The sequence below is a fragment of the Nerophis lumbriciformis genome, linkage group LG11, assembly GCF_033978685.3.
Source record: "Nerophis lumbriciformis linkage group LG11, RoL_Nlum_v2.1, whole genome shotgun sequence".
Lineage (NCBI taxonomy): Eukaryota > Metazoa > Chordata > Actinopteri > Syngnathiformes > Syngnathidae > Nerophis > Nerophis lumbriciformis.
Window position 1 is genome coordinate 32,890,898 of NC_084558.2, and position 121,896 is coordinate 33,012,793.

A 121,896-nucleotide genomic window follows, 5' to 3' on the forward strand; every position below is an offset into this window, starting at 1 on the left:
GATCGTGACTCGGATGGTAGAAGGTGGGGATTGAACCAGTAACCTTCAGATTGCTGGCACGGCCACTCTCCCAACTTCCCCACGCCATCCCCGTCTGCAATGATACCAAGTACAAGAGCCTTACACAGTTAATACTACAATGAATACGTCTATTTTTTACTATCACTAAATATTTTGTCCTGTCCAGCCACTCAATCATATTGTTTATACAGATGCCTATATCTGCTATACATATTTACTTTACAAAAGAGAAGTGTGGGACACTTCTCTTGTTTTCTTATTTAAATGTGACTTTATTAAATTGATTTATATTCATGTTTGGCGCAGCCAGAGGTGATAGAAAGAAGAAAAAAAAGGAAGACAGAGGGGGAATTTGCGGGGACAAGATGAGGGATAAAATAAAGAAACAACAACAAAAACAAAACAGCAGCAAATACGTTATGTAGAAATATGATGCGAAAAGTGATAGCAGAGAAGCAGTGAAGTAAATATTAATAACACAGAAACAACAATGAACATTATTGCACTTCAGGCAGCACGGTGAAACAGGGGTTTAGTGCATGTGCCTCACAATACGAAGGTCCTGAGTAGTCCTGGGTTCAATCCCGGGCTCGGGATCTTTCTGTGTGGAATTTGCATGTTCTCCCCGTGACTGCGTAGATTCCCTCCGGGTACTCCTGCTTCCTCCCACCACCAAAAACATGCACCTGGGGATAGGTTGATTGGCAACACTAAATTGGCCCGAGTGTGTGAATGTGAGTGTGAATGTTGTCTGTCTATCTGTGTTGGCCCTGTGATGAGATGGCGACTTGTCCAGGGTGTACCCCGCCTTCCGCCCGAATGCAGCTGAGATAGTCTCCAGCACCCCCCGCTACCCCAAAAGGGACAAGCGGTAGAAAATGGATGGATGGATGGATTATTGCACTACAAATGGAGCAATACAAATACAAATAGAAATAGCACTATTGATGATGAATAATAATAATTACCTCTATTCTCAACAATACAATTGTTTTAAATGCAACAATACATATATGTAATGATAACTTGAATTACAAAAGAAGGCAGATAAATGGAGGGGAGGAAAGAGAAGCATTAACCTTGTAGATTGTTATAGTAACAATAGGTTAAGCTTTGTCAGTGTGTCGTGTTTTACCCAGTTTCCCCTTGAGGAACAACGTCAATATATGTTTGATGAAACGTGATTATATGCGTGAGTGTATGTACGCATATGTGCTTCTATATGTACAGTATTTGTGTACGTATGTTTGTACAGTGAATGTGTGTGTGGGATTCTGTACCGTGAATGTGTATGTATCTACTTTATTTGTGTATGTATGTGGGAGCACATGTACCTATGTATGTAGCCAAGTACCAAAGTGTATGTATGTATGTATGTATGTATGAATGAATGTACATATTTATGTATACAAATATGAATAATTGTGTGTATGTATGTGTATTTGTATGTACAATATATTTGTCTCCCAGTGTGTGCAGGAGCCAAAGTATGGCCCCAGCCACCCAGAGAGCCCAACCCAAAGCAGCAGGTGTGGTGCCCAAGGAAGAAGGGACCACCGGCTCCATGCAGTCAGGCCAGCCAACGACAGACCCCCTACCGTGCTGCCGGACAGAGCCAGTGGCAGGACATAGAGAGATGCGTCTTGAAGAGGAAAAGGCAAGGGAGAAGCAGGGGACAGACGTCCCCCTAGCCAGCGAGAGACCACAACTCACACGGGCAGAAAAGGCAGGACGCCCCGCTCCGAGGGGAACAGACTCCCCGCAGACGGGAAGGCCGCCCCAAACCGCCCCACCAGCAACCGGGCCCCCACAAGCAGGAGAGTATGTCCAGCGCGGGGCCACGGGAACCACCCACCCGACCTGCAAGGACCCCAACGATGGAGATGGAACATCCAGCAACTGCCCTGGTGGATCCTCCCCCCAAGGGAAGAGGAAGTAGAAGAAAAAAGATTAAAGAAAAACGAGATCACAGACACACTGCTAACACACAAGGTCACTAGCCCAGCAGCTGGCCGCCTTGCAACACAGCAGAATACCTTGCAGTGCACCGAGCTGCCACGTTAGATGCGGGGACTAGACCCAGCAGGACCCAACCAAGACGTGCATCCTGAAGGGGCCCCAGACATGCAGCCTGGCCGCAGTAGCCTGAAATGCTGACCCCTGCCGGACAAGCAGGCCCCGAGAGCGCCCGGAAAAATATATGTACTGTGTATGTACACAATTATACACACACATATATATTTGCACATATATATACATTATTATTAATAAACCCATGAAATGACATCCCTGGACCCAGATGAACTTAAATTATGACAAATGTATGACCGTGTCACTGCTTGGTATTGGATTAATACTGAAATGTGTAATATCACCCAAAACGTATGTAGAGTATCAAACAACAGTATAAGTGATTATCATATTTTACAGAAGTGTAGATAGAAGATGTTAAGACAGAGAGTATTCAGATATTAACAATAAATAACAGTAAAAAACAAGTAGATAACTAATTCATTTTCTACCACTTGTCCCTCATAATTTTGACAAAATAATACAACCAGAAATGACACAATAGGGTACTGCATGCGTCAGCAGCCAATTAGGTGCCTTTGTTTGCTTACTTACTATTAAAAGAGAAGTTGTCTCCTATATTTCTTGTCAAATTCCAAAATTATTCTTTGATTGCAATAAGAAATGTTTAATGTATCATAAGCCTTTCTTTTTAAATAAAGCCAATTATGAAAAGTATAGAGAAGTATCAAAATACATTTTGGTACCGGTACAAAAATATTGGTATCGGGACAACCCTGTGAAAACGAAGGTCTGCGCCTACTGAAAGCCCTTTTTTATGCTAATATTAACAGTCAGGGCCGTCGTATAGACTGGAAAGGTGATGACAATTATACAGGCCCACGGCCAGCTAGGGCTCACAAATCGCACTGAGTTCTCTTATGCTAAATCCTCATATATACATATACATATATATTCAGGGTGTAACGGTACGTGTATTTGTATTGAACCGTTTTGGTACGGGGGGGTTTGGTTCGGTTCGGAGGTGTACCGAACAAGTTTCCACACGAACATATTAAGTAGCCGCCTCCGCTTCCTTCTGCCTCTGTCTGTCAGTCCTCTACACCAGTGATTTTCAACCTTTTTTGAGCCGCGGCACACTTTTTACATTTACAAAATCCTGCGGAACACCACCAACCAAAATGACACTCTAACACAGTATATAATACATATAGTTAATAATATAGTTTCTAAATGTATTTTGTAACGTTAGCTCATTTTGCGGTGTGTGTGTGTGTGTGTGTGTGTGTGTGTGTGTGTGTGTGTGTGTGTGTGTGTGTGTGTGTGTGTGTGTTACGGACAGTAAAGCCCTGTCTGTCTGTTATTTCACTTTACCTTTTCTGTGTTGATTGAGCTGTGTTGAAGCAGCAAAAAAGGACACTATGTTAAAATGAAGAGTTTCTGTCTCTGATAGTTGATATAATAATGTAACTGCATCATTAAGCCTACATGAACTCCATGGTGTTCCGGGATGAATAGTCTCTCCTATTGCTATTGTACCATTTTGTCAGCTATAGTTACATTAATCATTAGTAATGCAGCAGCCTCGGTTTGAATGGCAGGGTCCCTGCTATCACATGTTGATAAAAATATAACATTTACATAATAAAAATCAACTACAGGCTTCCCAAATGCTGTAATAAATTAAGCATGATAAGTTGACTTGAAACTGTTTAATGTTGCACTTTTTATATGTAGAAGAAAAGTTGTATCATTTTATTTAATCTGAGCAACAACTTGAGGCAGTTTAATGTTGATTAACGTGGGCAGAATTATTATAGTGTTCCCAATGTTAAAAGGATAAAGCCATTGTTTACAAATTTGGTAAATAAATAACCAAAAAATGTATATTTTGTTGTTTTCTTACTGTACCGAAAATGAACCAAATCGTGACCTCCAAACCGAGGTACGTACCGAACCGAAATTTTTGTGTACCGTTACACCCCTTATAATATATATATATATATATATATATATATATATATATATATATATATATATATATATATATATATATATATATATATATATATATATATAATTCAAATTTTAATAATTTCAATAACCCCCTCGGCCCTTTCTTGAAAAATGGTTTTGTCCACACCAATGTTCCCTCTTAAGTGCGAGCCTGCCGGCTTTAACCTCGCCAAAACAATATAAGCAAAACTACTATCCAGCAAAACTGTTCACTTCCTGTCATAGTCACACCAAAACAAACAAACTATATGTTGTATTGACAGCAACAGCTCGCCAAAAGACGCACACAGTGATGCGTTCACGGCCACAAAAAATGACAACTCCAACACCACACATTCACTCTGTTAGGTCATTAAAATGTGATATGGTTAACACACAGCCAATCAATGTCCAGGGTTTCCCGCAGCGCTTTATTGTTAAGGCGGCCGCCTTAACAACAAAGACCCACCGCCTAAACTAAAGTCTTAACAAGCTGCTCCGCTTAGTTCTGCCTCTGCCTCTGTCAGTACGTCTCTGCAGCACTCAGCTTTGTCCCACCCACAGAACCATCTGATTGGTTACACGCAGAGTGGTAACAGCCAATCAGCAGTGCGTATTCAGAGCGCATGTAACAACCAATCAGCAGTGAGTATTCAGAGCGGATGTAGTCAGTGCTCCTTCGGTGGAGTGAGCAGATAGGCGTTTAGCAGGTAAGGCAGCGGACTCTCCCCAAATTATAATAAACACCTCCCAGTCAATTACTAGTAACATCACTATGGGCCCGTTGACGTTCTAGAAACATACGCGGCAGCTCAGCTTGCTCGCAGTCCTTGAGGTGAAGGCTAATTAGCTTTTAGCGTATTGTTAGCTCACTGTGCGGTGTGTGTGTGTTACGGACAGCAAAGCCCTGTCTGTCAGAGAAAGACAAGCGTTATTGACCAACAGTTAACAACTAAGTTATTTCACTTTACCTTTTTCTGTGTTGATTGAGCTGTGTTGAAGCAGCAAAAAAAGACATTATGTTAAATGAAGAGTTTCTGTCTCTGATAGTTGATATAATAATGTAACTGCATCATAAAGCCTACATGAACTCCATGGTGTTCAGGGATGAATAGTCTCTCCTATTGCATTGCATTATTTTCAGCTATAGTTACATTGATAATTAGTGATGTAGCAGCCTAGTTTTGAATGGCAGGGTCCCTGCTATCACATGTTGATAAAAATATAACATTTACATAATAAAAATCAACTACAGGCTTCCCAAATGCTGTAATAAATTAAGCATGCTGAGTTGAACATATGTCAGCATGTGGCCCCACTCTTAACTCTTTTTTTCAAACGCTTATTGCAAACGCTTACTTATAGTAAGTCATTAATTTGACTTAGTAAGTCATTATTTTGTTATTATTTTAAATTACTAAGTCATAATAATGATATACTTATTATCTCAGGTAACTAGGACTGTTCTGTTTTTACTTTACGGAAAAAATATCGAGATACACATCGTATATCGCCATTCAGCAAATGGAGCGGAAAACTCAACCAAAAATTGTAGGTTTCTTCACGCGACGAAGCCGGCCTACTTCACCACAGTCTGTAGTCTATTGTCCCCCAGGCTGTGGTGGCAGCGACGAGGTGGAGACGTGATGGCGACAGGCCGAGTTACACCGATCCTTACACCCACCCACCTGTCTGTCCGCCGGAGAGACACCACCTTAACTAACAGATTTTCTGGGGGAGACACTGAATGTCATTAACAATGTGTTATGCATGTGTGTTGCAGGTTAGCTTACAGCAGCAAAAGCCATTAAAAGAGTTAAATGATGCATGCTAACTCTTATTTTAGCAAAATGAACAAGCACTGTGCACCAACACTCTCCAATTACAATTGAGCGTATTAACAAAGGTAATTTCTGGATATAAATCACGAAATGCTGTTACTAGATTTCATAAATGATATTAAAAAAACCTCTGCAATGATGTATTTTACTGACAGAAACGTGTACACTTTATCCCATGGTTGTGCTGCTGTTGTGAACATTTTAAGGTGAACTATATGTGATCTCTGAAAAGGGGTACATGTCTCAAAGTCTTCCACAACAGGACCGCCACCCAGACTTTCAAGATACAGCTAATGAAAAACAAGATTTTTTATTTTCATTTAATCATTTATATTTGAAAATATTATAATAGAAATGACTGCTGTTATTTGAATGTTATAATAAAACATTTCACTTGTTATCAAGTCAGGTTTGGGACAGGTGTGCTGCTGGTGTGGCGACAGCATGCATGTCTGATGTGATCCAAGGAATGCTCAGGGAGTTTGTGCATTTGATCAGACACATGAAAAATTAGGAGGAACATTTTTGCACACCCCGATTTGTCCTTCCCTTGGTTCTTCCTCATCAGAATTAAGTGAGTGCATGTGAACTCCAGCAGGGTTAGCATGCCTTTCAAAAAGCAGAATTCCGCACAACAGAAAAGAGTTGAGAATAAGGCCAGGAGCAGGAGCAGCAGAGCAGGGGCCCAGCATGTTAAAAACAGTTTTTCCAAGAATGGTTACCGAGGCTGGCGAAAACCATTTGCCTACTTGTTCATTCATTTAAAGTCTGTAACATTACCTTTGACGGGGCACAGGTGTCATCTGGCCACGCTACACTCTGGACATGTCAAAAGTTCATTAAAGAAAAGTCGCCAGTTCATTATAAAATAACTGTGTGAGTGTATTTACATATACAGTATCACAGTGCTCCAGTATGCATGCGCCCATCAGAGGCTGTATTAATTATGATGCATTCAAGTTCTACTCAGTAATAAAAAATGCTTGAATAATTACCTTCATCATGAGCTCATAAATACTAATTATGAGCATCTGACGGGGTCAGTTACATTATATGTGTGTTATGGTCTTATGAAATGCGTTTAGTGGGAAATTTGAATAGCCTAAATCAGGGGTGCCAAACTCATTTTAGTTTGGGGCCACATGGAGAATAATCTACTCCCAAGTGGGCCAAACAGGTAAAATCATGGCAAAATAAAGACAACTTCAGATTGTTTTCTTTGTTTAAAAATATTCTGAAAATATATAAATCATACTGTTATTGTTTTTTACACTTACATGTTGTGGTTAATAGTATTCTATCTTCATTTGTTGTTATTTATACGTTCTGAATAAATGATGTGATCATGTTCATCGGTCAAATAGGTGGAATTGATTCTGGCAGAGTTCTAAAATGCTCTAATTGGTGTTCATTTTTAATCCATCAAGATAAAGAAAATAACATCAAAATCAAATTAAATGGTAAATGGGTTATACTTGTATAGCGCTTTTCTACCTTCAAGGTACTCAAAGCGCTTTGACACTATTTCCACATTCACACACTGATGGCGGGAACTGCCATGCAAGGCCCTAACCACCACCAATCAGGAGCAAGGGTGAAGTGTCTTGCTCAAGGACACAACGGACGTGACGAGGTTGGTAGAAGGTGGGGATCGAACCAGGAACCCTCAGGTTGCTAGCACGGCCACTCTCCCAACCTCGCCACGCCGTTACAGGATGTTATTTATGTAGTTTACTCATTTCCCTCAACTGTTGTACTAACATCATGTGGTTTATTCTGTACATGTGTAGCATCATCTACAACAGGGGTGTCAAACTCAAATACAGAGTGGGCCAAAATTTAAAACTGAACAAAGTCGCGGGCCAAGGTTGAACAAATTAACCTTTTAATAGGGACCCAAACAAGTTTTGCATTGAATATTAAACAAGCAATTATATACCTTTATAGTGACATGCAAAATCGAGTTTCAAATAATAATAATAATAATTAAAAAATATCAATGGCATCCATCCATCCATCCATTTTCTACCGCTTATTCCCTTTGGGGTCGCGGGGGGCGCTGGAGCCTATCTCAGCTATCAAATACAATTTAAATAAAAATGTAATGCCTTTTGTATTTGCAGCCTTCTGAGGTAAATATCAACATTAACTTTTTCCACAGGCTAATAAAATTGAAAATAAAATAACAATGAATAAACAACCATTCAGGACTTTAAACTGCTCAGTTTGCAACACACTGATCTAATCCGATGTGCCCAAGCCAGATACATGGCATCTTTTCTTGGATGCTAGTTCATTAATGTCGGGGTTCAGGCTTTAAGCTGAGGTAACCTTCATTATCGAACGAAGGTGATCAGTCATTATATCTTGTAGTCCGCCCGGACCACAGTCTTGGGGGCGTGCCTTAAGGGCACCGCCTTTAATGTCCTCTATGAGCAGTCGTCACGTCCGCTTTTCATCCATTTTAACAACGTGCCGGCCCAGTCACAAGATGTGTGCGGCTCCTGATGAACACACAAGTGAATGCCATGCATACTTGTTCAACAGCGATACAGGTTACATTGAGAGTGGCCGTATAAACAACTTTAAGTTTTGTTACAAATATGCGCCACACTTTAAACCCACACCAAACAAGAATGACAAACACATTTCGGGAGAACATCCGCACCGTAACACAACATAAACACAACAGAACAAATACCCAGAACCCTTTGCAGCACTAACTCTGCCGGGACGCTACAATATACACCCCCGCTACCACCAAACCCCGCCCCCCACCTTGTAGCGTCCTCAGTGTAACTCCTATCGCTGTTGAACAAGTATGCATGGCATTCACTCGTGTGAACTGCAGAAGCCGCACATATTATGTGACTGGGCCAGCACACGTTGGACTGGATGAAAAGCGGATGTGACAATTTTCGGGAGGGGCACTTAAATCTGGGGTTGGCAAGTATGAGAATTAGCGGTGAATGCGGTATTACCGCGGCACCGCCGCTGAAAATAATCGGCGGGCCAGCTCTAGTGTTAATTTGATATCGCCTCAAGGGCCAAGTGAAATTACACGGCGGGCCAAATTTGGGCCAGAGTTTCACACCCATGATCTACAAAGATACAAAGAATTGCTATGGTGACATCCAGTGGACACATTTAGAACAGCAGTTTCTTTCATTCAAGAGTTTCAGGTCATTTTTATACTTAGCAAACTCATCCCACGGGCCGGGTAAACCATGTGTTTGACACCCCTGGCCTAAATACAAAAAAAGAGTTAGACAGCTAATAATACATAATTTACATAACAATACTTCTCTGACTTGAGTGGTTAATCATGATAATGGAAACAAATCGGATGTATTACACCGGGCACTGTCAAGAACACTAAAAAACAACAACATTGAAGGTGGCAATTAATGAGGTAGAGGGGCCCCACACTGATACTCTTTCAGGGGGCCCAGAATTCCTAACAACGGCCCTGTTTACAGTATAGCAAATATGGATTTTCTTCTGTATTTCCTAGAGTGTGACAGCTGCCTTCAAATGTCCCACTTGGGGTGGACTGCAGTCTTTTGGGATCCACGTTGTAATCTGTTCATTAGCATCATAAGTCAATAATAACTGTTTCACGCCTGTTGACGTCAGCCGTCAGTCATGTATGCTGGTGGTGGAGGGGCGATACGTGCGTGGAAGAGGAAGACGAGGGAGATGCATACATTAAAAACGCGTCACTGTGTATATAAGAGAGCAACACCCACGCGTCTACGGCATAGTGGTTTTGTGGGCACGCACGTGCAAATGATTACAATCAAACAGCGCGAGGGAGACGTTACCGCCGCCTGCTAGCGAATGTGTAAAAAGATGCTAATTGCCGCGCTCGCCTGGATTGGGGTTGATTCGTGATTTGACAAGTTCACAACAGACCGCCCATGGCGTGACAACTGGCTTTTGGCGCTTTAGTGCCAACGATGCTCGCAATTCAATCAAAAGTTAAACCACCCAAAAAGGCAAATGGAACAGAGTACTCACGTATAGACGAGAGCGGCGGGTTGTCAGTGGCTGGGTGAGGTGTCCGTGTCTGCGGCAGCGAGTGGAAAAGTCTCCCGTTGACAATTTAGTCCGGGAAGCGTCTTTTAGTCGCAATCATGACGCGCGCGCTGCGTGTCCCAAATTTCCAAAACTAGAGCTGTGTTTATTTCACACCTTTCCACACACCAACAATCACGTACTTGGCGGACACGCGCGCACAAGGTGTTTCACGGTGGAGCCCCTCTTACCTACTTTGCTCCCTGGTGACGTCACTGCAAGACGCAGCCGCAGGTTCTGTATTCGTACTTTTAGCAAAGCCACATCACCGCAAATTTGCACACTGCAAATTATTTGCCACTTGCCAAGATTTCACATTTTTCTTCTAAAAATGTCCCTAGTTTTAAGCGCTATTTACATATTTTTTTGTCATTGCACATCTTAATTTTAGCATGTTGTCTTTTCTAGTTAAAAAAAAAAATATTCAAATAGGATATTTTGGTTCAACCCAGAAAATCTTGTTTAAAGATTGTGCAACTTTCCATCCATCCATCCATTTTCTACCGCTTAATCCCTTCGGGGTGGCGGGGGGCGCTGGAGCCTATCTCAGCTACAATCGGGCGGAAGGCGGGGTACACCCTTGACAAGTCACCACCTCATCGCAGGGCCAACACAGATAGACAGACAACATTCACACTCACATCCACACACTAGGGCCAATTTAGTGTTGCCAATCAACCCATCCCCAGGTGCATGTCTTTGGAGGAAGCCGGAGTACCCGGAGGGAACCCACGCAGTCACGGGGAGAACATGCAAACTCCACACAGAAAGATCCCGAGGCCGGAATTGAACCCAGGACTACTCAGGACCTTCGTATTGTGAGGCAGACGCACTAACCCCTCTACCACCGTGCTGCCCTTATGCAACTTTCCAAGGATGCTTAATTTAAAGGGGCCATATGTAAGAATTTAATGTCAAGTCCTCATTAAATGGCCCTGATATGTCAAAAGGCATTAATAAATCATGTTCTTTTCGAATGCCTTTATATCTGATAACGGTAGTTCAACCGGGATATGCTCATTTCAAAATTAGATTTACAGTATTGTTATTGTTTTCATTTCGATGCCCCGCCCTCCACCGTTTGACCAATTAAAAAGTCTGTGAGTGTGTCACATCCAGGTTGCCAGTTACGCACCGCCATCTTTGTCTAGCTCAGGGGTCGGCAACCTTTACCACTCAAAGAGCCATTTTGACCAGTTTCACAAACTAAAGAAAACAATGGGAGCCACAAAACTCTTTTGAAATTTTAAATGAAATAACACGGCATACAAAGGTTTTTTTTGCTTTGTGCTATGTATAAACCAGACACGCAGCACAAACCTTAATATAAAAATGTAATGTTCGTGCGTCCCGCGAGTTTTATATGAATGCCGCTTGACAGCGTCATACTTGCCAACCCTCCCGATTTTTCATGGAGACTACAAATTTCAGGGCAACTATTCTCTCGAACGTCTGCTGATTTTCACCCTAGCAACAATATTAAGGGCGTGCTGTGATGGCACAGCATTTAACACCCTCTACAACCTGTACAAACAGCGTGCCGGCCCAGCCACACGTTGTATGAGGCTTCTGCCTGCACATGTACGTAACAGCAAGGCATACTTGGTCAACAGCCATACAGGTTACACTGAGGGTGGCCGTATAAAACAACTTTAACACTCTTACTACTATGCGCCACACTGTGAACCCACACCAAACAAGAATGACAAACACATTTCGGGAAAACATCTGCACCGTAACACAACATAAACACAACAGAACAAATACCCAGGATCCCATGCAGCCCTAACTCTTCCGGGCTGCAATATACACCCCCGCTACCACCAAACCCCGCCCACCTCAACCGATGCACGGAGGGGGGGTGGGGGGGTTGATGTGTGGATGAGCAGGGTTGGGAGGGGGCAGGGTTTGGTGGTAGCGGGGAGTGTATAATGTAGCCCGGAAGAGTTAGGGCTGCATGGGATTCTGGGTATTTGTTCTGCTGTGTTTATGTTGTGTTACGGTGCAGATGTTCTCCCGAAATGTGTTTGTCATTCTTGTTTGGTGTGGGTTCACAGTGTGGCGCATATTAGTAAGAGTGTTAAAGTTGTTTTATACGGCCACCGTCAGTGTGACCTGTATGGCTCTTGACCAAGTATGCCTTGCTGTTACTTACGTGTGCAAGCAGAAGCCTCATACAACGTGTGGCTGGGCTGGCACTATGTTTGTACAGGTTGTAGAGGGCGCTAAATGCTGTACCATCACGACACACCCTTAATATTATTGTTAAGGTGAAATTCGGAGAATATTTGCCCCAGGGAGAGGCACTGAAATCCGGAAATCTCCCAGGAAAATCGGGAGGTCGGCAAGTATGCAGCTGAGCAGCATCAGAGTGATCAAAGAGCCGCATGCGGCTCCGGAGCCGCGGGTTGCTGACCCCTGGTCTAGCTACTGCCACTTGTAAAGTTACTAAACATGTCAGACCTTACTAACTCTAAAAGGCATCATTACGATTCTCAACTTATTGATGACAAAGCTAGGAACAAAACGAGGATTTGTATCAAGGATGCCTCTGAAAGATGGAAACGATTAAAGGCGGAGAATATTTTTTTATCTGACGCCAAAATTGCTCATTTCCACCTTGATAGGTAGGTCAGGCATTTGCGTTTTCTTATTACAAAACCCAAAACCAGTGAAGTTAGCAAGTTGTGTAATTAGTAAATAAAAACAGAATACAATGATTTGCAAATCCTTTTCAACTTATATTCAATTGAATAGACTGCAAAGACAAGATATTTAATGTTTGAACTGAGAAACTTAGTTTTTTTTGCAAATAATCATTAACTTAGAATTTAATGGCAGCAACACATTGCAAAAAAGTTGGCACAGGGGCATTTTTACAACAGTCAGTAAACATTTTGGAACTGAGGAGACCAATTTTTTAAGGTTTTTCAGGCAGAATTATTTCACATTCTTGCTTGATGTACAGCTTGTGGATATGGGTAGTGTCTCAATATGCTGATACGCTGAGGAAATGGTTCAACAGTCCTGGGTCTTCATTGTCGTATTTTAGGCTTCATATTGTGTCACACATTTTCAATGGGAGACAGGTCTGGACTACAGGCAGGCCAGTCTAGTACCCACACTCTTTTACTATGAAGTCACGCTGTTGTAACAAGTGCCTTGGCATTGTCTTGCTGTAATAAGCGGGGGCGTCCATGATAACGTTGCTTGGTTGGCAACATATGTTGCTGCAAAACCTGGATGTACCTTCACAGACGTGTAAGTTACCCATGCCTTGGGCACTAATACACCCCCATACCATCACAGATGCTGGCTTTTCAACTTTGCGCCTATAACAATCCGGATTATTCTTTTCCTCTTTGGTCCAGAGAACACGACGTCCACAGTTTCCAAAAACTATGTGAAATGTGGACTCGTCAGACCACAGAACACTTTTCCATCTTAGATGAGCTCGGCCCAGCGAAGCCGGCGGCATTTCTGGGTGTTGTTGATAAATGGCTTTCGATTTGCATAGCAGAGTTTTAACTTGCACTTACAGATGTAGTGACAAACTGTAGTTACTGACAGTGGTTTTCTGAAGTATTCCTGAGCCCATGTGGTAATATCCTTTACACACTGATGTCGCTTTTTGATGCAGTACCACCTGAGGGATCGAAGGTCCGTAATATCATCGCTTACGTGCAGTGATTTCTCCAGATTCTCTGAATCTTTTGATGATATTACGGACCCTAGATGGTGAAATCCCTAAATTCCTTGCTTGTTGAGAAATGTTGTTCTTAAACTGTTCGACAATTTGCTCACGCATTTGTTCACAAAGTGGTGACCCTCACCCCATCCTTGTTTATGAATGACTGAGCATTTCATGGAAGCTGCTTTTATACCCAATCATGGCACCCACCTGTTCCCAATTAGCCTGTTCACCTGTGGGATGTTCCAAATAAGTGCTTAATGAGCATTCTTAAACTTTCTCCATCTTTTTTGCCACGTGTGCCAGCTTTTTTTAAACATGTTGCAAGCATCAAATTCCAGATGAGCTAATATTTGCAAAAAATAACAAAGTTTTCCAGTTCAAACATTAAGTATCTTGTCTTTGCAGTCTATTCAATTAGGTTGAAAAGGATTTGCAAATCATTGTGTTTTGTTTTTATTTACGATTTACACAACATGCCAATTTCACTGGTTTTGGGGTTTGTACTTGTAATAAATGGAAATGGACATTTTGTATGTAAAGTACATTGTCCAATACAGTCTATGATCGTGTCTAACAAAGCTACTGTGTTGGTGCAATGAATGCTTAGGAGCAAAACACCATCACACTAGTGTAATGCTTAGCATGCTAGCCCGGTCAATGACACATCGACATACAGGCTAACGGGGGAAATATATGCTCGTTAGCCTGTATGTCGATGTGCCATCCAACTGACAGGGCAAATTATATTTTCAACAAATAAAACCTATGTGGATATGGGTAGTGTCTCAATATGCTGATACGCTGAGGAAATGGATTCCAACATTAGCACAGCTAATTACGTTTCTGGTAATGTATGTGCATCAGGCACATATGGGGTGGTATTTACTTGGCACAATATAATGCATCACATGTAATGATTTTCTACTTTGCGTATTGACATGGTAGTAGGCTATACGATTTATGCGTAACGTGGTTTTTGCGTAACGTGGGTTGGCTAATAGAATTGCACTCTGCACTGAAAGATGCGCGTACATGGAGGAGAATGCAGTGCGTCAGGTTGGATGCAACATGGAGTTATGCTTAACAAAATGTGGCGGTAATTTTACTGTTGGCCTTGGCTTGCCATCAAAGTAGGCCTTTGCGACATATAATATATTATATATTATTTTCATATAGTTATTTCGATTGTGGTCCGTGCGGTCAAACTAGACAAATGTGGCATAATTACTTAGTAAACCATCTTGCAAGAAGCATAAACAAGAGAAACCTACAGCGTAGGACTCGTCGATTGCCATTTGAAGTTCCTTGGAGTAGGATTCGGATTCGGCTGCGTATCTGGCAACTTCAGTCAGGGAGAGGAGAAGGTGACTACAGAATGTTGACCGTGATTGCTGTACCATTTCTGGCCACATTACTACATATGGCACCTTAAAGACTTGCAAGTTGAATAATGATTTCTTTCAAAATAAAACATTTATTTGTAGCTCAAAAGTGTAGATATATACATTTTAATTTCGGATGCCTTATCAAGTAAAATAAACTCGCTGACGAGCTGCATGGACAGATAATTCCACTATATTTTAGTATTTTTTTCCCTAAAATCTAGTCTTTTTATCTTATATTTCGTTACCTGTTATTTTTCAGTACATTCCTTATTCCAATAATGCAACAGATCAGTGATTCTCAAACTTTTTTCACCAAATACCACCTCGAAAAATACTTTGCTCTCCATGTACCACCATATTGAGCAACACTATAAAAAAATGTAGTCGTGTGGTAGGTATAAGTATTCATTATAAACAAGGCAGATGTTTAATTAAACAAGTATCTTTCATATTGTTTACCACTGTAACAGTAACACTGCAGTGTTACTGTTACAGTGGTGTTTTATTTTCCTATATTCAAACACATGTGTTTGAATATAGAAAAATAAAACACTGTAATTTAATCAAGTGATTCTTTGGCGTACCATTAGATGGCGCCCAGGTACCAATAGTGGTACATATACCACAGTTTAAGAATCACTGCACTTGATGTCAGCGTTTTTACAGTACACATTTTCTTGGAATTGATATGATGGGATGAATTAATATTATTAACATTTTGACTGCATCTTTGCGTAACTAACCTGGACGTGCAAAAGTACGTAGTGTAAACCTCACTTTTTAACTCATTAAGAACTGTGCCGGTCAATGAGATAAGAGCCCGTGGCTATTGGCTACCTCTGTTTGACTTAAAGGGGAACTGCACTTTAAAAAATGGTTTGCCTATTATTCACAATAATTATGAGAGACAAGAACACATATGTCCTTTTTTTAATGTATTCTAACTTCTATCCATCCATCCATTTTCTACTGCTTGTCCCTTTTGGAGTCACGGGGGCCGCTGGAACCTATCTCAGCTACAATCGGGCAGAAGGTGGGGTACAACCTGGACAAGTCGCCACCTCATCGCAGGGCCAACACAGATAGACAGACAACATTCACACTCACATTCACACACTAGGGCCAATTTAGTGTTGCCAATCAACTTAGATTAATTCTTCAAACAGGAATATATCAACATCCCAACAGTTGGTATCACAGTGAGGGCAGATATTGTACAGTAAGTGATGTTTTATTTTGTTTGTGGTCTCTCATTACGTCTGCAGTGAGTATCAGTGATCATTGAAGTAGTTCAAGAAAAAAGTGACCATTGTGATGCATTTGTGAAATTAATGCGACACCGTACGCTTAAAATGGTAAAAATATGCAATTATTACATGTTTTCATGAATGTGTTTGTTACAACATTACATATATATTTACAGTGTGTATATACAACCTTGATGGAAATGTTTGGTTGTTTTTCTATGCTCTTTATAAACAGAATAGTACAGCGACTCCCATAGGCTCTATTGTAAGCGGACTTTTGCTTGCATTTATTTACTATTTAGAATGCATAGAAAAAGAAAAAGAAATTTGTGCTAGTCCTAAATAAGGATTGTGAATGACAAGCAAAATAAAAAATAAAAAATACAGTTCCCTTTTAATGCTTAACCATTTTACGAAGAGTAGAATAATAATTCACACTCCTAAAATTGTTATTGTTATACTTGATTGTATCGTTGCGCTGTTTATTTTAATTTGGTATCTTATCTTAAACTCTTTGTTTTGTCTTAAGGGCTCCTGTTTGTCAGCTCACAGAGCTGTCGTGGCAAGTTCTAATCTGTTTTGGAGATGCAGCTGTGCTTCTTGCTGATGCTATTGTCGTATTGTAAGGGCTGGTCTCCTGAAGCTTCAGTAAAACTTGGTACTGAACATACAGTATATGTCAGCCAAAAGAACTTGGGATTGACCATTGCGTTTTATTCCTTGAGAGGAAGACTGGTCGCATGCGACAATTTGTGGACTGTCCGGGATTTGAACCCGGGACCTCTCGCATCCGAAGCGAGAATCATACCCCTAGATGAACGAGCCACACATCACAATTACCAGGACGTATAATCATATACCAGGAGGCCATTGACGCCTATATATGTTGGAATTCAGGGTGTGGCTGCTCATGTTGACTTATCCTTGCAACAACTAGCATGGTACAGTGAACACAATTACTGTCCCACATTGTTCCCTTGCTCTCCGTCCCGCCTACTAAGCCAAAGACTTAGGTCTAATGATAAAAAAAAGGCGTAGCTGGCGTTGATTGGACCGACACACAAATACCACATTTTCAACACTCCCCGTTGTCTCTTAAAAACATAGCTATGGGCTGCACTTTGGACACCCCTGCTGTAAGCTATGAGGAGCTAGCAGCTACACAACAGCTAAGCTAAAACAGCACATTTAAGCCAATCAAATAATTTTAATTGTTTATTACATACACAAAGTCTCCAAAACAGAAGTCTGATGGAAAGTATCCAGTAACAAACGTGTCCGCATCGTTCCATTTTCTGTGTGATGAGCTTGACTTAATGAATTATTGGGGGGGGGGGAGGAAATCAAATTACCACTGCAAAAGCATCCGTCATAAGGTTAGTGTTTTTCTTATATTTGTGTCAATATATAAAAGCATATTTTGTGGCTTTCACCATATCAAATAATTTGCATAAAAAGTAGGGTCGCTATCGCTATAAGGGTCAGTCAATATCGCTATGGGGTCCACAACTCTAATGCTGCCCTCCAGTGGTCCACAGACGCTGAAAAGGCTTTCATTGACCTCAAGCATGACCTGTCCTCTGCCTCTACCCTTGCTGTGCCTGACTATCAGCTGCCGTTTTTCTTGGATGTTTCTGAAAATGATAGCACTACTAACGCAGTCCTTTTTTCAGAAACAGAAAGGGGAGGAGGAGTGGAGGGATGGCGTCAAGTTTTAGATTTCACCGATATGATCAATCCAGTACAAAGGAAAAGGTACTGGCTGTTAGGATTTGGTGGAGTGGATCCCAAGGATGCAGAGACGTGTTGTGTACAATTGTTCTTCCTTTTATTTAGGAGGAAGCACAAAGTAACAAAACAAAGGTGATGGTAGATAACACACAAAACTAAAAGCGCTAGACAAGGCTAGGAAAAATACTTCATGAAAGAAGTTAATATAAGGACAAAAGTACAAACTAAAAACGCTAGACAAGGCTAGGAAAACATACTTCATGAAAGAAGTTAATATAAGGACAAAGTACAAACTAAAGACGCTAGACAAGGCTAGGAAAAATACAGGCAAACCTTAGATGAATGGTACACGATGAACTAGTGAGTTCTCTGGCAATATCAACAGGTTTGCAAGCAGTGACAAAGTTCCGGCGCTCACAGGCCGTCAGCAGCCAGGTTAAATAGGCTGCTTCTAATCTACGTCAGGTGTGTGCTGCTGCCTTGCGCCAGCTGCACTCCATACTGTGGACGAGAGAGAGAGTGAACATGGTGTGCAGACAACAACAGAACTGAGCAAGGAATTTTCAGATTACCACAGTACCCCCCCCCTTCAACGGACGCCTCCTGGCGGCCTACCTGGCTTGTCTGGGAATCGAATGTAAAAATCCTTGATCAAGTCTTTGTCAATAATAAGCGATCTTGAAATCCATGACCGCTCCTCCGGGCCGTACCCCTCCCAGTCTACCAGGTATTGGAATCCCCTGCCCCTTCTTCTCACATCCAAGATGGTGTTTACTGTAAACGCTGGGTGACCCTCAACCAGCCTGGGTGGAGGAGGCGGTACCTCAGGAGGACTGAGCGGGCTGGATGCGACAGGCTTGATGCGAGACACGTGAAAGACAGGATGGCATTTGAGAGATCTTGGGAGACGGAGCTTGACTGCAACACGGTTGATGATCTTGATAATGGGGAATGGTCCAATGAACCTGGGAGCCAGTTTCCTAGAGTCGGTGGCCAATGGTAGGTCCCGGGACGACAACCAGACCTTCTGTCCCAACTGGTAGTGTGGGGCTGGTGTGCGATGGCGGTTGGCTAAGAGTTGGTTCCTGGCCGATGTTCTTTTTAACGCCGCCCTGGTGTTGCGCCAAGCCTGGTGAGCCCGACGCAGGTGTGCCGTTACGGATGGTACGTCGGCATTGGGTTGGGTAGAAGGAAAAACAGGGGGTTGGAAACCATAGGCGACGTGAAATGGAGACAGGTTGGTGGCGGAGCTAATGAGGGAATTGTGAGCGTATGCTATCCATGGGAGATTCTCAGACCAGGTTGAGGGTTGCCGATGACAAGTGCACCGGATGGCCGCCTCCAGGTCTTGGTTGGTCCGCTCGGTCTGTCCATTGCTCTGTGGGTGGTAGCCGGAGGATAGGCTAGGGGAGGCCCCCAGGGACTTGCAGAATGCCCTCCAGACAGCCGAGGAAAACTGTGGCCCTCTGTCGGATACCACATCAGCGGGGATGCCGTGCAGCCGGAAAGCGTGGAGCACTAATAGTTGGGCTGTTTCAAGAGCCGAAGGCAGTTTGGGGAGGGCCACGAAGTGGGCCATTTTCGAGAACCGGTCCACAATGGTCAAGACAGTGTCATTACCTTCAGAGGGGGGAAGTCCTGTGACAAAGTCTACCGCTATGTGTGACCACGGGCGGGAGGGGATGGGTAATGGGTGTAACAGTCCTGCTGGGGCCTGGTGGGATGCCTTGTTCCGGGAGCAGGACCGACATGCTGCCACAAACGCCTTCGTATCTGCCAGAATGGATGGCCACCAAAAACGCTGGGAGAGGACAAAACTGGTGCGACGAGTACCTGGATGGCAAGCGATCTTTGACCCATGTGCCCAATCCAGAACGCTGGAACGGAGCCGAGGAACCACAAACAACCGACCTGGTGGGCAGCCCCGAGGAGATGTGTCCGACTTTAGGGCCTCCAAGACTTGCCGCTCGATGTCCCACTGGAGTCCCCCAATGATGTGGGTATGGGGAACAATTGGTTCAGGTGAGGAATCCTCAAGAGACGAAGAGTAGAGACGGGAAAGGGCATCGGGCTTCCCATTCTGAGAACCAGGTCGGAAAGTGATGATAAAGTTAAAACGGGTCAGAAAAAGTGCCCACCTGGCTTGGCGGGGGTTCAGTCTCTGTGCGGTCCTTAAGTAGGACAGGTTCTTGTGGTCCGTGAAGATGATGAATGGTAGCTCCGCCCCTTCCAGCCAATGTCTCCACTCCTGAAGGGCCAAGATGACCGCCAGAAGCTCCCTGTTGCCAATGTCATAATTTTTTTCAGCAGGGGATAGGCGACGAGAGAAGAAAGCACAGGGGTGCAACTTCTGGTCGGTGGTAGATTGCTGGGAGAGTACGGCCCCTACACCTGAATCAGAAGCGTCCACCTCAACAAAAAATTGGAGAGAACGGTCAGGGTAACAAAGCACAGGAGCCGAAGTAAACAATCTTTTCAGCCTCAAGAACGCGGAATTGGCTTCGGGTGTCCATTCAAACGGAACTTTAGTAGAGGTTAGCCTTGTAAGTGGCTCAGCGACGCGACTAAAATTGCGAATAAATCGCCGATAAAAATTAGAGAAGCCCAAGAATCTCTGAAGGTGCTTCTTGGACACCGGAGTGGGCCAGTCTACTACTGCTTTAACTTTAGCGAGGTCTGGTCTGAGTCTACCCTCCTCAATGATAAATCCTAAGAAGGGAATGGAGGATGAGTGAAACTCGCATTTCTCCGCCTTCACGAACAGTTTATTTTCGAGCAATCGTTGAAGGACCAACCGAACCTGCTGTACATGTTCGTCAAATGTCGATGAATAAATTAATATATCGTCCAGGTAAACGAAGAGAAACCGACCTGTCATGTCCCGAAAAATATCGTTAATGAAGCCCTGAAAAACGCCAGGTGCATTAGTAAGTCCAAAAGGCATGACAAGATACTCAAAATGTCCGAGAGGAGTGTTGAATGCGGTCTTCCATTCATCCCCCTCTCGGATGCGAACTAGATGGTACGCGTTACGTAGATCGAGTTTAGTAAAAAACTTTGCGGACTGTAAGGGAGTAAAAGCAGAATCAAGGAGTGGAAGAGGATACTTATTCTTGACAGTAATCTGATTAAGAGCACGGTAGTCTATACAAGGCCGTAGGGACTTGTCCTTCTTTTCGACGAAAAAAAATCCGGCGGCTACCGGTGCGGTCGAAGGGCGAATGAGGCCCGCAGCTATTGATGTGTTTATGTATTCTTCTAGTGCTTTGAGTTCGGTGTTAGACACCTTGTACAAACGGGTCGATGGTAAAGCCGCTCCGGCTAGCAAATCGATACCACAATCGTAGGGTCGGTGGGGGGGAAGTGAGAGTGCTCTATCCTTGCTAAACACCGCTCTTAAGTCATGGTAGTTTGTGGGCACGTTTGTCAAGTCTATGTTCTCTATAACGGCGGTAGGTGGCGGTGTGTGAGATCCTGCTGCGGAACGAAGACAATGTGTGTGGCAGGTCACACTCCAATTAATAATGGCCGAACGAGGCCAGTCTATGTGCGGGTTATGCTTATGTAACCAGGTGATCCCCAGAATGACGGGCGCGGACCGTGATGGCACAATAAAAAAAATTATTTTCTCACAATGATTACCAGACAAGCGCAGGTTGATTGGCAGGGTCTGGTGGGTTATGCTGGCTAATAGGCGCCCATCAAGAGAATACACCCTCTTGGGCACAAACAGTTTTACAACAGGAATCTTATGAAGTCTCATGAACTCAAAATCCAAAAAGTTATCATCTGCTCCTGAGTCAATGAGAGCGCAAATGTCTATTTGTTGGTTAGGCCAAGAAAGAGTACCTTTTAGTTGCATTCTGCCTGCGGCTAACGAAGGAGAACGGCGACCTCTGGTGGACGTGTCCTCTGGCGAGTGAGGGCGCACTCGTGGCCGTGCGGCGGGGCGCGGTAGTTCCTTACAGTGGGAGATGAGATGATCAGCGGCCCCACAGTATAGGCAGAGTTTGAGGCGAAAGCGGCGTTCCCTCTCGGCGGTGGTGAGTCGGCGACCTCCCAGTTGCATCGGCTCATCTATCTGCCACGAAGGAGAGGTGTCTTCGGGAACGAGATGCTCCGTCATGCAGATGGCAGGTCTAGCAGGCGCTGATTGGCTGCTAGGTGGGGCTTGTCTCCCTCGTCGATCCCTCCTCTCCTCCAATAGGCGGAAATCGATCTGCACCGCCAGCTCGATGAGATCATCCAGATTCGTCGGAAGTGACAGCGGGATCATCATGTGACGAATCTCGTCCGCGAGACCCAGGTAGAAGGCGTCCAACAGCGCCGAGGGACCCCAGTCACAGTCGGCGGCCATGGTGCGGAACTCGATCGCGTAATCTGCGACCCGTCGTGAACCCTGTTGCAGCCGGAAAAGGGATCTAGCTGCCTCTCTACCTGGGAGTCGTCGTTGGAAGATCTGCCTCAAGGATTTGGAAAAGTTTGCATACGTGGAGCTGGAGGCGGTCTGACGGTTCCATTCTGCAGTCGCCCAGGTGCCAGCACGGCCTGACAGGTGGGAGATGACAAACGCTACCTTAGCCCGCTCAGAGGTGAAAGCGGAAGCGTTTAGTTCAAAATGTAGTTCGCACTGCGTCAGGAATTGTCTTACATCTTCCTTTTCTCCGGAAAAACGTTCGGGTCGGGATAGCCGCATGTTGCTGGTACTGGCGGGTTGTGTAGGTTGGGTGGATGCCTGGTCGGGCACGGTGGTCGAGGTGGGTACGACGGTGGCTAGCAGCATATTGACTCGCTCCAACATGGTGTCTTGACGCTCCGACAGTCCCTGTAGACCTCGGCTCAGGTGGTCTAGCTGGTCCCCCTGCTGGTTGATTCGTTGAGCCTGGCCTTGCAATGCTCTTTTCCAGGCATCTGTCTCTGCGGGTTCCATAGTATGGCCGGAACTTTTCTGTTAGGATTTGGTGGAGTGGATCCCAAGGATGCAGAGACGTGTTGTGTACAATTGTTCTTCCTTTTATTTAGGAGGAAGCACAAAGTAACAAAACAAAGGTGATGGTAGATAACACACAAAACTAAAAGCGCTAGACAAGGCTAGGAAAAATACTTCATGAAAGAAGTTAATATAAGGACAAAAGTACAAACTAAAAACGCTAGACAAGGCTAGGAAAACATACTTCATGAAAGAAGTTAATATAAGGACAAAGTACAAACTAAAGACGCTAGACAAGGCTAGGAAAAATACAGGCAAACCTTAGATGAATGGTACACGATGAACTAGTGAGTTCTCTGGCAATATCAACAGGTTTGCAAGCAGTGACAAAGTTCCGGCGCTCACAGGCCGTCAGCAGCCAGGTTAAATAGGCTGCTTCTAATCTACGTCAGGTGTGTGCTGCTGCCTTGCGCCAGCTGCACTCCATACTGTGGACGAGAGAGAGAGTGAACATGGTGTGCAGACAACAACAGAACTGAGCAAGGAATTTTCAGATTACCACACTGGCAACATCAAAACAGAATTGGCAAAAATCTTTGCACAGACCAAAACGAATTGGATTGACACATTGCCATTGGCTTTAATGGTCATCCGAAAGTCCGTGAATAAAACAGTTTTTTCACCCTATGAATTGCATACAGGTACAGGTAGGGCTGGGCGATATGGTCTTTTATTAATATCTCAATATTTTTAAGCTATGTCACGATACACGATATATATCTCGATATTTTGCCTTAGCCTTGAATTAACACTTGATGCATGTAATCACAGCAGTATGATGATAACGTGTCTACATTAAAACATTATTGTTCATACTGCATTAATATATGCTAATTTTAAACTTTCATGCAGAGATGGAAACCACAATTAAGTCAATTTACCAAAACTGTATTTATTAAACAGTTATTAAGCAGTGGCACAAACATTCATGTCATTTCAAAACAGAAAGTGCAAGATTGTCAGAGACATTTTAAAACAAGCTATTAGTGCACTTTTGTGCATGATGTCACTAAGATGACATATCAAAACAACACTAAATTAAAGTGCACTTTTTGTACAGAACGCAACCACAATAGTTAAAAACAAATAACGTGCACTTTTGTGCATGATGTCACACAAGATATTTCAATAACTGTCAAATAAAAATGAGCTGCATAATAGGAAATCAAATAGTGTATGTCCTTTGTGGTAGGTTACTGCGGACGTTATCTCATTCTGTTGTTGACTCATTTTTTCATATGGTGTTGATCTGGAAATGGTTGCTTTGGCATTTTGTGGGTATGGCACCGGCCGGAGTTGTTGACATGCAGAGTTTCAAGCACTCTTCATTCTCGAGCGGGTGACTTTTCAAATTATGCTACGAATTAGTAGTAGGTGCTACTTTTTGTAACAACGCTTTTTCCGCATACTAGTTCGACATCTTCCGGCTTGAAGCCAAACCACCGTCAGACGATGGACCCCGTGCTGTTTTTCTTAGGAATTCATTCTTCCTTCATTTGTTACCAGATTCGCACCTTATTTCTCTCGTATTACCACTCGCACCACTCTGCTAGCATCACAGCCAACATTACCCATGCTGCTACCTCTCTGCTCAGCGAGGGCGTATGACGCAACAGTATGTGACGTATGTAAGAAGGTGCGCTTGTTTTATGTCTCTGTGAGACGGAGAGACAAGAAAGAGTGAAAAAAGCCTGACGTGTAATGCCCGCAGCTAAAAGCAACTGTGTGAGAACATATACTCGAATATCACGATATAGTCATTTTCTATATCGCACAGAGACAAACCCGTGATATATCGAATATATTCGATATATCGCCCAGCTCTACATACAGGTCAGCCCTTCCCAGGACCAGCAGCTTCCTTGAAAGGAGGAATCAGCGTGAAACCAAAATGGTATTTTGACCAAATTCAGAATTTGTGTGATAATTTCTCTGTACAGAATCGAGGACGGCAGCCCGCCACTCCAGATTCCGTACTGCCCGCTAAGTGCGTCAAGGTCAAGGTCATCAAGAGCAGCCCATATTCTCCGTGAAGCCCAAATTGTATTGTTTATGTTCTGCGTAGCTACTTGTATCTGTGAAGTAAGTGAGGAATTTGATTTTGATCCCCGTCTCGTTGCTCAAATCACCCTGATTTTGATTGACGAAGGACAGGATGATACACCCAGTAGCATTCCCTGAGGGACTGGTGTTTGGGCTTGTTCTGCTGTCCTTGTACCTCGGTCCCTCCTTGCCGACAACAGTGACTGACAAATGTCTTAGAACATATGGCGGACTTGAAATAGATTGGGTCAAGGGGGAAAGCAAGACTTACTTTTTTGACCTGAGCAGTGTGATTGACTGCGGGAGATATAATAGCAGTTACCGTGGTTATGATCTCTATCTTTGTTACGAGTCGGCCTTGGGCCGCTGGTGTAGGTAGCAGACAACGTATGTGGGGACCCTTGTCCCACTACACAGGGCAGAGGGTTCCCCCGGCCCCTATTATCAAAACCGCAACAGCAACACCCCTCCATATTTAGCAATTTCCAAGCAATTCAAAGGAATTTTGATCATTCCCATAACCCCCTCGCCCTTACAATTACCAACATGGATTTCCTACCCTTTTATGTTATCGTGGGGGTGATCAGTCTGGGACGAACCCTAAAGGGATTATTAAAATCAACGTCCTTGAGAGGGCATCAACTACTTCTCTACCCTCTGTAGCACCAAAAGTGCCACTTTCCCTTGGTGACGTTTCAAAGGCTCTCACACGTGTGTATACTAACGACATCACCACTTGGTTACTTTGACCATAGGAGTGGGCGCAATCAACCTTTGGCTCACGTGGATGAATAGCTTGGCCAAGAGCCAAAACCTAGGTGACTGTATTGCTTGTTCCGCTGGACATCCCTGTCTCCACACTTATCCCGCCCCTTTCAAATTTGCTGATACTAATGGCTCTGTCTCATTTCCTTGTTCACAGAACCCACGCCAACAGGTTACGAATTGTTGGCAAGTGTGTACCCTCCTGTTGACAATTCTACCCGACTTCTTCCCTTGGTGACCCAAAAGTTGAATTACACGTGTTTCTATTTCACAGGCCCATCTACGTCCCCCAACTAATTGGGTGACATTAACCCTTCTGGGTGCACCAATCCGTTAAATGGCTCAAAAATAGGCCCTTGGGCATGGGTTGACTTATTTTGGTATTGTGGAGAACACAGATACACACTAGAGTCTCGACGTCAGCCGTTGGGCTTTGTGCTATGGTTAGACTAGTGACCCAACTGGGCACCAAATTGACACTCTTTGAAAAACCTGTATCCACGGCCTCGCTGACATCCCGCTGACGCCACCATATTGTATCCCAGAGGTGTGTAACGGGCTCCTTAGATTTGATGAAAAACCCAGATGGTGTTTACTTTGATGTAATTGGACAACCAAGGGGAGTCCCCTCCCAGCACAAATTGTGGTACGAATCCTGTGCAGGTGCCGAGAACCTTCCTATCATTAGTGCTTTTTTTCCTGTGACTGCTACTAAGAATGTAGAACACATTAACTATCCATCCATCCATCCATTTTCTACTGCTTGTCCCGTTCGGGGTCGCGGGGGTGCTGGAGCCTATCTCAGCTGCATTCGGGCAGAAGGTGGGGTACACCCTGGACAGGTCGCCACCTCATCGCAGGGCCAACACAGATAGACAGACAAACTAGGCCCAATTTAGTGTTGCCAATCAACCTATCCCCAGGTGCATGTCTTTGGAGGTGGGAGGAAGCCGGAGTACCCGGAGGGAACCCACGCAGTCACGGGGAGAACATGCAAACTCCACACAGAAAGATCCCAAGCCCGGGATTGAACTCAGGACTACTCAGGACCTTCGTATTGTGAGGCACATGCACTAACCCCTGTGCCACCGTTGACAAACATTAACTATGTTTTTTATAAACTGTTGAGACTGACCAACCTGACTCGTGACACTGTTAAGGGACTTGAACAACTTGCCCCGACCTCCCTCATGGCCGTCCAGAACCGCATAGCCCTTGACCGCATCTTAGCCAAGGAAAAAGGTGTGTGTGCAATGTTTGGCGACCAATTCGGCATCTTCATTCCTTACAATACCGCCCCCGATGGCTCGGTCCGTAGGGCCTCCAAGACCTGTCCAAAGAACTTACTGAAGTATCCGGTGTCTCTGACCCCTTTAAAGATTGGTTCCATAACACCTTCGGCAGGTGGTCTATCCTAATTAAGTCTGCCCTGGTCTCCATTGGAGTTTTCTTGGCTATTATAGCCTCATGCGGATGCTTTATCGCCCCTTGTGTTAAGTCCCTATGCACCCGCATCATTGTTAGGGTTGTCGAAGGCCAACCCCACCCTATTTCTGGGCTTGATATGTCACTGAAGGGGGTCAAGCACAGTAGTGACATTCGAGGACTGTTAGTTTCCATCCCTAAAAATTACGACATTGACGTTGACATTATCCTTCCCTCTGCCCCTTGCATGTAACTATGGTTTCATTGTTTATTGCTAGCTTGATCGAAAACCGAAAGAGCACCTACATTAATGTAGGGCGTGCTTTAGAAGTGTTGCCCTTTTAGGAGAGGTCTTCTGGGGAAGATCTGAAGGGAGATGGTGAGAATGAGATATTTTTAAGTGTTCTTTCTTAATCCATAGTCATGTTTAAATCAGTTAGTATTTTACCATGTAGTGCGTATTCTCGTGATCTCCTTGCTTTTATCTCTCCTGAAGCTTCAGTAAAACTTGGTACTGTGCCATTCTGTCTCTGGGGTCCTTTTTACTCAACATATACAGGTAAAAGCCAGTAAATTAGAATATTTTGAAAAACTTGATTTATTTCAGTAATTGCATTCAAAAGGTGTAAGTTGTACATTATATTTATTCATTGCACACAGACTGATGCATTCAAATGTTTATTTCATTTAATTTTGATGATTTGAAGTGGCAACAAATGAAAATCCAAAATTCCGTGTGTCACAAAATTAGAATATTACTTAAGGCTAATACAAAATAGGGATTTTTAGAAATGTTGGCCAACTGAAAAGTATGAAAATGAAAAATATGAGCATGTACAATACTCAATACTTGGTTGGAGCTCCTTTTGCCTCAATTACTGCGTTAATGCGGCGTGGCATGGAGTCGATGAGTTTCTGGCACTGCTCAGGTGTTATGAGAGCCCAGGTTGCTCTGATAGTGGCCTTCAACTCTTCTGCGTTTTTGGGTCTGGCATTCTGCATCTTCCTTTTCACAATACCCCACAGATTTTCTATGGGGCTAAGGTCAGGGGAGTTGGCGGGCCAATTTAGAACAGAAATACCATGGTCCGTAAACCAGGCACGGGTAGATTTTGCGCTGTGTGCAGGCGCCAAGTCCTGTTGGAACTTGAAATCTCCATCTCCATAGAGCAGGTCAGCAGCAGGAAGCATGAAGTGCTCTAAAACTTGCTGGTAGACGGCTGCGTTGACCCTGGATCTCAGGAAACAGAGTGGACCGACAACAGCTGGACTGCTGCTGAGTGGTCCAAAGTCATGTTTTCTGACGAAAGCAAATTTTGCATTTCCTTTGGAAATCGAGGTCCCAGAGTCTGGAGGAAGACAGGAGAGGCACAGGATCCACGTTGCCTGAAGTCTAGTGTAAAGTTTCCACCATCAGTGATGGTTTGGGGTGCCATGTCATCTGCTGGTGTCGGTCCACTCTGTTTCCTGAGATCCAGGGTCAACGCAGCCGTCTACCAGCAAGTTTTAGAGCACTTCATGCTTCCTGCTGCTGACCTGCTCTATGGAGATGGAGATTTCAAGTTCCAACAGGACTTGGCGCCTGCACACAGCGCAAAATCTACCCGTGCCTGGTTTACGGACCATGGTATTTCTGTTCTAAATTGGCCCGCCAACTCCCCTGACCATAGCCCCATAGAAAATCTGTGGGGTATTGTGAAAAGGAAGATGCAGAATGCCAGACCCAAAAACGCAGAAGAGTTGAAGGCCACTATCAGAGCAACCTGGGCTCTCATAACACCTGAGCAGTGCCAGAAACTCATCGACTCCATGCCACGCCGCATTAACGCAGTAATTGAGGCAAAAGGAGCTCCAACCAAGTATTGAGTATTGTACATGCTCATATTTTTCATTTTCATACTTTTCAGTTGGCCAACATTTCTAAAAATCCCTATTTTGTATTAGCCTTAAGTAATATTCTAATTTTGTGACACACGGAATTTTGGATTTTCATTTGTTGCCACTTCAAATCATCAAAATTAAATGAAATAAACATTTGAATGCATCAGTCTGTGTGCAATGAATAAATATAATGTACAAGTTACACCTTTTGAATGCAATTACTGAAATAAATCAAGTTTTTCAAAATATTCTAATTTACTGGCTTTTACCTGTATGTCATCCAAAAGAACTTGGGATTGACAAGTGTGTTTTATTCCCTGAGAGGAAGACTGGTCGCGCGCAACAGTAGCCTATTCAGATGAGAGGCAAAACGTCTTCTAAGACAAACCAAACAGTCCAGTTGCAATCGATTTAATGCCCTGAGATTACAATGACCTGGATGAATGAGAACATTGATAGACAGTATACTTCCCAAGAAAGACAATCTCCAGAACTGTGACAATTGGTGTGGTATCACCTTGCTGTCCATTTCAAGCAAGATCTTTTGTCGAATCCTCCTAAATGAAGATGTATTGACCAGATTTTTACTCTACGTAGCATCATTGAGCAGTGGCTACAGTGGAATGTGCCGTTGTATAATCAAGAAGGCATTCATAGTGTGCATCGTGGAACTTTGTGCAAGATGGTACAATCTTATGGAATACCACCAACAATCGTCTCATTAATAAGATTGCTCTACAATAACTTTGAATACAGCCTCAACTTAGATAATTCCCTCTGAGTGGTTTTTAGTGAAGTCTGGAGTGCGAGAAAGATGCATCCTTTCACCAATCCTCTTTCTTTCATTCTTCAGATGAAACCAGTGTTATCAGACAAGTCTTAAGACAATTTCAGTGATATAAGTATAATTTTCCTGTGATAAATATTGAGAAAGTTATGAATTTTTAACCTGGTGATCGACTGGATCATGAGGAAGACAACATCAGATACTTCAATGGCCATATAGTGGACTCTTTTCCCACATTTAGAATATCTACAATTTGCAGATGACCTGGCTGTTCTCTCCTCAAAACTTGCTCATATGCAGGAGAAGACTGATACACTGAACAATTTGCCAACCAAACAAGCCTTAACATCAACACTATCAAAACTCAGATGATGTGTAATAACATCAACAGAGCTAAACCAATCAATAACGATGGGAAATCTCTCAAAATTGTAGATGATTTCACCTACCTGGGCAGTCTCATCAGTAAGAACAATGGGGCCCAAAAGGACATCAAGGCACGACTGGGAAAAGCGCAAGGTGCATTTGCACAACTCCGTCCCATCTGGAAGTCGCAAGTGTACAGTGAGAAATCCAACATCCGCCTGTAAAAAAGCAATGTAAAATCTGTCTCAATGTACGGATCTGAATGGTGGAGTGTTAGCAAGAAAGGTTTGAGAAGAATTGAGTCCTTCCACAATAAATGTCTTCAAAGGATCTGCTGCATTTTGTGGCTCAACAAGATTTCAAAAATAACTTTACAAAGGAGATCAAGTGCTGATTAATCCAATGTCTTGGTCATGTACAGTACTCAGGATGGATCAGAATCGTATCTCAAAAACAGCCCTGAGATGGACACCAACCGGAAAAAGAAAGCCAGGAAGACCAAAATCTACTTGCCACCGAACTGTGAAGGCAGAGCTTGCTACGATGGATCTGACATGGGACCAAGCACAGTACACAGTCAAGGACAGGAACAGATGGATAGAAGTCATTGTGGTCTTATGTCCCAACCGGGACGAAGAGGATTGAGTAAGTTAAATCTAATTGTTATGCTTCAGGTTGTTAACAAAACTCAGGTTACACCTCCCCACCACTAGTGGACGTAGTGAAAGTCACACTGAACCTCGTAAGAGCAGACCAAAACATTTGTTCTCACTCACTAGCATTAGCTTATAGCCAGAGATCGACATAACATACTTTGTCCAACCATTGGAACCTAAGAAAGTGTGAAACAGTGCTGACAGGAAGAAGTGGATAAAATACATCGAATTAAAGAAAGAAATCATCAAAAAGAATGACAAAGCGTGTAGCCAACTTGATGAAGCAGTCTGAGCACGCAGCAATGCTCGCCTGCACCCTACTGAAGTAGAATGGCAGAATAAGCCGATAATGTTAGCCAAGGTCGTTAAAATAATATCTAAACAACGGACATGTATTTTATTAATGGTTGATTTATATAGGCTCGTAAGGTAAAGTTTTGTACCTGACAAGTTTCGGCTACCTTGCTTCTGCAGCCTTCATCAGAGGTTTCACGTGATGTTAGCGTGACGTCATCTGTGACGTGTTATATGGATTGTTCCATCCCACCTGAAGTGGTGGGATGGCGGTGTTCCCTGGTGTACGCCGGGGGTAGGGCGGGGCGCGCCCTGTCGTCTGGATGTCTACCAAACGGCCGGGGGCGGCCCTGCAGGTCTGTGTGCCAGGTGTGGGATAGTTGGTAGGCTCCTTCATCCCTGTTAACGGTCTTTGGGGCCCGCTTCCTGATTTCAACTGCCTCTTTGATCCACCGATGGAATTTGTTGCTTTCCATTCTAATGACCTTGGCTGCCTCCCAGTTCATTAGATGGGTTCCCTCTTGCAGTGGTCTGAAATGGCTGATTTTAGATTTTCCTGTGTTGCTTTTATTCTCTTTGCACGGGTGAGCGTTTCAGATGTTTCCTTTTCACATTCTTTCTGGTGTTCATTTTTTCGTGTGCTGAACTGTCGACCTGTCTCTCCTATGTATGTTTATTACATGTTAGGCAAGGGATCTCATATATCACATCACACTTTTTCTCAGGGGGGATCTGATCCTTAGGGTGTACTAGGATTTGGCGAAGCTTGATGTGCGGCTTCACTGGTGTGCTGATGCGGTATTTCCTCATCGCTCGTTCTGTGACGCCCCTGACGTATGGGAGGGTGACCATGCCCAGGTTCTCAGGCCTAGAACCTTTCTTCTTTTTTTCCTCCTTGTTGTTCCTCTGGACCTCTCGTTTGCCTTTGTTTATGGCCCAGTTTGGGTAGTTGCAGGCTTTGAGCGCCTGTCTTATGTGGTTCTCCTCCTTTTCTATGTCATGGCTGTCTGTGTTCACCTTGGTGCGATCATATAGGGTGCGGACTACTGACAGTTTGTGTGCTGTGGGGTGCTCTGATGTCCATAGTAAGCATTGATCCGTGTGTGTGTGTGTTTTCTGTATATTGTTATCTTGATGCTTCCATCCTCAATGTGGTTGATTTTCATGTACAGGAATGCGATTTATGTTTCCCGTCTCGTCTATGGTGTTTAAGTGGTCAGTGAGTCTTTGTGTGTGGCCAGTCTTAATCTTCTCCAGGATGTCGTCCACATAGCGCCTCCAGAAGGACAGTCTACATCCTTCGGGAGCGGTGGCTATGGCTTTGGCCTCCAAGTCCTCCATGAAGAAACCACTCATGATGGCTGAGAGGTGGTCCCCCATGGCAAAACCCTCCTTCTGTCTGTATATGGTCCCTCTGAACAGGAAATATGTAGACTTGGCTACGAATTATAACAATGATGAAGGCTGCAGAAGCAAGGTAGCCGAAACTTGTCAGGTAAAAAACTTTACCTTACTAGCCTATACAAATCAACCATACACATCAGTAGGCTAAATTAACCTCTTCAACATATAACGGACATGTATCCATGAAAATATAGAGAAGCAGCTTGATGGCAATACCTGTAGTCTGTGTTAGTATTATTACTTTACAATCACATTCTTTTTGTATTTTTTCAGTTTCATAAATTCCTCAGTAAAATCCCCAAAACGTCACCGTGAAGTTATTGAGCCTGTTTAGCTGATTGAAGAGCTAAATTCCGCAGCTAGTCAGTCCATGACAATGACTTCTGTTTTGTTTGACCAGCCGTTTTATTGCCGTGTAGCATGCAACGTTTAGAAACAAATAAGGTATAAATATTCACAAAATCTTGTTTGTGTAAATATTTAATTTCACAACGTACAGTATATATCTGCGGCTTATATTCCGGTGCGGCTAATGTACGGAAATCTTTTTTTCTCCTAAAATTTAGTGGGTGCAGCTTATATACCAGTGCGCTCTATAGTTTTGAAAATACAGTACATTTTAACAGACGTGTAGATAAAACCATGTTACAACAAAAAAAACCATATATTAGCAGCAAATTAACAAGCATTTTGACGATAGTTTTGACAAAATAACAAAACCAAAAATAGCGCAAAACGTTACCGCACTATTTCAGCAGCTAAATTGCTAGCCTTTGTAACCCATTTTGAAATAGTCCTATCATCATTTACAGTATATAGCAAATAGTATATTGCAATATACATCGTTATCACAGGAGGCTGCAATGTATATCGTAAATTAGCCTATTGTTTTCTTAATATATACATCTTGTATCTTGTATCCACCACTATATGTGATATAGTGAAACACGTGTTCCAACGTTGATTGGGTGACAGAAAGACAGAGAACCCATCCCATGGCCGATAATGAGTTGGGACCCGCAGATGTGTCTGCATGGCTATGACACAGTCATCCTATTGTAGGCGGCTGGGACTGCTAGGAACACCCGTCCGCCTTCTCACATATAAGGAAAATCTATGTCTTCTTTCTACTCTTTGTTGAGAAAAGGCCTTACCAACAGAGGGTCAATTCTCTCAGGTGCACTGTGGATGTTCATTTATCAGAATCCACAGACTCATTCAACTTCACATGCTCCTCAATTTTCTCTACTGCTGCGCCATTGTCTGAAAATTATTTGCTGTTTTTTCATAAGACCAAACCAGAAATACTTGTAAAGTGGTTAATTTATTACAAAGCCTGTTCCAAAAAAGGCCACCATACGAACTAAGCAAATGGGTGATTATGTTTCATCTGGCACCAAGTTTTTTTTAACCCTACCTAATGCAGTGAGTAGCATCTCATTTGTTTAACAACCATGTGAAAAGACGTCGTGTGGCCGTGGAAAAGTAAAATTATTGGTATGCATCAAGCATGAGAAAACATCCAAAGAGATGAAACTGCTAAATTGGGTAACAATACAGGGTTTTTGTGGCACTAAGCAAGATTTTGTAGCTGACTGCAGTAATTATCGAAATATTAGTCTTGGCAACCAGCAGTAAAATTGGCTATAGGAGCCCAAATATATGCATAAGTGACACAACCTATAAAAGTGCAGTTTAAGTAGGTGTATAGTAAGATATTAAGAAATGATGGACTTTTATTCATGGTTTTATTTATAATATTTTAATATTATTTTATGTTACTATAATCTTGTAAACAAAAAGTCTCTATTTACAATTATGATGAAGTTTAATCTAATGTATTCAGTCGACCAAGTTAATGTGTTTATGTTTCAGATAATGTCCCAAGTTCATATAAAAGCGCAAAAAAAAAGACTGAACAGTGCATCCGGAAAGTATTCACAGCGCTCCACTTTTTCCACATTTTATTACATTTTTAAAAAACATTTCATATAACCCCTTTCACGTTGTTATTATGGGGTTTTGTCTGTAGCTTTTTTTAAACAAAAAATAATATATTCCATTTTGGAATAGGGTTGTAACTACGGCTGTCAAAGTTAACGTGATAATTATTATTTTTTGATTTTCTGGCTGGCTGAAATATTGTGTAAATTATTTTATAACATGTTTTGTTTGAGTCCTCAATTACAGAATATTTAGCAAGCTGAATATTAAATATTATTAAAAAGTTTATCAATAAATTGAGAAGGTTAAAACATTGTCATGCAGCAATATAAAGACCATTAACTTGTACAAGATGTAATGTAAAGAATATCAGAAGCAGTTATTCAGGTAGAAATATCACCGATGACATTAGCAAACATCTTTGATAATCAAAGCATGATTGTAACAATCCACGTTTTGTGATATTATTGTGTGAAACTGATATTGGGTGACCGAAAGACACAATCACATCACACAATAAATGGGTAAATAATTTGTCCAGTAGAACTCTTACCCAATCAGAAAAATATGTATTGGCGGCAGGGTTGAACTTTGCCATGACTCCACATCAGGTTCCTACAGTTGATTTAATCAAAGCGACGGACTCAGCCATTAGGAAGAGCAACCAAACAGAAACCGAAGGGTAGCAAATATGGCTGAAAGTGACAGCAGCTCTTTCTAATGCCAAGTCCCCACCCCCAAACCTCTCCTTGGAGGAGAGTAAGGCAGTAACATCACTGGGCAAGGATGAAAACATTACAATCCTGCCAGCTGACAAGAGATGTACAGTAATTCTCAACACAACTGACTACCAAAAGCTGTTGCTTACACTCCTCAAAGACTCCAACACATATGAAATACTCAAAATTGACCCCAAACGTGGGTACAAAAGAAGAGTCATTGAGTTCTTACAAACTCTACGAAAATTCAGAAGCCATCAACAAGGCATTGTATTACCGACATAGTCTTCCCAACGTGTCCTGGGTCTTTCCCGTGGCCTTTTACCGGTCGGACGTGCCTTAAACACCTCCCCATCCTGACTAGATGCCCGAACCACCTCATCTGGCTTCTCTCGATGTGGAGGAGCAACGGCTTTACTTTGAGCTCCTCCGGATGACAGAGCTTCTCACCCTATCTCTAAGGGAGAGCCCCGCCACCCTAAAGAGGAAACTCATTTCGGCCGCTTGTACCCGTGATCTTGACCGGTAAATTGTGAGCTTTGCCTTTCGGCTCAGCTCCTTCTTTACCACAATGGATCGATACAGTGTCCCCATTACTGAAGACGCCGCACCGATCCTCCTGTCGATCTCATGATCCACTATTCCTTCACTCGTAAACAAGACTCCGAGGTACTTGAACTCCTCCACTTGGGGCAAGATCTCTTCCCCTACCCAGAGATGGCACTCCACCCTTTTCCGGGCGAGAACCATGGACTCTGACTTGGAGGTGCTGATTCTCATCCCAGTCGGTTCACATTTGGCTGCGAACCGATCCAGTGAGAGCTGAAGATCCTGACCAGATGAAGCCATCAGGACCACATCATCTGCAAAAAGCAGAGACCTAATCCTTTCGCCACCAAATCGGTTGAATGCCCTGACTGCGTCTATAAATTTTGTCCATTAAAGTTATGAACAGAATCGGTGACAAAGGGCAGTCCTGGCAGAGTCCACCCCTCACTGTTAACGGGTCGAACTTACTGCCGGCAATACAGACCAAGCTCTAACACTGATCATACAGGGAGCGGACCGCCACAATCAAACAGTCCGAAACCTCATACTCTTTAGCATGCCCCACAGGACTTCCCAAGGGACACGGTTGAATGTCTTCTCCAAGTCCACAAAGCACATGTAGACTGGTTGGGCAAACTCCCATGCACCCTCAAACCCTGCCGAGAATATAGAGCTGGTCTACAGGATGAAAACCACAATGCTCCTCCTGAATCCGAGGTTTGACTATCCGGTGTAACCTCTTCTCCAGTACACCTGAATAGACATTACCGGGAAGGCTGAGGAGTGTAATCCCACAATAGTTGGAACACACCCTCTGGTTCCCCTTCTTAAAGAGAGGAACCAACACAGACTCCGCTAGACGTTCCCAGCGGAACTTGACAATGCATTTGGGCCTGCCAGGTCTGTCTGGCATCCTCCACCACCATCGGAGCCAACTCACCATCAGGTGGTGCTCGGTAGAAAGCTCCGTCCCTCGCTTCACCCGAGTGTCCAAAACTCGAGGCTGCAAATCCCATTACAAAACTACAACGTCGATCATGGAATTGATGTCTAGGGTGTCCTGGTGCCAAGTGCACATATGGACACCCTTATGTTTGAACATTGTATTCGTTATGGACAATCTGTGATGAGCACAAAAGTCCCATTCACGCCTCTCTAGGTTTCACTGTCGTTGCCAATATAAGTGTTGAAGTCACCCAGCAGAACAAGGGAATCAACTGAGGGAGCACTCTCCAGTACACAAAAAGTGTGGGTATTCTAAGCTGCTGATAAATGAGTAAGCACAAACTACAGTCAACACCATCCTCCTACCCGAAGGCGGAGGGAAGATAGCCTCTCGTCTACTGGGTAAACTTCAACGTGCAGGCTTTGAGCCGGGGGGCAACAAGAATTGCCACCCTACCCCGTTGCCTCTCACTGCGTGCAACGCCATAGTGGAAGAGAGTCCAGCCCCTCTCGAGAGAACTGGTTCCAGAGACTTTGCTGTTCGTCAAAGTGAGTCCGACTATATCTAGCCGAAACTTATCCACCTCGCGCAGCAGCTCAGGCTCCTTCCCTCCAAGCGAGGTGGCGTTCCACGTCCCAAGAGCTAGCTTATGTAGCCGAGGATCGGACCGCCAAGTGCCCTGCCTTCGGCTTGCGCTCAGCTCACACTGCACCGGACCTCTATGGCCCCTCCTATGAGTGGTGAGCCCAGTGGAGGACAGACCAATGATGCCTCTTTGGGCTGTGCCCGGCTGGGCCCCATCAGGACAGGCCCGGCCACCAGGCGCTCGCCATCATGCCCCACCTGCGGGCCTGGCTACAGAGGGGGGCCCCGGTGACCCGCGTCCGGGCAAAGGAAATCTTGTTTTGTCTTCTTCATAAAGGTCTTTGAGCTGCTCTTTGTCTGATCCCTCACCTAGGACCTGTATGTCTTGGGAGACCCTACCAGGGGACACGCAAACTCCTCTACCACGATAAGGTGGCAGCTCAGAAAGGAGGCACATTAACTGTGTGGACAAAAACATCAAGTTCACACGTGAGGATGTCAAAGACAGTAAGTTGGCTTTTTTGGGATGTGATGTCCACATTGGAGAAAACAGGGGCCTCCATGTCAGGGTTTACAGAAAACCCACACACACACCGATTAATCCCTACTTTTTGACTAACACCACCCACTGGAAGACAAACTGGGCGTTATCAGAACCCTACAACACAGAGCTGATAATGTTCCTACCAGCCCACAGGCCAAATAGAAAGAGCATAGGCATTTGAGGAAAGCCCTCAAAACCTGTGGTTACCCCAGCTGGTCGTTTGTGAAAAGTGCATCCAGTTCCAGAAATAACAAGAGCAGAGTGGAAGAGGAGGAAAAAAGTGACAAGACGCAAAAATAGTGTCATTCCATATGTATCAGCTCTATCTGAGAAACTCAGAAGAATTTTTAAACAACACAACATTCCCAGTACACTTCAAACCAGGCAGAGACTGGTGCATCCTAAAGACGGTACACCACACACCCACAAAAACAATCTGGTGTATACTATCCAGTGTAATGATACAGGCACTGATTAATATATTGGGGGGAAACAAAACAACCACTAAGCCGACACATGGCACAGCATACATGGGAAATCTCTTCAGGCCAAGACTCAGCTGTCTACTTGCACCTCAAGGAGAAACAGCACTTCTTTGACAACACAAATGTACAGATTCTGGACAGGAAGGACAGATGGTACGAAAGAGGATTGAGGGAAGCCATCTATGTCAAGGTTAAAAAACATCCTTGAACAGAGGAAGTGGTCTGCGACACCATCTATCTCACACATACAACTCTGTCCTTTCAACCATTCCTAAACGACTGCAATTTAGCCTCCAACAAATAACAGGAGTTAGAAACACTCAGTTCACAGAGGTTGACAAGAATGCCGTTTGTGCCATTTCTTTCCAACTAAATGGAATGCTTACGTGGGGGATTCCAACTATTCTGGTCTGGTAGTAGTCGATCCACAGCAATCGTTCTGCCACACAATACCTCAATGCTAACGAGGGGAAATTACACTTAACGATTGTCGTTGGCTTTGACATTAGGGTTGCTTGTTTGCATTAAAACTGTTGTTTTTCTCACTACAATAAAGCAAAACCATCCTTGCCCAGGCACACCCTCCTGGATTATAAATATTTGGGGTTTTGGCACCAACCGCTAGACTAGATCTGGCCAATCTAAGTCTATGAGCACGAACTGATGAAGCCCACTCAGATGAGCGGCGAAACGTCTTCTAAAACAAAACAAACAGTCCAGTTGCGATCGATTGAATGCCCTGAGATGACAATGACCTGGATGAAAGAGAACATTCATAGACACAAAACTGGTAACTAAACATGGAAGAGTAGCTCCTCTGAATGCAAGTTCTCCTAAAGATAGATAGATAAGAGTTTTTGAGTCTAAAGCAGGAATACAAATTCTGTATACAAACAAAATATTAAAACTGGCAGGACACCAATGCACTGCAGTTTTTGTTTTTTTCATTAAATAAGTGTTAGTCCTTTTTGTTTTGAGCAGTTTAAAAAAGCATAATGTTTAAAACACATTCGATTAAAGCAATTTTTTTGTCTAGTTAGTTAGTTAGTTAGTGTTAAAACTTTGAAAATTATCAGTCTACGGCAGGGGTCACCAACCTTTTTGAAACCAAGGGCTACTTCTTGGGTACTGATTAATGCAAAGGGCTACCAGTTTAATAACCACGTAAATAAATTGCCAGAAATAGCCAATTTGCTCAATTTACCTTTAACTCTATGTTATTATTAATAATTAATGATATTTATCTTTGTGGAAACACTGATCATCTTAATAATTTCTCACAATAAATATATATAGAAACAGATAAATATCAATATGCAACACTATATTTTTGTATTTTCTCTAAGTGCACATTTTTTAAATTGAACATTTTCAAATGATCACTTCTAAGGCAGTCTTGTGAAATCACAATATCCCATTTTAACTAGCTAGCCACTAAAAAATTTTAACAAATCATGAATTACTTTGCACCATGTTTATACAAATAATAACTCATGTAAAATACAAAAGTCAACTCTCAAATGTTTAAATAAATCATGTCACACTTTGAACTGGACACCAAATCTGTTATCTGTTTCCTAATCAGTTAGTGAAGACCAAGTCCTTAAAATATTTTCTTGGATTTTCAAATTTTATTTGAGTTTTGTCTCTCCTAGAATTAAAAATGTTGAGCAAAGCGAGACCAGCTTGCTAGTAAATAAATACAATTTTAAAAATAGAGGCAGCTCACTGGTGCCCGTGGGCACCGCTTTGGTGACCCTTGGTCTAGGGTTAATGACAAACCCATTTCGGGAGAACATCCACACCGTAATACAACATAAACACAACAAAACAAATACCCAGAATCCCATGCAGCCCTAACTCTTCTGGGCTGCAATATACACCCCTCATTATATTAATGATAAAAAAATATATCCATACGCGATTAATCGTGATTAATTTAGAGTTAGCTATGAACAAAATGCAAATAATTGGGACAAAATATTTTAATTGTTTGACAGCCCTAGTTGTAACATAATAAAATGTGGTATGGAAAAGTGTTCAGTATCTTCTACTGGCGTGAAGCCAACTCAAAACTGCTATGCACTTGAGCATTAATTGAAAAAATTAACAAAACACTATGAATGGGCAAAAACTAATAATATACACCAGTGGTTAAACTTTTTTCACCAAGTACCACCACAGAAAACACTTAGCTCTCCAAGTACTATAATGACCAACATTAAAATACAGTAGTGTTGTAGGCCGAAATATTCATTAAAAACAAAGCAGAGGTTTATATATATTTAATATCTTGGCCACCGTAACATTACACACACTTTGAACAGTAACACTGCGTTTGAATATCTAATTAAGTGAATATTTGGGGTACCACGAAATAGAGCCCCATATTACTAGTGATACACGTACTGCAGTTTAAGAATAGCTGATAAACACTATATATTTGAGGAGAAGTTTGGCTTAAAATATCAACTTAAAAAGTACAGTTGTTTCATAAATATGGCTGTTAATGTTATGATCTAGTATGGTGCGGAACCCAAGATGCAGGAAAAGAGTCCAACGTGCAATTAACAGTCTTTATTCCAGGGAGGAATTAACAAAAAGCGATGGTGGCGAGGGAGGAAACACGCCATGGAAAAACAGCACACAATAAAACAACTTAACTGGTGTGCACACAGCTGGGCCAACCACACAGGTGGGAGACGTCGGTGCCAATGCGGGAAGGAGCCTCGGAGAGCGAGTCACAAGAAAAAGCCAGTAGCGAAGAAGTACGTGTATCTACAAACAGGAGCACTATGCACGTGGAACCGACGCCTCCCAGCTGTCACTTACTCTGATGTAATTAGTGGCTGGTGTGCCCAAAATCAATGCCACCTGTGGATCGTCTCACTGTAGGATGAGGGAGAGGGAGCGATCACACCAGACAGCAGATAATCATCACAATGAATCTGTCACGATGACAGCGTTCGAAGCAATGCTTAATAAGCAATTAACTTTTCAGGCTTTTGAACACACTGTAGCTTATACATTACTGCCATCTAACGTATTGGAATTACAACGGCATGCAATGTTTGTGTGACATTTTCAAATGAGACTAAGATGTGTAAAAAACTGGACAGCACAGTTATCAGTTCAGTTTTAAATGAATAAAAATAAAACATGTAATTATTAATATAACATGTATTAACACATGAACACACACAAAAGTACCCAAAATCAGTTCTTTTGACTACCAGTATCTGTTACCTGGTACCAGGATTTGGTACTACATCTGTGGGGCGGCTTGGCGCGGTTGGTAGAGTGGCCGTGCCAGCAACCTGAGTGCTGCTGGTTCAATCCCCAGCTTCTACCAACCTCGTCACGTCCGTTGTGTCCTTGAGCAAGACACTTCAACCTTGCTCCTGATGGGTCATTAGGGCCTTGCATGGCAGCTCCCGCCATCAGTGTGTGAATGTGTGTGTGAATGAGTGAATGTGGAAATAGCGTCAAAGCGCTTTGAGTACCTTGAAGGTAGAAAAGTGCTATACAAGTGTAACCCATTTACCATTTACCATTCAAATGTGAAAGGTATCTCTGCAGACACATAGTCAATCTGAGGGAAACTCCAGACATAAAATATAGAACTAAAGAATCCTTTTGGGTGGAAAATTAAACGTGTTTAACAGATAAGAACCTTGATTCAACCTTTACCGATTACAACAATTAGGTTTTATTTTAATTTTATACAGTAAAATACATCACGAGCTTCAATAGCGATAGCAATACAGAAAAAATGTCCATCCCAAGGTCAACATTTGCCGCCATGAATGTATTTGGTAACTATACAAGCAAAGCATTATATACCCAAGTGTAAAAATCTAAATCCTGTCATACAAGTGTAAAAATTAGTTAACCATTGTTTATATCAAAACTATATAAATTCCCCACAGGGATTAATAATATATTATGAATGAATGAATTAGAATTGTGTGAAGTTGTTAAACGAGTTTAAAATCAATATCTGTTGGTGAGCTCTGTTGGTGAGTATGATTGCATGACGCCCTTTAAAGCATTTCCAAGCAGCAATGTTGAAATTGGTTTAATAATAGTTGCATTTCATTCTCTCGTCTCCGTCCACTTCATTCTGGTGATAAATGACAGAGGAGCTGAGCGTCACAAAGGGCATCCTGACTGCTCTTGATCATCAGCACCATGATCCTTCTCCTTCAACATTACCCATCAAGTCCCATTAATACGGCTTCCCTCCTCTATTAGGTGTCACCTTCACCCACCTGTCATTAAATCACACTCCATGGCCAATATTTTTCGTCTCCCACACCTTCACTACCCATGCCGCTTATGCAGCTCCATTTAGGTCATTCTGTCTGTCAACCAACAATCTGAGCAGTTGAGAAGTCATTCCTGCATGTGGTAGGGGTTAATCAGAGTCGATATGTCAGCAGGGAATTTCTTTCAGTGGCATTTTGAGACATGGCTGTAAATCTATTCAGGAATACTGACAGTCAAAGAAGAACATCTGGCATGCTATTAGAGCTTTTAAGAGTTTGTGTGACAGCTATTATTGTCGAGAACAAGGGGACAACATTGTGGTACCACGGACCCAAAGGAAAGAAACTTTTCCAAGAACCCTCTCATAATTCTCATGCCGAATCAAGAAGAAATAAAATGAAAATGTGCCCATTCTTAAGAGATGGAATAACTGTTCAAATTACAAATCAGTGATGTGAGATGACCTTCACAACAGGGGTCTCATGTAACAACAGTTGCATAGCGTTCCTACTAAAAATAGACGGATGTTCAAATCTAGAAACTACTTACACCAGTAAATATGCAAATGTGTGCGCACGCACAAAGCCAAGCATTTTTCTTTTTTAAACACATTTAACTTGAAATAGATTATATCCACCTGACGTCACGTTCCTTGTTCTGTCAATGTCTGCAACCCACCGTTGATGAACATACGCCGATATTGCAAATATTTTGCCTCAAACTAAATATTTATCGAAATCAACTGCCTCGTGTGCACCTTGTACAAATAATTAGTGATTTTAAATGATGTTTCTTTAATTGTATCTTCTGACTAGCAAACATGCAGACAAATTCAGCGTGAGGAAGTTCACATTGACACAAACAACGGTAGCTTACATTTTTGTTGTAATTATTATTTAAAGGAAGAATATTAATTTCAGTGAAAACAAAGCACCACGGAACTACGACTAAATCCATTCTAATCCAATTCCCCTTATTTTAATTGCACTATTAACAACACAACTGTTTCCAGATTGCTGCATATAAAAAGAAACAATAAAAAGTGATTAAATTAAAAGCGTTTAAAATATAGCAAGTAAAAAACAAACAATAAAATAAAATAAAAAAACAAAAGACACAGAGGACCAAAAGACTCACGCCGATTCAAAAGAAAATAAGAATAAGAATAAGAGAATAAAAATGTATTTTAAGACAATACTTAAAGCATTCAACAGTGGGGGGCATTCTGACATGAGGGGGCAAAACATTCCATAGTTTAGGGCCAACAACAGAAAAGGCCCTGTTTTCCCTGGTCCTGAGTCTCGTTTTAGTTGGAACTGGCCCTTGGACCTCAACGCGCGAGCTGGAGCATCAATTTGAATGAGGTCCGTTATGTACTTTGGAGCCAGTCCATTCAAAGCTTTAAAAACAGACAGTAAAATGTTAAAATCGATCCTAAAATGTACAGGAAGCCAACGCATGGAAGCGAGAATCGGGGTGATGTACTCCCTTTTTTTGGTTACCGTTGTTGTGCCTCAGAGTTCTGGACTAACTGCAAGTGTAAAAGTGCATTTTGACTTATTCCGGTGTAAAGTGCATTACAGAAGTCTAGACGTGATGAAATGAAAGCATGCATGACTTGTTCAAATTGCTTGTGAATTCCACAATGTCTGGCCGAGGGAAATCCGACAAGCCTTGTGCGTCTCCGGATCCAGATATCATGGAAAAGTCAGTCGTCGACTCGGCCGTTTTAAGGAGCATAAGTCGGAAGATGGATGAAATTGCGAGCCGACATACTCAACAATCTTAAATCTCTTGTCAGAGGACCGAAAGTGGCTGTTATGGAACCAATCGTGAGCATTATCTCATCTTATAGCAAAGTCATCGTTAGTCTGGAGCTCGATGCTAATGTTAATGCTAACGAGTTAACTGACCTCTATGCTAGTGTCAACAAGCTAACTGCCACCGTCGATCTACTGTCTAAAAAATGGGATGATTTGGAGGGCCGCTCAAGGTGGAATAATATCCAAGTGGTGGGGGTGAGGGCCACCGTCCAACTGAGTTCACCGCTCAGTTCTGGCAGGATGTGCTGAAAGCCCATGTTGGATCCTGCGCACTAGGCCTAAAAACGGCGAATCTCCTCTGCCACTTGTTGTACGAGTGAACTTATTTCAAGTCCGGAACCATATTCTACGATGGATGGGTGAGGCTTCCTAGCTATCCTATATGGGCAAGAGGATTTAGATTTTTCCTGAATTTACTCCGGCCGTAGCTTGGAAACGAGTCGCTTTTGGTTCGGTGAAGAAAAAGCAACATTGATGCCCCAACGTGACGTTTACACTTCTCTTCCCGGCGACGTTGCAGATCACTTTATCTAACAGCCAGACTCACAGATTCGAGGACCCAGGGAGTTGCACCGGACTCCGTCTGACAGAAGAATGCTGACCAAGTTGACATCCATAATGTCCAATCCCTCTCACTCCATGTATGACACTTTGGAGGCCTTGAGTAGCTCCTTCTGCATTAGACTGTTACATACACTGCAGGAAGGAACGCGGTAGGTCCTTTCTACCCACAGCCAAAATACTTTACAACGCACTTATGTGATTACTGTGATGGGTTTTTTTGTGGTGTGCAATACCGATGTTAGTTTTTTTTTGTTGTATTTTATCTTCTATCCATAAATATTAGTGAGCAATATGTAGTATTTACTACTATTTTTTGTTTTTCATTACGCTTTACTTCTGTTACTGTATGTAAAAACCTGCACTGCAGCATTGTAACTTTGCCATTGTGGGATATATACAATTCTACCGTATCCTATCGTAAGAGGCACGCTAACATGCTTGCTGATCGCTACTGTCAAGGCCTTAAGGACTGTAAATCCCAGGAACGTAAGATACCTTATATGGATACTTGTTGGACTTGTTCTTCCTCACTCGTAAAGTGTTGCTACTGGGTTTGCTCTGGGCTCGTTTTTGTTAACATGACTACTACTTGGGTTTGTGAAAGTCTTGCCTTGCTTATTGATTTTGTTCTGCCTCACTTAGACAGTGTTGTTGCTATGGTTACTCTTTGTCCGTTTTGCCAAAAAGACTATTCGAGTGTGTATTCAAGAACACTTTGCTGGTAGTAAGCTGTAACTACGGTATATGGTCTTTTTTCTTTCTTTTTTTTTGTTTGAACATTTACCTCAGTGCACTTCACTTGTTAACGACATGTCACGTTTCCAACGCCTACTTTTTCACAGCTACTTAGTCTAATGGAGGCGTGAAGTTTTTTACTTTTGGGAGGAGAGGAAGCGTGTACCCTGTTTAGAGAGAGACTTCTGCAGTTGTTTTCTTCTAAACTTGAGGTTTTACTACTGGGCCACCAACATTAGAATTCTTAAATATTGACTTCATAATCCTCATTCTGGTTAAAAAAAACACAACAACTTGGTTAATATAATAAAATATATAATGCGATGAGGTGGCAATTTGTCAAGGGTGTACCCTGCCTTCCGCCCGAATGTAGCTGAGATAGACTACAGCCACCCCCGTGACCCTGAGAGGGACAAGCGGTAGAAAATGGATCGATTGATGGATGGCTGCAATCAGGGCCATAACCAAAATTTGACAAATACCAACGTCAAGAGGAGCTTTGAAAGGCTGGAATCATGGGTATACCACCACCATATAAATAATGTTACCTTGTGCACCACAATGAACAATCCACTTTTTTTAATTACTATGCTGAAGTTAGGGTGTTAGGCATATTAAACAACTTTAACATCATTAAAACATAAGTTTAAAAACTTTATTTCCTTTAAACCTGGGTTTGAACTCAAAATCTTCTGCTTTGTAGTCCATGTTCTAGTGACAATGGACGCTGGAAGTGTGGGGAGAATATTTTCTTTGCGTTTAATCAGTGACAGAGCATGACATGTTCAGGAATGTATTTGGGTAAAATTTCATATGAAGCGCCTTGTCATTCAATAATTTACATTTGACATGCGCTTCTTCACACAAAACGCCCCCCCCCCCCCCCTCACGAAGCTCTACGCAGCGTGTCTTCTGCTGTGCATTAGTGACGACAGGATAATTTCATGTTAACGTTATGTTGACAGCACATTTTGGATTGAATGATGTTTTAAGTAAATGTGGACTTTATTGTGTAACAATGTAGTTTGGAGTTGCAGCGGGTTCAGCTGTGCACCAACGATCGTATATCGAGAGGATGATCTACCGCATTGTGATGTACAGCACACACGATGTCCCACACAAAGTGTATTTGCAGTCAGACATATCATCTTCTTCTTGTCACTTAAAAAATTAAGGACATGACCTCGGTGTCATCAATAGTAGTTACGACCATATCTCCAATATGAAGCATTTGATCCCCCTAGATTATGGCTGGTTATGGAGGCTAACTCAACTAAACCAGTATCTCTTAGGGCTGTGGTTCACTCTACCAACCTCTCATCTACTTCCACATTTACGAATAATCCAGTTGTAAAAACTTCATTCAGGATACTATTTCTAGTCTTGCACCCATCACTGCTAATCAGGCTTTGCCTCCCTCTCATGTCGATAGGCCTTTTTTAGATGGTCAAGTCTGGGGATCAACAATTTTAAATATGTATACATTGGCAACACTTTTGCCTCTTTACAGCAACTTTGTGATACATTTTCACTCCCTAATCAACACTTTTTGTAGATGTCTACAGATCGGCAGTTTTGTTCGCAATACTTTCCCTAAGTTTCCATATTTACCAACTGACACAATTTTAGATGGGAGGGGGGGATTTAGGAGTGACCCTATCTGAGGACAGCCAGACAGATATTTTAAGTAGAATTTATAAGCCTTGCATTTGTGCGAGACACAGCCCCATCCAATGCAAGCTAATACATCGTACTTATTATACAAACGTCCAACTGGCTAAAATGTATGACATGATGACATGATCTATGTCAACATCCTCCAGCTAACTTAATACATATGTTAACTGTATAAGTCAAAAAATTCAACAAACAAATGTTTAAAAAAAATACTAATATGAATATGCATTGGTGAAAAAGTGAATTGTATGTCCTTTCCTCAAATTATTTTACATTATTAAAATCAAATGTTGGCAAAGCCCAAACGACCACCTCTGTAAAGTTGGCTTGAGGCAGTGCACATATTCATGTCTACTTCACTCTTGATACATCACATCTTTGCCGTGTAAAAGGGCGTACAGCAGGTTTTTCTGCGTAAGCAAGTTTAATACATGAGGCCCTAGGTGAGGCAGTGATACCTTTTGAGGTATTTTTTTAAACTAAAATTCATATGCCCTAATCTCGGGCTGTCTTCAAATAAAGATTGAATTTAAAGGAATCTTATTCGGCTATCAACTTCAAAATCTCAGGGCATTCAATCGATCGCAACTGGACTGTTTGGCTTGTTTTAGAAGACGTTTCCCCTCTCATCCGAGAAGGCTTTATCAGTTTGTGCTCATAGACTTAGATTGGTCAGATCTACGTTTGTAGTTTTAGCCTTAGATTAGACAGATCTAGTCAGGCGGTTGGTGCAAATACCTTAGTAGGCTTCATCAGTTCATGCTCAAAGACTTAGATTGGTGAGATCTAGTCTTAGTTTTAGATTGGTCTGATCTAGACTAATGGCTGGTGCCAAAACCCCAAATATGTATACTCCAAAAACCGTGAGGGTGTGCCTGGGCAAGGATGGTTTCGCCCTATCGTAGTGAGAAAAACAACTGTTTTAATGCAGAGACGCAACCCTACTGTGAAAGCCAGCAAGTCGTTGAAGTGTGATTTCCCCTCGTTATCATTGAGGTATTGTGTGGCAGAAGGATTGCTGTGGATCAATGGCGTGTTTCCTCCCTCGCCACAATCGCATTTTGTTAATTACTCCCTGCAATAAAGACTGTAAATTGCACGTTGGCCTCTTTTCCTGCATCTTGGGTTCCGCACCATACTAGATCATAACATTAACGGCCATATTTATGAAACAACTGTACTTTTTAAGTTGATATTTGAACACAAACTTTTCCTCAAATATATAGTGTTTATCTACCATGAATTGATTAATGTGGACCCCGACTTAAACAAGTTGAAAAACTTATTCGGGTGTTACCATTTAGTGGTCAATTGTACGTAATATGTACTGTACTGCGCAATCTACTAATAAAAGTCTCAATCAATCAATCAATCAATTAGTTATTCTTAAACTGCAGTATGTGTATCACTAGTAATACGCGGGCTCCATTTCGTGGTACGCCAAATAATCCCTTAATTAAATAAACAAACGCAGTGTTACTGGTCAAAGTGTGTGTAATGTTACAGTGGCCAAAATATTAAATATATATCAACCTCTGCTTTGTTTTTAATGAATATTTAGGCCTACTACACTACTGCATTTTAATGTTGGTCATTATAGTACTTGGAGAGCTAAGTGTTTTCTGTGGTGGTACTTGGTGAAAAAAGTTTAACCACTGGTGTATATTATTACAGTTTTTGCCCACTCATAGTGTTTTGTGTACTTTTTCAATTAATGCTCAAGTGCATAGCAGTTTTGAGTTGGCTTCACGGCAGTAGAAGATATCGAACACTTTTCCATACCACAGTGCACCCGGAAAGTATTCACAGTGCTTCACTTTATCCACATTTTGTTATGTTACAACTCGGGCTTTCAAACAATTAAAATATTTTGTCGCAATTAATTGCATTTCATTCATAGTTAACTCAAAATTAATCATGATTAATCACATAATTTAAAAAAAATCATTAATAAGTGTTAAAAAAATGCATCACTACAATTGCTTTTATTTCTTCATCACTGATTATTACTCACTACAGACTTTGTAAGAGCCAACAGACATAATAAAACATCACCTATGGTATAAGGTCTGATGTCATTAGGATGCCAACTGCTAGGATGTTCATATATTCACACGAAGGGGTGGAACCAAGCGTGTTGTGCTCGCCATTCTTGGGTCTAAATTGAGCTGTCAAAGTGTACCAACGCGTGCTCATTCTTCTACTATCGAGTTGAGAGGCATGATTTATGAGCTAGAATAAAGTTTGACGAGCAGGGAAACGAGGAAGCAGCTCATCAGTAGATCATGGCACCCAAGCTCTTGATCACGGCGGCGCCATAAATGGTTTGTCTGTGTTAGCGCTTATAATAACAATATCACTAATACTTGGTTAATATTCATGTCACGAAATGTAAATTTAGTATTTTTGTCAGTTTTTGAATGGTTATTTATTGGGTTTTATGGGCGGAATAGAGAACCTCCCATTGTCTCCGCTGTAAGCGAGTTAGAATGCTTGAAAAAACAAAAAAATGTCGGCATGTCTTTCATATTGATTGTGAACAATAGGCAAATATTCCAAAGAAAGTGCAGTTTGTGCAGGTGCTGAGGGTCCCTAGCTGCAGGGTACGCTGGGATGATAAATTGATTGCGATCATTGTCACGTCTTTTTTAAACATTGGTAAAATATTCTTGGGTACAGACAAATAGTTTTTAGAGAGTAAGAGATAAATCTTAGTTTCGGTTGTCACTTCAGTCTTTCTTAGAGTGGTTGCTACTTTCTGTTGTGACATCACGTCTCTAAAATCTGTTGGCATGTTTTAGCCTCATTATATACAATGTATTTATTTGCACACAATAATATATTACTAATAGGGTTGGGAGGATGTTTCTGCATTGGGGACGTGATTGAGGCTCTTGTTCAGAAACACAGCTTGCCGTGCCTTTGCAGGCCTCTGGCTGGACAAATCCCGCCGTGGGTCCCAGTAAAACTTGCCAGAAACTGGACACACTGGAGGTGCAATACTCTTTTTAAAAAAAAATACTGATCCTTCCCCTGGTTCACTTAATTACTTTAATTTTCTCTATTTAAGTCACGTTTGATGTCCTTCTGGTGCTGTGTGCCAGAGCAGACCTTACACACTGTGGTTGAGCCGTTTTTTGCCGTTTTTTAACATGTCAATAATTTTATGTGTTTTTTGCACCACTTTTTTTAAGCTTCTATATCTATTTGTATAATTGCACACACGAAGGTCTGTTCATTGTTCATATGTCTGTAATGTGCACATCAGTCATTTTGAGGAGTAATTGTTTGACATTTCTTTATTCAAACAGTTACCCAGCCTCACCTCTGAGTGTCACCAAAGTATCCAAAGCAGGAAGTTGGCTTGAGGCCTTTCCACGTTCAGTTCAATCCTGATACATCTCAACTTTGCCGTGAAAAAGTGTGTACGCCATGTTTTTGTGCGTATGCACATGAATACATGAGATGTTTGAGAATACATGAGATGACACAGATGTTTTGGTAAAATTTTACGAGGTTGACTGTGACATTCGCTATGCCAACTAGTGGAGGGAAGGCTCGTAACTAGAGATGTCCGATAATGGCTTTTTTGCCGATATCCGATATTCTGATATTGTCCAACTCTTAATTACCGATTCCGATATCAACCGATACTGATATATACAGTCGTGGAATTAACACACTATTATGCCTAATTTTGTTGTGATGCCCTGCTGGATGCATTCAACAATGTAACAAGGTTTTCCAAAACAAATCAAATCAAGCTATGGAAAAAAATGCCAACATGGCACTGCAATATTTATTATTGAAGTCATAAAGTGCTTTTTTTTTTTAACATGCCTCAAAACAGCAGCTTGGAATTTGGGACATGCTCTCCCTGAGAGAGCATGAGGAGGTTGAGGTGGGCGGGGTTGAGGTGGGGGTTGGGGGAGAGTAGGAGGTAGCGGGGGGTGTATAGTGTAGCGTCCCGGAAGAGTTAGTGCTGCAAGGGGTTCTGGGTATTTGTTCTGTTGTGTTTATGTTGTGTTACGGTGCGGATGTTCTCCCGAAATGTGTTTGTCATTGTTGTTTGGTGTGAGTTCTCAGTGTGGAGTATATTTGTAACAGTGTTAAAGTTGTTTATACGGCCACCCTCAGTGTGACCTGTATGGCTGTTGACCAAGTATGCCTTGCATTAACTTGTGTGTGTGAAAAGCCGTAGATATTATGTGATTGGGCCGGCATGCAAAGGCGGTGCCTTTAAGGTTTATGGCTCTCTGTACTTCTCCCTACGTCCGTGTACCACTCCGTACAGCGGCGTTTTAAAAAGTCATAAATTTTACTTTTTGAAACCGATACCGATAATTTCCGATATTACATTTTAAAGCATTTATCGGCCGATAATATCGCCAGTCCGATATCATCGGACATCTCTACTCGTAACCTGAATTTCTGCTCTCAAACTCTCAAACAGCTCGTATCCTGAAAACCTTGTAAATTAGGGCATTCGTAAGTCAAGGTACCACTGTATGATGAATATGCTTAAAATAAATACTACTGACATTCAATAGCATTGCTACTGTACATAACTGTATTTGCCCTTGTTTGACAATACTGCTGTTGTTATGTGAGATGACCTATCTGACTATCTTTTATAGACTCTTAATAAATATGAAAAAACACTTCATGAAGAACACTTGCAGAATCTTGTAAAACCCGATAAAAGAAGAGAGAATTTTTAATTAAAAAATACACGTAAGATCTGTTTTATTTATTAAACACTGGTCAGCCTTGGTTGGCGCAGGTATCTTTTTTGTTGAAAAGTGCAAGTACTAGCAGGCTGGATTAAGCGGCACATATAATGTAACATTGTTCTCATCAAGGAGGGAGATGTAAACACGTTAAAACACTTTGTTTTTGTTTAGCTCAATAACATTCTTATGCTCTCTCATTCACTTCAGGAACTGCATGCTTGGCTCGTGTTACAAAGGCTTTGGTTAACCGCCTTTCTGTCAAGTCCGAGAAATGTTCTTTTAATGCTGGGTCTGTAGGTTCCTTGGAGTTTATTGTGGACTCAACTAAGAGCTGAACCTGCTAAGATGGCTGTTATCCCCTTGCCTACTCTGATATATAAAAAACAATCTTTAAAGGTTTATGAGATTAGTTCATTTTCACTGCTGGTTCATTGAAACTGTAGTGGAATTGTGACCCTGACATCCGCTTCGAAATTTGTCAAAGATCTCCTGTCATTTGGCGGTGACTTGAACCGTCATGCCTCTATAACGTTTTTTGTGGCCTACCCTCCAAAGAGAGTCCAAGGAATTTTAGGGTCCATCAGCACCTCTGTCGGTCTCCAGCACTTTTTTCCTGTCCCAACTTTCTATCATTTTCCATGGCTCACTTTGTTGTCCTTTCCAACTTCCTGCCTGTTTCCAGAGATTACAAAGCCCCTTGTTCTTCACGTTTTCCAGAAACTTGTGTGTCATCCAGCAGAAGTTCCCAGTTTGGAGACCATTTTGCAGGGCCCTGGAAGCTTTGTTTATACTCTCCTCCGGTTATCACCCACGGACTAACTGCCAGAAGCAGCCGGCCAAACAAGCCGTCCTCTACGGTATGTACTGTATACCATCAAGCCTGCTTCCTGGTCAGCGCACCTTCAGTCAAGCATTATTTGCTCAGCCACAGGTAAAGGTATGTCCCCATTCATGGTCTCTCATGGTTTCCATTATTCTTACTCTGCTGTCCATAATTTACTCTGAGCCTTTTTTTTCCTGTGTTGAATGATCTTCTTTCTGTATTTTTCCTGTTTGAAGGCTGCGTATGCCTGAGTGCGGTGGCGCAATGAGGCATACCTGTACTAAGTTTTACATGCAATGTATTAATATTTTGTCCATAGCATAGTGACATCTACCTGAATACAAGCATGTGCCGCGATAGATGAATTTACAACAAAAGAGTGCTTGCAGAGAAATACGGTAACTGTTAAGTGTAAATGGACACAAGGGGCTTTGAGAGACAGTGTTACTGGAAAAAATAGGTATTGGAAAAAATCCCCAAGTTAACCAAATAGTAACTTTTTTGTTGTTGTCTTGTCCACATTCAAGTTACTAATAAGTTCATCCTAATCATTCAACAGCTTTGTCCAAACATTAGACACTGACACTTCTGTGGTGCTGCTTGATGAAGCTCTCCTGCTTCTTTATGCCATCAGCTGCTATCTGCTGGTGGGTCTTAGCCTGCTGGAGTCTGTCTGCCACTTCCACCACATTGCCAGGCTTAACCGTATTCTTCTTGCTGCAATCCCACACCTCCCCAAGCACACTGCCAACATCGCTGAGGTCACCAAGGTGATCAACCGAGTCGCATTTCTCCAGGTCCGAAACAATGGTCTGCAGACTGATGATGGACAAGCGGTCTGAACCGCCATGCTCCCCTTCCAGCTTTTCCCTGTGGCCCCAACCGCTCTCCCGGTGCTTCTCCACCCACAGCCTAGTTTTTTCATTGTCAACCCAGTCGCTCTCTATCCCACTTGCTCCCACAACGCTATGTAGCGGAACTCCGACAGCAACTCTGATATCAGCTTCAGCGCCAACCGGAGAGCTCCGTCCACCGCATACAGATGGTCGCCCCCTGCTGACTTGGATTCGCCCTCTCTGTGCATGGATCTGCTCACTGATCTGTTCAAGGTTTCGCAGAGCCACAGAATAACGCGTTTTCACTTTTGACACATGCTCCTCCAGTTGCACAACTTTGGCCTTATGTTCCTGAAAGAGATAAGAGCAATGACGTTAGTGGATATGTTTAATGTATAATCGATACACTATATGATATTATAGTACAAAAAAGTCACTGGAAATGAAAAATTACATTTGTTAATTAATGGACTACATTATTATTAACTGAGTTGTATTAGCACGAGTGTTGGTTTCACTTTGTGTAGCAGCAGATGCACACAGGCTTTAGGCGATTAAAACAACATTCATGTTTCCAGAGCTCTGTGTAGGAGTGGGCTGATTTTAAAGATAATGCAGATGTCAATGAACGTCTAGTATAGAACAACTAAAGCAGCTGTTTGCAACCTTTGTGCGAATGCCTAGAGGGTGCTAACTTTCCAATGTGTTCAGCATAATATTCCGCCCGCTTACGGCTTTTAGCACGCAATGAGGTGTCAACGATACAACCTCATTACGGTTCGGTCCGTACTTCGGTTCTTGGGCCACGGTTTTAGTTTGTTTTTCGATACGTTTTTTTGTGCGTAAAGAGTAAAGTAAACAACTTTTTTCCAAAAATATTTTTTTCATTTTGCTTGTCAGCAAAAACTGTATTTTTCAGTGAACATGAAGTATCACCGGTGTACTGATACTACAAATGTAAATTAATGTATTATTAATTTTATTTTACAAACTATCCTTACATGTCTATTCTATCCTAACAATAGCATGACTGCAACTTGTTGATTTCTTCTCTGAGACTGCTTTTGTGTATGTCCCACAATGTACATGTGTAGCGATAACGATGAGTGACAAGCCTGAAAACCAAAACATTCCTCAGACTGATGAGCAATTTTTTTTCAATATAATTACTGTGGAGGGGGCGTGGTCGGCGCGTCTCCTGCGGGAAGGGCGTGTGCAGGAGCCGGCTACGAAGCAGCTGACAGGTGAGTGGATTTCCCAGCTGAAGCGGGTTATCTAATCACCTGTCTCCCTTATTAGGGGTGTCCGAGGCCATGAGGGGGAGAGGAGAGTGGGGAGAGCGGGAAGAGTGGGGAGAGCGGGGAGAGCGGAGAGCGGAGAGAGCGTCGAGAGAGCACATGCGAACGAGAGAGCCACAGAAATCTGAAAAGAAAACAAATATAAGACTTGTTGAACCCTGGACTGGAGGTCCCCTCAATCTGACACCGTCACAGAGAACCCGCAGAGAATCCACACACGCTGAGATGCTCACAATTACTAATTGCGAAAAATATAAACACTTAAAAATACATATGTTGTGTTAAACCACTCGTACTAACATAAGCTAACAGCTGGTGTTTTTGTTATATGTTAAGTATGAAAATTGTAACTGTGAGCAAGTTGCAAAAAGCCCCTTTAACATTACAGTATCACATTAACGGAGGCGTAATGCCAGCAAGTCAGCTAGGGCTGCTTATCCGGGCTTCTGGTTGGACAAAATGTGCATGACAGTAAGTGAGTGCGTTTTCGTGGAGCGAGAGTCTGTTTTGAAACTACACTTGTGTGTAGGGAGATGGTTTTTAACACCAAAGAGGTGTTTTTTGTGTTTGTGTGAGCATGGACCAAGTGTTATGAGAAGAAGGCTGAGCAGAAAGCATATACATTTGAGTAATTATAAGCATTATTATTTTTTATAGGAACATTGAGTTTATTCGGGTTTTAAATTATTTGTTACATCCATCCATCCATCCATTTTCTACCGCTTGTCCCTTTTGGGGTAACGGGGGGTGCTGGAGCCTATCTCAGCTGCATATTGCCATTGTTTGAATGCCATCCATCCAGTCTATGAAAAAAAGCCCAAGTGTTATGAGAAGAAGGCTGAGCAGAAAGCATATACATTTGAGGAATTATAAGCATTATTATTTTTTATAGGAACATTGAGTTTATTCGGGTTTTAAATTATTTGTTACATCCATCCATCCATCCATTTTCTACCGCTTGTCCCTTTTGGGGTCACGGGGGGTGCTGGAGCCTATCTCAGCTGCATATTGCCATTGTTTGAATGCCATCCATCCAGTCTATGAAAAAAAGCCCAGACTCCCCGGTCTCTGGCCACCTCTACCAGTTCCACCAGAGGATCACAGAGGAATTCTCCAGCTAGCTGTGAAACAATCACTCCAGCGTGTCCTAAATCCATACCCTGGGGGCCTCCTTCCGTCTGGTCATGCCTGGGACACCTCCTTAAGGAGGCGTCAAGAAGGCATTCGGACTAGATGCCTCAGCCACTCCCTTAACTGGTTCCTCTCGATGCAAAGGACCAGTGGCTCTAATCTGAACTCACCTCAGGTGACCGAAAGAACAAAATTGCTGGATCTTCCTTCGCAGCGTGGCTGGACTTACCTGAGAGACAGTCATCGTTTAAATAATGTTTCCATTTTAAAATAGCTCGTCGTGCGAGCTAGCTAATGCAGCTGCACTGTGTTGCCTGCAGTTTAAACAGTCTATGTGCTCTTGCATCTGGAGCTTTCTCAGCCATTGTATTATGCGGTGTTAAAAATGTATTTCAAAGAGGGGGCCTGCTTTGTACACACCTCCAGAATGTGGTTGAATTCAGCCTTTAGCTCAAAGTAGGGTTTGGACTTGAGGATGACCTTCTTTAGTGATTTTTGGAGGGTTTGCACTCGTGCCTCGGCCTCTTGGCAGAGCTGCGTGACCCGCTGGTGTTCTCGCTCACTCCGAAAGCGTTCCTCCTCAGCCTCGTTTACCTGGTGAGCAAAAGGAAATGAAGCCTTAAACTCACAATTCTACACGTAACACCACGCATTTCAACTTAGTGTGACATATTCTGAAAGTATGACTTTTTCATCCATTTTCAACTGCAACATAAAAGGAACATGATTATGTTGTCATTTCATAGTTTTATATATGTTTTATTAAAGGTAACGCTGAAGGGAGGGAGTACAGTGGCGGTGTGCATGGTTAGCATCAAATCTGACGGACACCTCTCGGTTTGCTAAATCCAGATATTCTGACTTCCCTCTCCTTTAAAAACATGCATGTTAGGTTAATTGAAGACTTTAAATCGCCCATAATGTGAATGTAAGTGGAATGGCTTTCTATACAGAAGAACACAGTCCTTTTTCCAGGATAGAAATGAATGAAATATATTTTGAAAATGTGAGCAATCCACAATGGTACTTTGGGATATGGGTTTATTTTGTTCTGGCGGCACAGCTCGTACCTCAAAAAACTTGTATTGCCAAACAGCATCGCTTTCTCACTGGCACTCATCGAAGGCGGGAGCTCCCTTTTCCTCTCCCTTATCTCTCCTGCTTGCTTCTTTGTTTTGTCTTGACTTAACTTTCTTGGTTGCTCTTTTTGCACCGCTCTCCAAATCTAAACAATGGAATTGATTAACTTGCCTCTCAACGAAATTGACAAGATCTCGGGTTTGGAGGAACCTGCCTGTCTTGACGGAGCAGTTGTTGCTGGACACATGACGGACTCTTGGGAGGAGAAAGAGTGCCTGGCAACCCTTTCAGTCGAGGACGTTGAAGATAGCTACCTATTCATAATTATGACAACGAGACATCTGCTGATTGGAGTAAGCGTTGCTCTGGTTTGCCACAAATGATTAGAGAATGCAGGCAGAACTGTGGACACTCACACTCACATCTGCAAAGTCTGCTGACGCTCGAGGCTAAGTACTATCTTTCTATCTGTGTGCTTTTAATTGTTTTACAGCTTTCTGTATTCCTTCTCAAACCCATTTAGTAGTCTTATCAAACTTGCAAAGGACACACTCACTATTTCACCGCCCCTCTCTCAGCTAGCTAGCTACTAAGCTAAGAAAGCTAAGCTCGTCGCGATCGAAAGCAACTATGCCCTAAAGGCATCTGCTCTCTCACGCTGCTGCTACTCCCCTGAAGACAGCAAGAACTCGACTCCGTGAAAGAAACAACGTGAGTATGGCTCCCTGCTCATCATGCACCGTTCTCATGGATAGGTTGGCCCTACTCGAGGACCGTGTCTGCTAGATAGAGCAGAGTATTTTCGTAACGATAGACGCCATGGACACATTTGCTAGCAGGACCCATCACTTGAAACGTACAGTTTAGTAAACCAGTCATAATTAAGTGTATTCCTGGGGCCAGAGCACCTGACATTGAAGCTAGTCTTAGGGAGCTGACTCGCAACAGGCCTAGTAAACACATATGACAGGCTAATCGCACCACTAGCTACACGAACATTAGTTGTACACGTCGACTCCAATGGTACTAGGATGAGACAGTCAGAGATTACAAAGAGGAACATAGTTAAGACTTGTAATCTCGCTAGAAAGATGTTTTGGCATCGAGTGCTTGTCTCTGGCCCCCTGCCTGCGAGAGGCAATGATGAGAGGTATAGCAGATTAGTCTTGCTTAACAAGTGGCTCAGTAGCTTTTGTAGAGAACAGGGACTAACGTTTATTGATAATTGGCCCTCTTTTTGGGGCAAACCGGGCTTGCTGAGGAGGGACGGCCTTCACCCTAACCGGGAAGGCGCCATCACTCTCTCCAGAAATATAGACCCCTATTTGAGTCAAACTTGACTAACTACACTAGAGCAAGCTCGGTCACAGGCAATTACAGTGTCTGTTAGTCCGGGTGAGGAGTTAGTTAAGCTAGAACTAACCAGCGCCAGGCTAGAAAATTCTTGCATACACAGCATTTCTTGTAGAATATTACATAACTCATATAATGATTTTTCTGTAGTGACTGTGCCAGAGGTGAACACGCATTCTACTGATCTCAAGATACCCATCATATCAATTCCAAGATGTGATCGAAATTATTTAGGCGCACTCCACAAAATTCCTCGAAACTGCCCATTATGGAGACGGCGTGGCGAAGTTGGTAGAGTGGCCGTGCCAGCAATCGGAGGGTTGCTGGTTACTGGGGTTCAATCCCCACCTTCTACCATCCTAGTCACGTCCGTTGGGCAAGACACTTCACCCCTTGCTCCTGATGGCTGCTGGTTAGCGCCTTGCATGGCAGCTCCCGCCATCAGTGTGTGAATGGGTGAATGTGGAAATACTGTCAAAGCGCTTTGAGTACCTTGAAGGTAGAAAAGCGCTATACAAGTATAACCCATTTATTTATTTAACTATAATATGGGCTTTTTAAACACCAGATAATTGCTTCCCAAAACGTTATTAGTTAATGAGGTCATTAGAGACAACAATCTTAATGTCATTGGTCTCAGCGAAACTTGGCTACAACCAGATCAATTTTTTCACGCTTACCAAAGAATCTCCTACTAACTATATGAGTGCATATATTGTCCGTCCCCTTAAAATATCCAATGAAAACCTTAACCTTACCCCTAACCTAAGTAATAAATATAAGTCATTTGAGGTGCTTACTATGAGGTCTGTGACACCGCTACCTCTCTATTTGGCTGTTATTTATCGCCCCCCTGGGCCCTATTTGGACTTTATCAATGAATTTTCAAAGTTTGTCGCTGATCTAGTGACGCATGCAGATAATTTAATTATAATGAAGGATTGTGCTCGAAGACCTCGATGAAGAACACAAACCAAGGACCCAGATTTCCCTCGCCCGGACGCGGGTCACCGGGGCCCCCCTCTGGAGCCAGGCCCGGAGGTGGGGCACGATGGCGAGCGCCTGGTGGCTGGGCCTGTCCCCATGGGGCCCGGCCGGGCACAGCCCGAAGAGGCAACGTGGGTCCCCCCTCCAATGGGCTCACCACCCATAGCAGGGGCCATAGAGGTCGGGTGCAGTGTGAGCTGGGCGGCAGCCGAGGGCAGGGCGCTTGGTGGTCCGATCCTCGGCTACATAAGCTGGCTCTTGGGACGTGGAACGTCACTTCGCTGGTGGGGAAGGAGCCTGAGCTAGTGCGTGAGGTGGAGAAGTTCCGGCTAGATATATTCGGACTCACTTCGACGCACAGCAAGGGCTCTGGAACCACTTCTCTTGAGAGGGGCTGGACTCTCTTCCACTCTGGCGTTGCCGGCAGTGAGAGGCGACGGGCTGGGGTGGCAATTCTTGTTGCCCCTCGGCTCAAAGCCTGCATGTTGGAGTTCAACCCGGTGGACGAGAGGGTAGCTTCCCTCCGCCTTCGGGTGGGGGGACGGGTCCTGACTGTTGTTTGCGTTTACGCGCCAAACAGCAGCTCAGAGTACCCACCCTTTTTGGATTCACTCGAGGGAGTACTGGAGAGTGCTCCCCCGGGTGATTCCCTCGTTCTACTGGGGGACTTCAACGCTCATGTTGGCAGCGACAGTGAAACCTGGAGAGGTGTGATTGGGAAGAATGGCCGCTCGGATCTGAACCCGAGTGGTGTTCTGTTATTGGACTTTTGTGCTCGTCACAGATTGTCGATAACAAACACCATGTTCAAACATAAGGGTGTGGATATGTGCACTTGGCACCAGGACACCCTAGGCCGCAGTTCCATGATCGACTTTGTAGTTGTGTCATCGGATTTGCGGCCTCATGTTTTGGACACTCGGGTGAAGAGAGGGGCGGAGCTTTCTACCGATCACCACCTGGTGGTGAGTTGGCTGCGATGGTGGGGGAGGATGCCGGACAGACCTGGCAGGCCCAAACGCATTGTGAGGGTTTGCTGGGAACGCCTGGCAGAGTCTCCTGTCAGAGAGAGTTTCAATTCCCACCTCCGGAAGAACTTTGAACATGTCACGAGGGAGGTGCTGGACATTGAGTCCGAGTGGACAATGTTCCGTACCTCTATTGTCGAGGCGGCCGATTGGAGCTGTGGCCGCAAGGTAGTTGGTGCCTGTCGTGGCGGTAATCCTAGAACCCGTTGGTGGACGCCGGCGGTGAGGGATGCCGTCAGGCTGAAGAAGGAGTCCTATCGGGTTCTTTTGGCTCATGGGACTCCTGAGGCAGCAGACAGGTACCGACAGGCCAAGCGGTGTGCGGCTTCAGCGGTCGCGGAGGCAAAAACTCGGACATGGGAGGAGTTCGGGGAGGCCATGGAAAAAGACTTCCGGACGGCTTCGAAGCAATTCTGGACCACCATCCGCCGCCTCAGAAAGGGGAAGCAGTGCAGTGTCAACACCGTGTATGGTGGGGATGGTGCTCTGCTGACCTCGACTGCGGATGTTGTGGATCGGTGGAGGGAATACTTCGAAGACCTCCTCAATCCTACCAGCACGTCTTCCTATAAGGAAGCAGGGCCTGGGGAATCTGTGGTGGGCTCTCCTATTTCTGGGGCTGAGGTTGCCGAGGTAGTTAAAAAGCTCCTCGGTGGCAATGCCATGGGGGTGGATGAGATCCGCCCGGAGTTCCTTAAGGCTCTGGATGTTGTGGGGCTGTCTTGGTTGACAAGACTCTGCAACATCGCGTGGACATCGGGGGCGGTACCTCTGGATTGGCAGACCGGGGTGGTGGTTCCTCTCTTTAAGAAGGGGAACCGGAGGGTGTGTTCCAACTATCGTGGGATCACACTCCTCAGCCTTCCCGGTAAGGTCTATTCAGGTGTACTGGAGAGGAGGCTACGCCGGATAGTCGAACCTCGGATTCAGGAGGAACAGTGTGGTTTTCGTCCTGGTCGTGGAACTGTGGACCAGCTCTATACTCTCGGCAGGGTCCTTGAGGGTGCATGGGAGTTTGCCCAACCAGTCTACATGTGCTTTGTGGACTTGGAGAAGGCATTCGACCGTGTACCCCGGGAAGTCCTGTGGGGAGTGCTCAGAGAGTATGGGGTAACGGACTGTCTTATTGTGGCAGTTCGCTCCCTGTATAATCAGTGTCAGAGCTTGGTCCGCATTGCCGGCAGTAAGTCGGACACGTTTCCAGTGAGGGTTGGACTCCGCCAAGGCTGCCCTTTGTCACCGATTCTGTTCATAACCTTTATGGACAGAATTTCTAGGCACAGTCAGGGCGTTGAGGGGATCTGGTTTGGTGGCTGCAGGATTAGGTCTCTGCTATTTGCAGATGATGTGGTCCTGATGGCTTCCTCCGGCCAAGATCTTCAGCTCTCACTGGATCGGTTCGCAGCCGAGTGTGAAGCGACTGGGATGGGAATCAGCACCTCCAAGTCCGAGTCCATGGTTCTCTCCCGGAAAAGGGTGGAGTGCCATCTCCGGGTTGGGGAGGAGATCTTGCCCCAAGTGGAGGAGTTCAAGTACCTCGGAGTCTTGTTCACGAGTGGGGGAAGAGTGGATCGTGAGATCGACAGGCGGATCGGTGCGGCGTCTTCAGTAATGCGGACGCTGTATCGATCCGTTGTGGTGAAGAAGGAGCTGAGCCGGAAGGCAAAGCTCTCGATTTACCGGTCGATCTACGTTCCCATCCTCACCTATGGTCATGAGCTTTGGGTCATGACCGAAAGGACAAGATCACGGGTACAAGCGGCCGAAATGAGTTTCCTCCGCCGAGTGGCGGGGCTCTCCCTTAGAGATAGGGTGAGAAGCTCTGTCATTCGGGGGGAGCTCAAAGTAAAGCCGCTGCTCCTCCACATCGAGAGGAGCCAGATGAGGTGGTTCGGGCATCTGGTCAGGATGCCACCCGAACGCCTCCCTAGGAAGGTGTTTCGGGCACGTCCGACCGGTAGGAGGCCACGGGGAAGACCCAGGACACGCTGGGAAGACTATCTCTCCCGGCTAGCCTGGGAACGCCTCGGGATCCCCCGGGAGGAGCTGGACGAAGTGGCTGGGGAAAGGGAAGTCTGGGCTTCCCTGCTTAAGCTGCTGCCCCCGCGACCCGACCTCGGATAAGCGGAAGAAGATGGATGGATGGATGGATGGATTGTGGGACTCAAGATAATGAGGCGAGAAAGCAGTAGTTATGAGCCGTCCATCCATCCATCCATCCATCCATCCATTTTCTACCGCTTGTCCCGTTCAGAGACGCGGGGGTGCTGGAGCCTATCTCAGCTGCATTTGGGCGGAAGGTGGGGTACACCCTGGACAAGTCGCCACCTCATCGCAGGGCCATTAGTTATGAGCCAGTGATAATAACATTAGATGAACTCTTGCGACTTGTAAATGGGACAATACAAACAACATGTTTACTTGACCCACTTTTTGGGAAACGTATCAAGGAGCTGCGTATTATACTAGGATATTATCAATCAATCAATTCCTTTATTGTCATTGTCATAACAACACTTAAGTCATACATGTCAACGAGATTTTGTTTGAGCTTTGTCCAGCGGCATAGAAACTGCATTGATGTGCAGGTTGACAATAGTTTACATTTTAGCATTGTCAGGAAGATTGCGATAAGAGGGACGTGGGGGTGGGAACAGTCAGATGTCTGATGAGTGTTACGTTAATGTTGCAGCAATGCAATGTCCAGAGCACAATTATTGAGGTGGTGAAGAGTGAGGTAATAAGATGGCAGCAAAGGGGCAGACTGTTCATTTAGCAGTCTCACAGCCTGGGGATACAGACTGTGAGACATTCTGGTGGTCCTGGCGCGAATCGATCTATACCTCCTTCTACCTAGATTAGTTATAAATATAATTAACTTATCACTTTCCTCTGGCACTGTTCCCCTAGCATTAAAAAAAAGTGGTTATTCATCCTCTGCTTAAAAGACCTAACCTCGATCCTGACCTCATGGTTTAACTATCGGCCCGGTGTCCCACATTCCCTTTATCTCGAAAACCTTCGAAAAAATTGTTGCACAGCAGCTAAATGAACACGTCTTGTCTCGATGACTGTAACGTATTATTTTCGGGTCTCCCTATGTCTATCATTAAAAGATTACAGTTGGTACAAAATGCGGCTGCTAGACTTTTGACAAGAACAAGAACGTTTGATCATATTACGCCTATACTGGCTCACCTGCACTGGCTTCCTGGACACTTAAGATGCGATTTTAAGGTTTTACTACTTACGTATAAAATACCAAACAGTCTAGCTCCATCCTGTTCACCATTTAGATATTATTCAAACGTCCTTGGCTGGCTTTATCAAGTCCTATTTTGGTATGGTGCAGACTAGCAGTGTTACACTCAAACTGCTTCACCAAGTTAGCAACACACTCGGTCATGTTTTTGATGATTTTTTTTATTTTATTCAATTAATATCCAGTTACTCTTGGCACTGTCATTTACTTCCTCACAATCACCACAGGTAACATTTAGCTTGAGCTAAACTAAAAAAAGCATTGATAAAATTATTATTTTGTTCCCAATACTAACAACTCATGTGCCACAGAGAGGATAAACAATGACTTGAATAGCGTGTAAGATGCCCGTCATGTATTTTGTGTTGAGATTTACTCATTTTATTTTGCAGGTTATGAAGAAACAAGCAAAGAAGATTGGACATGCAATGTTCATGCTAACACTTTTATTCCTTGCGGTAATTAAAAACGGATAACAAGTAATGTTTTTACTTTGATAACGAATATGCAGTTTTACAATATCACTCCTTTGGGTCAGTAGTTCTCCAACTTTTTTCACCAAGTACCCACTTAGAAAACACTTGTCTCTCCAAGTACCACCATAATGACCAACATTAATATACAGTAGCGTAGTAGGCCTAGATATTCACTAAAAACAAGGCAGAGGTTTTGTTTAACAGGTATATTTTAAAATGTTGGCCACAGTAACCTTACACATCATTTGAACAGTAACACTGTGTTTGAACATTCAATTAAGTGATTATTTGGCATACCACTAGTAGGAGCCCGCGTACCAAGACCACAGTTTCAGAATCACTGCTTTAAGTTACTGATGGCAGCTAAATAATTCTAACAGTACAGGACAAAAGTTGTTTTGTACTTAAATTCAAGTTTACAGAATATCTTGCACTTTAAGTCTATTCATTTTTCATTGCGGTATTTTACTTTGTGTAATAAAGTAAACCTATTAATAATTTAGTAACTTATGTTTCTTTTGTTACAATTTACTATAATAGCTTTCTAACATTAGTTAAAATCAAGTTGTAGACTCAAACGTGTAAAGCAGAACATACAAGCAATAATCGTATGACTTGTCGACTAATTGAAAAAATAATCGCTGATTGGTCAACCTTTAAAATAATTGTTAATTGCAGCTCTCAAACCATTATTTTTCTGTTCATTGTTATTTTTTTAATGTATATTTAAGACAATGGAACTCCCATTTCCATACCAACGTCATATTTAGCAGAATGATGTTTACTGGAGGAGCTACCATAGTGGAGGTCTTCATGGATGTAGCTCAGCTTCCCTTAGCTGACGTCATCTCCTTTATTTTGTATCATTCTTTAAGTAGTTGAGACTCAACAGTACCTTTGCTTGTTGTAGTCAAGTAGTCAACTCCATTTTGCCTCAATTGCAATGTTTTACAATTTAGCACAGTCAGTTGATTCTTCATCATTAATCAGTACCTTTAATGTCAATAAACGGAAACAAATTGGACTAAATACAGTTTGTTATATCTATATGTTACACATACAAAATAACAGTGCTAATGAGTGTACCTTAGCTGTAGCATGGTTGAGCATCTCTTGCCAGGTAGGGTCCATTGTGTTCCTGTCAGCCAACAGTCCTTGCTCTGCTACATACACCATCTCTCTGGCAGCAGTGTGCATGGACACAGCCCTCTCATACCTGAGAGCAGCTTTCTGGGTCTCCTGTTGTGCCTGAAATCGTGAAGAAAAATACTAGGTGTTGTCATTTTATTATCAACATACTGTATTTGTCATCTAACAAATCCAATATACACAAAAATTATACCATCAGGCAGATGCATTGCCATGCTGACAGCTTTGGCTGTTAACAATGGGTACAAGAAGAATGTTTAACTTGGATGATGCGTCAGTAATGCTGTAGTCTCGCGAGAGAGAGCGTACGTGACGCGGGAAAAAAAATAGAATCAAGTGGCACACGCAGCTGCCAAACAATTCTGATTCATTCAGTAAATAAAGCAAATAAAACTTAAATATCAAAATCTGGAGGCACTTGAAGGCTACATCGAAGAGTGCTACGATCGTCTCGTCATGGGGAAACCATCTAAGACGCCAACGTCTAAAAGAAGCCGCCCGGAGGACTCACCTGGCCATGTGTCACCACCGGGCACAAACTTCACCGACATCCTGGATTCCATCGACAAAAGGCTGACTTGTTTGGATGGCCGCCTCGCACTTGTCGAGGTTCTCCACAAGGAATTCCAAGCCATCCGAGAGAGTTTGGAATTCGGACAACAGCAGGTCATTTCTCTCGCCAAGGAGAACGCCGCTCTTCGTGAGTCCGTAAAATCCCTCACCGACGGAGTGACGCAACTCACTCGAGAAAATAGGAGCATGAAAGAGACGATGTTGGACCTCCAGGCGAGAAGCATGAGGGACAATCTGGTCTTCGCGGGAATACCGGAAAAGACCGAGGAAGATCCAGAGGAAACCATCAAGTCCTTCATGGAACACCAGCTCAAGCTTCCAGCGGACACCATCAGGAACATCACCTTCCATCGCGTCCACCGGCTTGGAGCCAAAAAGCCGGAGAACAGGAGGCCGAGACCCATCGTGGCCAAATTCGAACACTTCAAGCAGAAGGAGCGGGTGAGGAACCAGGGCCGAGAGCTGAAAGGATCCAACTTCAGCATCAACGACCAGTTTCCAAAGGAAATTCTCGACAGGCGCCGCCATCTGTTCCCGCTTCGCAAGAAGTTTATCACCGAAGGATGCCGTGCAGTCATCGCGGTGGATAAACTTTTCATCAACGGCCAACTTTACCGTGATCCAGAAGCCACGCCGTGGCTGTATTATTAGCGTCTGAAACACGGTAAATGTTGTATTTTTTGTTTGTTTTGTTATTCCATTATGCTTCAATCCCTCTCTTTTTCCCCCCCTCTTGCTCACAATACACCTGTGCGTCACATAGCGCTCACGTAAACACCATACGCTCTCTCTCTCTCTCTCTTTCTTTCGGTAAACCAACATGTTTACTATTTTACTTTCTTGTTTTCCTTTTTATGTCACTTATTTCACTACCTGTTTAATCCACCACTTTCTTCTTTTCTTTTTATGTTATGCTTTTTGTTTTGTTTTTCTCTTTCTATTTCTCCACCTGTTGTGTGTCCCCTTGTTGTCATCAGCATTTACACTCACAGCTAATACATGCACAACTATACACACTCTGCACACCTACATATATGCATGATAGGTTTACATTTAGATACAGACATGCATTATTTACACATAAAGTACACACATACATCCACACACTTAGTTACAGTCTAGTTTAGTATGTCCACTATACAGTTTGTCACTTGGAATGTGCGTGGTGTCGGGTCAAAGGAAAAAAATATAAAAATTCTTAATCATTTGAAGAGCATGCAAGCAGACATTGCTTTACTACAAGAGACTCACCTCTCCAAGTCCGATACCTCAAAACTGCATTCATCGCAATACCCACACACATACCTTGCTAGTTACAACTCCAAACAGAGAGGCGTAGCCATTCTCATAAGTAGAAAGGTCAACTTTACAGTTCATAACTCCATTACTGACATAGAGGGAAGATACATCATTCTTAATATTTCTGTTGACGGGAGAAACTTATGTATCGCCAACATTTATGGTCCAAATGTTGATGACCCCTCCTTTTTTCACACTTTCTTCTCTTCACTTTCTCCTCACTCAAACCACTGCTTGATTCTAGGAGGGGACCTCAACTTAGTATTTAATCCAAATATAGATCGGTCCAGAGTGACTGGGAGTCACCGTGAGTCTCAGTCAGTGGTAATACTTAAGCAATATATGAAGGATTATGGTCTTTGCGATGCCTGGCGTTCTTATCACCGCACTCTTAGGGAATACACTTATTTTTCTCCAGTTCACCACTCATTCTCTCGCATTGATTACTTTTTAACTAGTAGCTCAATTTTATCTGACATCTCAAACATTCACATCCATCCTATCATCATCAGTGACCATGCACCTGTCTCACTTTCCCTCACCAACAAAACTATCACTGCACCTATCAAACAATGGAGACTTAATACATCATTACTAAAGGACCCAGACTTCCTAAACTATTTTGAGAAAGAATGGACAGATTTTTTAGATTTTAATGATCAACCAGAAATCACGGCGTGCGTTCTCTGGGAGACGGCAAAAGTAGTTATGCGAGGAAAAATTATTTCTTATTCATCATACAAGAAAAAAAAGGAACGTTTACTAGAGCAGGAACTTGAAAATGAAATAAAAATATTAGAATTAGCTTATGCGAATTCACAACATGATCACACTCTGAACAAACTGAGAAAACTTAAATTAGATTTAAGAGAAATAATTGATAAGAAAAGTCAATTCCTGCTCCAGAGGTTACGCTTAGAAAAATTTGAACATGACAATAAACCAAGCAAATATTTGGCTAACCAACTAAAATTAAACAAAGAAAAAAACTCTATACCATCCATCAAGGATTCAGATGGGAACATTACACACGTTCCTGAGGAAATTAACTCCATCTTTAGAGACTTTTACAGAAATTTGTATACACCCCAGATTGACCCATCTCTTTCAGACATTGAGACATTTCTCAATGGTATAGACTTACCTAAATTGAATACAAGGCAGGTATCAAATTTAGATCTTGCTATTTCTGTAGGCGAACTACACGATGCTCTTCAACAGATGCCAAACAATAAAGCACCAGGGCCTGATGGGTTCCCTGTGGAGTTCTACAAAACATTCTGGTCACTGCTAGCTCCGATATTTACGAAAATGGCTTTAGAGATTAAAGAAAACTCATTCCTTCCTCCAAATATGAACTCTGCCACGATCAGTCTCTTGCTAAAACCTGATAAAGACCCAACACTTCCATCCAGTTACCGGCCAATCTCCCTGATTAATGCTGATCTTAAAATTATCTGCAAAGTATTAGCTCAAAGATTAGAAAAAGTTACTCCATATATAGTACATCCTGATCAAACAGGTTTCATCAAAGAGAGACAATCGTCCAACAATGTTCGCCGTCTACTCAATGTGATAGACTATTCTGTTATTCATAATCTAAAAACAGCTGTTGTTTCATTAGATGCTGAAAAAGCATTTGATAGAGTGAACTGGAATTTTCTTCTAGCTACTCTACAGAAATTTGGATTTGGAGACTCATTTATAGAATGGATTAAGGTCCTATATAGTTTTCCTACAGCTTCGGTTAGAACGAACAGCCAAATATCTCCAAGGTTTAATCTTATGAGGGGCACAAGGCAAGGGTGTCCACTTTCTCCGTCACTGTTTGCTATATTTATTGAACCTCTTGCAACCGCTATTCGACAGCATGCAAATATTAAAGGCATCCATACCGCAACCGTTCATCATAAAATAAGCCTTTATGCTGATGATGTATTACTTTTCTTACAAAATCCACATTCTTCTCTTCAAGATACAATCTCACTTATCAATAAATTCAGTTCTATTTCAGATTACTCCATCAACTGGTCCAAATCTACTGTGTTACCAATTAATTTTGACTTTCAGAGCACCTCATCGATTCCACTGCATAAAGGGAACATTAAATACCTGGGAATCAATATTTCCTCCACATTGTCAGATCTGAATCGCTTGAATTACTCCCCAATCTTAAAATCGATTGAGGATGATCTGGCGCGTTGGAAAACACTGCCAATCTCACTTATGGGAAGGGTTTCTACCGTGAAAATGATGGTCTTGCCTAGGGTTAATTATCTATTTTCAATGATTCCAACCAAACCTTCTCAAATCTGGTTTAAGTCACTAGACTCACACATCAATCAGTTTCTTTGGAAGAGTAAACCAGCACGAATCAGCCTTAAAACTTTACAAAAACCCAAAGAACATGGGGGTCTAGAACTCCCAAACTTGTCCTATTATTTCCTTGCAAATAAACTACAATATATATTAAAATGGATCAATCCCACTTTATTAGATAGTTTATGGTTAGAGATTGAACAATCACTTAGCCAGGAGATCCCAATTTCTAACTTGCCCTTTATTAGCCAAATTCTCCGAAAACACAACTGCTTTAAAAGTATTAATATACGCACTACCTTAACAGCTTGGTGGGAGTTTTTGAAAATAACTGGGTCCCCGCTCACTCCATGCCAATTTACGCCTATTTGGAATAATCCTGATTTTCTTTTAAACAAGAAGCCATTGAACTTTCCAACATGGTATGATAAGGGAGTCGGATGCCTTGGGGATATCATCAATGCAAACAGTTTTATCTCTTTTAAAAGTTTAATAACACAATATGCAATCAATCCTAATAAATTTCTAGAATATATACAAATCAAATCTGTAATCAGCGCAAGATTCAACAAAACAACATGGGAAAGTAATCCTACGACCGTTAAATTCTTCAAAACATCTGCCCCCAAAGCTTTATCCAAATTATATGCTCTCTTATCAAAAATAGATAACACAATAAGTATTCCAACTTCTAAATGGCACTCAGACGTATCAACAAGCTGTGACCCAGAATTCTGGAAACAAATATGCCTCAATACTACTCGTTTGATTAAGAATCCAAATGTACGACTGATTCAGCTCAAAATACTTTACAGAATACATTACACCGGTCTAAGAATGTATAAAATGGGTTTAGCTGACTCTAACATCTGTGTACACTGCTCAGATAATAAGATAGATAATTACTTGCATTCAATGTGGTCCTGTGCTCCCGTGAGTAACTTTTGGCTTGGAGTGTGCGAGAACCTATCATTAGCGTTAGAGATTCCTATTCCCATCTGCCCCGCACTCTGCCTGTTGGGTGATCTCTCCGCAACTGATCTTGATATAAACAAAACATACCTCCTTATAAATGCGTTAGGCATTGCCAAGAAAACTATTCTCATAAATTGGAAATCAAAAAATAATTTATGTATAAACCTTTACAAAAACATTTTATTAGATTATGTAGTTATGGAAAGAATGTCTGCTGAATCAAACCAACAACTGACAGAATTCCGATCTCTTTGGGCACCGCTAATTAATTTTCTGACCTGACTCCCTTGGGGGCCGGGGCTGGGGCTCTGTCCCGGGGGTCTTGCTCCGTGGGTGGGGGGTCCTGGGTGCCGGGGGGGGCCGTGTGCCGCGGGGTCGGGTGGGCCTGGGGTGTGTTTCCTGGTTCCGGCCTGGCGGGCCGATCCGTGGGTGGTCTGGTGGCTGGGGGTGGGTGGAGGTGCCTGGGCGGGTGTTGGGGTGCGGGTGGGGCTGTGGGCGGCCGCCTTGGGTTGGTTGGGGGGGCTGTCCCTCCCGTGGGTGGTTGGGCGGGGGGTTGCGCCCGTGGGGCTGGGGTCTTGCCGCTGTCGGGCGGGGGTCGGCTCGTGCCCCTCTGGCTCCGGGTGTCCGTGGGCTTCCTCCTTCCCCTGGGGCGCGGGGCGGGGTCTGCCCGGGGTCGCCCTGCGCTGCGGCTGTGCGGGCCTGCCTGGTGCCGGGTTGGGGGGACTGCTTGCCTCCCTTGTTGGGGCCCCGGCGGTGCTGCCCGACTGCCCTGCGGGAGTCCCCCTCCTGTGTTTTACTCTGCCCTTATTTTTTTATTAATTTTATTTATTTATTTAAATTTATTTTATGTGTATGTATATATATATATATATATATATATATATATATATATATATATATATATATATATATATATATATATATATATATATATATATGTGTATGTATGTATATGTATGTATGTATGTATATATGTATGTATGTATGAATGTATGTATGTATGTGTATGTATGTGTATATATATATATATATGTATGTGTGTATGTATATATATATATATATATTATTATTATTATTTTTATTTTTATTTTTTTTAAAAAAAATTTTTAATCTATTTAATCTATTTAACTTATTCTGTTAAATTATATATGGGTACGCGTGTATGTGGGTGTGTGTACGTTTGTATATATGTATGGTGAAATCTGTGTGTATGTATGTAGGTACATATGTATGTGTCGCTGCCCCGGTGTGCATTGCTGATCGCGGCGCCGGGTCTGCTGAGGTGCCGTGGCATGCCGGCTGTGGGCGCAGGGGTGGGCCCTTATGGCTTTTTGCCGGATGGGATGCCTGGTGGGTGGTGGGCGGGGGGGGCCTGGACGTGCGGGAGGGGCTGCGGGGTTTGGTGGCGTTGGGCACTGTTGGCGACCAGGCCTCTTGTTTATTTTTATTTATTTTATTTTATTTAAAGGGTTTATTTTTATTTTATTTAAATTTTTTTTCTTTTCTTTCTATTTTTTTTTAAATTTTGTATTTATTTATTTATTTATTTTTTTTTTTTTGTGTGTGTGTGTTGTGTATGTATGTGTTTGTGTATATGTGGGCTTATGTATATGTGTGTGGGTGTATTAATGTGTATATATGTGTGGATGTGTATGTTTATATGTATATGCATGCGTGTGTATATGTGTGTATGTATATGTATATGCATATATGTATGTGTGTATGTATGTGTATATGAATGTGTAGGTGTGTGCATGGGTGTGGATGTCCGGTGGCTCAATTGGCCTGGCTGTGGATGAGTTGGGGTAGGTGGGTTGGTGGCCTCGGTGGTAGCCGGGGGTGTGCGTTGTTGTGGTTTACGGGGTCGGTCGCTTTTTTGTTTTGGTTTCGGCGGCCGCGGGTGTTTACGCTGCGGACGGGCGGTGGTGGTGATGGTTGCTGCGGTGATACCAGCGGTTGGCATCGCTGTGTTGGGTTGGAGTGGTTGGGGGACTGTGGCTGGTGTCTGTGCGCTTGTGGGGTTGTGGGGCTGGCTGGCGTTGGCTTGCCGGCTGGTTTGGGGGCTGGCGGGCGGACGGGATGCATTGGCTTCTTGCCCCGTTGGGGGGCTCCTTCCCCTGGCCGGGACTCGTATGGGCACGTTGCTGTGTGGATGGCCGGGATGCGGTGTTTGCATTGGGCGTGGGGGCTGTGCGGTTTCTCTGCGTTTGGTTGCCGGTATGGGCTCTGCAGGGTTGGGTTGGGGCGGGCGGGGGATGGCTTTGTTTGGCGGGGGGAGGGGCTCGCGTGGCGTCACGTTAAAGTGGTCTGGTGTGGGTCACGGGCTGTGGCGGGGGGTGGCGGCCTCCTGGCCGTAGTTCCTGGTTGTCGGCCGCGTGGACTGGGGGGATGTCTGGGCCCTCTACTCCTCCTACTTATAGCGCACACAGTCACACATATATAGGACTTTGGGGATTGTCCTGCGGGGAGGCATGGCGGGGGGTTGAGGATGCCTCCAATGGGGCTCCAGTCCTCCTGTCTTGTCCCCTGCTCGTCCATCCCTCAATCTTAGCTGCATATTAGACACTTAGGATTTGGGGGGCTTGGTTTGGTTGGGACCCACCATGACCTTGATGTCCCCCAATTTTAATCGCATTATTAGTTCCCACAAGCATACATATCTCACTCACGCTACAGTACACACATCAATAGGGACTGGAGGTCGGCTGTAACGGCTGACCTCCTAATTTTAACTACACAGTAGACACTCTGGGGGCCTTGTACACATGCATGGGGGGTTTGGGGTTCGGCGCACCCCTCATTGCCTCGTCGGCCGGCGGGGACTGCGGTCTGGTGGCCTGCCAGGCTTTTATTCATTTATTATTGTTATATTTTTATTTTTTATTTTTAATGTATTTATTATTTTTATTTTTATTATTTACTTATTTTTATTTTATTTTATTTTTTAAATTTTATTTTTTATTTTATTTTATTTTTTTATTTTTTTATTTTTTTTATCTTATTATTTATTTGTGTGTGGCGTCGCGCGGGTCTCACTTCCTGTTGGATGGGGTCCGTGCCCGTGTGGCCCGACCTTGCGCTGTGGGGTCTCTGTTGGTGACTTGGTGTGGTGGCGGCGCAGCCCCCGTGTCTGGTCTGGATGCTGTGTCTCGGTTGTTTGGGCGGTGGTGTGTTTGTGCGGGTTTGGGTTGGGGTGGGGGGCCTTTTGGTTGGGGGGGTTGTTGGTGTCTCTTGTTTGTGTGTTGGCGTTCGGGCTGACCGGCGGGCTGGCGCCGACTGGTCTCCGTGGCCCTGGTGGCATGTGGTTGCTGGTCGCAGTTTTTTTTTGATCGCTTTGATTTGATTGGCTGGTGCTGGCTGTCTGGGGTTATTGCGGCTGCTGCTTCTGCTGCCGTTTGTTTGTGGTGTGGGCGCCCGTGGCTGCTGGGTCTGGTGCAGGGGTGTGGCTGATGTTGTGACTGGTGGCAGCGCGCGCGCGTGATGGCTGTCGGGGCTGACGAACTGTGTATATGTATGTATATGTGTGTGTATGTATGTATGTTTATATATGTGTATGTGTACATATGTGTATGTATATGTGTACATATGTGTATGTATATGTATATATGTGTATGTGTGGGTATGTATACGTGTATGTGTGTATGTGTATGTATATATGTATGTATGTATGTATATTTCTGGGGGTACGCTCTGGGCCTGCCTGTCAGACGGGGGTCGACGCCTCAGGCTACTGCATCCGAACTGCGTGTCTGGAGCTCCTGGGTCCCGCTGTCCATCCCTTCCGGGTGCCCGTCTTGGTTGGGGCCTGTTGGGCCTAGTCCCTGCGTCTATTGTGGTAGCTTGGTGCTGCAAGGTATTCCGAGGTGCTGCGAGTCGGCCAGTTGCTGGGGTAGTGACCTTGTTTGTCAGCATGTCTGTGATCTTCTTTTAATTCTTTTTTTTTTTTAATTAATTAATTAATTAATTTATTTATTTATTTATTTTTTAATATATTTTATTAATATTATTTTTTAATTTTCCCCTCCCTCAGGGGGGGGCTCGGCGGGGCGGTTGCTGGTTGTTCCATCTCCATCGTTGGGGTCCCTGCGGGTGGGGTGGGTGGTTCCCGTGGCCCTGTGCCTGGGTGGTCCTGCGGCGGCCGGTTTGGGTGGGGTGGCCGGGGGCTGGCCTCGCCGCGCTCTCCGGGGGTGGGGGGTGGGCTCGTGGGGGCCCGGTTGCCGGTGGGGCGGGGGCGGTCTTCCCGTCCGGTTGCGGGGAGTCTCTGGGTCCCTCGGGCGGGGCGTCTCGCCTTTCTGCCCGTGTGGGGTGTGGTCTCTCGCTGGCTTGGGGTCTGGCTGTCCCCTGCTTTTCTCGTGCCCTGTCCTCTGCCGGGTGCGTCTGTCTGCGGCCTGCTGCTGGCCCTTGTGGGCGGTACGGTGGGTCGGGCTCTGGGGTTCCTGTCGCTGGCCGGCTTGGCTGCGTGGGGGCGGTGGTCCCTGGTTCCCTGGGCACCACGCCTCCTGTTTGTGGGTTGGGCTCTCGGGGGTGATGGGGCCGTGCTCTGGCTCCCACGCACTCTGGGAGTCGAATGTATTGTACATGCAAATTCACATATGCTCACATACGTACATAGGTACCTACGCTCCCACATACATACACAAATACAGTACATATTTACCTACCTAATGTTCGTACATCCACACGCACATTCAATATACAAACATACACATACACATACTGTACATATACATTCACTGTACAAACACATATACACATACTGTACATATACATTCACTGTACAAACACATATACACATTCTGTACATATACAAGTACATATGCATACTTACACTCATGCACATAATCACGTTTCATCAAACATATATTAACGTTGTTGCCCTAGGGTAAACTGGGTGTAACACATGGCACACTGACAAAGCTTAACCTATTGTTACTATAACAATCTACAAGGTTAATGTAGGTTGCTTCTCTTTCTCCCCCTCCATTTTTCTGCATTCTTTCGTATCTCAAGTTATCATTACGTATATGTATTGTTGCATTTAAACAACTGTATTGTTGATAATAAAGGTCAATTATTGGTATTGTTCATTATCAATAGCGCTATTTCTATTGGTATTTGTATTGATCCATTTGTAGTGTAATAATGCTCATTGTCATTTCTGTATTATTTTTTATTTTTCGCTAACTGCTTATTTGCTATTACTTTTACCATCATATTTGTACATGTCATATTTGCTGATGTTGCTCTATTGTTGTTGTTGTTGTTGTTTGCTGTTGTTGTTTTTGTCTCTCTGTCTAATCCCCCTCTTGTCCCCACAATTTCCCCCTCTGTCTTCTTTTTTTTTCTCTTTCTATCCCCTCCTGCTCCGGCCCGGCTGCACTAAATGATAATATAAATACATTTAATAAAGTCAAATACAAATAAGGCAACAAGAGAAGTATCCTACACTTCTCTTTTGTAAAGTAAATCTGAACAGCCGACATGGGCATCTACATCAACTATATGATTTGCCTGAGAAGCTGGACAGGACAAAAAAAAAAAAAAAAAAAAAAAAAAAAACAATGGGTACAAGAATACCAGCCCCAGTGTTGGAGTCAATTTCCACTCCTGCTTCACAGACCTCTGGTATGAGGATAATGTGGTGCTCTTGACCATACACTTGAACATCATTGCAGCCTAATATTTGAGGTTGCCAATCCGCAATATGAGCGCACCGTCACATTATCCCCTTCCTCCCCAAGGTTGACGATGTGTGGCAACCTGGAAATGTAGTATGCCACAACGTTGGAACTGGTATGAACAGGTACCAGCGGGTGAGGCGGCGGTTGTGGTCCGTCATTGAGTTAATCCAGGTTAAGGTAAATGGTAAATGGTAAATGGGTTGTACTTGTATAGCGCTTTTCTACCTTTTTTTAAGGAACTCAAAGCACTTTGACACTATTTCCACATTCACCCATTCACACACACACACACACACATTTACACACTGATGGCTGAAGGCATGGTAGTCCGTCTCAAAGTCAAACTCCCTTCCCAACCTCAAGCTCGCCAGGGCCCACTTGATGGCAAGGCCCTCCTTCTCCACCGTAGAATACCTGGTCTCATGTGGCAGCATCTTCTGAATCAGGTACAGGATCGGTTGTTCCTCCCCAGGATCCCCTTGCGCTGGGACTGCCCCTAGTCCAACAGCAGACACGTTGGTCTGGACGACGAACCGCTGCTTACGGTCCGGCGGTCTTTTCAATCAATCAATCAATCAATGTTTATTTATATAGCCCTAAATCACAAGTGTCTCAAAGGGCTGCACAAGCCACAACGACATCCTCGGTACAAAACCCACATAAGGGCAAGGAAAAACTCACCCCAGTGGGACGTCGATGTGAATGACTATGAGAAACCTTGGAGAGGACCGCATATGTGGGTAACCCCCTCCCCCCTCTAGGGGAGACCAAATGCAATGGATGTCGAGTGGGTCTGACATAATATTGTGAGAGTCCAGTCCATAGTGGATCCAACATAATAGTAAGAGTCCAGTCCATAGTGGGGCCAGCAGGACACCATCCCGAGCGGAGACGGGTCAGCAGCGCAGAGATGTTCCCAGCCGATGCACAGGCGAGCGGTCCACCCCGGGTCCCGACTCTGGACAGCCAGCACTTCATCCATGGCCACCGGACCTGTGCCCCCCCCTCCCCCCTCCACAAGGAAGAGGGGAGCAGAGGAGAAAAGAAAAGAAACGGCAGATCAACTGGTCTAAAAGGGGGGTCTATTTAAAGGCTAGAGTATACAAATGAGTTTTAAGATGGGACTTAAATGCTTCTACTGAGGTAGCATCTCTAATTGTTACCGGGAGGGCATTCCATAGTACTGGAGCCCGAATAGAAAACGCTCTATAGCCCGCAGACTTTTTTTGGGCTCTGGGAATCACTAATAAGCCGGAGTTCTTTGAACGCAGATTTCTTGCCGGGACATATGGTACAATACAATCGACAAGATAGGACGGAGCTAGACCGTGTAGTATTTTGTACGTAAGTAGTAAAACCTTAAAGTCACATCTTAAGTGCACAGGAAGCCAGTGCAGGTGAGCCAGTATAGGCGTAATATGATCAAACTTTCTTGTTCTTGTCAAAAGTCTAGCAGCCGCATTTTGTACCAATTGTAATCTTTTAATGCTAGCATTAAAAGATTACAATTGGTAGGGAGACCCGAAAATAATACGTTACAGTAGTCGAGACGAGACGTAACGAACGCATGAATAATGATCTCAGCGTCGCTAGTGGATAAAATAGAACGAATTTTAGCAATATTACGGACATGAAAGAAGGCCGTTTTAGTAACACTCTTAATGTGTGATTCAAACGAGAGAGTTGGGTCGAAGATAATACCCACATTCTTTACTGATTCGTCTTGTGTAATTGTTTGGTTGTCAAATGTTAAGGTGGTATTATTAAATAAATGTCGGTGTTTAGCAGGACCGATAATCAGCATTTCCGTTTTCTTGGCGTTGAGTTGCAAGAAGTTTGCGGACATCCATTGTTTAATTTCATTAAGACAACGCCTCCAGCTGACTACAATCCAGCGTGTTGGTCAGCTTTAGGGGAATGTAGAGTTGGGTGTCATCAGCATAACAATGAAAGCTAACACCGTATTTGCGTATGATGTCGCCTAGCGGCAGCATGTAAATACTAAAGAGTGCAGGGCCAAGAACCGAACCCTGAGGAACTCCGCACGTTACCTTAACATAGTCCGAGGTCACATTATTATGGGAGACGCACTGCATCCTGTCAGTAAGATAAGAGTTAAACCACGACAAGGCTAAGTCTGACATACCAATACGTGTTTTGATACGCTCTAATAAAATATTATGATCGACGGTATCGAAAGCAGCGCTAAGATCAAGAAGCAGCAACATAGATGACGCATCAGAATCCATCGTTAGCAGTAGATCATTAGTCATTTTTGCGAGGGCTGTCTCCGTAGAGTGATTTGCCCTGAAACCGGATTGAAAAGGTTCACAGAGATTGTTAGACACTAAGTGTTCATTTAGGTGCTGTGCGACAATTTTTTCGAGGATTTTCGAAATAAAGGGAAGGTGGGACACCGGCCGGTAGTTTACCATGAGGTCAGGATCAAGGTTAGGTCTTTTGAGTAGAGGATGAATAACCGCTTTCTTGAATGCTAGGGGAACAGTGCCAGAGGAAAGTGATAAGTTTATAATATTTAGCACTGATGGAACTAATAATACAAAAAGCTCCTTGATAAGTTTCCCAGGAAGTGGGTCAAGTAAACATGTTGTTTGTTTTATCCCACTTACACGCCGTAATAGTTCCTCTAATGTTATTTCATCAAAAAGAGAGAGACTATTTTGTATTGCAGTATCCGTCGTAGATACAGTTGTATCTGTGTTAATAGAACCCAGTTGTAGCTGGGATGCGTTGTCTTTAATCTCCTTTCTAATGGGTTCAATTTTCTTATTAAAGAAATTCATAAAGTCATCTGCCGAGTGGGTGGAGCTATTGGGAGGAGTCCCTTGTTGGGTTAGCGATGCTACTGTACTAAACAAAAATTTAGGGTCGTTTTTGTTGAGGCGGATGAGATTTGAGTAATATTTAGCTTTAGCTAAGGTAAGCATGCGTTTATACGATATTAAACTATCACTCCATGCTTGATGGAAAACCTCAAGCTTGGTCGCGCGCCATTTGCGTTCCAACTTTCTACATGATAATTTATGAGCTCTGGTTTCTTCTGTAAACCATGGGGTGCACCTTTTAGGGGCCCTTTTTTGTTTTAGCGGTGCTATACTATCAATGGTTTCGCGCAGGGCATTGTCAAAGTTGTTAGTGAGGTTATCAATAGAGCCGACATAATTTGGGAATGGTGCCATTACCGAAGGCAGTAGGTCAGCAAGAGTCATCGTTGTGGCAGCATTAATGTTGCGGCTGCTATAGCAGTTATTATTATTATTAGCTTGTTGACAATGAGTCAGAACTTCGAATTTTATAAGGTAATGATCGGACATTACTTTAGTATACGGGAGTACCATAACTTTGGAAGTGGTGACACCCCTGACCAGCACTAGATCTATCGTATTACCGTTGCGATGCGTAGGTTCATTTATTATTTGTGTAAGACCACAGCTATCAATTATAGTCAGGAGCACCACGCACTGAGGGTCCGATGGGGTATTCATATGGATATTAAAGTCCCCCATTATGATTATATTGTCTGCGTGCGTCACTAGATCAGCAACGAACCCTGAGAATTCATTGATAAAGTCCGAGTAGGGCCCTGGGGGGCGGTAGATAACAGCCAGGTCGAGAGGCAGCGGTGCGACAGACCTCATAGTAAGCCCATCAAACGATTAGTATTTATTATTTAGGTTAGGGGTAAGGTTAAAGTTTTCATTGTATATTAGTGCGACCCCCCCCCCACCCCTTTTGAGGGGACGGGCAATATGTGCATTCGTATAGTTAGGAGGAGATGCCTCATTTAGCGCAAACAAATCGTCTGGTTTGAGCCAGGTTTCGCTAAGACCAATGACGTTAAGATTGTTGTCTCTAATGACCTCATTAACTAATAACGTTTTGGGAGACAATGATCTTATGTTTAAAAAGCCCATATTATAAGTATTGGGCTGTTTTGACGAGTTTTTGTTTAAATTATCCGTAGTAGCAATATTAATAATGTTGCGTTTATTATACGTAGTGCACTTTAAATAGTTTCGACCATATCTAGGAATTGATACGACGGGAATTTTCAGATTGTTTGCTTGATGCTGCGATAGACTGAACGCATCATAATTTGCCACCTCAGTAGAATGCATATCTACCTCTGACACATTCACAACAGAAAACACATTATGTGAGTTGTGTATTATTCTAAGAGAATTGCTATGCGTACAGGGATTATCCAGCCTGGCGCTGGCTAGTTCTAGCTTAACTGACTCCTCACCCGGACTAGCAGGCTCTGTAATTGCCTGTGACCGGGCTTGCTCTAGTGTAGTTAGCCAAATGTGACTTAAACAGTAGTCTATGTTTTTAGCCAGGATGATGGCCGTCTCTCATCAGCAAGCCTGGTTTGCCCCTGAAAGAGGGCCAATTATCATTTAACGTTAGTCCCTGTTGTCTACAGAAGCTAGCCAGCCACTTGTTAAGCGAGACTAATCTGCCATATCTCTCATCATTGCCTCTCGCAGGCAGGGGGCCAGAGACAATTACTCGATGCCTGGACATCTTTCTAGCGAGATCACAAGTCCTGGCTATGTTTCTCTTTGTAATCTCTGACTGTCTCATTCTAGTGTCATTGGAGCCAACGTGTACAACTATATTCGCATAACTAGTGGTGCGATTAGCCTGTCGTACGTGTTTACTAGGCCTGTTGCGAGTTAGCTCCCTAAGATTAGCTTCAATGTTAGGTGCTCTGGCCCCGGGAATACACTTAATTGTGGCTGGTTTGCTAAGCTTTATGTTTCGGGTGAAGGAGTCCCCTATGACTAAGGTGTGGTGCCCGGTAGACTGGGGTGTAGGACTAGCTAAAGAGCTAAATCTATTATGCGTCTCAACCGGTACACCGTAGCTTGTAGGCCGCTTAGGACTACTACAGGCTGGGGTAGTTAGCTCGCTACAGCTAACGCTAGCAGATGTGTCCGCAACATCTAAAGTTACGAGATTACTCTGCTCTAACTGGCGGACACGGCCGTCTAGCAGAGCCAGCCTCTCCGTGAGTAAGGTGCAAGACGCGCAGGAAGCCATACTCACGGTGTTTTCTGTCACCGAGTGAAGTTCCTGCTGTCTTCCGAGAAGTCGTGGTCACGGTGTGCGGGGAGCCGCTTCCTTCCGACCGACGACCGGCGCCGCCTTTCTCCGCGCTAGCTTCGTTAGCTTAGCAGCTAGCTGCTAGCTAGCTGCGGGAGGGATGGTGAGACAGAGATCGGGTGATTTGCAAATTAAATAGTACTACTAAATATGTTTAGGAAGTAATAAAGAAAGCTGCAGAACAATTAAAAGCACACAAATAGAACAATACTTAGCTTTTTCGAAACAGCGAGCAGTCAGCGAGCAGTCATGCATGGTGAACCGGAACCGGAAATTGTTTAATGTCCTGAAGACCGTTTCCCAGGCTTCGCTCCAGACGACAGGATTCCTCTAGTCCTTTGTCGTCAGAGCTGTGAGTGGAGCAGCAATAGTGGAAAACTGCGGGACGAACCTCCTGTACCAGGCGACCTGTACCGTCCTTCTTAGGAAGGACCTCACCTCCTTCTTTGTCTGAGGCCGCGGGTAGCTGCAAATGGTCTCCACCTTGTCCACTTGTGGTTACACTTCTCCCCAAACCAAACAATAGCCAAGGTACTTGGCCTCCTCCTTGGCCCACTAACACTTGGCCGGATTCAGAGTCAGTCGTGCTTGCTAGATCCAACCCAGGACTCGCTATAGATGGCTCAGGTGATCTTCCCAGGTGTTACGTTGACAGCGAGAGCAAACGTGCTGTCAAAAGACAGCACGTTTGCTCTCGCTGTCAACGTGCAGGTGTGTCTTCGCTCTCTGGGCCAGAGAGAGAGAGAGGGACGTGCCGGTCATCATGTGATGGTGCGATAAGAGCGCACCGTCACAGTTGAGGTTAACTGGCACCTGCAGGAGGCTTGAAGGGCTTTGAGGCAACCTCCAGTGAGTTTGACATAAAGAAAAGCTCTACACGTCATGAAGATGTGTAACTTTGACACCTGTGTGGTTCCTGTCCTCCTTTGTGGTTCTGAGAGATGGCCTTTTCCACTGCAACCACCTGCTTCGTCAAAGTTCTTGAAGTCCTTCAAGCTATTCACTAGACTCATCTCTGTCACTTAAGAGGGCAAGCGAGTATCAAATTAAGTCAAGCGTCACGCAAAATGCCAACATAATACACAAGATTGAGTACTCAAGGGAGCTGCGATAAGTCTGTGCATTTATTGCATACATTTTTTTCTGAGCAGCCCTTGGTCGGTTGACAAAAATAACAGTGTGAAAGCTAAGCCAACTGCACCAAAATATGCACAATGTGGAACCTTTTGGTCAAAATGTTGCATGGATTTTGTTTTACAGACCATCTTCAAACCGCTTTCTGACTGTCTCTTCAGAATGCGCCGTTTTGTGGGCGGTCTTATTTACCTGCCAAAATTATCCTCCAGGCTACGCCCCTTCGACTGCATCTCAATTCTGTCTGGTTGGTTGTAGTTGCTAAGGCTTCATGTCCAGTCGACTGGCAGATGTAAGTTACAACTATATGCTACAATGTCTGCCCCACATCAAGAGGATAGAGAAAAATTAACTTATTGAACAACTTTGGACTAAAACTGGATAAAAATGGCAGACCCACGCAAAGCTCTTTGTGTAAAGCTCTGTCATATATGGAGCTATGTGCTGACGTAACTAAGGCAAAATACATCACAATTGTCTCAAATTCCAAACTGCTTGTTTGGAGCAAGTTTGGAAGATAGCACAATTGTTTTATAAATATCTCGGCCATGCCTCCATGGTTTATTCAAAAATGTTCAGGACTTCTGGGGATACCAAACACACAAAACAACTGCCAATGGGTAAGAGACCAACTTGGTTTTGCATATTAGGGCCCCTTTAAAAGCAAAACAAACAGACTAAAAAACAGTTTCTATCCACGGGCTGTAATCACTGTCACCCCCATCAGCCAACTGACAAGCCAAACTAGGACAGTGTGATAGACTAGATCAGGGGTCGGCAACCTTTACCACTCAAAGAGCCATTTTGACCCGTTTCACAAATTAAAGAAAACAATGGGAGCCACAAAACTCTTTTGAAATTTAAAATTAAATAACACTGCATACAAAGTTTTTTTTTGCTTTGTGCTATGTATAAACCAGGGGTCTCAGACACGCGGCCCGCACCTTAATATGAAAATGTAATGTTAGTGCGGCCCGCACGTTTTATATGAATGGTGCTTGACAGCGTCATACTTGCCAACCCTCACGATTTTTCCGGGAGACTCACGAATTTCAGGGCAACTATTCTCTCAAACGTCTGCTGATATTCACACAACAATAATAAGGGCGTGCCGTGATGGCACTGCCTTTAGCGCCCTCTACAACCTGTACAAACTGCGTGCCAGCCCAGTTACATGTTGCATGAGGCATCTGCAGACACACATCAGTGACTGCAAGCATACTTGGTCAACAGCCATACAGGTCACACTGAGGGTGGCTGTATAAACAACTTTAACACTCTTACTAATATGGGCCACACTGTGAACCCACACCAAACAAGAATGACAAACACATTTCGGGAGAACATCTGCACCGTAACACAACATAAACAAAACAGAACAAATACCCAGAATCCCATACATCCCTAACTCTTTCGGGCTACATTATACACCCCTGCTACCACCAAACACTCCCCCCCGTGCATCGGTTGAGGTGGGCGGGGTTGGGGGGGCGGGGTTTGGTGGTAGCAGGGGTGTATAATGTAGCCCGGAAGAGTTAGGGCTGCATGGGATTCTGGGTATTTGTTCTGTTGTGACTGGGCGGGCACCAAGATAGTATGGTGAAAAAGCGTACGTGACGACAGATTATAGATGACGCTAAAGGCAGTGCCATCACGGCACGCCCTCAATATTGTTGTCCGGGTGAAAATCGGAGAATATTTGCCCCGGAAGATTTCCGGGAGAAGCACTAAAATCCGGAAGTTTACGGGAAAAATCGGGAGGGTCGGCAAGTATGCAGCTGAGCCGCATCAGAGTGGTCAAAGAACCGCATGCAGCTCCGGAGCCGTGGGTTGCCGACCCCTAGACTAGATATACTGTACAATGTACAGTATATGTATTTCACTTTTTTTTTTTTATTGTATACTTTTATATTTTATATTATGCTCTCTAGTTTTTATTCATTATTATTTTTAACGATGAGGATGCTATCTTCAGTGATGTTAAATTGTGTTTAATTGTCTTACCGAAGCAATGACAATAAGTTGTCATTCATTCATACACTGTTGAAAAGAAGGGCTGATACTAAAAATACCTTATTAATTTTCGCTTCACTTTTTCCACATTTTGTTGTGTTACAGCCTTATTCCAAAATGGAAGACATAATTTTTTGTTCTCAAAATTCTACAGATAATACATCATAATGACAATGTGAAAAAGTATATTTTTGTGCATTTATCAAAACTAAAAAATCATATGTACATAAGTATTCACAGTCTATGCTCAATATTTTGTTGATGCACCTTTGGCAGCAATCAACAAAGTTTTAACCTTTATGTAAGTTCCATCCATCCATTTTCTACCGCTTGTCCCTTTTGGGGTCGCGGGGGGTTCTGGAGCCTATCTCAGCTACAATCGGGCAGAAGGCGGGGTACACCCTGGACGTAAGTATTTTTTTTGAATAAATATGCAAAAAATAATTGTAAACGTTTTCTCATTATGGCCTTTTGGGGTATTGTTCTGTAGAATGTGGAGGACAAAAATTAATGTATTCCATTTTGGAATAAGGTTGTAGCATAACAAAATGTGGAAAAATACTTTCAGGATTAAATGTAAATTGTAATACTGCTTGGCCATCAGTCTGCTAAACACTCTCTGGATTATCAACCAGAATATGTTATAGGGGAACATACACATTTTAGCCTGCCAGAAAATGTGTGCCCCCCTATAATCCGCAACTGATGTAGTAGCATTCATTTAGGTCACAGATTACATTGACAAACATCTTTGAGAATCAAAGCATGAGCGCCACGATCCCCATTTTGTGTTATTAATGCGCTAAACTGGTATCTAAACACGGACGTGAAGCTCTCCATCTCTGAATGCAAGCACTCCAGCGGAAGGGGGAGCGATGCCGATTCCTAGCCACCAGTGTTGAAATGATAGCTGATGTATCCTAAGGCCCCTTTCCACCACATAATCTTTTACCGGAACTTTCCCATTTGCCCTGGTAAATGAAATACCCCCCTGCGTCCCACCAAAAACTACCCGGGTAAATAAAGGTTCGCAGGAACTATTTTACTTCCCAGTAGCTAGGTGGTACTTGGGAAAGTTCCTGCAGGAATTGGCTAGGCTGCCAAATGCTGATTGGTTGAACACACCTAAACTTTGTATTCAAAATGTTAGCTGCCATTAGACTATGCGAGACAATTTGTTTATTTCTTATTTCTTGTGTATTTCTATTACAACATCCTTGACAAAGGAAAGAAAAAAGAACGAAAGGAACCTTCGACTTGCAGGACCTTCTGTGAACGCTGATTAGTTGAACAATCTTTCCGTGTTTTACTCAGCCATAGTGTTAAAAACTAGTGTTGTTTATGAATTTTTACAAACTTTATTTAGATACGCGAAGCTACGAAAAATGGACGGAATCTTGTAAATGTATTAATAATGGACTTAGCCGGACATTGATGTAGCAACTGGAGCTGCTCACTGGGATTCAGCGACCTCATTAAAGTTTGAAGATAAATGTTAAAAAGTAGAGGCAGTAAATGAGTGCAACAAAGGTAAATCATATCAATAGTTAGCTATTTACTCTGTTACGTGCTGTAAAAGGAGTCAATGAGTGAATTGAATACTAATGCTTAAACTAAAACTAAACCTGATGTGCTCATGTTGTCATATATTGTTACTTAAAGCTGAAATGGATCATACTTACCTGGCCCTTGTCATATACTAAAGGGACTGTTGCACAGTGCGGACCAATGCCTGACTTTTTATGTAAAATTGGGTAAACTTGTTTTTTAAATCACATCATTTTGTATCTTATTGTTTTGTATTTTATTTGCTGACACTTGAGTAAAATAAATATGACATATTATTGTCTGTTTATTTACATGGTATCAGTGTAGAAATATACTGTACCACTCATCCATACATCATCAGCCTGATTTGTATAAACCACTCCGAACTGCGAAATGTGGTGGAAACAGAAACCACACAACCTACAGAAACTAATAGTTCCAGGAACTAAAGGTTCCAGGAACTTGACGTTCCTGAACTTTCTGTGGAAAAGGGCCTCTGTGTGCTTTCTTTTACTTTAAAGCATGTAAAAACCTAAAGAAGTTATTGGTACATTATTATGTAACATTATTATGCTTCGGCTTGACATTCTGGCTAAATGCAATTGTATCAAGAAATGTAAGAATGTTTTATTTCATAGGATAAGAACCATAACTTATAAATTGTAATGGTGGATAATTGGGATCAGTGATGTGCAGTGACCTTTAGACCAGGTGTGGGACAGCCCTTTGGAGCTTTATTTCTTTTTTTAACTTGAATTCATATGGTCTAATCCAAAAGTCGCCAACCCGTCTATCGCGATCTACCAGTCGATCTTTGGGACCCTACAGGTTGATTGCAAACATTTTGTCACGCTTGGTGATACTCTCAAAGAGGATAATGGATCCAAAAATGCAAAACACAGGCAGGAGTATGAACAAAAATTGTCTTTATTGCTCAAGACAGGGATAAAGAGTGACACTTAAGCAGGCAACAAAAAACCACGGAGCATAAAAAAAGAACAAAAGATTGCACCGCAAAAAAAACTACAACAGGCAAAATATTATAATCAAAAACAGTGTGGCTACCTTAGCTGGGAGGAGGACTATACATGGCAGGAAGGCAAAAGGTCTTACAGGAACTTGAATTGAGGAGAAGAATCCAGAGCAGCAATCTGAAGTCCTGTGTCAAGGAAGAGTAATCAGCCAGTGCCTTCCTACCCGTACAAGTGTGACTAAATAGGCCTGTTAATTACACACACCTGCAGCACCCCCTGGTAATTATGCCCACTTCAGGGAGTGGTTAGGTCTGTAACAGAAAAAAGAGGGGCGGTAACAAAAACAAACATAAGACCCAAAGGAAAAAACAATTAACTGCTCCAACAACTGAACACCTAAATGGTCCCAACACCCAAACAAAAATGTGAAAAACAAGTGGATGGTAATGGGTGTCACAATAGCGTGTGACAGTACTCCTCTCCTCCCAACTAACTGGCGCTCACCGGTGGTCTACATGGCTTCTCCGGAAATCTGTGATAAAAATCAGACAACAAAGACAGGATCGCAAATATGGCCACGCGAAACCCAAGAACGGTGCTCTGGGCCATAACCCTCCCAATCAATGAGATATTGTAACCCCCGACCCCGTCTCTTGGCATTTAAAATAGCTTCCACCAAAAATACAGGATCGCTGTCTAGCACCTGCGGAGGAGGAGGAGGCACTGACGGAGGGTTCAGGTCACAGGAGACCATGGGCTTTAGGAGGGACACATGAAAAACAGGATACCTTTTGAGAGATGGAGGAAGCTTATACATCTGGCAGAGACCGGGTTGATCATCCGCTCCACTTCGAAAGGTCCAATAAATCTGGGTGCCAGCTTCTTGTATTCCACTGCCAGTGTGTGGTCCCGGGATGACAACCACACCTTTTGCCCTGGTTGGTAGTTGGGGGCCGGCCTGCGATGACAGTTGGCCCACTTCTGATTGCCTAGCGCTGTACGAGATATAGCTACCAGTGTCACGCCAGACCTGATGGAATCGCTGCAGAAGAGCAGCCACTGACGACACAGAAGACTCAGCCTCTTGAGAGGGACACGCGGGAGGCTGGAAACCATGAACAAAATGGAATGGAGACCGTCCAGTAGACAAACACACCAAGGTGTTGTGGGTGTATTCGACCCATGGGAGGTAGTGGCACCACAACGTAGGATGTTGGTGACACACGCATCACAGAGCAGCCTCCAAATGCTGGTTTGCCCTTACAGTCTGGCTGTTGGACTGAGGATGGTACCCTGATGATAGGCTTACAGTGGCTCCCAGAGATTTGCAAAAAGTCCTCCAGGTCGCTGAGGAAAACTGTGGACCTCTGTCGGACACCACATCCAGAGGAATGCCATGCAGACGAACAACATGCTGTACCAGCAATTTAGCAGTTTCTAAGGAGGAAGGGAGCTTGCAAAGTGGGATGAACTGTGTACATTTAGAGAATATGTCAATAATAGTCAAATAACTGTTGTGAAACCCCTTGAGGCCAGTAGTCCAGTTATAAAGTTCATAGTTATGTGGAACCACGGAGTAGATGGGATGGGAAGCGGTCTTAGCAACCCATTAGCTGCCTGATTGAAGGATTTGCTCCTGGCGCAAACAGTACATGCAGCCACAAAACGCTTAATGTCCGCTTGAAGAGAAGACCACCAAAACACTGTGAAAGCAGGAATGCAGTAAGTGTAGCTCCAGGATGACAAGCAATTTTGCAAGTGTGCCCATGTCGGCACTTCGGAGCAGAGATGGGGAGGGACGAAAAAGACGACCAGGGGGGCATCCGGGAGGAGCAGATCTGTCCTTATTTTTTCACCTTCCATTGGAGAGACCCCAGAATCCGAGAAGTAGGAAGAATAGTCTCTGGAGCAGATTCCTCCACCTGGGGAGAAAACATCCTTGATAGGGCATCAGGAGTGTGAAGTGAGTGTGAAGTCGAATCTTGTGAGGAAGAGAGCCCATCGTGCCTGGCGAGGATTCAGTTGTTGAGCGGAGTGGATGTAGGAAAGGTTTCTATGGTCAGTAAAGATGACAAACGGGTGAGCCGCCTCTCCCAACCAGTGCCTCCATTATTGCAGGGTGAGAACGACTGCCAGGAGTTCCCAATTACCAATATTGTAGTTGCGTTCTGCTGGCGAAAGGTGTCTCGAGAAGAATGCACATGGGTGCAATTTCTGGTCCACTTCGCAGCGCTGAGAGAGTACTGCTCCCACCCCTATGTCTGAAGCGTCAACCTCAACAAAGAAAGGGAGAGAATGATTACCGTAAAGAAAAACCGGGGAAGAGGTAAAAATGTATTTAAGACGCCTAACGCCACCTCCGCAGCAGAAGTCCAAACAAACAGAACCTTGGATGATGTGAGCTTGGTGCACTTCGCACTTCAAGCCTATAAAAGTGGGCAAATCCCAGAAACCATTGCAATAGTTTCCTACACGTAGGAGTGGGCCAATCAACCACCGCCTCAATCTTGGCGGGATCGGGTCTGAGTTGGCCCCTCTCTACAATAAACCCCAAAAACGGTACTGAAGATGCATGATATGTAAATTTTTTAGCTTTAACAAATAATCGATTTGCTAACAATCTTTGAAGGAATGCTGACATTGTGACTGGATGGACGGGAAGAAAATAAGAATTTCATCTAGATAAACAAAAACTAACTAGCCAATCATATCACGCAACACATCGTTTATTAGACTCTGAAAACAGCTGGGGCGTTGGTAAGGCCAAATGGCAGGACACAATACCCAAAGTGGCCCAATGGGGTATTAAAAACTGTTTTCCATTCATCACCTTTACGACACACACCAGGTGATAGGCATTGCGTAGATCTAATTTAGTGAAGATGACGGAATTGTGAAGTAGAGTGAATGCCGAGTAAAGAAAAGGAAGAGGGTATTTGTTTCTGACAGTAATCGTGTTAAGAGCGCGGAAATCAATACAAGGATGAGGCGAGCCATCCTTTTTCTTGACAAAAAAAAATCCTGCCGTTACCGGAGCGGACGAGGGCCGTATGTGCCCCGTGGCGAGTGAAGAGGTAATATAATCCTTGAGGGCCTTTTGTTCTGGCTGTGAGATGTTATATAACCGCGATGAAGGAAGAGCGGAGAGAGATATTGTCACCCCAAAAAATTGTATCTCTATGCCAAGCTAAACCCATATATTATTTTATTTTAGTTGTCGCATACTACCAAGGCTGCTTTTTGTAGCGGATTTGAGTTATGAAAGATATGAATAGGTTAATATAACTTAAGTATGAACATCGGACAAATGATTATGTTAGACAGCTAGTTACCACCCATGCTGGCGAACAGGAACCTCTACTCTCAACAGTTAAACGTCGCAAGCTGACCTGGTTTGGTCATGTCACAAGGCACACCTCCATGTCAAAGACCATCCTACAGGGAACAGTAGAGGGGAAGCGGAGACGAGGCAGGCAGAGAAAGGCCTGGATGGACAACATCAAAGAATGGACTGGCTGCAGCTTCCAAACCCTGCGACGAACAGCAGAAGATCGTGAGCACTGGAGATCCCTGACTGCCCAAGCATCCACCATGACACCCCTACGGCCTCTTAGGCCATGGGATGAGTGAGTGAGTGAGAAAAGGCTATACACTGTGTTTTCTTATTTTAAAAGTATAATGTTGTATACTTTGTCTTAAATAAAATTTGACTATTTTCCTCATTTTAAAATATTAATTTGTATAGTATTGTCTTAATTGAAAGTTTCTAAACTATTTTTCTTATTTCAATAGCATTATATTGCCTTTTAGCTCTTTTTTACATGAAATACAGCAATGTAATTTAAATTTATTATTCCAGTCTTCTTAAAGTAGTATTTAATTTGCATTTTATTAAGCCGCTCTTCTTAAAGTTGTTTTTCGGATTGACTTAATAGATTTATCTCTCCAAAGAAAGCCCAAAGTTTTTTAAATGTAATAATTTATTTTCATTTCCCCTATTCCCCACAAGCCAATTCACACACTTTAATACAGGAACTTATGTGTCACTCGACTATCTTAAATATGACCTTTTATTATCCTTTGGTATTGTATCTGTATGTTTGAGCTCATTGTCTTGTTGCAAGGTGACCTATAGCTCACCTGTCTTAAATAACGCCCTTTATTTACCCTGTAAACACATAGTCTCCAGTTTCCAATCAAAATGGTACTGCCACACGTGTCCTTGACGATACAGCTTCAAAGAGGATTGTCACAGGAAGGCCAAACGACGATATTACCCTTTTGTTTTGTTAAGACGTCTCTGATAAGCGATTTCATATAATAACATGTCTCCGTTCCAATCATTGGTCAGCGCAGGGACAACTTACATTTATATTTACTGAACTATCCGGACGAGGCCCTTTCTATGGCGATTTCGCATTGAGACCGTCAACAGACTAGAGACCATCCTTCGCTTTCAGATCATCCATCGTGTTAAAATTCGTCATGGCAGACATTGCTGGTAAGAACTCTTCTATTCTCTTGCATGCGCCATTAGAGAATATTATTTTTATATCGTCCTGTTTTAAAAAAAACATTTTTATTTCTACTATTATTATTTGAATACAGCCAAAATTCCCGCCAGATAATGATTTGCTTCATGAGCTGATCAGATTGGATCTTCTTCTAGAGAATCCAGGTAATTATATGTGCCCAACCGTGTAATAAAAAATAAATACATTAAAAAATAAAATAAAAATAAAGGATAAATAAATAAAATGTTTTATTTTTAATCACATCCTATCTCTTTTGCCAGAACTTGATGAAAGATTTACTGGTCTAAACCAGCAGATTCAAGACACAAATTCCCGTAGAAGTGACCATGCTTTGGACAAAATTGACAGTCTTCTAGCAGATGTAGGTATAGAGTTTTGAATTTAGAAAAATTGTAATCCTTTTTTTTTTTTCAAAAAAGAATAGTCTAACAATAATGTGTCTTTAATTTAGATAATTATTCCGAAGCTCCAAATCAGAATAGCTCAAAGGGCCATCAGGAGTCAAACCCCACTACAGAGGGTATTTGTAACCAGCGGGAGACAGAATCCAATGCTGAGGGTGACTGTGCATTCTAATATTATTATTATTCAATGTAGGGCTGGGCGATATGGCCTTTTTTTAATATCGGGATATTTTAAGGCCATATCGCGATACACAATATATATCTCGATATTTTGCCTTAGCCTTGAATGAACACTTGATGCATATAATCACAGCAGTATGATGATTCTATGTGTCTACATTAAAACATTCTTCTTCATACTGCATTAATATATGCTACTTTAAAACTTTCGTGCAGAGAAGGAAATCACAACTTGTCAGGACTTGGACTGTGGAGTTTTTGTTTTCCCAAGATGCAAGAGAATTTGGATCGGACATGGCTTGAAGGTGGGTACATGATTTATTTAACACTATAACTACAAAGAAAGGATCAAACAAAAAGCGCGCACAGGGGCGGAGGTACAAAACTAGACTATAAAACACAAAACTTGCACATTGGCAGAAACTATGAACAATTAAACAAAACACTAACTGTGGCTTAATAAACAAACTTACTGTGGCATGGGATCGTGAACAGGGCTTGGAACGCGAGGATAGCAGGGTGAGAAAGGCTATGACTCCAGGACGAACAACAGAAAATGAATGAACTTAAATACTATGGACATGATTAGTAACAGGTGCGTGACTCAAAACAGGTGCGTGACATGACAGGTGAAACTAATGGGTAACTATGGTGACAAGACAAGGGAGTGAAAAGACAGAAACTAAACAAAACATGACTTAAAACAAAACATGATTACACAAACATGACAGAGCCCCTCCCTTAAGGACAGATACCAGATGTCCATAAAAATTAACAAGAGTCATGGGAGGGCGGGAGGGGGACATGGCGGTGGGTCGCCAGACCACGTGTCCCCGTATCCACCGGGGCAGAGTTAGGTGGCGGCGGCGAGTGGAACGCCGCTGCAGCAGGCGAGGCGGGCGCCCAGGGAATGGCCACATTCGTGGCCGACTGGGAGGTGGGCGCACTTGGCGTGGCGGGCGACCAGGTAGCAGCCATATCTGTGGCCGACGAGGAGGGAGGCGCGTCGTCATCGTGGCAGGCGTGGCAGCTCGGCGTGGCAGCTCGGCGTGGCAAGTCAGGCGGCGAAGCTCGGCATGGCGCGTCCGGCGGCGAAGCTCGGCGTGGGTCTTGGTCTTGGTCTAGGCGTGGGTCTTGGTCTAGGTCTTGGCATGACGGGTCTTGGTCTTGGCATGGCGGGTCTTGGTCTTGGCATGGCGGGTCTTGGCATGACGGGTCTTGGTCTTGGCATGGCGGGTCTTGGTCTTGGCATGGCGGGTCTTGGTCTTGGCATGGCGGGTCTTGGTCTTGGCATGGCGGGTCTTGGCATGACGGGTCTTGGTCTTGGCATGGCGGGTCTTGGTCTTGGCATGGCGGGTCTTGGTCTTGGTATGGCGGAGCTGCGACTGGCGGCACTTGGCGTCGTTGAGCTGCGACTGGCGGCACTTGGCGTCGTTGAGCTGCGACTGGCGGCACTTGGCGTCGTTGAGCTGCGACTGGCGGCACTTGGCGTCGTTGAGCTGCGACTGGCGACACTTGGCGTCGTGGAGCTGCGACTGGCGGCACTTGGCGTCGTGGAGCTGCGACTGGCGGCACTTGGCGTCGTGGAGCTGCGACTGGCGGCACTTGGCGTCGTGGAGCTGGTACCGGAGCTTGGCGTGGTGGGTCTTGGTCTTGGCGTGGAGGAGCTGGTGCTAGCCTTGGAGCGGCGACAGGTGCTAGCCTTGGAGCGGCGACAGGTGCTAGCCTTGGAGCGGCGACAGGTGCTAGCCTTGGAGCGGCGACAGGTGCTAGCCTTGGAGCAGCTAGCCGTGGTGCTAGCCTTGGAGCAGGTGGAGGTGGCCTAGCTGGGGGTTGCGGCTTGGCAGGTCGGAAGACTGGTGAGGGCGGTCGTGCTGGAGGCTGTGGCTTGACGGGTCGGAAGACTGGTGAGGGCGGTCGTGCTGGAGGCTGTGGCTTGACAGTTCGGAAGATTGGTGGTGGCGGCCGTGCTGGAGGCTGTGGCTTGACAGGTCGGAAGACTGGTGAGGGCGGTCGTGCTGGAGGCTGTGGCTTGACGGGTCGGAAGACTGGTGGTGGCGGCCGTGAGGGAGGCTGTGGCTTGACATCGTGATGCTGAGCCACCCCACCTGAACAATTCCCAGCCCTAGCCCCCCCTCAAGGGGCGGATACCAGACGCGCTCCCTGCGGTCTGGAACTCTCTGTAGGGGTGGGCGGGGGAGGGCAGAAACTTCCCCATTAAATTGTCCAAATTGTCTTTTTTGTACCTGTGTTTTTGTGGGTGAAAAAAAAAATGTTTGTGACTTGGGCGTGACTTGAGTCCTGGGGGGCGGGGCATGAAATTTGGGTGGCTTGTCTTGACAGGATCTAATGTTCAAAATCATATTTTGGTAGTGTTGAATCATGGTCATGGGATTGGAGTCTTTTGCTGGAGGTGAGTGATCAAAAGAAAAAGAGTTGAAAAAAAAATCCTGGTCTGTGACGTCATCTTGGAGCTGCGGAGCTGGCAGCAGCCTGCTTCCGCCCGGAGTGGGAGGAGCCTGTGGGAGTGCTGCGTGCGGTCTGCTCGCCTTCCCTGACGTCCTCGGTCTGGAGCGGCGCTTCCGGGATTGCGGTGACGCAGCCTCGTCCTCGGACCAAATGGAGCTAATAGGAACAAGCTTCCCATTTGGCCCCCACGTCAGGTCTCGCTCCGCCATGGCTCCTAACGACTCCCAACTTCCTTCTTCGACCAAATTCTTTGCGGGAAAGCGATTTGCTGGAGTCATAATGTCAGGACTTGGACTGTGGAGTTTTTGTTTTCCCAAGATGCAAGAGAATTTGGATCGGACATGGCTTGAAGGTGGGTACATGATTTATTTAACACTATAACTACAAAGAAAGGATCAAACAAAAAGCGCGCACAGGGGCGGAGGTACAAAACTAGACTATAAAACGCAAAACTTGCACATTGGCAGAAACTATGAACAATTAAACAAAACACTAACTGTGGCTTAATAAACAAACTTACTGTGGCATGGGATCGTGAACAGGGCTTGGAACGCGAGGATAGCAGGGTGAGAAAGGCTATGACTCCAGGACGAACAACAGAAAATGAATGAACTTAAATACTATGGACATGATTAGTAACAGGTGCGTGACTCAAAACAGGTGCGTGACATGACAGGTGAAACTAATGGGTAACTATGGTGACAAGACAAGGGAGTGAAAAGACAGAAACTAAACAAAACATGACTTAAAACAAAACATGATTACACAAACATGACACAACTAAAAAAATTACTATTTTTTTCATACGGTGTTGATCTGGAAATGTTTGCCTCGGCATTTTGATGGTGTGGGCGTGTGGCACCGAACGGAGATGTTGACTGTTCATTCTTTAGCAGGTGACTTTTCAAATGATGCAACATATTAGCAGTAATGCTACTTTTTATAGCAACGCTTTCGCCCCACACTTGACAAATTACGGTTGTCTGTTCGACATATTCCCACTTGAAGCCAAACCACCGCCAGACGATAAACCCCCTGCTGTTTTTTGGGGGAATTAATTATTCCTTCATTTGTTACCAGAGTCGCACCTTCTTTCGCTCGTATTACCGCTAGCATCACAGCTAACGTTAGCCATACTGCTACCTCTCTGCTGCACGAGGGCGGATACGTATGTGACGTATGTCGTGACAGTATGTGACGTGTGTAGAAGCTGCGCTTGCTGTCTGTGAGAAGGAGACACAGGAAAGAGCGAGGAGAGCCTGTAGTGTAATGCCCGCAGCTAAAAGCAACTGCGTGAGAACGCATACTCGAATATCACGATATTCAATTTTCTATATCGCACAGAGACAAACCTGCGATATATCGCGCATATCGATATATCGCCCAGCCCTAATTCAATGTACTATGTGTATTTTCTTACACTTCTACTTATTCTTCTAAATGATACGGAGTCTAAAGAACTGCCACGACGCATCAGAAGGAGGATTTTTTTTAACAAAACCAGCTCGTTAGAAGACAGCCGGGAAAGAAGACAATAAAGTCAGCCAACAAAAAAAAACCTGTAACATCAACATAATGTCGGGTAATCAATGATGAGATGTTAAGGTATGTTGGATGCTCTAAAATTAACGATAAAATACCGGTCCAAATAAGAATAAAATTAAACTCTGAACAGTGTCAAGATAATGTTAAAGCACGCTTGAATAAGAAACATATCTTGTTAACACAGCGTGATAACATTAATAGGAATGCGGAGATATTGGGGAAATAATGGCATGTACGAAACTGTCAAAAATAACATATAATAGTCGGCTTTTTCACTCAAGTATTTGCTATGGAACCACCACCCCAAAAAAACAGGAATGATGAGGGTCCAACAGAATTAGAACAATTTCTTAAAAACCTGCAAGTGACTTTAATTGCCCAGACAGAACTGCTCAAGAAACCAATATTGCTTATCACAATATTCAACCGCTTTCAGATAGTGAAGTCCAAAGTGCTATATCTGCTGCTCATTTTCAATTTAACGATCCAGAAGCTGTCTTTAAATTTGAAACCCCTCCAAATATTAGTCAAAATACTGAGTTAGGATGCAATAACCCCAACAAGGTTGAAAATATGTAGAACCTTTCATCACCTGTCCACACTTCCTCACAGCCTCCACCTGTTTACATCTCATTTTCTTCCCATTCTCCATCAACACTAGCAACCTCTTCATCTACCCTGCTTCCTTACTCTACTACAAATGACGGTCTCAGCAGTAGTCAGCAATATTTTATGGTCGAGCTAGATAAGTACATTCAATGTGTACTTAGATAAGTACATTCAAGTTGATACACTATCACAGATTTTATACGAGGAATGCAAAAATCAATCTAACAAACTAAATGATTGCCAGCATGGGTGTGGTGTGGACCCCCAACCTTCCAAAATGTAATGGTATACAGATACATCAGAAGCTAGACCTCAGAGGACTTGACACCGGCAACATTGAGCAAATTCCTATTAGAGTGAGGGATTCTCTGACAAGTGCTCTAGATAGCATTGTTGACCGAGTACCCAACGGAACCAGTTTAAACATAGTTCTACGAATTTCAGCTCTCTGCAATGATGTTCAGTCAGTCACCAGAAAGGATAATGATATTAATCCTGATTCATTTGTCGACATCATCTCTTCGGTGATTCAAAGTAATGATACATCTCTCACTAATGACTCGCTTGAAATTATCGTTACAGCGGCTCAAAACAGTCAGGGAGGTGCAAGAGTAAAATTGTGTGGTGTGGCATACAGTGAGATTATCTCGAGAAAATTTCACTGTTTGTACGCCCCTGAGAACACCCATGACAATCTATGCTTCTCTCTCTGCATGGCATATTTTCAAAGTCCTGACTTACACACATCTTTAGATTTCGATAACACGCACATGGTTTTACTCAGTGACATTATCAGATTTGAACAAGCTCTAGGTCTAAAAATGGTAGTATTCCGGACAATGAGTCTTCTAAACAAATCCAGTGCTTTTAAACAAATCCTATTCCACACTCGAACACAGCACACAGCATTAAAGAGCCCAATAAGTTTTTTGGAGCGAGTTTCTTCTGCGATTTTTGCCACAAGCCTTACGAACGTCCAATTAAACAAAGACGCATGCATCAGCGTAATGTGTGCATAACCATAAAGGAACAAAAAGCGCAAAAAACAATTGTGGAAAGGGCGTGGTCCACGCGTTCCCTGCGGGCAGGGTGTGTGCAGGTGCCGGCCATGAAGCAGCAGACAGGTGAGTGGATATCTCAGCTGGAACGAGTTATCTAATCACCTGTCTCTTTATTAGCAGCGTCAGAAACCATGAGTGGAGAGTGACAGAGGAGCAAGAGGGAGAGGAGGAGAGAAAAAGGAACAAGAAGACAATTGCTGAAAAGCACGAGAGAGACTGATAAAATAAAATTCATTTTAAAACCTGAACTCAAGGGAGTGTGGCCGTGGTCTGTGGTCCAAGAAGAACCCAGCAGTAGCAGAGACGTTTACAAATGGCGCCCAATATAACAAGACCACAGAGGAGAGTCGGCCCCAACCCCCTGGAGGCGCTCGGTCGAGTTCTGGCCGAAGTGTCAGCGGCGAGCCAACAGCAGACTCAAGTGCTGCAAGTGCTGATGGGCAGGGCAGCAGGGACATCAGGAGCGGGGGCGACAGCCTCTATGCAGCGCATGGCCGAGGCGGAAGATCCCTATGCATTCCTGGACGTTTTCGAGGCCACAGCAACCTCGTGTAAGTGGCCGGAAGAAGAATGGGGCATAAAGCTGCTGCCGCTCCTGGCGGGGGAGGCGCAGCAGGCGGCGCTCAGTCTCCCGGCGGCCACCCGAGTGCATTTCTCTAACCTGCGCCGCGCAATCTTCGATCGGATCGGCAGCAACCTCGAGGACCATCGACGCCGGTTCCGAGCCATGCGGCTGGGACCCGAGGACCGCCAGTTCGCCCTGGCGCAGCAACTTCGGGATGCGGCGACCCGCTGGCTCCAACCCGAAGAACCGGACAGGAGGATGTTCAAGCTCATCCTATTAGAACAATTTATTGACTCCATCCCGGCAAGAACCTCCGCGTGGGTCCGATACCACCATTCGCGGGACCTGAAGGCGGCGGTGACACTGGCTGAGGACCATCTGGCGGTCCAGCGGGAGGCGACCACAAAGCCGGCCGAAAGGCCCACCCCAGCACCCTGCAGACGACTCGCACCACCGGAGGAGGCAACCCTGGAGCCACGACCCCGCCCGGCGGAGGCAGCCGCAACTGACAAATCTGACTGCCTGACAATTACATAGTCAATAAGGTGCCAGTGCTTGGATCTGGGATGCATCCAGGATGTTTTGTATTTATTTTTCAGTTGGAATGCGGTGTTGGTGATGTTGAGTCTGTGTTCAGCACAAAGACTTAGGAGTCGTATTCTATTTGCATTGAAGCGGCCGATGCCATGCTGCCCCAGCACACAGTTCCAAATACCGCTGTCACTCCCAACTCTTGCATTAAAATCCCCCAAGAATAATAATGACGTTTCCATTAAAAACAGGCTGTAGTGTAAAGTACAGTGTTTGAACTAAAAATTCATGGTGTAAATAATGTATCTACAAACATTAATTTAGCGACATTAAGCAAGCACACAAGCAGTAAGTCATGCATTCTTTCGCATTCTCTGACACACACACACAAGTAAGGCGGTGAAGAGACGTTACACACAGAAGCCTCACGATCGATTTTGTGTACAAATTGTGTGATATTTACTCAACTAAATGAGATTTTGGTTTTACAGAAAATACATTTAGAACACAGTTTATTGGGGAAAATATTAATATTTATTGTATTATTCATTTGTGGGGGGTGTTTCCATCATGGCAATTGAGGCAGAGCATGGCCGCATGTCCCTGATTGAAAATATACAGTGCATCCGGAAAGTATTCACTGCGCTTCACTTTTTCCAAAATTTGTTATGTTACAGTCTTATTCCAAAATGGAAAAAAAATATTTTTTTTCCTCAAAATTCGCACACAACACCCCATAGTGACAATGTGAAAAAAGTTGTTTTCAAGTTTTGCAAATGTATTAAAAATAAAAAACTAAGAAATCACATGGACATTAATATTCACAGTCTTTGCCATGAAACTCAAAAGTGAGCTCAGTAGCATCTATTTCAACTGACCATACTTGAAGATGTTCCTACAGCTTAATTGGTTTCCAACTGTGGTAATTTCAGTTGGTTGGACATGATTTGGAAAGACACACTTGTGTATATGTAAGGTCCCGCACTTGACAATGCATGGCAGAGAGCAAATCAAGAATGAAGTCAAAGGAACTGTCTGTAGACCTACGCGCCAGGATTGAATCGAGGCAAAAAAATCTGCTGCCTTGAAGTTCCCAATGAGCACAGAGGCCTCAATCATCCGTAAATGTAAGAAGTTTGGAACCTCTAGGACTCAGACTGGAGCGACGGTTTATCTTTCAGCAGGACAACAACCCTAAGCCAAGATATCAAAGAATGGCTTTAGGACAACTCTGTAAATGTCCTTGAGTGGCCAAGCAAGAGCCGAGACTTGAATCCAGTTGAATATCTCTGGAAAGATCTGAAAATGGCGGCGCACCAACGTTTTCCATCAAACCTGATGGAGCTTGAGAAGTTCTGCAAAGAGGAATGGAACTGCCCAAAGATAGGTGTGTCAAGCTTGTACCTTCATATTCAAAAACACAAAGGTTCATCAAAAAAGAAATGAGAAAAGGCTGTAAATACTTATGTCATGTAATTTCTCAAGTTCTTTATTTTTAATACATTTGCAAAAATGTACAAAACTTTCACATTGTCATTGTCGGGTATTGTGTGTAGAATTTTGGGGACAAAAATGAATTGATTCTATTTTGGAATAAGTGAAGCGCTGTGAATACTTTCCAGATACACTGTGTTGTATTCTAGGGTGTTCAAAAGAACATTGTACACTGAACCAAAAACCGTAGCACAAAACCGTAATGAGAACTGTGCAATTTGTGAACCATTCCACCTCTAATTTGTGAGTAGTATTTTGATTGCGATATGAATCTAGACTATGCCACCCTAGTCAATTGCTCATGTGTATCATATCTAAAACCGACACTGTCACACTCTGTAAGATGTATCAGAAAAGGCTTATTTTTCAATGAAACATGGATTAGCACAATATACAGTACATGTAGTTACATGAGATAAACACACCTCTTTGGCCAACCTGCGTGCTTCGTAGTAAGGTCTCGCTTTTTCAATGCAGGCACCCAGCTGGGAACCCTGAGCATTCAGCTTCCTGGCAGAATCTGTGAGGATCTTCCTGTAGCTGGACCTTGCATCCTTAAGAGAGTATGGAAAATATAAACTACTACAGTGAGCTGAGATATGACGTTCAGTAAAGATTAAAGGTGTACGCACAATTGGTTTATACCGTGCTGTTTGGGCGCAATTCGCGCTTGCCTACGCTCACACTAAGGCTGGATTATGTGTACGTGTCTGGCTCCCACCCTCCAAACACCTCCTGCGTGCCCCTCTAAAAAAATCTAACCTCGCAACAAAGACGGCAAAGGCTGTGATTGGTCAACTTGTAGTACAATATTTCCTGTGTGCATCTAAAGTTCTAAACAGTCCCCCTAACAAAAACACTGTTTCCTCTGATTTTACAACAAGATTTACAACAAAATGGACTTTTGTAACGCATCTACTATATTTTTTGGAGAATAAGTCGCTACTTTTTCCCACACTTTGAACACTGCAGCTTATAAAATGGTGTGGCTAATTTATTGATTTTTCTTCGCTAATGGCCATAATGTTTTGTATTCAACAAATAGTTTTCAAAAGACACAAAAAAGGTGTGCTATTGTTTGTGCTGTAGCGCCATTTTTGGGACAAATTCACTCACTACAGGTGTGGCAGGTTGAACATTTACATCTTGTTTAAATGACTTGAACTGGAAGTATAACCGTTCATAGCATTTCTGCTCGAAAGGATTCTTCATTCATCAGTCCAAGCTACATTTGTAAGTTTTACAATATAACAATTCCTACTTACTAAACCGTCCCATGTGTTATGTCTGTAGGAGTGTTTTCATGCATATTTGTACGTGCTATTGTAATGTAATCAAGCAAGCGTCTTTAGCATTAGCAAATATGCTAACACGTTTGCAAGTGTCTGTGTTAGTATTATTAACCTACAATGGCATTATTTTTGTATTGTTTTAGTTTCGTAAATTCACCAAAGCGTTACTGTGTAATTGAGTCTTTTCAGCTAAGTGGAGAGCCAGCTTATGCAGGTAGTGGGTCCATGAGGACGCCTTCTGTTCTGTTTGATCAGCCATTTTACTGTCGTGTGACAGGCACCGTTTGGAAGAAAAAAGGTACGTCAATAAACGTTTTCAAAATCTTTCGTACCAGGATATATCTACGATTTATAGTCGGGTGCGAGTAATGTATGTAAAACTATATTTTTCTTAAAAAATTTGGTGGGTGCGGCTGGAATACCAGTGCGCTCTATAGCCCGGAAAGTACGGGATTAGTTCTAGCTCCAATAAAACGCCCTGTCCCTCTTTCATTGCCATTTTTTACTCAGAACTAAGGTAGCCAACAAGCTAAACAGTCGACAGTGTCGGAAGATTTCAGCGGATAATTGCTCGGCATGCGGTCTACCCATCTGCAAAATTAGAAAGCATCGTGTCAGCATTGAAAGTGACTATCGTTTGCCCTTTACTGCTGTATTACTGCAGTTTTCCAGGCTTTATTTGTAGTGTATTTTGAGCTGTCCTAATTATTTCTACTAAGAAAAGTGGTGACTGTCATTTATTACTTGCGAAAGGAGCAATCACATAAATCAAACATATTTATTAAGCACACAATTGTAGTCGCAGGTGAGCAAATGTGCCCTGGATTGGATTTTTTTGAGTCATTCTATGGTATATTTATTATTAATGTGTGAGGAGAAATCAATCACATTACATTAATTTCGGATTTTGCTACGTTGTGAGCATGAAACTGAATGTACAGTCGCGATCAAAAAATTGTACATACACTTGTAAAGAAGTGAAGTGAAGTGAATTATATTTATATAGCGCTTTTCTCTAGTGACTCAAAGTGCTTTACATAGTGAAACCCAATATCTAAGTTACATTTAAACCAGTGTGGGTGGCACTGGGAGCAGGTGGGTAAAGTGTCTTGCCCAAGGACACAACGGCAGTGACTGGGATGGCAGAAGCAGGGATCGAACCTGCAACCCTCAAGTTGCTGGCACGGCCGCTCTACCAACCGAGCTATACCGCCCCAAAGAACATAATGTCATGGCTGTCTTGAGTTTCCAATAATTTGTACAACTCTTATTTTTTTGTGATAGAGTGATTGGAGCACATACTTCTTGGTCACAAAAAACATTTATGAAGTTTGGTTATTTTATGAATTTATTATGGGTCTACTGAAAATGTGACCAAATCTGCTGGGTCAAAAGTATCCATACAGCAATGTTAATATTTGGTTAGATGTCCCTTGGTAAGTTTCACTGCAATAAGGCGCTTTTGGTAGACATCCACAAGCTTCTGGCAAGCTTCTGCTTGAATTTTTGACCACTCCACTTGACAAAATTGGTGCAGTTCAGCTACAAACCCCGTTTCCATATGAGTTGGGAAATTGTATTAGATGTAAATATAAACGGAATACAATGATTTGCAAATCCTTTTCAACCTATATTCAATTGAATGCACTACAAAGACAAGATATTTGATGTTCAAACTCATAAACTTTTTTTTTTTTTTGCAAATAATAATTAACTTAGAATTTCATGGCTGCAACACATGCCAAAGTAGTTGGGAAAGGGCATGTTCACCACTGTGTTACATAGCCTTTCCTTTTAACAACACTCAGTAAATGTTTGGGAACTGAGGAGACACATTTTTTAAGCTTCTCAGGTGGAATTGTTTCCCATTCTTGCTTGATGTACAGCTTAAGTTGTTCAACAGTCCAGGGGTCTCCGTTGTGGTATTTTAGGCTTCATAATGCGCCACACATTTTCAATGAGAGACAGGTCTGGAATATAGACAGGCCAGTCTCGTACCCGCACTCTTTTACTATGAAGCCACGTTGATGTAACACGTGGCTTGGCATTGTCTTGCTGAAATAAGCAGCAGCGTCCATGGTAACGTTGCTTGAATGGCAACATATGTTGCTCCAAAACCTGTATGTACCTTTCAGCATTAATGGCGCCTTCACAGATGTGTAAGTTACCCATGTCTTGGGCTCTAATACACCCCCATACCATCACAGATGCTGGCTTTTCAACTTTGCGCCTATAACAATCCGGATGGTTCTTTTCCTCTTTGGTCCGGAGGACACGACGTCCACAGTTTCCAAAAACAATTTGAAATGTGGACTCGTCAGACCACAGAACACTTTTCCACTTTGTATCAGTCCATCTTAGATGAGCTCAGGCCCAGCGAAGCCGACGGCGTTTCTGGGTGTTGTTGATAAACGGTTTTCGCCTTGCATAGGAGAGTTTTAACTTGCACTTACAGATGTAGCGACCAACCGTAGTTACTGACAGTGGGTTTCTGAAGTGTTCCTGAGCTCATGTGATGATATCCTTTACACACTAATGTCGCTTGTTGATGCAGTACAGCCTGAGGGATTGAAGGTCACGGGTTTAGCTGCTTACGTGCAGTGATTTCTCCAGATTCTCTGAACTCTTTGATGATATTACGGACCGTAGATGGTGAAATCCCTAAATTCCTTGCAATAGCTGGTTGAGAAAGGTTTTTCTTAAACTGTTCAACAATTTGCTCATGCATTTGTTGACAAAGTGGTGACCCTCGCCCCATCCTTGTTTGTGAATGACTGAGCATTTCATGGAATCTACTTTTATACCCAATCATGGCACCCACCTGTTCCCAATTTGCCTGTTCACCTGTGGGATGTTCCAAATAAGTGTTTGATGAGCATTCCTCAACTTTATCAGTATTTATTGCCACCTTTCCCAACTTCTTTGTCACGTGTTGCTGGCATCAAATTCTAAAGTTAATGATTATTTGCACAAAAAAAAAGTTTATCAGTTTGAACATCAAATATGTTGTATTTGTAGCATATTCAACTGAATATGGGTTGAAAATGATTTGCAAATCATTGTATTATGTTTATATTTACATCTAACACAATTTCCCAACTTAAATGGAAACGGGGTTTGTAAATTTGTTGGTTATTGGTCATTAAAGTTTTTTGTGACCAACAAGTATGTGCTCCAATCATTCTATCACAAAAAAACAAGAGTTGTAGAAATTATTGGAAACTCAAGACAGCCATGACTTTATATTCTTTACAAGTGTATGTAAACTTTTGACCATGACTGTATGTGGGGGGCGGTATAGCTCGGTTGGTAGAGCGGCCGTGCCAGCAACTTGAGGGTTGCAGGTTCGATCCCCACTTCTGCCATCCTAGTCACTGCCGTTGTGTCCTTGGGCAAAACACTTTACCCACCTGCTCCCAGTGCCACCCACACTGGTTTAAATGTAACTTAGATATTGGGTTTCACAATGTAAAGCGCTTTGAGTCACTTGAGAAAAAGCGCTTTTTCACACACAATTATGCTGTGCCCTTTTTTTGTGCTGTACCCACATTCCAATCATGACAAAGAAGTGTTATGAACTTGAGCTTGGATTAGACCACTCACACGTGCTGGAATTTTGGTATTTAGTAAAGCTCAAAGTGTGAGCACACCGCAAGATCTATTGTCAATTGAAAGTGACAACTGGTAGATATATATTTTATATTGCATACTCACATCCAACTGAAGCTCAAGCTTGTTGATCTCATCGCTGGCCTGGTTGAGGTGCTCCAGTTCCTCCTGGTAAGCACAGGGAAAGTCCTGAGGATGTTACTAGGCTACACTTTAATCAGACAGGGATCATTGAAAAATTTCAAATGAAAATATTAATTAATATAAAAAAAACAAAAAAAAACACTGGATGCCAAAATCAGTAACCTATTTAAGACTTGATTAAATGACCACACTAAAAAAATGTAAGCGATCACACGCTGATTTAACTTCTGTGATTTTTTTGTGGGTATTTTGTATTTGTGGCATTATGTTAAAAAGCAATAACAAATGTATCATCTTCTCAGAAGTTGATATTTTGAAAAATTAGCAAAAGTTTGGTTTAGTAGTGTGGTTGGATTATTAAACAACATTTGTATCCGGCTCATAAAGCAAATGCCAGTGTTTCCCCCAATCCATTTATTTTACCCCAATGAAGGTGGTGGTGGCTTGATGAAACCATTCAAACGAGGGTTGATCATATATGCAGTACTCCCGCCACCCCGCGACCTTAATCAGTGAGGCGTATGTGTCACAATGAAGCAGCAGTGGGGTGAGTAGAAGACTACTCATTCAACCCTGAAAAAGGTTTTTTTAAATAAATTGCAAAAATCGTACTTTTAACAACAACTGGACAACATAGTGTGAATGTTCTGCTCCGAGCAAGCGCTTGAGTCGTTGTTTTCTAAGCGAAGGCCACATTGATCAAGACAAGCAGCAACAACAACAGAAATCCCAGCGTGTAAGCTTCATCGCGAAGCTTGGTCCAATATTTTTAAGTAGATATTGTGCATAAAGATATTTAGTTTGTTTTGATTTAAAATTGCTGACTTCGTGATGTCTTTTGTCTTCGTGGTCATGTTTTTTTTGTCTGAGAGTAATTTTGCCCTTCAAACTCGTTTAAAGGGGAACATTATCAGCAGACCTATGTAAGCGTCAATATATACCTTGATGTTGCAGAAAAAAGACCATATATTTTTTTAACCGATTTCCGAAATCTAAATGGGTGAATTTTGGCGAATTAAACGCCTTTCTATTATTTGCTCTCGGAGCGATGATGTCACAACGTGACGTCACATCGGGAAGCAATCCGCCATTTTCTCAAACACCAAGTCAAATCAGTTCTGTTATTTTCCGTTTTTTTTCGACTGTTTTCCGTACCTTGGAGACATCATGCCTCGTCGGTGTGTTGTCGGAGGGTGTAACAACACGAACAGGGACGGATTCAAGTTGCACCAGTGGCCCAAAGATGCGAAAGTGGCAAGAAATTGGACGTTTGTTCCGCACACTTTACCGACAAAAGCTATGCTACGACAGAGATGGCAAGAATGTGTGGATATCCTGCGACACTCAAAGCAGATGCATTTCCAATGATAAAGTCAAAGAAATCTGCCGCCAGACCCCCATTGAATCTGCCGGAGTGTGTGAGCAATTCAGGGATAAAGGGCCTCGGTAGCACGGCAAGCAATGGCGGCAGTTTGTTCCCGCAGACGAGCGAGCTAAACCCCCTGGATGTCTTGGCTCACACCGTCCCTTATGCCACCGAAGATGATCAAGAGAAGAATATCGACCCTAGCTTCCCTGGCCTGCTGACATCAACTCCAAAACTGGACAGATCAGCTTTCAGGAAAAGAGAGCGATTGAGTGTATGTCTACAGAATATATTAATTGATGAAAATTGGGCTGTCTGCACTCTCAAAGTGCATGTTGTTGCCAAATGTATTTCATATGCTGTAAACGTAGTTCATAGTTGTTAGTTTCCTTTAATGCCAAACAAACACATACCAATCGTTGGTTAGAAGGCGATCGCCGAATTCGTCCCCGCTTTCTCCCGTGTCACTGGCTGTCGTGTCGTTTTCGTCGGTTTCGCTTGCATACGGTTCAAACCGATATGGCTCAATAGCTTCAGTTTCTTCTTCAATTTCGTTTTCGCTACCTGCCTCCACACTACAACCCATCCATCCATCCATTTTCTACCGCTTATTCCCTTTTCCATTTCAATACATGCGTAATCTGTTGAATCGCTTAAGCCGCTGAAATCCGAGTCTGAATCCAAGCTAATGTCGCTATAGCTTGCTGTTCTATGCGCCATGTTTGTTTGTGTTGGCATCACTATGTGACGTCACAGGAAAATGGACGGGTGTATATAACGATGGTTAAAATCAGGCACTTTGAAGCTTTTTTTAGGGATATTGCGTGATGGGTAAAATTTTGAAAAAAACTTTGAAAAATAAAATAAGCCACTGGGAACTGATTTTTAATGGTTTTAACCCTTCTGAAATTGTGATAATGTTCCCCTTTAATGGAAGTAGCGCTAAATTTGACCAGTACAGGGCGACAACGAGGTGTAGGTTTAACTGTGATACGTCATATACATTTTTTGCAATGTTTCGTGTGTGCAATGTTGTCTAATTTCTATAAGTGTAAACATTCGTAGTTTATCGTGTGAATATATTACCTTACTTGTTGTCGCCTCTGTTCGCTCTCCGAGCCACAACGTTGACGGGCGTCCACTTTGCTGCTAATCATATTTGGATGATTACAACTCTAACACTGTTCGATCCAGTTGTAGTCCTGGAGTATTACCAGTGAGAAGATATATTTTTGATGTGATGGGCTCGATGTTTTTTAACTTAATTGCCTCCATGGACCCCCAACACTAGTGGTAGAAAATGGATGGATGGGTGGATTTTACCAAACATCTTAAACAATTAAAGCATGATCATAACAATCCACATTTTGTCACGGCGCGGGCTCGAACCCGCTTTTCCCCGGCAGCTGGGTCTGCCAGTACCTCCGCTACATAACACATTTTGTGTTATTTATGCGTGAAACTGTTATCTAAACATGGGAGTGTAGCTCCTCCTCTGAATGCAAGTACTCCTAAAGCAGGAATACAAATTCTGTATTACTGAGAAATACAAAATCTGGCAAGACACAGTAGGCATTTTTTTTTTCAATAAATCATATCTGTATGTATGATATATATATATACATACAGTGTTGGCGTTAATGCACTCTTTCCCACCCGAGGCAGATTTTTTCTTTTTTTTTACTGCCCGGTTTGCTTGTTTTTTTTATTTTATTTGATCGATTATCGCTTTCCGCCTGTGTTTTGTTTAGTTTATATTTGCCGGATCAAATTTCCGTCCCCGTTATGCGTTTTTATTGGTCGGAAATTTTGATTCGCCGAAAGTTTTTTCAATCACAAATACAACTTTACCGCGAGGGGCTGTCAAAAGAAAGACTTCATGGTGAACACTAAGGTGAGTGTAAAGTCAACCTTTTTAACTTCATCCTATGCCGTGTCTCCAGTAAATGACTTGTTTAGTCTTTGAGAGTCCATGGAAACTTAACTTTTATCTCCTGCTGAAGCGACATTGTTCAAGGATGGAGACACGCTAGCTGTTAGCTTCAAGCTAACCAGGACCCGACCAGACTCCTCCGCCCCAGAAACATACTTTGTAGGTTAACAAACGGTGCGAATATGTGCCTTTTGAAGTGTTAATGTGCAAGTAGTGTTCAAAAGGAGTCTCTTGGAGAAGTGGCTGACAAGTTAGCAAGTGTCGCTCGCATCGCTGACAGTAACGTCATCACCGTCATTGTTTCCTGAAGCAGAGATGCTGACTGTCCGTTATGATAAACGCGCATGCGTCGTCATGCTCTGCTTTTTATCGATAGACTTATTAGATAACATTTTTTATTATCTATATCAGGGGTGTCAAAAGTGTGGCACGTAGCCCATTTGCGGCCCACAGCTAATGTTTTAAAGGCCCACAGCACATTCTAAAAATACTATTAAAATAAACAAAAACATAACTAAAGTGAATAAAAAAAGCTTACAAATGAAACGTAATTTAGAAAAAGTTGCAATGTTCACTAATAAAACAAAGCTGTTTTTTTTCTTTAAAACTGTCATTGCTCAAAACATAATATCGAATGAAAATCAATGTTTTTATGAATTTTTGACCTATCCAAGGCTCCGATTACTTCACATCAAATATTCCACTTTGAAAAATATTTTTGTGGAAGATTTTGCATATTTTGTGTGTTTGGCAAAAAAAAACATAATTTTCTTTAACTTAGACTTAGACAAACTTTAATGATCCACAAGGGAATTGTTCAACATCTATTAACATTCATATATACGAATACATACATAATACGTGTACAGTATATTATATATACAGATATATTATGTCTATAACATATATACAATATATAACAATTACCATGTACAATATTACAGTACAAGTGACAGCAGCAGCATAAAATAGAGAGTAGACCCAGCAGAAAATCGAAATAGACATTAAAAACAAAGACAAGTATCTAACATAGAAGGTGTCAGGTAATAGGCAGATATCATCTATTGCTGTATGGTGAGTGATTATACAGCTGGATGGAGTGTGGAATGAAGGAGTTCTTGAATCGCACAGTGCGGGAAGGAAGCTGAAGGAGCCTGTTGGAGTATGAACTGCACTGTCCCTCAATTGTCAGGTGGAGTGGGTGGGCATGATTGTCCATGATGGCCAGCAGTTTGTCCAGTGTCCTCCTGTCCCTCACTGACACAAACACCTCCAACTGCGTGCCAATAGTTTGGCCGTCTTTTCGGATCAGTTTATCAATCCGGTTTGAGTCCCTTTTGCTGGTGCTGCTCCCCCAACAAACCACTGCAAAGTACAGGGCACTGGCCACAACAGACTGATAAAATATCTCCAAAAGCTTGTTGCACACATTAAAGGACCTAAGCTTCCTCAGGAAAAAGAGTCTGCTCATGCCCTTCTTGTAAACAGCTTTGCAGTAAAAAACAACAACATAGTTTCCTTTATGAAAAAGGGCAGAAAACAAACAAACAAACAAACAAAAAACAACGTTAAAAAACACAAACTTAGAATTGACAGATAGATCTGAAGTTGACGTAGACTCTAGAGCAGGGGTGCTCATTACGTCGATCGCGAGCTACCGGTCGATCTCGGAGGGTGTGTCAGTCGATCACCAGCCAGGCATTAAAAAAATAGTCCTAAAAATGAGCGATCATAAATCTTCACTATGACATCACTTTCGTCACTTGATTGACATTCACGGCACCCGAGGGTCTTCTGAGATGACGCTGGCTGCTGCCAGCTCATTAAAAGTACCGACTGGAAGGCGAGAAACACTTTATTTCAACAGACTCTGGCGCCGTACCTGTTGTCAAAACTCCAAAGACCGACTGCACAGTTGCGCTAACAAAACAAGAGTCTCAGAAAGCTGGCGTGCACAAGCTAGCAAGCTACGGAGTTTGCCGACAATGTATTTCTTGTAAAGTGTATACAAAGGAGTACGGAAGCTGGACAAACAAGATGCCAAAAACCAACCACTTTCATGTGGTATTGGACAGAAAGGAGGACTTTTTTCTCCTCCATTCGAAAATGCGGACGTTTTTAGCACCACTGTCTGATTCCAATCAATGCAAGTCATCAGAATCAGGTAATACACCAACTTATATTCTTGTCTTCATGAAAGAAAGGAATCTATATGTGTTAAACATGCCTGTATTATCTTTAAACACCTTAACTTGTTAACAATATTAACTATATGTGTTAAACATGATTGCATTATCTTTAAACACCTTTAACTTATTAACAATATTAACTATATGTGTTAAACATGCTTGTATTATCATTAAACACCTTTAACTTGTTAACAATATTAACTACATGTGTTAAACATGCTTGTATTATCTTTAAACACCTTTAACTTATTAATAATATTAACTATATGTATTAAACATGCTTGTATTATCATTAAACACCTTTAACTTGTTAACAATATTAACTATATGTATTAAACATGCTTGTATTATCTTTAAACACCTTTAACTTGTTAACAATATTAACTATATGTATTAAACATACTTGTATTATCATTAAACACCTTTAATTTATTAACAATATTAACTATATGTATTAAACATTCTTGTATTATCATTAAACAACTTTAATTTATTAACAATATTAACTATGTGTTAAACATGATTGCATTATCATTAAACACCTTTAATTTATTAACAATATTAACTATATGTGTTAAACATGCTGCTTGCATTATTATTAAACACCTTTAACTTATTAACAAAAACATATATTTCATAAATAAGTAAATATAAATTATATATATGAATGAGGTAGATCCCCACGACTTGATCAATTAAAAAGTAGCTCGCCTGCAGAAAAAGTGTGAGCACCCCTGCTCTAGAGATTTAAGCGTTAAATAAATAATGTATGTATGGCCTGTCACACCATTATCATCATTTCATGATCGAAGCAAAAAACTTTTTACACTTTGATTCTGAAATAAATACACCTAAAACTTATTAAATACAAATATAAAAAAACTACTGGCAGCGGTAAGGTTTAGATCCATGAAGGAAAGAAGTAAGTGAATGAACGTGTATAACTGAATAAATGGTAAATAAATGGTAAATGGGTTATACTTGTATAGCACTTTTCTACCTTCAAGGTAATCAAAGCGCTTTGATACTATTTCCACATTCACCAATTCACACACACATTCACACACTGATGGCGGGAGCTGCCATGCAAGGCGCTAACCGCGACCAATCAGGAGCAAGGGTGAAGTGTCTTGTTCAAGGACACAACGGACGTGACTAGGATGGTAGAAGGTGGGGATCGAACCAGCAACCCTCAGGTTGCTGGCACGGCCACTCTCCCAACTGCGCCACGCCGTCCCCAATACATTTACATATGCATAAAAATGTGGGTTTTTTTGTATTATTTTTTTAATGAACATTTATGACAACCTTTTAACAGGATAATGCATACATTTATCTTTTGTTTTCAAAACGGTTACAAAAAATTGGGACCCCAAAAATTTACTGTGGGACCCTATGTTTATTTATGACTTGATGGGGTCCCTGGAACCCCATTTTGAAAATTCCTAGCGCCAACACTGTATATATATATATATATATATATATATATATATATATATATATATATATATATATATATATATATATACAGTATATATATATATATATATATATATATATATATATATATATATATACACACACACACACACACACACATAAAGGGCTCAAATTTAACCACAGCAACCACGGCAAGTGGCGCGACCGCCCTCGTGACTTGCCGTAATGGCCAAAAAAATTGACCAGCGTCGGCGGCAAGAACATGCCGTGAACGCCCTTGACATTTTACTTGTTAATGGACTAGGGATGTAACGGTACACAGTGTAATGATAATTTGCGATAAAATTCCAGACGGTTAGTAATACCGTCTAATTTTTTAATTACCGAAAAACAGTCATTTATTAATGCATTTTAGGCAACAGAAAGTCAGCCGCATGCGCACTAGCGTCGTTTGGCTTGATAATAATGGCGGACAAACTACACAGACTTTGCTCCGGAGAGTTCCTCTCGGAGTAAACGGAGCCAAGTGCTTGGTTTAACGCCATTTTTCCCTCGCTTTCCCCGGCATGCGTTAAAGAGCGCACTGCTGTTAGATGGCGACAGTTGTGGACATTATTGGAGACAGACGCACTTGTCCCCACACTACAAGTATACAGCGAAGGAGAAAACTATTTGATGTTGCTTTTATTTCCTCAACACAGCGTCCATCAGCTGCTGTGACTGAGAGTTAATGAGGTGAGGAAACATGCAGCAGGTGATGTGTCGTGAACGTTGTCACAACTTGTTTATAAAGTCTTTAGTTTGTTTACTGGGATGCTCACTCGTCCGTTATTTAACTGCAAACTGTATTAGTGAGCCTGGTTACATGTACATTTCCAAATTTTTTTGGTCCCGTGCTGTTCAGTTTTCCCTTGGGGAAAAAGGTTTGCACTGCACATGTAAACGCGTGAAATCAACCGTTCCGGGCCCCAACCTATGTGCGGAGGAACCGTTTTGGACTGCTGAGGTACGCCTGTCCACAATCGTTTAATCACACATGTATACACCCGAGACCTGTTTACTCTGACATCGGACGGAACGTCATCACGTTTACGGTGTTACGTCGAGTGACACTTCAAAAGCGAAGCGGGAGAGACATGAGAAGGAGGAAGGAGAAGGAGAAATACAAACAAACAGCATGGCGAGCAAAAGTCAGCATTACTGGTGTGACGAGGAGACTACGGTCTGCCTTAGCATTCTGAAAGAACTTAACATTATGGCGCATATAGATGGAAGAAAGCACAGGAACGGTGACATTTATAAAAATGTGTGTGAAGACTTGCGTGATGCTGGCTATGTTCGGACAACCGAGCAGGTTAAGTGTCCAACGCTCAAGATGGCATACTATAAGGCCAAAAAACAGAACAACACCAGCGGCTGGAATCCTGTCGAATTTGTCCATTACGACCTAATGGACGAATTATTGGGGAATAGACCGCTGACCTTGGCAGCAGAGGAGTCAAGCGGAGTGGATGTCGGCTTCGAGGGCGGCCACGTTGTCGACGACGACCACCAGTAGGTTTGGCTAACATTATCCAACTTGCTAGCAAAAGTAAAACCATTTTAGAACAAGCCAAATACTAACCCTAGGCGCTAACACACACACACTGAAGCCATAATGTAATCTATTTATAGGCTTTCTGCTAGTGACCCCTACTTCACATGTAAACAGCATACGCTAGTTCTCGCAGCGCATGTAAACACCGTAAACTAGGGCTGGGCGATATGGCCTTTTATTAATATCTCGATATTTTTAGGCCATGTCACGATACACGATATATATCTCGATATTTTGCCTTAGCCTCGAAATAACACTTGATGCATATAATCACACCAGTATGATGATTCTGTGTGTCTACATTAAAACATTCTTGTTCATACTTCATTAATATATGCTTATTTTTAACTTTCATGCAGAGAGGGAAATCACAACTAAGTCAATTTACCAAAACTGTATTTATTAAACAGTTATTATGCAGTGGCACAGACATTCATGTCATTTCCAAAACAGAAAGTGCAAGATTGTCAGAGATATTTTAAAACAAGCTATAAGTGCACTTTGTGAATGATGTCACCAAGATGACATATCAAAACAACACTAAATTAAAGTGTACTTTTTGTATAGAACGCCACTACAATAGTTAAAAACAAATAAAGTGCACTTTTGTGCATGATGTCACACAAGATATTTCAATAACTGTCAAATAAAAATGAGCTGCATAATAGGTTCCTGCGGACATTATCTCCTTCTGTTGTTGACTTTTTTTTTTCATACTGGAAATAGTTGCTTCGGCATTTTGTTGGTGTGGCACCGGCCGTAGATGTTGACATGCAGAGTTTCAAGCACTCTCTAGCGGGTGACTTTTCAAATGATGCTACATTAGCAGTGCTGCTACTTTTTGTAGCAACGCTTGTGCCGCATAAATGTTGAACATATTCACGCTTGAAGCCAAACCACCGCGGGACGATGGATCCCGTGCTGTTTTCGTGGTAATTAATTGTTCCTCCATTTGTTACCAGATTCGCACCTTCTCTCTCTCGTATTACCACTCGTACCAAAGCTAACGTTACCATGTCGCTACCTCACTGCTCCGCGGCAGCGTGTGACGTTGCACACGTGACGTATGTAAGAAGGTGCGCTTGTTTAAATCTCTGAGAAGGAGAGACAAGAAAGAGTGGGAAACGCATGCAGTGTAATGCCCGCAGCTTTCTGTATCGCACAGAGACAAACCCGCGATATATCGAGTATATCGATATATCGCCAAGCCCTACCGTAAACCTAACAATTGGAAAACTGAACAGCAGGGGACCAAAAACGTTTGGATATGCCCATGTCACCGCAGTCAGTGTTCAAATAACATCAGTACTAGCTAAAATGATTTGTCATCTCATCAAACTGAATGCAGGCTGCGAAGATTGTGTATTCGATGTGTGGGGTGTCACTCCTGTTTTTTTTGTTGGCCAAATTGTTGTACTGAACCACTAGGAGGCGTTTGAAAAGAACAAATCTTGTTTATTAGACTTAATCTTCATTAGCCAAACTGCTTTGCGTTTTATTTGGATATTCAAAAGTAAACGCCATTACTTGGTTTGTTTTCATGTCACAAAGGTATTACTTCAAAAAACATTCATGTGACACAGCATTTTGTTAATGTTTTATTGTGTATAGTTAATTCCTATAAGACCTATAAGTTAATTCTGTTCAAACTCTTAATGGATCTGTCCCAATACAGCATCTACATGTACATATAAATGTACAAAACTTAAAAAAAAAAAAAAAAAAAAAATTTAAATAAATACCTACCTCTATCAAAATGTCAAAATATAGATAAAGGCTTCATGTAATGACAAAAAGCTGACAAGTTGATATTATTAAAGAATTTTAAAAATATATATTTGTATTTAGATATATGGATAACATTTATCTATAGCCTTTTTGTTAGACATTACAAATTACATGATGGTTCACACCCCAACACTGATTTACCTCTCAATCAGTAATCATGATTTCAGTATTGATAACAATAATCTTAATTATTACTTTTGCCTTTATTGCCAGCCCTAGATCTCATACATATATATGGATGCTTTGGAGCCCCTGCCTCGAAAGAAAATAATGTTTGGTGCCCTTCTAACGTGCCTTGGTGCCCTAAAATATGAGCCGGGACAGTGGCCAAGGCACCAATTGTGCACACTCAATGTAGTTATAGCCTTTGTACTTTGTATTTTAGTCGACAGAATTTACTATAATTTTAGTCGACTAAAATGTTGAGTAATTTAGTGGAATAAAACTAAATCAATTTAGATGACTAAAACTAAAATACATTTTCGTCAAAATACTATGACTACAATTAAATTAACAACTACTGTCAAAATTAACACAGGTTGGATGACTGCTTTTTACTTTTACTCTATTCATCTAAGGTAACGGTATTCTTACTTGGATACAATTTCTGGCTACTCTACCGACCACTGTTAGAGTTACAGTAACTGCATTGTGGAGACTATCAATAAAGAACTTCCAGTTTGTAAGTTTTCCAGGGGTGTACAAAGTACAACCTGTGTTATATCCTCGTAATAAAATAAGCAGCAACAATTGACAAATACAGCAAAATGATATGATATAACAAGAAAAAGATAAGTTGATACGAACACATATTTGCCTTTAAATATACAGTACTGGCCAAAAGTTTGGACACACCTTCTCATTTCAATGTGTTTTCTCTATTTTCATGACTATTTACATTGTAGATTGTCACTGAAGGCATCAAAACCATGAAGCTCATCGAGAGAATGCCAAGAGTGTGCAAAGCAGTAGTCAGAGCAAAGGGTGGATATTTTGAAGAAACTAGAATATAAAACATGTTTTTAATTATTTCACCTTTTTTTGTTAAGTACATAACTGCACTGTGGTTCATTCATAGTTTTGATGCCTACAGTGACAATCTACAATGTAAATAGTCATGAAAATAAAAAAACGCATAGAATGAGAAGGTGTGTCCAAAGTTTTGGCCTGTACTATATGTATACTTCTTCTTTTTTTAGCTTTTTAAGAAAATACATACATCATAGCCAATTAGGCAAATATACGATGACGTCATATTGACACTGTCCCTGACCACACCTGCGCCGCCACTAATAGGTTGCCAATCTGTGGAAAACACTATCTCAGGGGTGTCAAACTCAAATACAGAGTGGGCCAAAATTTAAAACTGAACAAAGCCGCGGGCCAAGGTTGAACAAATTAACCTTTTAATAGGGACCCAAACAAGTTTTGCATTGAATAGTGAACAAGCAAGGCTTACATAACTTTATAGTGACATGCAAAATCAAGTTTCAAATAATAATACTAATAATTCAAAAATATCAATGGCATATCAAATACAATTTAAATAAAAATTGAATGCCTCTTTTCTATTCGCAGCCTTCTGAGGTAAATATCAACATTAACTTTTTCCGCAGGCTAATACGTTTGAAAATAAAAGAAAAATGAATAAATCAACCATTCAAGCCTTTTTACTGCTCAGTTTGCGACATACTGATCTAATCTGATGTGCCTAAGCCAGATACCTGGCATCTTTTCTGGGATGCTAGTTCATTAATGTCGGGGCTCAGGTGGGCGGGGTTGGGGGGGCGGGGATTGGTGGTAGCGGGTGGGGGGGGGGGGGCGTCCCGGAAGAGTTAGTGCTGCAAGGGGTTCTGGGTATTTGTTCTGTTGTGTTTATGTTGTGTTACGGTGCGGATGTTCTCCCGAAATGTGTTTGACATTCTTGTTTGGCGTGGTTTCACAGTGTGGCGCATATTAGTAACAGTGTTAAAGTTGTTTATGCGGCCATCCTCAGTGTGACCTGTATGGCTGTTGATCAAGTATGCTTGCATTCACTTATGTGTGTGTAGAAGCCGCATATATCATGTGACAGGGGTCGGCACGCTGTTTGTATGAAGGAAAAGCAGACGTGACGACAGGTTATAGAGGACGCTAAAGGCGGTGCCTTTAAGGCACGCCCCCAATATTGTTGTCCAGGTGGAAATCGGGAGAAATTTGGGAGAATGGTTGCCCTGGCAAGTATGAGTATTAGCGGTGAATGCGGTGTTACAGCGGCACCGCCGCTGTATAATACCGGCGGGCGGGCCAGCTCTAATGTTAATTTGATATTGCCTCAAGGGCCAAATGAAATTACACGGCGGACCAAATTTGGCCCGCGGGCCAGAGTTTGACACCCATGCACTATCTTGACATCACCAAACTTTAACATTGGGAGAAAGTCGAATGATCCAATAATACTTTGGCTTAGGAAAAAGGTTATTTCTGAAGAACAAATACATCTAGAGGAGGGTATTAAGTGAGGTGTTTGTGATGCTAAACACTGCAGCATTTTGTCTTGATGAGCCAGAGGATTTTTAGTAGAATAGAAGGCGTTTGAAATACGTAACATTGATTCAAATTTTGCATACAAAATGTCTCATTGATTCCTACCTGAATTCTCGGGTCCAGCTCCTCCTCGTATTTACCAACATCCTCATCACCACGTTTCACCTGGTCCTCAACCTCTCCGCCATATTCACATTTCTCATCCTTCAACATTACAGCTTCGTCTCCGCCTCTTCGCCTGAGCATCACCGTGCCGCCATTCCCGCCTTTCGCCTCCTCCCCCGGCGTGTTCTCTCGCATGTCCGCCCGTTTATGGCACCCTGCGTCGGTCCGAGTTTCACGCGAGGTCCCGGGCTCCATACGCGGCCTGTCGCCTAGCGTTCGGACCGCGTGAGTTCCTCCACAAAAAACAAGATTTTTCAGGCGACCTTTGCTTTCTTCCACGCTGCGACTCAGCGACGAGTTGTTTGGCGAGACCGCTCCGTCCTGCCAACGCTAGCCAAACGTGCTACATGCCAACAAGCTTCCCGTCTTCTCTCGGAGGTGCCGAGAGCAAATTGACAATAAAAAAAAAAAATGTCGCTTTGCATTTGTTGCCCTCTAAAACAATGTAATACAACTGCGCAGCGAGGGATCTTGAACGTCATCCTCTCACACATGGTGGAGGACAGGCAAGGGTGGCATCTATGGGGCACAGAATGATTTCAAAATGGCTTATATTAAATTACACACATAGTAGGGCTGCGAATCTTTGGGTGTCCCACGATTCGATTCAATATCGATTCTTGGGGTCACGATTCGATTATAAATCGATTCTCGATTCAACAACGATATTTTTCCGATTCAAAACAATTCTCTATAGGATTTCAGCAGGATCTACCCCAGTCTGCTGACATGCAAGCAGAGTAGTAGATTTTTGTAAAAAGCTTTTATAATTGTAAAGGCAATGATTTATCAACTGATTGCAATAATGTAAATTTGTTTTAACTATTAAATGAACCAAAACACTATTGTTCATTTTTATTTTTTTATTTTTTTTATAAATGTCTAATGATAATGTCAATGAGGGATTTTTAATCACTGCTATGTTGAAATTGTTACTAATATTGATACTGTTGTTGATCATATTCATTTTTGTTTCACTACTTTTGGATTGTTCTGTGTCGTGTTTGTGTCTCCTCTCAACTGCTCTGTTTATTGCTGTTCTGAGTGTTGCTGGGTCGGGTTTGGTTTTGGAATTGGATTGCATTTTTATGGTATTGCTGTGTATTGTTTTGTTGAATTGATTAATAAAAAAGAAAAAAAAAAGAAAATCGATTTTTAAAAAATGAGAATCGATACTGAATCATACAACGTGAGAATGGCGATTTGAATTCGAATCATTTTTTTCCCACACCCCTAACACATAGTACCATAAATGAAAAAATAATGTGATACTTGTTGCATCAGTTTGGGTTAAATGACTTACAGTGCATCCGGAATGATTCACAGCACTTTACTTTTTTCATGCCTTACGTTACAGTAGGTGTGTCCAAAGTGTGGCCCGGCTGCCATTTGCGGCCCGGAGATAATGTTATAACAGCTTGCGGCACATTTAAAAAATAATACTACAAAATAAAAAACATTAACAAGTGGAACGAGATGAGGCAATTCCTGAAGGAATTGCGTTTGAATAATAACTGGGATTTATATAGCGCTTTTCTAAGTACCCAAAGTCGCTTTACATGTAGAACCCATCAATCATTCACACCTGGTGGTGGTAAGCTACTTTCATAGCCACAGCTGCCCTGGGGTAGACTGACGGAAGCGTGGCTGCAATTTGCGCCAACGGCCCCTCCGACCACCACCTATCACTCATCATTCAATTCACCGGTGTGAGTGGCACCGGGGGCAAAGGGTGAAGTGTCCCGCCCAAGGACACAACGGCAGCGATTTTTGGATGGTAAGAGGCGGGGAGCGAACCTGCAACCCTCAGGTTTCTGGCACGGTTGCTCTACCCACTACGCCATGCCGCCACTAAATGCTCCAATGCTGAAGTTGAACTGAAATGCTGACAGAATGTAGTATGGATTAGGGTTGTACGGTATACCGGTATTAGTATAGTACCGCAATACTAATTAATCATATTCGGTACTATACTGCCTCTGAAAAGTACCGGTCCGCCACCTTCCCGTCGTCCTCACGTCGTGTTTACGAGCAGAGGAGCATGTTCGGCAGCGCACAATCACGGAGTACTTACAAGCAGACACAGTGTGTAGACAGAAAAGGGAGAATAAACGCATTTTGGCTTAAAAACTAACGATAAAGGTAAAGCTATAACACTGAAACACCCTCAGGAAGAGGTGCTTTAAGACAAGGCTAGCTAGCTAGCAACTAACATGCATCCGCATTAGGCTGTGTTTTAGCTACTTCTAAATCACTAACCCTCGCATCCACGGCGACAAATAAAATACATTCTTACAAGTATCATCCCTGCAGGAAGAGGAATAGCTAAACCTTCTTCACTACACACCGTAGCTCACCGGCGTCTAAATGTAAACAAACGCCATTGGTGGATCTACACCTGACAACCACTGTAATGATACCAAGTATAAGAGCGTTTTTAGTCGATACTACTATGGTTACGTCGATATTTTTTGGCATCACAACATCTTCTTTCGTTTTTTTTTAATTCATATTATGTTTATAAACTCAGGAAATATGTCCCTGGACACATGAGGACTTTGAATATGACCAATGTATGGTCCTGTAACTACTTGGTATCGGATTGATACCCACATTTGTGGTGTCATCCAAAACTAATGTAAAGTATCAAATAACAGAAGAATAAGTGATTATTACATTTTAACAGAAGTGTAGATAGAACATGTTAAAAGAGAAAGTAAGCAGATATTAACAGTAAATGAACAAGTAGATGAATAATTCATTTTCTACCACTTGTCCCTAATAATTTTGACAAAATAATAGAATGGAAAATGACACGATTTGTTACTGCAAATGTCAGCAAACTAATTAGGAGCCTTTGTTTGTTTACTTACTACTAAAAGACAAGTTGTCTTGTATGTTCACTATTTTATTTAAGGACAAACTTGCAATAAGAAACATATATTTAATGTAAGATTTTTTTGTTCAAATATAGCCAATAATGCAATTTTTTGTTGTCCCCTTTATTTAGAAAAGTATCGAAAAGTACCAAAAAATATTGAAATAATTTTAGTACCGGTACCAGTACCAAAATATTGGTATCGGGACAACACTAGTATGAATGTAAGAATAGTTTGAATGTTGAAAGGTTTGAATTTCCAAGAAAAACGGAATTTGGTTCCGAACTTGGGAAAGTGTTG

General features: G+C 42.9%; 2 protein-coding genes across 3 annotated transcripts in view; both read right to left on the reverse strand.

Moving 5' to 3' along the window:
* Positions 1 to 10,154, reverse strand: part of gabbr1b (gamma-aminobutyric acid (GABA) B receptor, 1b) — a 580,862-nt gene extending 570,708 nt beyond the window's left edge. For both annotated transcript variants that reach the window (XM_061966778.2, XM_061966776.2), the window contains exon 1: positions 9,909 to 10,154. The gene's annotated coding sequence lies outside the window, so the exon portion shown is untranslated. The remainder of the gene's footprint in view (positions 1 to 9,908) is intronic.
* Positions 10,155 to 49,590: 39,436 nt separating this feature from the next.
* On the reverse strand, positions 49,591 to 119,445 carry sh3bp5lb (SH3-binding domain protein 5-like, b). Its single transcript, XM_061966775.2, has 6 exons — positions 118,658 to 119,445; positions 105,675 to 105,737; positions 101,094 to 101,222; positions 65,567 to 65,728; positions 56,715 to 56,888; positions 49,591 to 54,216 (listed from the first exon to the last, which is right to left on the reverse strand). Exons 1-6 carry the CDS (start codon positions 118,910 to 118,912, stop codon positions 53,602 to 53,604), a joined length of 1,398 nt encoding a protein of 465 aa, XP_061822759.1. The 5' UTR covers positions 118,913 to 119,445; the 3' UTR covers positions 49,591 to 53,601.
* Positions 119,446 to 121,896: the final 2,451 nt, after the last annotated feature.

What these genes read in the sequence shown, in the direction of transcription:
- sh3bp5lb (XM_061966775.2), bottom strand. Translation starts at nt 118,912, where the DNA reads ATGGAGCCCGGGACCTCGCGTGAAACTCGGACCGACGCAGGGTGCCAT. An exon ending in AGCTTGAGCTTCAGTTGGAT is followed by an intron (nt 101,223 to 105,674) that starts GTGAGTATGCAA and finishes TACTCTCTTAAG; the next exon opens with GATGCAAGGTCCAGCTACAG. An exon ending in CACGCAGGTTGGCCAAAGAG is followed by an intron (nt 65,729 to 101,093) that starts GTGTGTTTATCT and finishes TCACGATTTCAG; the next exon opens with GCACAACAGGAGACCCAGAA.